The 144,179-nt window shown below is 40.5% G+C and overlaps 2 protein-coding genes across 2 annotated transcripts; both read right to left on the bottom strand.

Moving 5' to 3' along the window:
• Positions 1-1,644: 1,644 nt before the first annotated feature.
• Positions 1,645-37,992, bottom strand: CPA3 (carboxypeptidase A3). The gene is made up of 12 exons (XM_020911688.2): positions 37,824-37,992; positions 33,921-35,447; positions 33,748-33,823; positions 30,568-30,692; positions 21,315-21,417; positions 21,104-21,205; positions 19,599-19,700; positions 17,555-17,665; positions 16,367-16,457; positions 14,805-15,007; positions 13,053-13,137; positions 1,645-2,202 (listed from the first exon to the last, which is right to left on the bottom strand). The coding sequence occupies exons 2-12, from the start codon at positions 33,986-33,988 to the stop codon at positions 2,015-2,017; spliced, it is 1,254 nt and encodes a 417-aa protein (XP_020767347.2). The 5' UTR covers positions 33,989-35,447; positions 37,824-37,992; the 3' UTR covers positions 1,645-2,014.
• Positions 37,993-41,491: 3,499 nt separating this feature from the next.
• Positions 41,492-79,056, bottom strand: CPB1 (carboxypeptidase B1). The gene is made up of 11 exons (XM_020911678.2): positions 78,986-79,056; positions 78,808-78,883; positions 69,943-70,067; positions 62,675-62,774; positions 62,485-62,586; positions 61,540-61,641; positions 58,881-58,991; positions 58,704-58,794; positions 57,561-57,763; positions 43,551-43,635; positions 41,492-41,862 (listed from the first exon to the last, which is right to left on the bottom strand). The coding sequence occupies exons 1-11, from the start codon at positions 79,054-79,056 to the stop codon at positions 41,675-41,677; spliced, it is 1,254 nt and encodes a 417-aa protein (XP_020767337.1). The 3' UTR covers positions 41,492-41,674.
• Between the last annotated feature and the right edge of the window lie 65,123 nt (positions 79,057-144,179).

Consider the following 144,179-nt stretch of genomic DNA (forward strand, 5'->3'; position numbering starts at 1 on the left):
GGTATGAACACTAGAATAGGAATGATAATTTAGAAGACTTTTTGTGAGACATTGTCAAGAATATTTTAAGAGACAGCTCTACTTGTAACTTGGATACACAGTCATTTTACTGATAAATGAGAAATGACAAGGGAAGAATCAACCACTGACTACTCAAACTTTTCCATAAATACAATGAAATTTTAGTTTTTAAATTTTAATGTAGGTATTTTCTTTACATACTTATTTTCACAATTCATATGAAGTCAAGCAAATACCTAAGATATCATGCAAAAGGTATTTAATTAAGATATGAATGATCTTGCAAGGATTTTTGATTTTTTGACACTTAAATGCTTTCTGTTTGATTGAGAAAATAAATATTAAGCTATATAAAGGCTCAAATAAAATGGTGAGTAAAACTTTTGTACCTTTTATAAACTAGGTGAACACTGGATGATATTCAACAATTGGGATTATTTCTCCTGTCTCTTCTACCTAAAGGCCTAATGGAATTAGAAATATTTTATGTACATTTTAAGATTACAGTTTCTTTCAGGCCTTTATCAGTTGAGTAAGTGTGAATGAGTGTGTAATTCTCATATGGCATATTAGACACGACACATTTACACTCCTGTGTTCTGAGCCAGTTGTGAATGGTAAATATTTAGGTACAGATGTTATATTTTTAGGACAGTTTAGTCTTATAATCGGGGCTTTATCTTTTATCTTTTTTTTTTTTTTTTGTCTCTGTTGCGTTTTCCTCCTCTATCTGTAGAGCAATTTTTTTAGTTTTACAGAAGTCTCCCTATATAGGTTTTAGATAGTTCTGCATGGGAAACTTTAACCTACCTTCTAACTATCAGATATACCAAAATCTTGTAGATTTGATGACACTCTTTCTTTTGTGGGGCTTTAAAGGAGCCGTAAGGAATGTCCCAGATTATTTGTTAACCTAGTTTCTCGGAATCTTTTAAGATCCTCTGAATTTTTATACAGATTGTTTTGAGATGTTTATAGAAAGTCAAGGAACTCTCTACTTAAATCTCCCTAAAATTCTCGTCAATCATCTCCTTCTGGATTTCCAGAATGTGGATACCAGTGTTATCATATGATGAGATACAGAAGAATGCAGTTAGGGAAAAGGTATTTTGTAACACTACCTTAAGCAATACGGTTATAGAGTATAAAGGTAATTAGTTACTCTGATTGACCTTAGTCGACATGACTTTCTCTTTTCAATTTGTACTATATTTCCAGGCTTCTTTTCTATCCATTGTTAGACAAGGATTACAGCTGATCAGACATTCTGGCTGTGTCTATAACTGCCAAGAGGTGTTTTGGCAGGTCAATCCTCTGATTATGACACTTTAAATTAAACTGTTTTGAATTTAATGTACATTATGTTGATGAGAACTGGATTGTTTAAGGCACTGAGATTCATTTCTAAATAAACTACTTTATTTCCTTCTAGAACATCCTTTTGCTATTGTGAAGACATGATCTACTTGTATTAAATATATGTTTTTAAAATTTATTTTTAAAATATGTTTTTAAAAATTGAAGATATTCTTCTGTGTTAACAGAACGCATAGAAAGAATTAAGGCATGATTATTAATATTAATAGGGGAATGTAGAAAACATAATTTATGAAAAACAGAAGGTGAGTTTTGAAATATATTTTATTTTTATTATCTTGGCACATGAAGTGATGAAGCCACATGGTGAAAGTGGTTCTGAAGAAAGTGAAGGTTCTCATTTTTATCTCATGACCCAGAGTTTATTACCTTTCAAAATACTCAAAATAATACTTTGTGCTGTGTTACAACTTAACTTAAACTTTAACGTAAAGCTATTTGTTAGGATGTTATGGAGAGTAAATAAAAGCAAAAAGAAATAACACAGGACTTGAGTGAGCAAGAAAGGACCTGTTCAGGTGATGTGGAAACCAATCTAGGTATAAGCAAAGACTTGACTTTCTAGTGAAAGGCAGGGGGAGAGTTAACTGGCTTATTCCAAACAGAGAGCAATTCTTTATGAGGTATGCTTGAGGATATACTTGGCAATAAATTTGACAGCTAGCATGGTCTCTTTACACGTTGGCTTTATCTGAGATTCTGGAAGGAGAAAACCAAATCTTCCTTTATCTCGGAGCTCAAAGGCAAATGAGTGTTTGATGCCCAGGTTGTAAGCCCAGTCTAAAGAAGAACCTGATGCTGGGTCTGTAAGACATAAGCAGTAAGTATTTAATTAGAAACAAATGTTAACAGGTTTTTGAAAAGGAAGTTCACTGGTGTAAAATTCGCAGTGAAACCTGATTACATGTACACTCAGTCGCAGCATGGGTGAGAGCAGTGGTCTGCGCAGTATAGAGCGTGCCTGTGTGTTCACTCGGGTCCAGCTCTTTGCAACCCTGTGGACTGTAGCCCGCCAGGCGCCTCTGTGCGCGAAGCTGCAGTCTTGGGTGAAAAGTAATCATGGCTTAGAATCCACCACATGCTTTGAATATGTGCTGCATGTTCAGAATTACATTTTGCTTGGATCATTTTGAGTCTAAATTGAGTTCGTTTTCTGGGTGCATGTTGTCACAGATGGAGGTAGTCTGAGCAAATGCAAGCAGCTGAGGCCAGCTCAGCAGTGGGTGGGTCGCTGAAAACCCAGCATGGAGGGCAGTGCGTACAAGATGCGAGAACTTAGATTCCTTCTCACAGTGCAGGGCTGTTTCCGTTTATGTTGCTAGGATGAAATATTTCACAGTTAAAAGACAGAGAAAGTTTAAATCAGTTATTTTAAGGATGCATTTAATCCCCCTAATCCAACATTTCCATGTCCGTTTTTGTGAAATTTTACTAAGAATATTATTTGTTAAAAAGACCAAAAATATAAACATCTAGAGGTTATATACAAGCTTTATATAAATACTATAAATACATTTTTGTACATTTTGACTTACATAATAGAAAAATATATATTCTTTGTATATAAAATTACTTATGTTTTAGAAAAAGTAATGAGTTTAACTGATACTAACACTTTAGATTTGAAAGATAAGAATTCAAAGTTGTGATGAAGAAGTAGAGAAAGAATATTTTGTTAGAGAGATAGGGTTGGCTTTAAAGTTATTCAATATGTATTTATCAAACCTTGAATATGTGCAATGTACTTTTTACTGGGAACTGTAGAGGGTGGTTATACAGGGTACAGAGATGAAGAAGATACTGTTGGTGTGTTTGGAACTTAGACTTGGTGGGGAAAGAAGTCAAATCTGCAAATCAGTAGAGATGTGGCAGACTGTTAAAGAATCATAGGAAAGTATCTTGTGAAGATTCAGAGGAAGAAAGAGATTAGGTCTGGTCAAGGGGATGGCATTTCATGCTCAATACCTGCTGAAATACCACCTTCACGATGGAGATTGCATTTAGCCTTCAATTAGCCTTCCACTGAATTTAGCCATCAATTTAGCCTTCAATTAGCCTTGAAGAAAGTCTAGTATTTTTCCAGATGGGGATTGAACAAAGGCATTCTAGCCAGTGAACCACAAGGATGGAAAGCTTGGAAGGGCTTAGGGACCAGTGAGATCCAGCTGAACTGGAAAGTGGAACAGCCAGAATTTGTGGGCAAAGTTCAGAAAGCCGGGTAAGTCAGGAAAGATGTTTTGTTCGGAAACCAGTCAGAGCCATTTCAGTGCTGTAGTTCTGACAGCACTGCAAAGAGACCGGTTAGGAGGTTCTGTGGCGTGAAAGGCTGAACTAGCATAGAGTCACCACACAGGGGACAGGACTGGTGGGGCTTGCTGTAGGAAAAGCCGGAAGGGAAGAGTCACAGAAGCTGAAGAAAATGATAGAGACTGCAGTCCGGGTAGCTGGACAAATCCATGTGCTACTAACAGAAACAGGAATTCAGAGGGAGCAGTGATGGGGAAAGAAAGGATAGGGCAAGGAAGACAGAAGGATGTGTTCAGCATCAGTCAGGGGGTAGGCGCCTCCTACTAGGGATCTGGGGACTGGCGGCAGAACACGGGGGAGCCGTGTGGCCTGGCACAGCCGGAGAAATACCGGCGGGTGTCCAGCCTTGACAGACGCAAGAACCCTGTCTAGCCCTGGGCTGGAAGGCGGGGGAGCTCCCGGGCAGCTCTGCGCAGCGCCTGCCACACACACAGCGTGTGACGCGGAAGGGAGTGTGAAGCCTTGCTTCTGCGCTGACGTGTGAGTTGGCAAGCTCGGGAGGCTGATGAAAGCCAGGGGTCGCTGCCACCTTTCTCTGATTTACTGTGTCTTAGAGGAAGGTGTCTGGGAAGATGGATTTGGAAATTAGCAAGCAGAAGCATCCTAGGTGAAATTGGCTTACACACACTTGTTCAGGGTCATGATGTCTTCTTGGTGGATTGATCCTTTTATCCTTAACATTCTTCTTTGTTTCTATCACATTTCTTTGTTCTGAAATTTACTTTATCTGGAGTATAGTATAGCATTCCTTCTTTGGTTAATGTTTGTATGATATATCTTTTCTCAGCCTTTCGGTTTCAACCTATCTTATATATGATGTGGGTTTCTTGTAGCCAATGTATTGTTGTCATATTTTTCTGAACCCACTCTGCCAATTTCAGCCTTCTAATTAATCTAGGTAGGTAAATTATTGATATCCCTTAAATCTACCATCTTACTATTTGATTTTTGCTTGATCCCTCGATTTTTTCTTTCCTCCATTTATTTTATTGCCTTATTCTTGGCTACATGAATATTTTTAGGATTCCATTTTGATGTATTTATAATATTGCTTTTGAGTGTATCACTTTGTATAATTTTCTTAGTGGTTGTTCTATGTATTACAATATATGCACATAATTTATCACAATCTACTGGTATCAGTGTTTTAGCGTGTCAGGTAATATATAGAAATCCTATTTGTCTTTAGATTCTTTCCCCCTTCCCACTTTAAAAATACAATTGTCTCAATTACTTCTCTACATATATTAAACCCCACATCAGATGGAATTATATTGATTCAACTATCATAAGGAGAAAGATAGTCTATTTATCCTTCATTCATTCCCTAATCTGTTGTTTTTCTTTCCTTTCCACAGTTTCAGGCCTTGTTATTATTTATTTCTTATTTGGAGAGCTTTCCCTACCCATCTTTGAAGTGTAGGTGTGCAGGTAACACATTCTGTTAGTTTTCCTTTGAGAATGTCTTTATTTCCTCTTCATTTCTGAAGGATGTCTTTGCTGAATATAGAATTTATGATCAATAGTTCTTTTAGCACTTGAAAAATGTTATCTGTTCCTTTTGACCTTCTATGGTTTCCAATGAGAAATCTGCTGCCATTTGAATTGTTTCTCCCCCTTAGATTGTTTCTGTCTCATTGCTTTCAAGATTTTTTACTTTTAGTTTTCAGAACTTTCCTTATGGTGTGGCTTGATGTGAGTTTCTTTGAACTTATTCTGTTTGTGGTTCAGTCGTTTCTGAAGTATGTTGGTATATGTATTTAGGAAATTTGGGAAATCTCAGTCTTTATTTCTTCAAATAATTTTTTCCAACCTTCTCTCACTCCTCTCCTTCTGATAATTGATGACATGGATGCTTGATCATTTGTTATGATGCCACAGGTCCCTTAGGCTTTGTTTATTTTTTTTCAACTTATTTTCTTTCTTTAGATTTGTCTAAAGATTTAGATTTAGATTCTGTCTTCAAGTTAACTGATTCTTCTCTCCATCATATTCATTCTGCTATTGATCCTCTCCAGTGAGTTGTTAAAATTTAAGTTATTCTGTTTTTCAGTTCTGTAATTTCTATTTGCTTCTTTTTTATACCTTGCATTTCTTTGATGAGATTTTCTATGTTATCATTTGTTTCATGGCTATCTGTAACTGCTCACTGAAGCATTTTTATGATAATGATTTTGAAATTCTTGTCAGATAATTCTAACACTTAAATCATCTCAGTGTTGGCATCTGTTGATTGTGTTTTTTCATTTGAGCTGTGATTTTTTTTTTTCATTTTTGTCCGGATGAGTGATTTTTGACTGTTTCTTAGACACTTTGGCTACCATGTCAAATCTTAATGGAACTCTATCTTAGCAGGCAGTCACCCTGTTTAGGCTCTGTTCTTCAGTGACTTCTGGTCCCAGTGTTAGTGGAGTTTTCAGAGCCTTTGACTTGCTGTTTCCATCTCGCTGGCTCCTCTGATGCTGCTGGGCGCCCACTGGCCCCTGTAGGTAACTGCTGCGGGAGTGAAAGGTGGTCCTGGCTGGGCCCCCTGAAGCCTCTGGGTGGCAGATGCAGGCTCCAGCCTGTGAGGGCAGAGAGCGCTTCCCTCTCTAGGAAGGAAGAAGGGAGAGGGGTGCCTGAAGAGAGAACCCGGTGAAATGCCTGAGGAATATCTGTTTTGGGGAAGATAGCTGCTTTGGAGGCAGTCAGCATGGACAGAGCAGAGAAGGAGAAGGAAGAGGCAAACCAGGTGAGTTTGGTGTCAAGGAAGCCAAGGGAATGGCAAGAATGGTCTATCAACAAGGTCCAGTGTTGCAGGGAGTTTTTGGAGCATGTTAGCTGAGATAAATACACTAGCTTTAGTGATCAAGAAGGCTGCCATTTTCAGCTAGAGCTGAATTTAAGTTCACTAGAAAAAACGAACATAGAGATAAGAGTTCTATAGCAATGGAGGTAGGGGAGAGAGGGGTTGTGTCTTGCATGATGATTTAGAGTGTGCTGGACATTTCAATAAGCGTGGCTGACCTCTAGCTGTACCAGCCTCCCATTTGCAGTTCAGTAACCTGCTGTGATCTCAAAGAGTTCAAGAATATGGAGATTCCATTTTGACAAATTTACTTTATGTGGCATCTCTCATTAAGATTAATGGTGGTGATTGAGAGTTTATGTAATTTGTGATTTTTCATAATTGTGTGATGTTATTAAGTGTAATACATTTTCTTTTATGATACCACTTTTTGTATCTTTGAAACCTTAAATTTGCAAATAAAAACTGTATTAAGACATAAAATAAATACAACATTGAAAGCTGTTTACTTGTTAAGAATATATTATTATACAACTTAGTTGAACATGTTGCTTAGCCTTTTATTTATCTCCATCTGTACCCACTAAAATATGTGGATGTATTTATAAAATACAATAACAAACACTTGCTAAATACCAGGCACCCTTCTAAGTGCTTTATGTATGGTAACTCATTCCATTAACTCCTATCAAAACCTTATGATTTAGCACCAGTTGCTGTTTTACAGAAGAGGAAATTTTGGCACAGAGAAATTAAGCAGTTTGCTCAAAGACAACATAGTTAGATGTAGAAAATAGATAGGTGATGAGGATATATTGTATAACAGGGAATTATAGCTACTATCTTAACCTATAATAAACTATAATCTGCAAAAATACTGAATTAATGTGCTGTAAACCTGATGCTAATATAATAGTGTAAGAAAAAAAATACTTCAGTTACAAAAAAGGACCCGTAGCTAGTAAGTGGTTGAATGAAGAATCAAACTGCACGTCTGAAGCTGCACGTCTTCAGAGTTTGCGTGACTAACTTTGTACTGTCCGAATCACCATATGCCGATCTGTGGTCCTCTTAATAAAAAGTCTTCATCAAGTTCTGCAAGGTAATCTTCTTTTCTGCTCACAACATTTTCTTAAAATATTGACAATAAGAAGAAAATTTCCTACTCTTTTTAAGGCATGTTAAGCACAAGGAACTCACTGTAATACACTCAAAACAAGTCAGAATAAAATTGAACTGAACTAACCACCTGGTTTCATCCCAAAGAAGTCCACATAAAGTGGCACTGGTGGCTGAACTTGTATGTTTTTAAAAACATGTCAATCTGCTTTAAACTAGTAACATGCACTTCTGTGTCAACAGGAGTCAAATTCTTTTTTCAGCAAGAGCTGAAGCTCTCGATGCATGGGCATGGACTGAAAAATTTTTTTTTCCCACATCTATTGCCCCTTGTATAATTTCAGTTCAGATGTCTTAGTGGATAGATATTTGATGTTGAGCTACAAATTCGGGGGTCTTGATTTTCTTTTCAAAATGTAGAGTGGTAAAGACCTACTGGAATGTGAAGTCAAATGGGCCTTAGGAAGCATCACTACGAACAAAGCTAGTGGAGGTGATAGAATTCCAGTTGAGCTATTTCAAATCCTGGAAGATAATGCTTTGAAAGTGTTGCATTCAATATGCCAACAAATTTGGAAAACTCAGCAGTGGCCACAGGACTGGAAAAGGTCAGTTTTCATTCCAATCCCAAAGAAAGGCAATGCCAAAGAATGCTCAAACTACCACACAACTGCACTCATCTCACACACTAGTAAAGTAATGCTAAAAATTCTCCAAGCAAGGCTTCAGCAATACATGAACCGTGAACTTCCAGATGTTCAAGCTGGTTTTAGAAAAGGCAGAGGAACCAGAGATCAAATTGCCAACATCCACTGGATCATTAAAAAAGCAAGAGAGTTCCAGAAAAACATCTATTTCTGCTTTACTGACTATGCAAAAGCCTTTGACTGCATGGATCACAATAAACTGTGGAAAATTCTGAAGGAGATGGGAATACCAGACCACCTGACCTGCCTCTTGAGAAACCTGTATGCAGGTCAGGAAGCAACAGTTAGAACTGGACATGGAAAAACAGACTGGTTCCAGATAGGAAAGGAGTATGTCAAGGTTGTATATTGTCACCCTGCTTATTTAACTTCTATGCAGAGTACATCATGAGAAACGCTGGACTGGAAGAAGCACAAGGTGGAATCAAGATTTCCAGGAGAAATATCAATAACCTCAGATATGAAGATGACACTACCCTTATGGCAGAAAGTGAAGAAGAACTAAAGAGCCTCTTGATGAAAATGAAAGAGGAGAGTGAAAAAGTTGGCTTAAAGCTCAACATTCAGAAAACTAAGATCATGACATCTGGCCCCATCACTTCATGGGAAATAGATGGGGAAACAGTGGAAACAGTGGCTGACTTTATTTTTCTGGGTTCTAAAATCACTGCAGATGGTGATTGCAGCAGCAATGAAATTAAAAGATGCTTACTCCTTGGCAGAAAAGTTATGACCAACCTAGACGGTATATTAAAAAGCAGAGACATTACTTTGTCAGCAAAGGTCTGTCTAGTCAAGGCTGTGGTTTTTCCAATGGTCATGTCTGGATGTGAGAGTTGGACTGTGAAGAAAGCTGAGCGCTGAAGAATTGATGCATTTGAACTGTGGTGTTGGAGAAGACTCTTGAGAGTTCCTTGGACTGCAAGGAGATCCAAGCAGTCCATCCTAAAAGAGATCAGTCTTGGGTCTTCATTGGTAGGACTGATTTTGAAGCTTAAACTCCAATACTTTGGCCACCTGATACAAAGAGCTGACTCATTTGAAAAGACCCTGATGCTGGGAGGGATTAAGGGCAGGAGGAGAAGGGGACGACAGAGGATAAGATAGTTGGATGGTATCACCGACTCAGTGGACATGGATTTGAGTGGATGCTGGGAGTTGGTGATGGACAGGGAGGCCTGGTGTGCTGCGGTTCATGGGGTCACAAAGGGTCAGACATGACTGAGCGACTGAACTGAACTGAAGGAGTATAGAGAACAGTACTCTAGAGTTGAGAAACAAGAGCAGAGCTAGTGATTTTGATGTGTAGGAAGGCAACAAGAATGGCACTTTGAAATTAACTTTTAAATTCATGATGTGACCCATAGATAGGTGATATTATTGATTCAAACTCTTTGGTTTCTAGCAATTCAGTGAACTGTTCTTGCTAACCAGGCACTATTTTCAGTTATTTCTAAGATGGTAAAGGATTGGCTATGCTATCAATATGCAAATATAAGCATTTCATGATATTTTAATATCAATTTTTGTGTCATCTGAATAGTCTTGCTTCATGGTGTACAGTTTGTGATCTGGAATGCTTATTTTTGATCCTATTTTGCTCCTAAGGGATCAAATCTTTCTATATCTCAATTTCATAGTTTATGAATGAGAGATTTAGCTTATATCAGTGGTTCTCCACCCTAGTTTCATCTTAGAATTGCTTCAACCACTTTAAGAAAATTCAGATTCCTGGACTTCATCATGGACTAATGAAATCTGAATCTTTGGGGACAGGACCTGATCATCTGCGTGTTGTAAAAGCTCCTCAGATAATGCTAATTGGAAGTCAAGCTTGAGAACCATAAATTAGATCATCTAGGTTTCCTCCTGGTTTTGGATTTTATGGTTTGAACTTATTTGCTTGTTAGGTTAAAATTGGAGATATATATGTTCTTCTGTGAGGCCAGGGATCTTTCCACAGTTTGGGTTTTAAAAATGCTCTCTTGGTCCTCTTTTAATGTCTCCATCAAATCAAAGAGAAAAATACTGGTAAATGCTAGTTGCTTCCCCCAAATCCTGGAGCATCTTAAATGACAATTAGAATACTGGAATGACTAAACTTTAATCGTGGGGTGCATCTCTTCTCTATTCTTACCAAGTTAACTGCTTGGCTACCCCTGCTTCTCATGAATGTTTGATTAACATTTAATCAAATGCTTTATTAAAGCAGTGACTCCTTAGAGTTTTATACATCTGTCAAGTTGCTGTAGCCCATATACGGAAGAGGCAATTCTTTCTAAATCTGAATTGGTTCAAAAAATCTTTATAATATATAATAAAGAAGTTTAAAATACAACACAGTTGTATAGAATAATAATTCCTCTTTATCCTCCCCTTTTTAAAGTGACACATCATAGCATGGAGCTGTGTTATCTGTAGTCATCTCCTCCTCCCAGTTAGAAGGTAACTCTTTGAACGCAGTTGTGTCTTTCACCTATCTCTCAAAGGTCCAAGTGCTGGGCTGTTAGGTGCTCCGTAAATTCTTGCTTATTAAATGATTGTGATGCAGTGCAAATGCATAGCTATAGTATGCTCATAATTTTCATAGATGCAAGTACATGTCACATACACATACATGTGTGATTGCACTTATGCGCATGTATGTATGTGTGTGTATATATGTATGCATATTGAAAGTGTGAGAGTAATAATCCTTTGACGCCCTAGCTGCCATTTGCAAAGTTTGTTCCTGTTCGCAACCCTTTGTTCTTTGCTGCCAAGAATATTTGTTTTCCCTCATTTTGATGTAGAAAGTACTCTTACATCATACCTGGCTGGTTTATCTGGCTCTGCTCTTTCCCAGCATCCACTCAGTAGGCCGACATTCTGTCCTTCAGCTCTTTGCCTGCTTTTGTCCACTCATATAGCTGGGTACATCGCCTGTTTTGAAATCTTGTCATCCACTTGTATGTGTAATGAATCCCTGGCCTGGTTATGTTGCAGCAAGATCTATTTGGATGCTGGCGATGGGCTGTGTCAGTGTATTTTCTCTCAGCCCTTTAAAGCTCACAGCTGGCTGATGTGTGATTGCTGATGAATGTTCTCTAAGAGTGGAACTTGTCTGGCTTTTTAAGTCATTTTTCCAATTCCACCAAGGGAACCTCCAGTAAATGGGCTCTAGAAATTGTTGCGATGACTGCAGCATTTTCAAATTCCACAGCAATTGTTGAGGATATGGACTTTTAGTTACAGTGTATTCTTTCAGCTTGGGCTCGGGAAGTGATTTATAATGTATGGCCAAGTAGAGTTATTACATGGAACCCACAAAATGCACGTATTTACTTTTTCAATCCACACATTCCAAAAGTATAATGGAAATAGTCATTTGTATTTAGTGCTGGTGAGTTGATCCATGAAATGTTTAAAAGTTAAGCAATCGTCTTCGTGCTAAAAATGTTGGCTATCATGGCTCTAGAGAGTAATACAGGTTACTCTCTATCAAGTCTAGTTTTGTTGTGGTTTCAGTCCATATTCACTTCTTTTGGACAAGTTGTGACACCATTTCATTGAGTAAGTTTATAATCAATTCTGCTTTTGTTCCATGCCCTGTACTAGATATTATATGATCTGAGAGGACCTCTGAAGTGTAATCCTTGCTTTTGAGGAATTAAATTTTGTTAGAAAGTTAAGACTGTAACTTATAAGCAGTTTCATTAAAATATCTTGTAAAGTTTTGGCATAAGAAGTGAAGCATGGGAATAGTTTGGAGAAAAGGTGGTTTTTACTAAAGAATTTCCAAACTAAGGTCAGTGGGATCGGAGGAGAAATGGTCTCACCTCCCAGGGTGTGAATTAAGGGTCTTTGGTGAAAACCAAATGAATTTCTTTTTATTGCTTGGAAATGGAAAAGCCTAGTTATTTTAGCTGCAAAACCAAATGGGAAATGAGTATATGCACAGTGGTTTAGACCATGGACTTTGTTTTTTTTTTTTTTAAAAAAGCTGGGATTGTATCCCCATTAAGCTGACTACAAGTACTGCATACCTCGTAGAATATTGTGAGGAGTAACTGAGATTGCGAAAATCAAGGGCTAAAAACAGTGCCTGACTTGTAAGAAATTTAAATCAATAATTAACAAAATGGAAAGACAAAGAAAGTTTAAAACTGGTGAAGAATAAGAAGTGGTGCTGAGACATTAAAAAAAGAAAAGGCAGCAGAACTAGGACCTCGGGACCTCCTTTCTTAATTCACCATGTAGATTTCAGTTGAACACAGTAGGAAATGGCTGATGAGAGCCACAGGAGACTGTTTTTACATGATCAAAGTGGCTGAAACTGTTGGCCTGCCTATTTACTCACCAGGAGCTTGGAGAAAGACTGTGCTTGCATAGGGACAAGGCCAAGGAAGAAAGAGTCCTGTTAAAGCTAAATGATTTAAAAAAAAAGGTGGACTCTGCCACAGCTTTGGTGGTGGTGGTAGAGAATAGGAAGGTAGAAGAATTAAACTTGATGTAATTATTCCTGACCTTGTCACCTTGTAAAGATTCAGTATAATTTGCTTCTAGAAAAATCGTATCCCCTCAAAAGGTAGAATCTATCTTCTGGGTTCACATATTATTCAGAATCTCCTGTTTGAAGTTTAAATTAGCAATTCCATATGTTCTAATTCTATTTTATGAATTCTTTAGCTTTCCTTAATATCTGTAAAAGAGAATTAGGGGAAACGACACAGTAAGTAATAGGCAAAACTTACAAATTGTTGATGCTATTGGGCCATAGGTGTAGTGGGTTTCATATGGAGTTGATAGAACATCAGTGGCGATCTTGGCAACTTTGGCCTGGAGAGAAAGGGAAGTTAGAGTAGAATAACCGGACACTATGTAAATGCAGTTAATTTACTGGGGATTAAAAAAAAGGTCAGTTTTACTGGTTATTTGCCATCTGAAGATCAAAATAAAATAAAATGAGAACTTTGTTTAAAGTAAGATATACATGTTGTTAATGTGAGTGAGTTAAAGTTGCTCAGTCATGTCCAACTCTTTGAGACCCCACGAACTGTAGCCCACCAGGCTCCTCTGTCCATGGAGTTCTTCAGGCAAGAATATGGGAGTGGGTTGCCATTTCCTTCTCCAGTTGTTAATGTGAGGCCTTCTGATTGTGAAATTAGTTATATACAGTAAAGTCATATCTCATTTTGTGTTTCTGTCCTTTGTATTCACTTCTCTTTCCTCTCTCCCTTCCTCCTTCCTTTTTGCCTTCTGGCCTTCTTTCTAAAAAAACATATCCTTTCTTTTTCCTCTGAGGTTTTCTTGACTTCAGATATTTGTCTCTCCCAAAGTCAGATCACATATGGACCACATGTTACCTGTGTATTTATTGTATATACACAGAAGGTTTTAATGACTGGTTCAAATCTCTGCTCCTACTCAAAATGAAATGTTGAAAACAGTTGACTGAAATCAGAATGACAGTTGTAACCTCTAAAAAATTAAAAAAAAATTTTTTTTGAGGCAGTGTAGAATTACAGCTTTTACTGGATATTATATTTGCTAGCCCCATGGGATCTGGGACACTGAATGTTTTCTGCTTTATTTCTTCTGTAGCAGTTAGACATATTTAATATCTCTCATATGCAGAAATTTTTTTTTTTAAGCTAACATGGTCAAACTAGTTTTCATAGAAAGGAAAAGAATGCTTCAGTTCAGTTCAGTTCAGTCACTCAGTCGTGTCCGAGTCTTTGTGACCCCATGGACTGCAGCACGCCAGGCCTCCCTGTCCATCACCAACTCCCGGAGTTTGCTCAAACTCATGTCCATTGAGTCGGTGATGCCATCCAACCATCTCATCCTCTGTCGTCCCCTTCTCCTCCTACCCTCAATCTTTCCCAGCATCAGGGTCTTTTCCAATGAGTCAGCTCTTCACATCAGGTGGCCAAAGTATTGGAGTTACAGCTTCAACATCAGTCCTTCCAATGAACACCCAGGACTGATCTGCTTTAGGATGGACTGATTGGATCTCCTTGCAGTCCAAGTGGATCAAAATTTTGGAGAGAGTATATTTTTTAGTGCAGAAGCTTAAAATTAATACAATTTCCACATTGATCAAGAAGATAAAAATACAATGGCTTCCTTTAATGTCTCGGGATAGGAATAGCAAGATGTATTTGCTGTTGTCTTAGGCTCTTGCTATCTATGTTTTATGTTTTGACTCATGGTAGACATTTAACTACACAGTCATCTGGATAGTAATGGAATTCTACTTTGTACGCTAGACCTTTCTTCATAGTGGCTTTATCTTAAAATCACATCAGAAGGTTTTATTATCTGTGTATGTTTATCACATTAAAAACTAACTTAAGACTGTGATTTTAAGGTAGACTTCACTAGTTTTCTTCTTTGATATTAAAATGTGAAATTTTTTCAAAATAACCCAAGTTGTTAGTGATGAAGAGACCCAAAGGCAGTGGTGGTACCAATGCATAAACCACAGGCTTTTTCCTACCTACCAGGTCCTCGTGGTTCGCTGGCAGTTCTGATGTATACCCGTAGGGAAACAGCAGCATCTGGGAGTACGAATGGAAGGTGATGTAGGCCTTGATTGACTTTAGGTGGCTTCGAATGAAGTCGCGGACAGCTTTGGTCTCTTTCTCGGACTCTGGTGCAGGACCCCGATAGATCTCCTGGCAGGGATCACTGGTGTTAGGGAGAGCTGCAGAGGGCATGGAGGATTGAGATCAAAGCCTGTCTCCCTCTCCCCCTGCCCCCAGGACAGCCTCTCCCTCTCCTGATACAGATTCACTTCTTTTCTTTCTAAGATTTTAGGCTTCCAGGTCCACAGGGCTTCCCCGTGTCCCTGGTGCTGCGGACACTCTGCAGCACTTTGCAGACGGGACGCAGAGTACGACAGACTTAGCCCACGTGAATATTCTTGTTCTTAGCCTTGTTTATTTTCCTGCCATTCCTAAGGGTCATGGGAATAATGCATCAGAAGCAGCCAGGGGCCCGGAGTCGGTTCCAGTTCAGCCTCAAATTTGACTTGTTGGAGGCTGGTGTACATTACCTTCTTTGAGTCTGAGTTACTTTAATCTGTTTCATCAGGCAGCTTTCACTTAGGGATATATGTTTTATCATATTCATTATGGTAGAATTTAGAATTGGATGCTGAGGTGGTATTTTCAACAGTATTAGATAAAGAAGAAATTTATGAATTGGGGTATTGTTAGTTTCTCCTTGAATGTATATGATGATAAAATCATATTTGTGTAGCAGATGTCTATCATCTGGTGTAGCAGGTCTCTGCTTTTCTATGAAACCTTTCCACTTTCTTTGCCCCAGATGTTTCTTTTCACTAAACATTCGAGGAACTGCCTATTTGTTGGTTCTGACCACTGGTATTTCTCAAATTTTATCAGACCAGGAAGGGAAGGGAGTTGAGACCTCTGTTCAGATGATCTGAATTTCTGGGTCGCACCTGATTTTTGGCAAACTAGATATATTAAGTAAGAGATGGTTTTACAAACAGTCCTACCCCCTACTTCCTCCCATTTAACAAAACATTCATAATACTTCTAAAGTAGTGGTGATCATCTTTCATTTATTTTTAGTTATAGCTTTCCTTTAACATTATTATTATTTTTAAACTGTTTACTTTGTATTGGGATATACAATTGTATACGGTTGTGTTGGTGATTAACAATGTTGTGACAATTTCAGGTGGGCAGCAAGGGTACTCAACCATGTATATATACATGTATTCATTCTCTTCCAGACTCCCCTCCTGTCCAGGTTGGCACAGAACATTGAACCGAGTTCCCTGTGTTGTACAGTAGGTCCTTGTTGGTTATCCATTTTGAATATAGCAGTGTGAACTTATGGTTGCTGGGGGGCGAAGTTGGGGAGGTGGGATAGTTATGAAGTTTGGGATGGACATGTATCTTTCATTTTTTAGATTAGAAAATTAACACTTAGCGAATACCTATCTTTCCTAAAATAAGTAGGTAGTTTAACTAAATTTGGTGTCCAAACACTCTTTATAGCTATTTCCCTTGAGATCTTGACTGCTACTCACAGTTCCATGAGACATTAAAGTTCCTGTTGAGGTCAGTTCCAATGCATTTGGAATTTTGATTCCTGGAACGGTTTTTTCTCCACATGCGGTTCTACAAGATTGAATGATGGAAGTGTTTACACAAGTTTACATTTTTTAGTTTGATCATTTCAGATTCTGTCTGCAGGTGTCTATAGCTTTATTTGAAATTTATCTAGTTAACCTGAGACTCATTAAAGAAAATATACATTTTTCTTATAACTTGTAATATTTTCAGAAACATTGTTTTTATATTAATATTATAAGACCTTGATAAAAAATACAGTTTTAAAAACTGTTGTTTAGTTCTGAGTATTAAAAAGTAATCCCTGATGTTCTGAAATTATCTGTAGTTTGAATTTTAACTTCATTACACCTTTTACCATTTATAGATTCATATATAATGTAGGTCAAATTGTGATTGTTGGAGCATAATTTTTAGAAAAGAACCTTTTTGATAGTATGAGTCTGAAATCTCAAAATTAATCTTAGCAACAGCATAAAGAATTCTTATAAAAGACAGATACCTGTGTCACTCTTTTATTGATTTTTTGATATAATTATTTCACCTCAGATTCTGTCCCAAATTGATTGAATACAGTGACTTTGGTTTTGAAGTCAGTATGTTCATAATGTCTCTAGGTGACTTTTATTCTTAGCTATAAATACTTTCACCATATTGTGTAACATACATTTCCTTTATAATTACTGCTTTATTTCATTTTCCTCCATTATTAGCTTCAGGAGCAGAAATTTCATATTATTTCAAGGACTCCTGTGTAACCAGGAAATCATGCTGTCTTTAGTCTAAACTGACTTTTTGAATCAGAATTAATTGGTTAGCTAAGCCTTAAACTTAATGCCTAACAGTCAGCGTGCGTGCGTGCTAAGTCACTTCAGCCACGTCCCTCTCTTTGGGACCCTGTGAACTGTAGCCTGCCTCTGCAGACTCCTCCTCCATGGGGTTCTGCAGGCAAGAACACTGGAGTGGGTTGCCATGCCCTTCTCTAGGGAATCTTCCCAACCCAGGGATCGAACCTGCATCGACCCTGTCTTCTGCATTAAGAGATGGATTCTTTATGACTAGTGCTACCTAGGAAGCCCCAATGTGCATGAAAGTCAGTAAATAATACATTATCTAATTTCAAACAGGAGATTACAGATCAGTACCTGTGTCCATGACCAAATATATCCATCAACATTGAATACAGGAAGAACATAAAAATTCATCCGGTCCAGGAGTTTAGTCATAATCTTGTTTTTACCATAAGTTTTGGTTGCCTGTAGGAGTAGGAAAAAATTAAGCTATTGATATAAAGTTTAGTTACCATATGGAGAACTGTGGTTATAACTGTAATGATGACAACTCCTTAAGTCATTTGCCCAAGGTCGCATTATTTCAAACATATTTCACCTAAACTGCATAAAGATAAATGATCCATATAGATGACAGAAGAAATTACACTTATTCAGACTAGTGAAATTAATTTGACTTAATATTCTTTAAAGTGAAAGTCGCTCAGTCATGTCCAACTCTTTGTGACCCCATGGACTATATACAGTCCATGGAATTCTCCAGGCCAGAATACTGGAGTGGGTAGACATTCACATCTCCAGGGGATCTTCCCAACCCAAGGATAGAACCCAGGCCTCCCATTTTGCAGGCGGATTCTTTACCAGCTGAGCCACAAGGGAAGCCTGGATATTCTTTAAAGGATCATTTAATTACCAAGATTAGTAGCATTCCAAATGTAGAATGCAGGATACATTTCATAGAAAGAATGGAGGCCAATTGAAAAATTAGCAGTACAATTTAAGTAGATTCTTACCCTCACATTTTTAGGTAAACAGAGATTAACTGTGTAAGCAAAGGAGCGTGTAAATATTGGAGAGGATTCACGAATTAATTATAAGTAGGATTAAAGAAAAAAAACACTATTAATAAAACAATTAGAATATTTAGATTGACCAGTCAACTTTTCTCACGTCAGATGGAAATTTCTCTGATTATCTGGCCTTTTTTGACTAACTAAAATCTCTCATTATTCTTGGACAATCTCTTGCACGTTTATCTGCACTAGAGCCAAGCTGTTTCTTTTCATTAATAAGTAAGTTTGTTTATTTGTGTCAGGTTTTAATTGCAGCAAGTGGGATCTTTAGTTGTGGTAAGTGGGATCTAGTTCCCTGAGCAGGATTTGCACCTGGGCCTCCTGCATTGGGAGCTGGACTCTTAGCCACTAGACCTCAGGGAAGTCCCAAGAAAAGATGTTCCTTATAGGCCTGTCTCGTGTGTTCCTTTATGGCTTAAGTAAGCAGAGCTCTCGGCCCTCAGCTGAAGAACTAAAACAACTGCAGGGATAAATCAGTTCGATTTTCAGATTCATTCCTAGTGGAAATAAACTCGCCCTGAAAGTGGTTGTGATGTTGTATTCCAGTAGCATGTTATATGCAAAAGTTGGCAGAAAAGAGAGAGTTAAAAGATTGTGGGAATCGGAATACAATAGAAATAGAGTGAGAGGAACAAAAGACTTATAAACAGGATTTGTTGTTGTTTAGTCATGAGATTGTATCCAATTCTTTTGCTATCCCACGGACTGTAACCTGCCAGGATCCTCTGTCCATGGGATTCTTCAGGCAAGAATACTGGAGTGGGTTGCCATTTCCTTCTCCAGGGGAATCTTTCCGACCCAGGGATCAAACCTGCATCTCCTGCTTGGCAGGTGGATTCTTAATCGCTGTGCCACCTGGGAAGCCCATAAACTGGATTTACTTTTTAAAAAGTGAGTTATTTTTTCAGTTGAAAAGGAAATTTAAGTATGAAACTTCCAAAAGTGTGTGTAGCCAATTAAATATCTAAGTGGGAGCTATTGTTCTATGCTTTGAATTCACCAAAGTAAGGCCAAGTTTGTAGATTTTGAGTATAAAGATAGTTTCAGATTTTCCGTACTTAACTATAGGAAAAACCATATTGTAGCCAATTTTTTTTTTAAATTTTATAAGCCATAATCTGGATTTCAAGAAGTTTGAAGGAAGGTGGCAATTTTATAAAAAACCTCAGTGATGAATAAAATCCAGTGTTTTTCACCTGATAGCACCAAATGTGGGCTCTTCTAGTTCCGTGGAGCTGCACCCATTTGCGAAGGGGTGTTACCATCCAGTGAGGCACTGGAGACCTGATAGTCAAAGAATCGCGTGAATGTTCCAACGGACTTACCTGATAGACAAACCACTGGCAGAAGGCTGGGGCGATCCATTCTCGTGCGTGAACACCGCAGTCCGTGAAAATAGCCTTTCTTCTTTCATCCTTCCCCCCAACCTTTTAAAAAATAAATCTGAGGTGTTATTTTACATGAACTCACACACTGATCCCTTGTTGCTAAGAACTCATTCATGTCTCAAAGCGATTATTTCACCTCTCTCCTGTTGCGTGAGTCGCTGTGTGTGTGATTATTTTAATCAGGGGGGACCATGGTATGTATCTTTAAAACACGTAATTCATCATCTATTTCACAGTATATTTTTCAAAAATTTTCCTTCATGTCAGGGTGGCTTTTAGAGTTTTAAAAAATCATGTCGCTGGATGGCAAAACCCACCACAATACTGTAAAGTAGCCTCCAATTAAATAAATTAATTAAAAAATCAAAATCTACTGTTTTTCTTGTTGGATTGCTGACATCCTTTGGTCTGAGAGATAGATTATAGAGTTGCTTCTGTTTCTGCCATTTTCTTTCGCTTTTCTTACTTCATAAACAATAAGTGGGAAAGACTCCGTAGTTGTGATGCCGTGGGGAGGAGGAATAGGGCTGGATATTTGAAGGGCTGTCATTTGGAGAACTTATATTTGTTTTGAGTGGTTGGAGAGCACGAATGGATAGGAATTCAGAGTAGGGAAGGGCTTCTCAGTTATTGAGAGGATGCTTTAGGGAGCAGTGTCTTCGGATGTGCAGAAATCCAGCAGCAGCTGAATGGCAGTTGTCAACTCAGTCATGGGCGGAATCCCTATCAACCCAGTTAAAACCCCTCACTTGCTGTACTGGACTCCCACAATTATGCGATTCTTAAATTTCTTTTCTTCTTGACATTTAGGCGTGCATTCCCCTGGATTTTAATGGATGAAAAGCTGTTTTATGCACCAGGGACATCGGATGCTCTTGTAATAAAGATACAGGATAAGAAGCTTGTCTGGTTTTGTTCACGGTGTCCGTCAAGTGGTTTATTTGTAGACTTTCTTGGTCCCGCCTAAAACCATCTGTCACTTCTGTTCTTGAATGGTTGTCTGAAGCTTACATGTTCTTCAAAGAAATAAGGCTTTTCATTGTCTAAAAATTAGCTAGGGCCTTCCCTGGTGGCACAGTAGATAAGAATCTGCCTGCCAGGGCAGGAGACACGGGTTCGATCCCTGGTCTGGGGAGATCCCGCGTGCCAAGGGGCAAGTAAGCCTCTGTGCCTCACCTACTGAGCATGTGCTCCTGAGCCCCCAGACACGGGAGCCCGCGTGCCCTGGAGCCTGCGCTCCGCAGCAAGGGAAGCCACCGCAGTGAAAAGCCTGCCACAGCCCCTGCTCACCCCAGCTGGAGAAACAGCCCGAGCAGCAATGAAGGCCCAGCACAGCCGAAAATGAGCAATAAATACATAAAAACTGGCTAGCTGTATCACAGAGTAACTCTTAAATTCATATTTTTGGACAATAGAATCAGCAATTCTTAAATCACTTTTACCTTGAGAACATATAGTGGATTATCTTCAACAGTAGTTCCAATTTTGATGCGAGAGACCATTTTAGGATGCTTGCGCACCATTTTTTCAGTCCAAGCAACAATCTTAGGAACAAAACCAATTTTGAGAGATTAGAATAATAGATAACTAAGTGCCAACAAATGTTGAGGGTAACATTTTTCTATTTGGAAGTACAGGCATTTTATATGATACCTTGTTCCAGTTATTATATTTTGCATAGCTGTGCCTGCCTGGGTTATCTTCTTTAACATCAAACTGTTTTTCAACCTCTTCTTGTACAACGTGAATCAAGATTCTGTTTGACAGGGGAAATGATAAAATACACACTTAACGGGGGAAAGAAAAACAGTTATCTTTCATTTGCAGAAATTTCCTCTTCCTTCATCTCTGTCTTTGATCAAGTTTATCGTGTCTCTTCATGATTCTCCAACCGTGCCTTTTAGATACGTCGTGTGTCTGGCTTCCTATCTCCCCATTTATCTAGAGCTGTGCTTTTCTTGCTGATGGACTGATCTGAGTTTAGAGGAAGAACAGAAGTGAGGTATACTCCTAATTAGAGTTTATTTAGGACATGAGACCATGTACTGCTCATGAATATTGGTTCTCATTAACGTCACTGACAAGCACTTTATTATGCATATTATAGTTAACTCACTGTATGCTTGGCTTTTGACTTAGGATGAATCTGGGATTTTTGAGAAAGAAAAATTTGACAACAGATTTGGAATCAAGGGGTGCCTGTTGTGCACTAAAACTCACATGAAGTCTGAGAAGTTTGGAGATTATATTTTGGGTTGTCCCTGCAGCCATATTTAATTGTCTTAAACTCTAAAGAGGGCTTGTGGCTTTTGCTCCACCTGCATTAAAAGCAGAGGAACCAGGCAAAAGAGAGATTTCTATGGTCTCAGAGGTTGATTGGTAACATATGGCAGTATTAATTAGTCACAGGAAGCTCGTATCTAAGAATATTTTTAGACTTACACATATCAATTTGGTTCTTGTGATAACAGCGGCAAAAGAAAATCGTGTGAGCTGAAATACGACCTTCCCACATATGCAGCTGCATGAGGACTTCAGAATGGTGCCAGATTGCTGCTGATGGGAACTAGAAATTAAGCCTAAGGCTGGAAATTAAGATCCATGTCCAGATGTTATTTTCCTGAGGCCTTCCACTAACCAGCAGCTAGGTTTAAGTAGAAGAAACCAAAATACTTTCTCTTAAATATTATTTTAGTGCTCCAAGATTTCCTTAATTTGTTAAAAATATTCCTAAATATAGGTGAAAGGATAAATAATCACCCCTGAGGATTTAATGAGGTAAATGGCCAACGTTTATTGAGTCTTTCTTATGCACCAGACATTCTGTTCAGCATGATATTTACATTTTATCATTTAATCTTTACATCAACACTATTAATTTGGTACCATTATAGCTTCCATTTTCATAGATGTTAGGTAGATTTCCAACATTGATATAACTAAAATACAGAAGTTGAAATTTGAGCCTAGAGATGTCTGACTTCAGCACTCTGGCTGTGAACCGTTATATGACAGTTATCCATCATAAGGGGGGAAAGCCCTGGGTATTGCTGTCAGATCTAAACTCTTCTTAGTCTACCGAGGCTTGTACGAAGTTTGCTCAGCTGACCAGCTCTCCAGAAAGCCTGAGTCTCAAGATCAGGGAGCAGGTTAGTTCAGAGAAGAGGCAAAATGAATCTTATTTTAACAAATTCAAGGCTCCTTCCATCTGCTGCTTTTAGTAGGAATGGACATTGCTTTGACAATTTGTGTGTGTGTATGTGTGTATATGGTTTTTTTTTGTGTGTGTGGGTGCATAAAAATTTTAGGATTATTTGTTCTAGTACTGTGAAAAATGTCCTGGGTATTTTGATAGGGATTGCATTAAATCTGTAGATTGCTCTGAGTAGTATGGGCATCTTAATAATATTAGTTCTTCCAATCCAAGGACATGGGATCTGTATCATCTTCAGTTTCCTTTATTAGTATTTTATAGTTTTCAGAGAATAGGTCTTTCACCACCATGGTTAAGTTTCAGTTCAGTTCAGTTCAGTCGCTCAGTTGTGTCCAACTATTTGCGACCCCATGAATCACAGCACGCCAGGCCTCCCTGTCCATCATTGACTCCCGGAGTTCACTCAAACTCATGTCCATCGAGTCGGTGATGCCATCCAGCCATCTCATCCTTGGTCGTCCCCTTCTCTTCCTGCCCCCAATCTCTCCCAGAATCAGGGCCTTTTCCAATGAGTCAACTCTTTGCATGAGGTGGCCAAAGTACTGGAGTTTCAGCTTCAGCATCAGTCCTTCCAATGAACACCTAGGACCGATCTCCTTTAGGATGGACTGGTTGGATCTCCTTGCAGTCCAAGGGACTCTCAAGAATCTTCTCCAACACCACAGTTCAAAAGCATCAATTTTTCTGCCCTCAGCTTTCTTCACAGTCCAACTCTCACATCCATACATGACCACTGGAAAAACCATAGCTTTGACTAGACAGACTTTGTTGGCAAAGTAATGTCTCTGCTTTTTAATATGCTATCTAGGTTGGTCATAACTTTCCTTCCAAAGAGTAAGCATCTTTTAATTTCATGGCTGCAGTCACCATCTGCAGTGATTTTGGAGCCCACAAAAATAAAGTCTGACACTGTTTCCCCTGTTTCCCCATCTATTTGCCATGAAGTGATAAGGACCAGATGCTATGATCTTAGTTTTCTGAATGTTGAGCTTTAAGCCAAATTTTTCACTCTCTTCTTTCACTTTCATCAAGAGACTTCACAAATAGCTGTGAAAAGAAGAGAAGTGAAAAGCAAAGGAGAAAAGGAAAGATATTCCCATCTGAATGCAGAGTTCCACAGAATAGCAAGGAGAGATAAGAAAGCCTTCCTCAGCAATCAATGCAAAGAAATAGAGGAAAACAACAGAATGGGAAAAACTAGATATCTCTTCAAGAAAATTAGAGATACCAAGGGAACATTTCATGCAAAGATGGGTTCGATAAAGGACAGAAATGGTATGGACCTAATAGAAGAAGAAGATATTAAGAAGAGGTGGCAAGAATACACAGAACTGTACAAAAAAGATCTTCATGACCCAGATAATCACAATGGTGTGATCACTCACCTAGAGCCAGACATCCTGGAATGTAAAGTCAAGTGGGCCTTAGAAAGCATCACTATGAACAAAGCTAGTGGAGGTGATGGAATTCCAACTGAGCCATTTCAAGTCCTAAAAGATGATGCTGTGAAAGTGCTGCACTTAATATGTCAGCACATTTGGAAAACTCAGCAGTGGCCACAAGACTGGAAAAGGTCAGTTTTCATTCCAGTCCCTAAGAAAGGCAATCCCAAAGAATGTTCAAACTACCGTACAATTGCACTCATCTCACATGCTAGTAAAGTAATGCTCAAAATTCTCCAAGCCAGGCTTCAGCAATACGTAAACCGTGAACTTCCAGATGTTCAAGCTGGTTTTAGAAAAGGCAGAGGAACCAGAGATCAAATTGCCAACATCCGCTGGATCATCGAAAAAGCAAGAGAGTTCCAGAAAAACATCTATTTCTGCTTTATTGACTACACCAAAGCCTTCGGCTGTGTGGATCACAATAAACTGTGGAAAATTGAAAGAGATGGGAATACCAGGCCACCTGACCTGCCTCTTGAGAAACCTGTATGCAGGTCAGGAGGCAACAGTTAGAACTGGACATGGAACAATAGACTGGTTCCAAATAGGAAAAGGAGTACACCAAGGCTGTATATTGTCACCCTGCTTATTTAACTTATATGCAGAATACATCATGAGAAATGCTGGGCTGGAAGAAGAACAAGCTGGAATCAAGATTGCTGGGAGAAATATCAATAACCTCAGATATGCAGATGACACCACCCTTGTGGCAGAAAGTGAAGAGGAACTAAAAAGCCTCTTGATGAAAGTGAAAGAAGAAAGTGAAAAAGTTGGCTTAAAGCTCAACATTCAGAAAACTAAGATCATGGCATCTCGTCCCATCACTTCATGACAAATAGATGGGGAGACAGTGGAAACAGTGTCAGACTTTATTATTTTGGGCTCCAAAATCACTGCAGATGGTGACTGCAGCCATGAAATTAAAAGACACTTACTCCTTGGAAGGAAAGTTATGACCAACCTAGACAGCATATTAAAAAGCAGAGACATTACTTTGCCAACAAAGGTCCGTCTGGTCAAGGCTATGGTTTTTCCAGTGGTCATGTATGGATGTGAGAGTTGGACTGTGAAGAAAGCTGAGCACTGAAAAATTGATGCTTTTGAACTGTGGTGTTGGAGAAGATCCTTGAGAGTCCCTTAGACTGCAAGGAGATCCAACGAGTCCATCCTGAAGGAGATGATTCCTGGGTGTTCATTGGAGGGAATGATGCTGAAGCTGAAACTCCAACACTTGGGCCACCTCAGGCGAAGAGTTGACTCATGGAAAAGACCCTGATGCTGGGAGGGATTAAGGGCAGGAGGAGAAGGGGATGACAGAGGATGAGATAGCTGGATGGCATCACCGACTCAATGGGCATGAGTTTGAGTGAACTCCGGGAGTCAGTGATGGACAGGGAGGCCTGGCGTGCTGCGATTCATTGGGTCACGGTCGGGCATGGCTGAGCGACTGAACTAACTAACTATGTCTTCTTTGGTGATGTCTGTTTAGATCTTCTGCCCATTTTTTGGACTGGGTTATTTGCTTTTTTGATACTGAGCTGCCTGAACTCACTGTGTATATTTTGAATATTAATTCCTTGCTGGTTGCTCTGTTTGTAAATATTTTACCACATTCTGAGGGTTGTCTTCTTGTTTTGTTTATGGTTTCCTTTGCAAAAGCTTTTAAGTTGTTTTAGATCTCATTTATTGACTGTTGTTTCTATTTTCATTACTTTAGGAAGTGAGTCAAAAAAGATTTTGCTGCAGTTTATGTCAAAGAGTGTTCTCTCTGTTTTCCTCTAAAAGTTTTAGAGTGTCTGGCCTTACATTTAGGTCTTTAATCCATTTTGAGTTACTTTTTGTGTATGGTATTAGGGGATGTTCTCATTTCATTCTTTCCCATGTAGCAGATCAGTTTTTGTAGCACTGCTTATTGAGGAAACTGTCTTTTCTCCACTGTATATTCTTGTGTCCTTTGTCATAGATTAGGTGACCGCAGGTACCTAGTCATCTCTATTGAGATGATCAAATGATTTTTTTTATCTTTCCTTTTGTCAATGTGGTATATCACATTGAGTAATTTGCAGATATTGAACCATCTTTGCCACCCTGGAATAAATCCCATTTAATTGCAATGTATGACCCTTTTTATATATTGTTGGATTTGGTCAGCTGGAGATATCACTCTCTCTGACTTCAGACTATACTACAACGCTAGGTCATCAGAGCAGTAGAATACTGGTACAAAAAAAGACACAGAGATCAATGGAGCATAACAGAGAGTCCAGAGAGTCCATTCCCATTGCTGGTAGCAGTGTAAATTGGTACAGACACTATGGAAAACAGTATGGAGCTTCCCCCAAAACTGAAAACAGAACCACCATGTGATTCAGCAGTTCCACTCCTGGGTGTATATCCAGAAAAAAACCACTAATTTGAAGAGATACACCCAGGATATAGAAGCAAACCAAGTGTTCATCAATAGACAAATGGGTAAAGAAGATGTGATATACATATACGTTGGAGTATTACTCAGCCTTAAAAAGAATGAGATTATCCTTTGCAGCAATGCAGATGGGCCTAGATAATAATATACTTCATGAAATAAGTCAACCAGAAAAAGACAAATGCTGTATGATATCACTTATTTATGGAATCTAAAAAATAAAACAAATGAACGTGTACATCACAAAATAGAAAGAGATTCACAGATTTAGAAAGCAAAGTAGTGGGGAGAGGGAAAAGATAGGGGTATGGGATTAAGAGATACAAACTACTTTTATAAGAATAGGTCAGAATATACTGTATAAAACGGGGAATTATAACCATTATTTTGTAATAAGTTTTTAAAAATTAATTTATTTTTTAGTTGAAGTATCATTGCTTTACAGAATTTTATTTTCTGTGAACCGACAACATGAATCAGCCATTGGTATAAATTTTAAAGGAGTATAATCTATGAAAATATGGAAACGCTATACTATACACCTGAAACTAACATTGTACTCAAATGTACTTCAGTTTAAAAAAAAGAAGGAATGGAGAACTGTGGGCCAGTGAGTTTTGGAGTGAGTGAGTGAGTGTGTGTGTGTGCGTGAGTTTTGGAGTGAGTGTGTGTGTGTGTGTAAGTGCGGTGGGGAAGGATGTCTTTGGGAGGCAGAGGCATGTTATGTGGCCTGATAAATTGATTTGGACTCCCTCTCCCTGACACCCACATTCCTGCAGGGTCGGGTCTACTCCAAAAGCGTGACTCCAGGTTTCTGCAGGATCTCAATCCTCTCCCAGAGCTCCCTAATTGAATTACCTTGTATCCTGCTCGGCACTTATGGACATGGATTTCCCCCAGCATTTGAGGCATATTTCTATGTTAGGTGATAAACTTTAAGGCACTAATTTTTATCCAGTAGGAGGGAAACGGCGCCCCTGATGATGTGTGTGCCACTGGTGATAGTCTCTAGCTATCCTGTTGCTCTTTTTCTGTGGGAAAGGGAGCAAACATGCTACTTTAAAGTAAAATCTGTCTTGGTAATTTAATTTTCTGGAAATTAAAAAAAATATCACACAGATGCTTTAAACTAAATAGTGGTTTATATGCACTGTCTAATGAAGGGTGTCTAAGTAAATCATTGTGTCAAACCAGCCTCTTAATGTGGTTTTATTCAAACTGGTGTCTGGTCCAACCAGATGTTTCTGTGCTTCGAACCCACTTCTGTTACTGACTGACACCAACTAACATATGTAATTAATATGCAAATAAAATTATCTATATAATTAGTGCTTGGAGACAAGATTTTAAATAGTTCTTGTCTGCACAGATCACTTTACATATTTGTATTTCCGAGGAAGGTAACTATCTAATTATGTGGCTTTCCCACAACTGTGGCTAATTTGGACCAATTTCTAGAAATCATGTCCTAATTAGATAAAACTAATTTTTATAGGTAGTTCAACACTTTGCTTCTTGATATAAATAGAAAGAAAGTACTTGGCATAAGACAAAATGAAAAGCACACTATTTGTGAGGATCTGGGTTTAGACCTCTGTTTGAGTCAGACTTGTTCCGAGCTTGGAGAAGGCCAGAGAGGAATCAGGGCTGATGAAATGGACGGCTGGCAGCCTCCTGCCTTGGAGTCTCCCGTCACCGTGATCTATTCCACTAGCTACGCTCACTGTCAAGCCGTCAGCGTCTTGTCTACAGTATCAGGGTATTGAGGAAAATGCACTACTTTATTTTTAACCTGCTGTTTGAATCAAATTATAAAAAGTTAGCTAAAATTTATTTTAGCTTGGGCTAGACACTTTGTGAGAATTAGTTGATCATAAGGAATCTGGGTCAGGTTTGTATTAATGAAGTAGAGTGAAGATTGTATAAATCAAGTCACATGTTTTAGAAGTCTGGCTATCAAGTGATTCAAGAGATGGTCACCAGGAAGTATATAGCGTGGAGGGGTGATTTCTTTTAGAAATATTCAAGATAGCATATCAACCTCAGCATAAGCCCAGAGTCCATAATGTCCTACTAATTTCTGTGATCTTACAGGTATGTTTATAAAGTGTCTGCTTCTGATTTTAATGGTACAGTTTATAAAATTATAGAAAAACCTATCAATGTATTAATTAAAAATGTTTAGATTCATAATTTTGAATATGTTCTTCCCATATATTAACTTCCCTGGTGGTTCAGTGGGAAAGAATCTGCCTGCCAATGAAGGAGACATGGGTTCAGTCCCTGGGTCCAAAAGATCCCCTGGAAAAGGAAATGGCAACTCCACTTCAGTATTCTTGCCTGAAAAATCCCATGGACAGTGGAGCCTGGCAAGCTATAGTCCATGGAGTTGCAAAAGAGTCAGATATGGCAGTGATTAAACAACAAGAATAGATTACTTTTGAATGTGTTCTCACCATATATGAACTTACACATTTGTTTCACAGCCTTCTTGAAACAATGGCAAAAACAAAGATAGTGACCAGCAGTAATCACGCATAATAACCTGTGACTCTAAGCCATAGGCAAGAATGTTTTTTGTTTACTTGTCTATGTATTTCCTTCAATAGTATTTAAATTTGTTAGAGATATTATAGCAGTTTAATAAACATAATCAAGTCATGATGAGAAGCAATATATCCCGCTCTCTAATATGACACTGTAGGATCTTTGAGCCAGAAGTAGAAGGTTTTTTGAGTTAACAGCACCGAGTTAGGTAGCAGAAGCAGGAACTATTAAATCAAAAAGAAAGAACTGATGCGTAGCGATCTTGAGTGATGGGGTCTCTGTAAAGGGGCTGCTGGGAAGACAAGGGTGGGGAAGTTCAGACAGGACCCCTCAGCACATCACACTGCTAAATATTTTAAAGTATAAAATCACACTTTGTTTTCCCTAGTATATGTTGATGTGCGATATTCATCTTTGAGCTCCCTTCTTATTTGTTGCCCGAGGGCCCGGACTGTGTGTGCATGGCCCATGGCTAGTGCTCGGTAATTTCTCATTTCCTCTTATTTCTCTATGGGACCACGACGACTCATTTCTGCATCTTAGGCCATTTGAGAATTCTCTCCTCTTAGATTTAAGCCTTATTTTACTGTGTTGTTTTGCTTTCTCTGAGGAAGAATTTCTTTCATAAAGAATTATTTATTATATATTTTACACCCCCACACTTCTGACTCAAAGATAAACGTTGCACTTTGGGTCTCCTTTTATGTATCAGGAGAATTCGAATACCAGAATCTGGTGCGGGCACAAGGAACTCTGCCCAGTGTCAGGTGGCAGCCTGGGTAGGAGGGGGATTTGAGGGGGGTGGATGCACGTATGTATATGGTTGTGCACCTGAAACTATCACAACATTGTTACTTGGCTACCCTCCAGTATAAAATAAAAAGCTTAAATCATGCAAAAAGAATGCAATGCTGGTAGTCAGCAGCAGCGCTGAGTTCCGGGCTGATCACCTGTCAGGAGTAACGAGTGTGCCCAGACCTTCCATGCCTGCTCACGTGCTCTTTGTCCTTACCAGGGGCTGAGTTTTAGGGATGGCAGATACCATAACTGTCATTCTTGCAGATCATAATAAACATAAGATAGAACTTGAGTGCCAAGGTTGAGCTCATCCTTTTTATAAGCAGGCCTCCATACTCTGTTTGGAGGCAACTGTGTTATTTCTTAGATAGAGCTTTCATTTTGAGGGGCCCAATATAAAATTATACTCTCCTTTCAATTTCAAGACTCCTCAGACTTTGAGTATCTAACACATTTGAATATTTTCCTAGGACTTACTCATAGTGCATTTGATTTTGATCCAGCGCAGACTCAACCAGCTGGGATTCCTTTGCACTGATTCGGAAATCCACCGTCATGTCGGCAGCGACCTGGTGGGTGGCGTCTGGATACCAGAAGTCAAGCTGCGCAGATGAGTTCAGTGTTAGTCACAGTTGTTTATTTGCTCATGCAACACATATTTATTAATAAATGACCATGTGTCATATGCAATGAAAGGAATTTGGGGTTCAACATGTCTGAAGTATGAACTCTTCTCTTAATAAACCTATGAGATTTTTGCAAATATATTTAAAAACTGTTGAATATTAGGCAATGGGGAAAAAAAACTCTTAATAAACCTATAAGATTTTTGCAAATATATTTAAAAACTGTTGAATATTAGGCAGTGGGGAAAAAATAGATCATATTTTTTTGGACATTATATATTCAAATGCAAAAAGAATGATCAGCTTTTGGCTAATCTGTTTTCTTCTACCACCAGTTGGAGTTGTTTCACAACTGATTTAGCCACAGCATCTGCCTCTGGTTGGGAATATGTATTCTTATGTGGCTTCTCCCTCCCCTGCGCCTGCTCTTGGGTCAGGCCTCCCTCAGAACCAGATGTCCCTGTAAACTCTGGAATTCCTGGAAAGACTGTCCAGTGAAGACATATTCTCTAGCCCTGTCATTTTCCCAGCAGTATGTCCTTGGGCTGATTACTAAAACTCTTTGCATTTCAGTCTTCCTCCTAAGAAGTGGGGCTAACAGCCCTCCATTGGGAGTGTTACGGAGGTTATGAAACAGCCATGACATCTGGGCCATGCCGTATTTAGCAACTGCTGGTTCCCTTCTCTTTATCTTCTGCTCAGAAATTTGGTGAACGGGACTGTAAAGATAGAATTCAAATTAAAATAATTTGAGAAGTTCCCAGTTCTTATTCTTGAAAATCATACTCAATCATGAAACCAAATGAAGTATCATTTCCCAACCTCGGGAATGTGGAGAAAATGCTCACTTTCCACCCATCGTGCCAAGCTTGTGGGCATAGCTGAGTCTGCCTGGCTGTTCTTTAGATGAATCCCACTCTACTTTTAGGTCAGTCCTGTTCCAGTGTAAGGCCGCTGTGAACCAACCAATATTTGTTGGTTTGTTTTGATCAAAATGCTGCAGTATAAATTAGACATCTGTGAGGTATAAGAATGATTTAAAGGTGAGTTAGGCCATCACAATGGCAATCTCTGTATCCTAATAGGGTTACGTGGTGCGTGAATTTGTTGTTTTTTTTAGTTGCTAAGTCATGTCCGACTCTTTTGCAACCCATGGACCCTAGCCTGCCAGGCTCCTCTGTCCAAGCGATTCTCCAGGCAAGAATACTGAAGTGGGTTGCCATGCCCTCCTTCAGGGCATCTTCCTGACCCGGAATCAAAAATGAGTCTCCTGCATTGGCAGGTGGATTCTTTACAGCTGAGCCACCAGGGGAGCACCGTGCGAAAGTTAGGGCTCAGTGGACTTCATGAGCTAAGCAGCAGGTGCAGAGATGGATGCCAGGGTGGCGGAGGTTCCTAAGAGAGAAGCAAACAGCTTAATGTGGGAGAACAGAGCCATCTGTGCATTTCCAACGTGCTTACCCATGCCAGGGGCAAGCACAAGGTCGCTTCTAGGAGCACAAGGAGCGGCCCGTCTGGGTCATGAGAGTTGGTGAACAGAGAGGGACTTTCTCCAGGAGAGACTGCCTGAGCTGGGTCTTGGAGACTAAGTGGCATTTAGCCAAGTAAAGCGGAAAATACATTCCTCCCGAGAAAAGGTGTGTAGGGCCAGTGCGGTGAGTGAGTGCTGTTCATAGTGCTTGAAGGGTAAGAAAGAGGGTCGGGTACATAGCTTGGAGATTATGAAGTTCTTGGAATACCACATCGATATCAATAGAAGATGCCAGCTGAGCATTACCCAAATATCAGCTCATTTAGTCTTTATAGCAGCTTTAGGAAGTAGGTGTGATTATTATGTCCCCACTTTACAGAGGAGGAAATTGAAGCCCGGAGAGGCTAAGTAACTTGCCTAAGGACACTGAGCTAGTGTGAAACTAGGATCTGAACCTCTGAAGACCGTGCTGTTTCCACACTAGGCCACCTCTCACTGAAAACCTTCAAGCAGAGGTGTCTCATTGTACAGCAATCAGGCTGCAGTATGGACTTGACTTCATGGGAGGCAAGACCAGAACCCTGAGCAGAAGGGAAGCTGTAATTGTCTATTGAAGCTGTCCCTGAAAAAGATAGAGCAGACATAAATTTGGCAGTGACAGGGGAATGAAGAGGAAAGTATGGATTTGAGAGACATCTGGGAATTAGTATAGGCAGCTTGATTTGATGTGGAAATAAGGGAGTATCTGACTAGACTAAATCTCAGATTCCATTCTGGGTTTAAGTTTGACATGAAATCTTGGTCATTTAATTTACCGTCTTTGAACATCAATTCTTCTGTTTTAAACACGTTGAATTGGGACACAGACCTTGAAAATATAATGAATTTGAAGTGATGTTTGTGAGCAAACTCTGGGGGACAGTGAAGGACAAGGAGTCCTATTGTGCTGCAGTCCGTGGAGTCACAAAGAGCTGGACATGGCTGAGTGAGTGAATAACAAGAAGGGGCTGGAACAGGGTGTCTTGCACAGAGAAGCCGCTGAACAAATGATAAAATGATGACTTTAGTCCATGGGGTTTTAAAAGACAGAGCTAACTTTTAAGAGTTTTCTTTCAAAATGGACCTGCTCTTAGAAAGAGACACCTCATGGTATTATCAGACAGTGCATTGATGTTATCAGTTAAGCAGCACCTCCGTGTGATCATAATCATGATTATGCCACAGAAGTGAGGCCCCTGGTATAGATCCAGGTGGCAGTGAGGAGAATGAGGTAGGCAGGCCCTGTCAGGGTTGAAGAAGAGGCCATGATAAAGGCCAGGAATGTCTCCCTATTTCACAGTTCTACCTAGAAAATGCTGTTGTTTGCAAAGTTTTTAGATGGGAAAAAGAAGTGGTAATTTGGAGAAAAATGAACAGAAACAATGAAAGGATTAGCAGTGAGTTGAATTATCCAATCATCACCTTTTCCCCCAATCTTTGGTAACTCTGCGACTGTTAAAAATATAAGGCAGAAGAAGCAGCTTTTAGGAAATAAAAAAGAAAGCCCTTTATGTGCTCTACCTGGCTGGTCTTGGCTAAGTCCTTGATGACGTTTGCTTGTTTTTCATCCTGCAGCTTCACACGGAGGACCTTGTTCCTGTAAGAACACAAAAGGTGAAGCACGTGAGCTGGAAGGAAGTCTTTCCTCATTGTCTTCCCAAGCACAGTCTGGAACACAGGGCCATGAGGTTTACCCGTCGAAGCGGACAGGGGAAGCGGCCAGGGCGGTGGCGATCAAACCCACGGGCAGGAGGAGCCTCATGGTTCTTTGCCTGTCCAGAGACACTCTGCTGGTTTGATGTCTCAGCTCTTATCTGGAGGAGCAGCTGGTTTCCTCTTTGGGTTCTGGTGGATAGAATGTGCCCCCCACCCCTTCGCCCCACCATCTTCTAGTTGGGAGGGGAGTAGGGTGGAAATATTAACGCTAATTGCCCTCTTTGTGACAGGTGAATTCCATGCTACTCATATACCTTTTACAGCTAAGAATTCCCATTATACAGATGGAAGGGGAGGCAAATTCCTTGTTAAGCAAATAACTTGGCAGGTGTCTCAGAAGGTAAGGAGCCCGCATGCAGTGCAGGAGATCTGGTGTTGATCCCTGGGTTGGAAAGATCCCCTGGAGAAGAGGCTGACTACCCACTCCAGCATGATTGCCTTCAGAATTCCTTGAACAAAGGAGCCAGGCGGGCTATAGTCCAAGGAGTCACAAAGAGTCTGGCACGACTGAGCGACTAACACTTTCACTTTTGCACAAGGTAGCAGAGTTAGTAAGTTCACAGAGCTGACCTTTGAATCCAGTTCTTTGTTCTAAAATACAACTCTATTGTGTGTTTGATGTAAATGATGGAAGAAATCGGCTCACATTTGCACTTGGAACCTGGGAGGAATGAGGGTATCTGGCCACAGAACCTTGATGTCAAAAACTATGCTTTTGAAGCCCCATTGTAAGTTGTTAAATTAAAAACGTTTATATTACAAATTATTTTGAATATACTAAAAGTATTAGAAGTAATCTGGAAAACATTATGTTCACTGTCTAAATTTTATACTTTTGCCATCATTATATAAATGATGATTATATAAATGATGGCAAAAGTATAATGAAGTGAACCTGACAGAAATTGCTAAATTACTCTTGGTAAAGAAGTAAACATTACAGAAATTGCTGAGTTACTTCCCTGCTCCTTTCCCCTTTTTTATCCCTCCATCCTCAGAGAGAACCCGTATTCATAAAGCAACTTGAAGACGTGTAAAGGGCAAGATAACATGGTTGCTCAAATGTTTGTTCATTGGCTATTCTGGTTAGGGTCTAAATGCCATAGATCCCCAATAAGTGCTTTTTGAAAGTTGAATTTATGAAAGTCAATTATAAGTCATTTTTAAAGTGTCTGGCAGGGGATCTTTAAACTTGACCACAACTCAATTAATTATGGATTGGAGAAGGCAACAGCTTTACCCAGAATTATAGGTAAGGTAATATAGTGAATGAATTTGATCAGATAGCTTATTAGAATTTCCTTTTAAAACTCCCTCTTCACATTGACAGATGTATAGACACTCACAAATGAAACTTCTCAGAGTCATAGTTTTGTATTTTTGTTATAAAATAATTCTGTGGGGAGGTCCTCCTGTTATCCGTGCGGCAGGGACAGCTTCATTCCTCTCCATCTGAGAGATGTACGGGAGGACTTCTTACCCAGGAGGGTCCGCTTGCCACGACCCTGCAGGTAAAGAAGAGGAGGGGGTTACAAATGCCTTCTTGTTGATATTGGGGAAGTGTTTCAGCACTAGAAAATCCCAGAGCAGATTCTTGCTCCATTGATTCTAAGGGTGCGTTGGGCAGGAGAACAGAGGAAAAGGAAGAACTTGACTTTGGAGTTGGACAAATGCAACCTCAGAGTGGTTCCCAAACGCTAGCTACTTTACCTGGAGCATGCTGCGTTCCAGACCTTAGTCTCCTGGACATGCAAATGGGACCCCAGCAAGTGGTTATGAGGGTTAAATGAGATGAATATGTATGTAAGGGATTTGGTGGATGGGAGGGACAAAAACATGCCTGTGTCCTCCAAGTGCAAGCCCGCTAAGTCACTTCAGTCATGCCTGACTGTTTGTGATCACAGGGACTGTAGCCCACCAGGCTCCTCTGTCCATGGGGTTCTCTAGGCAAGAATGCTGGAGTGGGTTGCCATGCCCTCCTCCAGGGGATCTTCTTGACCCAGAGATCAAACTCACATCTCTTACATTTCCTGCATCAGCAGGTGGATTCTTTACCACTAGTGCCACCTGTGAAGCCCATCCTCTAAGTATTACTACAATCGTCAAGTTCTGTAAACAGATATACTGGCCGTTATCAGGCTGCAGAACTGATGAGTATCAGCATACATCAGGTGGGAGGTTAAAGTGGTGGCTGTGTCCAATAAGGCCAAAATATCTCTGTATTTGTTTTAATATATATTGCTTCAAGTAAAAAAAAAATTATGTTATAGCTTTGCTTTTTGGAATTTTATTTGGATTCTAAAAGTAATAAATATACATGGAAAAATAATTTACCAAAATACAGAGAAGTTGAAAGAAGAAAATAGAAGTCCCTCTTAATGCTAGCATTCTTATATATTTTCTGTGTTAAGCCTTTTTCTGTGTGGTTCATTTAAAAACTATAGAGAAAAGGCTTCTATATCTGTTTTTCAGGTCAACTAAGAAGGACACTTTTATTTGGGGATCTAAGTAAGGGTTGGAAGGATCCTGGTTTTTCTTAAGACTTTGGTGATAAACAGTCTTTGACTTAACGTCTGGTGTGTATTGACAATTCCTTGTTTCTGGAGTAGGACGTAGGTATGTGATGCTTTAAGACCTCCTATTTCTTCCCAATCTATGGATTTCAAGAATATTTTGGAGCTCTTTATCAGAACCAGTTTCATTACTTGGCAGGCATAGTTCAGTACAACCTTATATTGCTGCATCGAGATTTATGAGAGGTCTTGGCTTATTTATGGAGTAGGATGAATAGTTGTTAGACACTGTATCATTTTAGGATTGACTGTGTAAGGTGGTGTGGTGTTTCACAGGTTAAATTAACCTCTTTGAAAAGATATCTAAAGTTGAATGCTTCACACAACAGTAATTTTCCACCTTTCTGGGCCTTTGCACGCCTAGGATTTTTGTGTGTCTAGACACAGTTAAAAATATCACTTTATTTTTTAAAGTATGCTTTTCTTCATATTTTTCAAACATTATCACCATAAAGGAAATGTCCTAGAAAATGGAAGTGAACATTCTCATGTGATTTACTAGAATTCTTCAAATAAGTCTCTGTCTGTAAATCAAATATAGTGAACTGATGGAATACCTTTAAATATCTCATAAAGGAAATGTCAGAAAGAACGAATCCTTTAGTTATGGGTATTGTATGTTCAGCATGGAACCGAAACTGCCCGTAGAGTGCTGCAGAGAGACATGTCTTTACTAGTTGCACGAAAGGTGGTTCTGGACAGAGACACGGATGTGTGATTCAAGCAGTGTCAGATCGGGCTAGAGCGGGGTGACTACCTGCTCAAGTGAGATGACCTGAGAGGCTCCTCACAGCCCCATGTAGACACCAAATAACCTTGTTAATTGTCATGGTTCCTCCTGTCTTCCTTTTACACCTGAAATTCTCTCTTTGATCAGTTCATATGGATTATCTGGCAAAGCAGATGAATACATGAGCTGTGACTCTAGCAGGACTCCCATTCTCCAGGCTGGAAAACCAGTCCTGCTAGTCTTGCGGCAGCACCGGCTGAGAAGGAAAGAGCCAGGGGCGGCCCCGCGCTGTTTGTGAACTGTTGCTCCGGAGAGGCGAGAGTTGGGGCCTGGAGGGGGAGCTTGGAGCCTGCCCTAGGTCCCGAGGGTGGGAGGAAGTCACAGGAAGGATAAGGCGCGGAGCCTTCACAGCCAGGGCTCCTGTGTAGGCAAGGCTGGGCGAGGCAGGAGCCCGAGGTCAGCCAGGCAGGAGGGGATCGGGTGCCATTGCCCCGGAAGGCTTCATGCGGAAGCTCCTCTTTCTCTTTTCCTCTCGGCCTCTCCTGGTCCTTACGAGGCTTGGGCAGGGACACTCTAACCTGCCAGCTCTTCACTTTCAGTTGCAAGAGACGGAGCCACGGTGTCTCAAGTGCAGGAAACCGCAGATACGTGGATTTTATTTGCTTTATTCTTCCTAAAACCCCCTTGGAATTTTTAGAAAAGCCCACATAGACCCCCAGTTTCCGCTTGAAGCCCTGACGTGGGGCCACAGCATCCCTCAGAGGCGGATGCCACCCGCTAAAGGTGGGCTGAGGGGTGGCCTGTGGCGCTGTCTGTGGGTTGGGTGACGCACCTCCATCAAGGTGACTTACTGCGGTAACTGTGCTTGAGTGATCCTCGCAGTTCACATGGATAGAGCTTAAATAGAATGGGGGAGATAATTCCGCTGAATGGCATGTTTTTAAAGTTAGCATCAGTACTGCTTAGAACTTTATGGCAACGTCTGTTTTTGCACTGAAGGGTCTTTGCGGCGCCTTGGCTGTGCAGACTCGGCTGCGCCTCCTTAAATGACTTACCGCTAAATTACTTGAAGAGGACCGCCTCGCAGGTCACAGCAGCTGTGCTGCTGCCATCTAGCGGACAGTTCGTGCAATTACGCATTCTTTGGCTTGCCGGCTTCCCAACAGGCGACTAGTAGATTCTGTTTTTGAATCGAACGCTGTCACAGCTACTTTCGTGTATTATGCTGGATATGGAATCCTGTTTTCCTTGACTCCACATGGAAAATAATGAGGTCATGTTTTGCTTTATGATTTTAAAGTAAGCAACGCCCCCCAAATTAAAATCTAAATATGTATCATTATATTTTAAAATTTGAGCTGTGCTCAGTATGTTTGCTCCTTGGACAAAAACCTATGACAAACCTAGACAGAGTGTTAAAAAGTAGAGACATCACTTTGCCGACAAAAGTCCATGTAGCCCAAGTTATGGTTTTTCCAATAGTCATGTATGGATGTGAGGATTAGACTATAAAGAAGGCTGAGTGATGAAGGGTTGATACTTTTGAACTGTGGGACTGGGGAAAACTCTTGAGAGTCCGTTGGGCACCAAGAAGATCAAACCAGTCAATCCTAAAAGAAATCAACCCTGAATATTCGTTGGAAGAACTGGTGCTGAAGCTCCACTATTTTGGTCACCTGATGTAAAGAGCTGACTCACTGGAAAAGACTTTGATGCTAGGAAAGATTGAGGGCAAGAGGAGAAGGGGGCAACAGAGGAAGAGATGGATGGATGGCATCACTGACTCAATGGACATGAGTTTGGGCAAATTCCGAGAAACAGTGAAGGACAGAGAAGCCTGGTGTGCTGTGGTCCACGGCGTGGCAAATAGTTGGACACGACCGAACAGCTGAACAACGACAACACTGCTCCGCATTATTAGCACATTCAGTTTAAATTCTGGAAAACTTCACGTCATATTTGATGTACAAGTCAGAGTTATTTTTGCCTCTTTTATTTTAGGCCCAGCTGGTTCAGTCAGGGTCCCTGGCACCTTCCTATTTCACTTCCAGTTTACTTCCACACTGTAGCCTGATGGTGTTTTTTTTTTTTTTTAACCCAAGACTCTGATCATGACATTTAGAATTTAACATCTTCAATGGCTTCTCACTGTCTCTTAAAAATTTTATTTACATTTTTAATTTTTGGCCATGCTGTGTGGCATGTGGGTTCTTAGTGCCCCAACCAGGGATTGAACCCATGCACCCGCATGATCACCAGGAGAGTCGCTTATTGCTCTTTTTTAATTGAATGAAAGGTTCTTAAACTCTGTACTGTTTTACAGGTTTCAGAAGTTTCACACACGTGATTTCATATAATCCCATAATAACCCCCTTTCCTCCTACACTTAAATTACCCCTCCCCGCTCCCCTCTCCCCAGTAGTAACCACTAGTTTGTTCTCTGTTGTCTGTGAGTCTGCTTCTTTTTTGTTTTATTCACTAGTTTGTTGTATTTTTTTAATTTATTTTTTATATAAGTGATATTGTACAATATTTGTCTTTCGCTGTCTGACTTATTTCACTTAACATAATGCCCTCCGTATCTGCCATGTTGGTGCAAATGGAAAAATTTCATTAATGTTTGTGAATGAGCTCTATTCCGTTGTATGTATGTACCACATCTTTATTTTTTCGTCTGTTGACAGACACTTAGGTTGCTAGTATACTGGCAATTGTAAATAGTATTGCTGTGAACCTGGGGGTGGGATGTATCATTTCACGTTAGTGTCTGTATTTGTTTGGATATATACCCAGGAGTGGAATTGCTGGGTCATATGGTAGTTCAGTTTTTAGTTTTTTGAGAAACTTCCATACTGTTTCCACAGTGGCTGTACCAATGTACATGCCCACCAGCTGTGTAGGAGTGTTCCCTATTCTCCACGTTCTTGCCAATACTTGTGATTTGTGTTCTTTTATGTTAGCCATTCTGACATGTGTGAGGTAATACCTCATTGTTTTCACTTGCATGTCCCTGATGATTAGCGATGTTGAGCACCTTTTCATATTTCTCTTGGCTGTCTGCATTTCCGCTTTGGAGAAATGTCTGTTTCATTCTTCTGCCCATCTTTAATCCAGTTGTTTATTTTTTGTTGTTGAGTCTTATATATGTTGGGTATTAGCCCCGCATCAGTCAGATGATGTGCAAATATCTTCCCCCATTCATTGGGTTGTCTTTTTGTTTCGTTGATGGTTTTCTTGGCTGTGCCAAAGCTTTTAAATTTAGCTAGGTCCCATTCGTTCCTTTTTCCTTTGCTTACTTATCTATGGCAAAGGAGGCAAGAATAGACAATGGAGAAAAGACAGTCTTTTCAATAAATGGTGCTGGGAGAACTGGACAGCTACTTGTGAAGGAATGAAATTAGAGTGTTCTCTAATAACATATACAAAGATAAACTCAAGATGAATTAGAGACCTAAATGTAAGACTGGATACTATAAAACTCCTAGAGGAAATCACAGATGCACTGTTTGACACAAACTGCAGCAGTATTTTTTGGATCCATCTTGTAAGGATCTAAAATGCTTCTCTTTGTTCTTAGACCATTGCTCCAAGTCCTTAACCTGACCTCTAAACTCGCCTGATATGATCCCCAGCTCCCTCCTCAGCCCTTACACCTGCCCCATCTTCCCTCAATTCTCCGAATTCCACCCTTTCTGGCTTTCTTCTTACATCTTCTGCATAGTTACTAGTGCCTGGAAGGGGTGTTCCGTTCACCCAGATAATTGTTCTTCAGTTTTCAGCACTTCCTGAGCTTTCTCCTCTAGTTCAGGGATATAAATTAAATCACTAGCTATTACACAAGAAGTTAGGTCATTATTCGTTTCATGTCTGTCATCTCAAATGGCCTACGCAACCGTTGAGGGCAGGCATGTTCTCTTTCTTCTTCGTTGCTCGGTCCTCAATTGCTTAGCAAAATACTTGGCATGTAGTAAACAGCTCAGAAAATAACTTGAATGAGCTGATGTGAAAGCTGAACTGTGACGGGATCGATTCACCTGTCCCATGTCTTACAGTCCTGAATTTCTCCTACTTCTCCTTCCTCATCAGCCCCCCACTGTGACCTAGACATCTCTGCAATCTGCTGTGATTGGCAGTACACCAGCAACTTCAGCTGCTTGTAGGCTGACTTGCGTCATTGGTGGTGTGCAGCTTGCTCAGCCATTTGTTCATGCCTTTTCCCCCCAATGAAACAGACAGTCTGTCAGGTTCTTCAGTTATACCGATTCACTTTTATTATGATCAATATTAAAGATCCAAGTAGCTTAATAGACCCAGAAGCTTAAAAGAAAGATGAGGATCAGGAAAAAACATCCAAGCCCACAAAAGTAGGAATTCAGGATAGAAGAAAAACAGAACAAATATTCAGAAATCAAGCTCTTAGCACTCTGGCTCAGTAGAGATGTTCCAGGACATAGCTGGTAACGTACTTGATGGCCAGCATTGTCTCCTCACAGGTTGCCTGGATCTGGGATTCAGGGAGGAGAAAGCCGTATCTGCCTTTATCCCGGAGTTCAAATGTGAAGGAATATTGGATTCCTTGGTCATAAGCCCAGTCATCAGAGCCCCCAGCAGCAGGATCTGAAATGAGCAAATCAAAGGGGAAGAAACACTTTAGGAAGGAGATTTAAAATCACGCCAGCTTTCTTTTATAATTACCAATGCTTCACCGCACTAGATAGAACAGGTAGGGAAATTTTCTAGTCACCAAGACCACAAATCTACGGGGCTGTTTTAAAGGTTAGTGCAACCTTATCTCTTGGTAAGAGTACCTCTTACTGCTACATGGTAAGAGTGATGTGTTTAATACTTCAGGATGTGATCAGTAGTATACATATATACTCAGGGTGCTTCTCTGCTGTGGTAAACTGTCTCACTTACATAGTGTGTGAATTGTTTACAACATATATATAGTTTCTGGGAAAATGATGTGTATCTCTTAGAAAAATAAGGAAAACTGCGTGATGATTGGTGAGAGGAGAGGACTTTGAGCCTCGCTGAAACTACTGAATGATGGAGCTGGAGCAGCTGAGGGGCAGAGCCTGGTCTTCACTTTTGTTTCTTTGGGATCTAGCATATGGCCTGGCCTGGATTAGATATTCACTCGGTTATTCATCCAGCAACAGTTATGGTGTCATTCATTTATTCAGTCACTTGTTCATTCATTCGTTCAGTCCCAGTTGTACAGTTCTCATTGAACAGCAGGCAATGTGCTCAACTTTGGAGACACTAGGACAAAGGAAAGACATGACCCCTGCCTTCCAAGGGCTTATGGTATTATGGAAAAAGAAATCTCAACGAACTGGCCTGAATAAAACTTCTATGACGTTCACAGTGTGTGAATAGATGAGTTATTTCTAATAGAACCCCCTTAAGAAAATTGTATACCCCGTCTGATACAGAGAAGTTTAATAAAGGACAAAAATACAGAAAACTGTATTCTACGTGAAACTTTTTTAAAACAAAAAACAAAAAACAAAAAAACCTCATGATTGGAGCCTCTCCATATGCATTGAAAGCCATTGATGGTGAGGCCGGCCGTTTTCTCCCTTACATTTCTGGTCCTTTAAGGGCTGGGGCAGAAAAAAATCTTGCAAAGGCAAATATATGTAGAAACTGAAGATGGAACCTGCAGTATGTGCCTTCTCAGTGAAATCAAACTGCAGCACCAAGGCCCTGGCGGCCAGCCCACAGCTAACGCTTTTGCCACTTGCTTGCACCCCATGCGAACAGCTTAAGCCTTAAGTGGTCCCTTTGAAACTTCAGTCTGTTTAGCCAGGAAAACCTTCCCTCTATTGCTTTTCCTCAGCAACTGTCCTTCCAGATAGAGCTTCTGCGTCATCGTCCTGGGAAACCATTCCCGACCCTGCAGGCCGGGCTGGCTCGTCTTTGGGTGTGCTCAGTTCTTGGCCATCCTTCTGTCTCAGCACTTGGCACCTGTGTGGCCATGAACTCTTCCTGCTTCCCTGCTGTGGGCTCTTGGAAGATGGCTCTGGGCTCCCTCCTTCCCTTTTCCTTTCCTCCTGCCTGCCTTCCTCCACTAGCACCTCTTGAGGGCCTGGCGTGGGGGCAGGTGCTCAGTAGGTGTTTACAGAGAGCAGACGTGTCCATGAGTTGAAAGGGATATTCCCTGCCCGGTTCTGTCTTCTAAGCAGAAAACTGATTACACGTTTTATAAACCATTCACTCTCAGGCAAAAGTCGCGCGCTTCAAATGACAGAAAGGAAAGACCCTGGGGACGGCGTGGCCCTTGCGTAGCTCTGACTTACAGATGGTGGAGGCTCCTGGGCCGTAGGTGTACGAGGTACCGTGCAGCGTGGCCAGCTCCTTCACGGCAGCCTTGGCTAGGGCGTTCTGCAAGAGAGCCAGTGGGCCGTGAGTGAAGGAGCGGAGCGCGCCCTGCAAGCAGACCCCGGCCGCGGTTCTAAGACACGGAAGACGGAGGAGTCATAGCTCGGGTTAGCGCCTTAACCTTATTCAGGGCCGGCCCCGTTTTGCAGGGAATCTGGTCGCACAGTCCACGTGGCTCTGGTAGGAGCAGGTCTCCCTTAAGCCGCCCCGCGAGCCCCAGGCTGAGGTCCCGGCGGTCGCACGCGCGGAGCGGCCGCGCTGCGCCGGGCCGTCAGCGGCCCTCACCTTCCCAGCGCCTGCTCCTGCCCTCAGGTTCCCAGCGCCCGCTCCGGCCCTCACGTTCCCAGCGCCTGCTCCTGCCCTCACGTTCCCAGCGCCCACTCCGGCCCTCACGTTCCCAGCGCCCGCTCCGGCCCTCACGTTCCCAGCGCCCGCTCCGGCCCTCACGTTCCCAGCGCCCGCTCCGGCCCTCACGTTCCCAGCGCCCGCTCCTGCCCTCACGTTCCCAGCGCCCGCTCCTGCCCTCACGTTCCCAGCGCCTGCTCCTGCCCGTGTCGGCCTTCCCGGGCCGTGTGCGCGCGCTGCTCTCTGGGCCCGGCATTCTCCAGGCAGGAATATTCGAGTCGGTGGCCGTGCCCTCCTGCAAGGGGTCTTCCGACCCTGAGACCGAGCGCTGCTGTTGCATCTCCCGCGCCGGCGGGTGGGCTCTTCACCGCCAGTGCCGCCCGGGAAGCCCCGTTAGTGGTTCCTCAGTAACTGTAGTTTAGAAACTCTGAGCGTGAGAAGCACGCTTCCTGCCGCATTATTTGAGAGTTAGGTACTTACATTTACTCTGAATCACTGTTGGGAGTAAAATTTGGGTGTTAGTTGCTCAGTCGTGTCTGACTCTCTGCGGCCCCAGGGACTGTCCCCCGCCAGGCTCCTCCGTCCAGGGGGTTCTCCAGGCAAGAATCCTGGAGTGGGTTGCCAGTTCCTTCTCCAGGGGATCTTCCTGACCCAGGGACTGAACCTGCATCTCCTGCGCTTTAGGCAGACGCTTTACGGTCTGAGCTCCCAGAGTGGACAATTCTAAGGAGGAGTCTCGTTCCAGCGTGGGAGATTTCTTTAGCGTGAAAAATTAGCACTTAGTTTATTTCAAAATGCAGAACATTTCAATCCCAGAATTAAGAGAAGTAGTGCGTGCTAATTTATTTTTTCTTAGAAGCAGCATCACCTTATTGCCTTCCTGGCCCCTACACCAGTTCCCCAGGGAGAAGGGCTCTGCCCGCAGCTCCTCCCGATGTGCTAAAGTCTCCAGTGTGTGCTGAATCACTTGAAAAGCAAGGCTTGACTTAGCTGCCTGGAGAATACAGATTGGTGGATCTGATTGTTTACTGCAGGAGAATTAGACATAATTCATTCTGGCTATGAAACTAGCTGTATTTCATACTTTGGCAACATAATTATCTTGTACATATGCCTGAAAAACTGTGAGGTTGGTGATGACATCAGAATAATTCCATTTTTAAAAAGTAGGAACTTCCCTTACTCCTTGCTCTAATATTAAAACCAGTTTAGTAAAGTCTTAAGTTAAATTGATGAGGGCGTGACTGTAAGACTTTTAAGAATTTCAGCTCCCAAAGCATGAATGCTTCACTAATCAAGTGGTAAATTTGAAAATTTTAAAAGAATTATAAACCATGATCTAAAGCCTGATTTTCTGGTCTGGTCCACTGAAGTGATGCAATCAGTTTCTTGGAACTAACTTATTAGAGTTTTGAGACAGAAACTTGAACTCAAATTTCAGGGTTTCACTTCCCCTTCTTCCAAACTGGTAAAATAATGCGTGCTTTCTCATCCTGTGTGAAATCTTTCCTGTTGTGATCCAAAGGTACTGTCCGTTGTTTAATCTTATTCTAACCAGCATACTAGACTTGGGTCTTCTCTCCATCCTTTAGTATAGGGTCTATTGCCAATTGAGATCAGAATACTCTGTAAACATTACACAATACTGAGAATACATTTAAAACCATCTTTTAGAGATGCGAAACATGGTGAAGTACTAGGGTTTTTTTTTTTTTTTTTGCTAGATAACAGCATGTGGTGTTTAGTCACTAAGTCATGTCTGACTCTTGTGACCCCATGGACTGTAGCCTGCCAGGCTCCTCTGTCTGTGGGATTCTCCAGGCAAGAATACTGGAGCGGGTTGCCATTTTCTTCTCCAGGGGATCTTCCCAACTCAGGAATTGAACCTGGGTCTCCTTGCATTGTAGGCAGATTCTTTACCGAGTGAGCTACAAGGGAAGCCCTAGATAAATCGCGTATTTCCTACAGTTCTACAGTTTCCTTAACTTTTGATCAAACCAAGGAAATTTCTATTATTTATTTTTCTGTAAGGCAGAACCTCTGATCCTAAAGAACTCTTATTCCTTCTCTAGCTGCCTTCCTCAGGCTTTTCTTCTGTTCTGCTTCCCAACCCCACCTTAAGCCATGAATTCTTACTTTTAGTTAGTAGAAATAAGATTCTAATAAGTTCCGGGCATGTAATGTATAGCATTGTGACTATAGATAGCAAGACTTCATTGAATACATGAAGATGGCTATGAGATCAGAGCTTTAGTGTTCTCACTGTAATAGCAAAATGACAATTATGTGAGATAGAGAGTATGTAAATTAATTAAACTTTTTGCAGTATTTATATTATCAAATCACCACATTGAGGACCTTAAATTTAATTTATTTTAGCTCCGTAAATCTGGAATAAAGGAAATTCTTTAGGATTAGTTACAAATGTGAAAAGTTATGATGACTTTAGGTGATTTAAGACAAGATCATTGTCACTATCTCTTGATCTCCTGCATGTCAGATGACCTTCAAAGTCTCTCCGTATTTCTATTGGTATAATGTAATATTTGAGTTATCTGGCAAAATTGAAGAGGCTTACTTGTGATCTGTTATCTCTTTTGATTTATCAACTTCTCCATTTAGTCATAACTACCATTAGGGCCACATAAAAATGTTTGGTTTCCTTTCCTCAAAGAAATAACCAAGTGCCATCTAAGCCTTCAGAGACAACTTTTGCAAACAGCTGCTCTGCCTCCAATGCCGAGATCATACCTAAGATCGATGTTGACTTAAACCAGCTGTTATTTTGCTCTTGTCGCTGGTGCCCATTGAGGGAGCATTTAGTTTGTGTCTCAGCCTTGGCTTTCCTTGTCCTCAGTTGCTGTCTGCCTCCTCACTCACCTTCCGACCACCCCCTCATCAGCGCATCCTTGAATGGCTCTCTCGCCTTCCCGCGTGAAGTCTGGCCATGCATCACTTGCGGTGCATCCCCCCCTTCTCTCCAAGCCGAGTCGCCCTGAGCTGCTCCCGTCCGCTGCCTGCCTCTCCTTACCTCCATGGCTGTGGGTGTCCTCCCCTTGCAGGAATCCTCTGGCCCTTTGTGTTCACGGGTTGAATTGCGGCTGTTCTTCCAGATTCAGCCTAAACGTCACCTTCTTTGCCAAGCTGCCCCCGGCTCTGTGAGCAGCAGCAAGCCCCTCTTCTTTGTGAGCGCTCAGATCTCCATCAGAGTTCCTGTCACCGTGTGCTGTCCTCGTTAGCTTTGCATCTGTTTGTCCCCCAGTGGAGCTTTGGGAGGGGTGGTGGTGGGGGAGAAGGATTCTCGGCTGTTCGTTTTGTATCCTGAGCAGATTGCATAACACCTAGCACAGGGTTGCTTGACTGATTCTCTTCCCAGGGCTTCAGGTGGGCATGGTCTGGTTGGGGGTGCAGAGTGCCAGGCTCTCCAGAGGCTGGACTGTGACCCCACCCCTCCCCACAACCTGGGTGGAGATTGAGGATGCTTGTGGGGAGAGTGGTCGTACCATGTAATGGTATTTGATGGGTTAGTCTATTTAGACATTGACCTCTGCTATGCACTTAGCTTATTTCCTTTCATAAAAAAAGTAGACTCTGTGGACCCTTTCTTTCAGCCCCTCTAAGGCCAAGAGACAAAAAAGTCAGAACAGACATTAATCAACCAAAATGTCATATTTTAAATTCCAGTTATGGTAACAAAAATCTCTGGAATCATTGTGAGTCTTTTCTTTTGAAGAGTTCAAATACTTTCACAAATGTTACTCATTTATCTTCCCAACATTATCTGTCCACATTTCATCAACACAGAATTTTCTAGCAGAATGGAATGCCACGTGGGGCAGCATGCTTGATGAGAAGGTTCCAGCCAAGCTGGATGACTGACCCCTGCCTGTCAGGAATGGTGGAGAGGTGATTCCTGAATTTGCTAGAATATTAGAGAAGGTAACTCCTTTTCCTTGTACGTTTCTGTAGAAAGGGACTAAGACAGCTGACAGAAGTCCAGCAGAAACAATAGTATATCAGAGACCATGATTCATCTCTTGAAACTCTAATTAATGACACTTTCTATATAACCTGTTATTTTAACGGAGACCTTATATCCTCAATGGGTTCAAAATAAGAACTAACATTTACATAAAACCTTAGACTTACAAAGAGCTCTTGCTAAGAGCTGGATATTTTTATCCCCATTTTACAGATAAAAGAACTGAAACTCAGAGAGGATGAAAGAACTTGCCCAAGGGCACGCAGCCCTGCCAGTGGCTGACTTGAGCTGGGTTCTTCTTGCTTTAAATCCCGTGCTCTTTTTCACTTCTCCTTGTGGCCTTGGAATACTTCAAAAGAAGTGTTGCTCGAGCTGGTTTTACCAATTGTAAAGAACAGAAGGAAGCTAAATATAAACCAGTCTGAGAGAAAACTTTGCTTTCAGTCCAGGCCAAACATGGCCAGCCTTTATTCATCCTTAGTTAGGAGTTTCCTAGCACATCTTAATGCATGCTTTCTTTTGTCACTTGTCTTCTTAAAAAGAGGCCTTGGTCATAGAGCAAGAGACAGAGTCTAGAATGTCACATCCGACTCAGAGCCCAAGGGACAAAGGGCCGCCTGCTGTAACGCCTCCCCAGGCTCTGAGCTCCGGGGTGCTGGTGAGATGAGCGAGGCGGGGGTAGCCTTTCTCAGGGACCCGCGTGCCCACGTGGCCTGTGCTCGGGGGCCCCGTCTCCCGCCTCTCTCTTGGCCCTCACCGCGGCCGCTCGCGCACAGCCCGTGTCGGGGCAGCGGCGGCCGCCGCTTCCGACCTTCCCCTGGCCCGTTCGCACAGTCCCGGGGAGCAAGAGCCCCACGCTGGCGCTGGGGTATACACCAGCGCAAAGGAGGTTTGCTTCCCAACTTGGTTTCTAACTTCAAGTCCTGAGTTTAAGCGTCCTCTGGGTGAATACATGTGATAATGGAAACATCAGAATGATCTCTCGCTGCAGTTTCCTTCCTTCTGTGCTGAGATCCTGGGTAACCTCCACCAAGGGACCAGTGAGGAGTTGAACTTTTGTAATTTTTGTGCAAAGGGAGAACCCCCCGGGGCCTGCTAAGGCAGGGACTGAGGAGAAAGCCTGCGGGGCCTGAAAAAACAAATATGCTTCTGAGGAAAAGGAAGAGCGTAAATAAGTGCAGGCTCCGACTGCAAAGCCTCGAGGTGGGGAGAGAAAGACCAGGAGCAGGGAAGGGTCTGCTCTAGGGGAGTGGAGCCTGTCTGTCTTGGCAGACCCCCCGGGGAGCGTGGCGATGCTTTCACTGATGAAAACTGAATTCTTTCTGGGGACGATCTAAATGTGTGTTTTTTAGCTCTTTAGAATTCAAGTAAAATGTAAAGCATGAGTCAGCTGAAGCTGGAAATCCCAGAATTTTGGTTTTTTTTTGATGGCAGTGGTGCTTCTTCCAAATAAATGCTGTGTAATGGGGATGTACTGTCTTGCACTTGAGCTTTGTAGAAAATTGTAAACTGTGTGTGTGGAGGTGCAAGATCCTGTGAAAAAGCCAGGGACTTTGGCCAGGAATGAGACTTTTCTTATCTTTGCTTAAAGCGGAGTTTCTCAACCTTGGTCATTTGACAGGTGGGCTGGGTCATCCTGCGTGTGGGGGCTGAACTGTGCATTGTAGGGGCTTGGTCAGCCTCCCCTGGCCTCTATCCACTGCATGCCAGGAGCACTCCCACAGTTAAAACCATCAACCCCCTCCCCCGACTACCCCAGTCAACACTGCCAAGTGTCCTTTGGGGGAAGGGAAGGAGGCAAAATCAGCTTAAAGTCAGATAAAAGATGTGATTATGTTAAAGAAGAAAGTATTGTAGAGAAAAAGAGTGAAAAAGGAGACAGCTGGTTTTCACGATGCTCTGACTGCCTCATTTTGTCCTCCTCTCCTGACCAGAGCACAAGGGCCCCCTCGGTACCGCGGCTGGGTCGCTCCTGCTACGAGAACACTTTGCTCCCAGCGTGGCTGTAACCAAAGGCAGGTTTCCCAGTTACATTTAAATTTCAGGTCAACAATGAAGGTTTTTCCAGTAAAGTCTGTCCCATGCGCTCTTTGGAACATACTTAAACACTAAAAAATTATTTGCTATTTATCTGAAATCAGATCTGAGTGGGAGTCCTGTATTCGACCTGGCAGTTCTGTTTATCAGGTCACTGGCTCCAGGGCCTGTTGTGTGACACAGGGCTCATTCTGACATTGAGGTCCCTCCATCGTCCGGTTACTCTTCCTTCCAGAAAACACTCACAAGTAGACAGGCTGACCCCTGTCTACTCCCTTCTTACGGCAGGAGCCATGGTTTATGCTGGGCACTTAATAGGTGCTCAGTAGAGTTTCTGGCAGTTGCCTTATGAGTCACCAGACCCTGCAGGAGAATTTTAACAGGCCAGGAAACCACTTTAAAAATGGTAAATCAGCAACTGTCTCTCCAGTCAAAGAAATTCTGCAGTTGTCATTTAAAATTCTTTTGTCTTATGAGTGAGATTAGAAATTGTGAGAAAGCTCCTGAAGCAAATGTGTGCTTCAAGTCCATCTGCCTTGACCGCTGGCAGCCGGCCTGACGGACAGGCTCTGACCCTGTTACTCTTGTTGTTAGTCAGGGACTCGGTGACAGCAGTGACCCGGTAATTGCCCACCTCCTCATCACAATATTTCTTCCCTCTGATATTTATGTTTATCTCTAATCATAGTCTTGGTTTATGCTCACATGCTTGAGTAGACCAGTGGGTTTCTATCTTGGTGGCTCATTAACTAAAATTTTAATGAAGAGGTAGTGAGGTGTCACTGGGCTAGATGGTATTAGAGTTGAGAAATGGATTTCTATCTTTTGGTCAAGGTCAATAATTTTCCAGAAACTATTAGCCTGTCCTATCTGTCCTGGTTTATGCATGTATACCCATGGAGGAATGGGCCAGAATCATAAAAACTGGGCCCTGAGAAGTCAGAGATCTCAACTGGCCAGTGTAAATCCTTAGCAGTGTCCAGGGTTAGAAGTAATAATGGTATATTTGTGGCTTAAAAGACTTTATTTAATGAAAGATCTTTGGCAAACCGGCTATATAGGGCACCAGCATAGAATACGGCCATTCAAATCTATGTGTGTGTGTGTTTGGGGATTGGGGCAGCCTAGAGTGTTTTTCTGTGTCTGCTACCTCCATGCCCAAGCCTGCCACTATCACTGGTCTTGGCTCAGCTAAGCCTTCATTGTCTAAGCTGGAAAATGAGAAAGCAGAACCAGAGAAATTTCAAGGTTCCCACTTGTGAAGCTCTGTTCCTGCTTTTGAATTTAGAAGTAGTATTATAGTAATAATTGTTGTTAACAGTGTCATGTAGCTCTCTTTGGGAGGAAAGTAGACCAAAGATTCTGAGATTCTCTATGCTCAATAAACAGAAGGATTTGGATTGGTTTGGGAGCCTTTATATTATGTCTTCTAGTTTTTCTTTCCTCTGATGATTAAGAGGTCATATAACTCAATATTTCATTACCTTTTAGAATTTTGGAGCTGTCAGTATATTCTTTTCTGAGTCTTAAAACTTCGTTTGAAGATAGTGATAGATATATATTGAAGTCAATACTGAGATTGGACAGTTTATGAAGCCACTTGAAAACTCACAGTACATTTTGTATTCTTTCTTTAAATAATTATAGTGTGTATAAAAGCAGTTCGCTGTCAGGAAAGCATATGCATGTAAGATGCACTTATGTTTCCTCAAACTTTTTACTCATCTGCTGGAGATATATTTTTTGGTAGCCTTTGTAATCCATACTCTTACTTCTGTACTTTTATTTCATTGGTCTTTTGCTTTCTCATCTCTACCTTTCTTCCCCCTGCAGGAGTAACTGTCATGTAATCTCCGTGTAAGATCTTTCAGAAATGCAGCCATATACATTTTTATCACAACTCTGATATAAAAGGATTGCTGCCTATGGTATGTTCTAACTTTGGACTGAAACTGCTAATGTTTCTGTCTAAAATAATTTCCTTCTGATTACTTCATTGAAGCATATTTTTTTTGCTACAAATGTTATCTTATAACTTTTAGATGTATAAAGAAAAAGAATCAAATATATGCTAAAATCTGTATGACAGAATCTGCTTTGCATTGCTTTAAGAAAATCTGAGTTATCTAAAATGTAGTGTGGTACCAATAATTCATGTTATTAATCTTTTACTATCTTTTGTTTTCTAATAGTGGGGTCATATTTTTCTAATTGAGAATTAATATGGAGGCACTAGATTTGGGTGGAACATTCATCTTTCTAGGTCAAGACTTTTACTTTTTTTTAAAAAATTGAGGATGGCTGCTATCCAAAAGTCTACAAGCAATAAATGCTGGAGAGGGTGTGGAGAAAAGGGAACCCTCTTACACTGTTGGTGGGAATGCAAACTAGTACAGCCACTATGGAAAACAGTGTAGAGATTTCTTAAAAAGCTGGAAATAGAACTGCCATATGACCCAGCAATCCCACTTCTGGGCATACACACTGAGGAAACCAGATCTGAAAGAGACATATGCACCCCAATGTTCATCGCAGCACTGTTTATAATAGCCAGGACATGGAAGCAACCTAGATGCCCATCAGCAGACGAATGGATGAGGAAGCTGTGGTACATATACACCATGGAATATTACTCAGCCATTAAAAAGAATTCATTTGAATCAGTTCTAATGAGATGGATGAAACTGGAGCCCATTATACAGAGTGAAGTAAGCCAGAAAGATAAAGACCATTACAGTATACTAACACATACATATGGAATTTAGAAAGATGGTAACGATAACACTATATGCAAAACAGAAAAAGAGACACAGATGTATAGAACAGACTTGTGGACTCTGGGAGAAGGCGAGGGTGGGATGTTTCAAGAGAACAGCATTGAAACATGTATATTATCTAGGGTGAAACAAATCACCAGCCCAGGTTGGGTGCATGAGACAAGTGCTCGGGCCTGGTGCACTGGGAAGACTCAGAGGGATCGGGTGGAGAGGGAGGTGGGAGGGGGGACTGGGATGAGGAATACATGTAAATCCATGGCTGATTCATTCCAATGTATGACAAAAACCACTGCAATGTTGTAAAGTAATTAGCCTCCAACTAATAAAAATAAATGAAAGAAAAAAAATAAAATAAAACAAAAAAAAGAAAAAAAATAAAAAATTGATAGCTTTATTACAAATAAAAACCATGCAAAAGCCAGTATTTTTCTTATTGAGAGACTCTAATTCTCATTTGACTATACATATGTTTGTAATAACACTGTAGCTATAAGTTGTTCTAGAAAAATATTCTTAGAAAGTAAGTGAATTGGTTTGATACAAATTAAGAAAAAGACTGAAAGGATTTCTGGTTAACTATTCAAATGATTTACATTATTTTGGGGTGCCACATCCCAAATGAATCAAATAATCAAATAATATGAATCTCAGATTTTACTGATGGTAAAGGAGTATGTTGTTAATATACTGTATATTGTATATTGACAATATACAAGGCTGTATATTGTCACCTTGCTTACTTACTTATATGCAGAGTGCATCATGAGAAATGCTGAGCTGGATGAAGCACAAGCTGAAATCATGATTCCTGGGAGAAATATCAATAACCTCAGATATGCAGATGACACCACCCTATGGCAGAAAGTGAAGAGGAACTAAAGAGCCTCTTGATGAAAGTGAAAGAGGAGAGTGAAGAAGTTGGCTTAAAGCTCAACATTCAGAAAACTAAGATCATAGCATCTGGTCCCACGACTTCATGGCAGATAGATGGGGAAACAGTGGAAACAGTGAGAGGCTTAATTTTTTTGGCTCTAAAATCACTGCAGATGGTGACAGCAGCCATGAAATTAAAAGATGCTTGTTCCTTGGAAGGAAAGTTATGACCAAGCTAGACAGCATATTAAAAAGCAGAAAGACATTACTTTGCCAACAAAGGTCCATCTAGTCAAAGCTATGGTTTTTCCAGTACTCATGTATGGATGTGAGAGTTGGACCATAAAGAAAGCTGAGCACTGAAGAATTGATGCTTTTGAACTGTGGTGTTGGAGAAGACTCTGAGAGTCCCTTGGACTGCAAGGAGATCCAACCAGTCCATCCTAAAGGAAATCAGTCCTGAACATTCATTAGAAGGACTGATACTGATGCTGAAACTCCAATACTTTGGCCACCTGATGTGAAGAACTGACTCATTGGAAAAGACCCTGATGCTGGGAGGGATTGAGGGCAGGAGGAGAAGGGGACGACAGAGGATGAGATGGTTGGATGGCATCACCGACTCAATGGACATGAGTTTGAGTAAACTCCGGGAGTTGGTGATGGACAGGGAGGCTTGGCGTGTTGCAGTCCATGGCGTTGCAGAGAGTTGGACATGACTGAGTGACTGAACTGAACTGAACTGATTTAAGATGCTAGGCAAAAGTTTAGTCATAGAAAAAAAAATTGTTGGAAATTAACTTTTATATCAATCTGTGTGATATAAGTGCAAATAAGTTTTGTATCTTATCATGCTAAGTATGCATGCATGCATTTTATCACATATCTTATCATGCTCTAAAAAACATAGGAAATAGCATGTCCTTTTCCTTGAATTTATTAGATTTGTGGCTATAAATATAAACATCCAAGGTAAGATTATTTTGTAGTTTGTGTTTTCTTTTTGAGAATTCATTATGAATATTTTACTTTTGTATAGTTCTGTTTCACTTCTTTAGAATTTAAAAATAATCTTGAAGGATAGAATTTCTAGTATGTATTTTTTTCTATTGCCCCTCTTTCCTTGACTTTAAATGGAGAAGTGATTTTTAGAGAAAAGTGTCAGGGAATCACAGTCTCTGGAGGGACATAGCAAGAATTTTTCTTGAGATTCTAAAGGTAGAACTAATTTGATTCTTTTTTCTAAAGGACATTTTATAGACTTTTAAAGCAGTCCAGATACTAGGTTTTTATTGTATGGAGCCAGTGGGGCAAAAAAGTTTTCATTGCAAAAAGAGTTTAAACTTATCCTCAAATAAGAAGTATTGCAACATTGTGAAGCAGTTCCATTCCAAAGAACACAACTCCTGCAGCTCAATTCCAGAAAAATAAAAGACCCAATCAAAAAGTGGGCCAAAGGACTAAACAGACATTTCTCCAAAAAAGACATACAGATGGCTAACAAACACATGAAAAGATGGTCAACATCAGTCATTATCAGAGAAATGCAAATCAAAACCACAATGAGGTACCATTACACGCCAGTCAGGATGGCTGCTATCCAAAAGTCTACAAGCAATAAATGCTGGAGAGGGTGTGGAGAAAAGGGAACCCTCTTACACTGTTGGTGGGAATGCAAACTAGTACAGCCACTATGGAGAACAGTGTGGAGATTCCTTGAAAAACTGGAAATAGAACTGCCATATGACCCAGCAATGCCACTCCTGGGCATACACACCGAGGAAACCAGATCTGAAAGAGACATATGCACCCCAATGTTCATCGCAGCACTGTTTATAATAGCCAGGACATGGAAGCAACCTAGATGCCCATCAGCAGACGAATGGATGAGGAAGCTGTGGTACATATACACCATGGAATATTACTTAGCCATTAAAAAGAATACATTTGAATCAGTTCTAATGAGGTGGATGAAACTGGAGCCTGTTATTCAGAGTGAAGTAAGCCAGAAAGAAAAATACCAACACAGTATACTAATGCATATATATAGAATTTAGAAAGATGGTTAACAATAACCCTGTATATGAGACAGTAAGAAAGACACAGATGTGTTGAACAGTCTTTTAGACTCTGTGGGAGAGGGCGAGGATGGGATGACACGGGAGAATGGCATTGAAACATGTAAATTATCATATGTGAAATGAATCACCAGTCCAGATTGAATGCATGATATAGGATGCTCCTCGCTGGTGCACTGGGATGACCCAGAGGGATGGGATGGGGAGGGAGGCGGGGGGGGGGGCGGGTTCAGGATGGGGACACATGTACACCCGTGGCGGATTCAAGTCAGTGTGTGGCAAAACCACTACAATGTTGTAAAGTAAAATTAATAAATTAATTAAAAGAAACCAAAGAACACTTTAAGCTTTTCTGTTAGCGTTAGTCTTTTAGTGTTTATATATTTAAAACTAGTTATTAAGCAAACTGGATATATTAGCTATTGTTACATTTAATGTGGTTTATAATTTTAGTTTTAATATTTTATTTAGTAACTCATTAGTGCTTAGTTTTTATGGCTTTGCCTTTTTCCCTTTTGATGTGGTACAGTTTAAACATATTCACGTGAATTAAGCAAGCAACATACCCCCACTTCCTCTCCTCTGGTGGCCAGATATCTAGGACTGAAATGAGCAGCTGTCCACACTCATCTCTGGGACAGCAGGCCCGTGAGCACCCGCTGCTGAGCATACTCACAGACTGAGCATTATTGGAAAACTGAAAATATTTAACGGTTCCAACTAATGATGTTATGCTTTTGTTTTTTGGCTACAGATAGGGAAAATGGGAAGCGTTTTGAAATTTTTTTTTTCTTTTTTTTTAAAGAAAAGGACCTGGCCAACTATTAGCTATCAGTTTTCTAAAAGGTTGAGTTATTTTTCGAGTTTCCTCTTCACAAAATATTTACAGCATTACTTATTTTATTTGGCCTCTAAGAGACTGAATCTGAAAGTACAAAACAACAATTTCCAGTTGATTAAGTTTTGGGTCTTTGAATTTATGCATTTAGGTAAGCCAAATGTCTATGTCATTTTCTAAGTGGAATACTTTATTTTTTGGCATAAGTCAAATGCTTTAAATCTTATACTTGTTCTTTTAGATCATTGGTTCCAACTTCTGATAGTCAGATGTTCATAATTAAAAAAAAAGTTGTTGAAGGATTCACATATGCTTATTTTAAAAAAATTATGCAGATATACCATATTTAACATGAATATTATAAAACTCATTATTTAACTTTTCACATGGTTATATTTTGATTCACCAACAAGATTGCTAATTTTTGAGGCAGGGATACTTAATTTTTCATCATATCTAGTAAAGACCTATTCATATCATTTGTTCATTGATTGATTTACATCTGTGTCTTACCTAATCCAACAGTGAAATAGGCATTTTAGGATCTTATCACTTAGCTCAACATCAGCCAGATATGCATAATTCCTATTAACATCTGCCATACTCTGCCTATGTATGTCAAATCCAGTTCGAGGCAGGTTAATAACATTAACTTTCTGATGAAGATTATATGTGAAGTGAAGGAACTTTGTTGATTACCCCACGTGTGTTTGAAATCATATGTGTCAGTGTTGTGGTGAAGCAGGAGGAAGTGGAACTCTTGTTGTTTGGAAGATTAGTAAATGACCATATGTTGTGGATCATTCTCTGCATGAAAGTCATATTTCTTCTAGCCAGTGTATCTAGCCAATTTCAGATTCCTTGTAAATCTGTTTTACTTCTGTTACCAAAGGTCAACCATGGACCTTCCAGAAATTGTATAATTGTTTTTCCCCAGGAATAGAATTGAAAAAAAAAATCAACAGCAAAATACTGTATCTGCTACCATGATGACTTACCAACTCAACGTTGTTTTTGGGGAGTTTGTAATCATAGGAGTAAGGATAGAGCATCATCTGAGAGTAGGAGTGGATTGTCAGGTATGCTTTGATGGAAGACAGGTGGTTGCGGATGAAGTTAGCCACAGCCTTGGTCTCTTTTTCAGACTCAGCAGCAGATCCACAGTAAGTTTCATCGCAGGGGTTTGTAGAGGCACCAATACCTGGAAAAACATGATGCTGTTAATGGCAAGTGGTCATCTACTGATGTTCTTACATTAGTAGGAACGTGTTTCAAAATTAGTAGGGCGTGTTTCAAAATTTCAAACTACAGCGTTAGAGAGTTAAAAAAAATAAGTTGTTTTCGCAAGAGTTTTTACAATCATCCCATGTATGTATACATTATAAAGTACATATACTTTTAGTTACAAGACTATGATGCTTTTAAGCTAGCAGGGTAAAAAGTTGCATGTGGAATCACTAACATGTCCCTGTGTGCATGTGTCTGCATGCTCAGTCTTGTCTACCTGGGACCCCATGGACTGGAGCCTGCCGGGCTCCTCTGTCCATGGAATTTCCCCGGGAAGAATACTGGAGTGGGTTGCTAGCTCTTCCTCCTGGGGACCTTCCTCTCAGGGATCAAACCCACATCTTTGCGTCTCCTGCATTGACAGGCAGACTTTTACCACTGGCGCCACCTGGGAAGCCCTAATGTCCCTGCGTAGTACTCAACGATGAGACCAGTATAGTATAAGAAAGCTAGTAAGTAGGGGACAAACACCCATGAGAAATTTCTGTGTTACTGTAATCATTGAGAGTTGAATCACAAAATTATAATTCTATCACATTTTTATTTAAATAATTGCTTGGATAACTATTTAATGATGACTTCTCTAGGGTGTACATCCCACCAATAGTAGGATTACGTCTGGTTTGTTCATCTTATGTTTCCAGCGTTTAATACAGCTGGGAACACAGTAGAATAGGTAATGCATCTTTATTGACTGAATATATGAACTGTTGATTGTCTGTGCTTTTAGAAACCTGGAACTTGAAAATATAAAATTTTATAGTTTTTCTTGTTTGTGACACTGTTGTATGTTCCTGTTATTTTACTTCCTGTGCTTTCCACGATGCAAGCAAAATGGTCAGCCTGATACTTACGGCACCAGCCGGCATCAAAGTTTCTGTTGAGGTCTGTGCCAACGCAGGTAGATCCAGCTTTGGTGGAACGGGTCTTTCTCCACATGCGGTTCTGAAAGTGCAGTGTATGGTTAGGACGAGTGTAACAGAATGGTTCATTTTAATTTCGTCAGTCCCTCTTAGTATTGGCTCTTGTACCGTGGTCCAGGTGTAGATGTAGCCATCAATGTTGACCACAGGCAAGACGTAGAAGTCTAGCTTGTCGAGAAATTCTGTCATGTGGATCTCACGTCCATAGGTCCGAACAGCCTGTGTACAAATTACAAAGCAGAATTTTATGGAAAATGGTATGCATTATGCACTGAAATTTACATAGACTGGACAAATGTCGACTCTGATAACAAAAGTGGGTACCCTTTTTGAGGTAGAGATTATTAATATTGAAAAAAAGCAAATAGCAAAGTATTACTAATAGTTTTGTTTAAAATAGCTTCTGATTCTCTGTTTCTAAGTACTCTGTTTTATCCACACATAGCTCATTTAGTTATTTTTATTTCAACTTTTTAAAGATGGACAAAATTGTAATAAAATGAAAGATTTTTAAAGAACATAAATGCTTATTTCCTTTAAAATAGCAATTGCAATACCTTTTCTTCAAAATTAGTAGGATATGAGAGTAACGCCTATTCCTAGTAAGTAAGAAATGTCTGTGGGTGGCTTTGCATGTTCCTTATATTATCATCCAGAAATTTGTTTAATTTTGATGATACTTCCTGTAGACAGTCTCACTAGAGGAAGTGGCTGACATGGAAGAAGAAAGAAAAGGCCTCCCACTGTGCAGTGAGATCACTCTGATGGGTTTTGGAGAGGCTCTCTTTAAATTTCCAAATTTCATATGAAGGAGTCTTCTTACTCCTCTTTCTTGAGAAAGAAGGTCTGTTAAGGGTCTAGCTCGTCCTGCTAAGTGATGTGGACCCTTATGTATGAATGAAGGAGCTCATACTGATTTGTTATATTCTCTTAGTCACAGTTCCTCAGCCCCAGGATCATATTAAATTTGTCTTCAGCTCTTCCCTAGGCTTGCTTGAATAGATTGCTTTTTAGGTTGGAGGAGGTATAAAGTATGTTTTGTTGGTGGTCTATGATTGGAGGTAACCAAAGTAACGATGAAAGTTCTTTCTCCTAGAGAGCAGATGGCGAGTGTGCATGCTAAGTCGCTTCAGTTGTGTCTGACTCTTTGCAACCCCATGGACAGTTGTCTGCCAGGCTCCTTTGTCCATGGGATTCTTCAGGCAAGAACACTGGGGTGGGTTGCCATGCCCTCCTCTGGGGGATCTTCCCGACCCAGGGGTTGAACCCATGTCTCTTGCATCTTCTGCATTGGCAGGCAGATTCTTTGCCACTAGTGCCATCTGGAAAGTCCTGTAGATGGTGCAATAACTCCCTGAAATTAAATGGTGCCAATTGGGCACATAACATGTCTAGAAACCAAGAGCCTAGTGAATAGATACAGAAAATGCATTACACAAAAGAAAGTATATTGTATATAATAATAGTCTCTTATTTTTAAAGTACTTCAATATTTTAAATGTAATTTTACTTTTGAGATAATTTTAGAAAGTTATAGAAGAGTTGCAAATACAGGGAGTTCTCATATACCCTTCACCCAGGTTCCCCAAATGTTACCATCTTACATAACAATGGTACAATGATCAAAGTGAAGCATTAATAGTGGTACAGTACTATAAACGACAGACTTTAATTCAGATTTCACTAATGTCCTTTTTCTATTGTAGGATCCAATCTAGGCTCCCACATTGTATTTGGTTGTCAGTTCTCCTTAGTCTCTTCTTATCTGCGACAATTCCTTTGACTTTTCATCATGACTTTGACATTGTTAATGAGTACTGGTCTGGGTATTTTACAGAAGGTCCCTCAATTTGAGTTTATTTTATTTTTTTAATGATTAGAAGGAGGTTGTGCATTTTGGGAAAGAATACCAAAAAGATGGTTTACCTTCTTGGTGCACAATATCCGGGGTTACATGATATTGATTGTATCTTACACTGGTGATGTTACTAGTGTTGTTAACCTGATCGCTTGGTTAAGGTAGTCCCTGCTAGGTTTCTGCACTGTAAATTTTGCTTGTGTAATATAGTATAATACATTTTTGGGGAGGTGCTTTGATGCTGCTAATGACCTATTTCTCCTTAAACTTTTCCCCCATAATTTTTGTATCCACCTGTAGGTTTTCGTGAAGTATTTATTATGATGTTGCTCTAATGATGGCTTTCTGTTTTGCTCATTTGTACATCCATTAGCTGTAACTTCTTCTGTAAGAAAGAACTGTTCCTTCCTTTTCTTTCTTGACTGAATTATCTTTTTGTATCATTTATGTACTTATGGGTATTTAAAAGGATTTACACATATATCTTACCTTGACCTTTATAAAGGAGTGAAAAATAGTATCACTTACAGTAGGGGCTCCTATGTGTTATTTTCTTTTATTTTGAAGTGTACATTGATTAGCATCTAGGAGATAATGGTCAAGTTAGTGGTTTACCCACAACCACACCTTTTCAATGACCTGTTCACTGTACTTAATACCCGTTAGCCTTTTTCCCAAAGGTGGGTGAGAAAATTAAGATGAGTGAAGTTCAAATAAATAAAATTTGCTAACTGTTTTAAAGTTTTGCCTTATCAAGTTTTCTAGGTGACTTTTATAGCTTGGAACTTGGAATTATGATTTTTTTCTGTGCTGCTATTCTCTTTTATTATAGCTAATTTATAAGGGATTGATTGAAATAAAAAAAATACTTTCTACTTTGCTCTGTCAGTAATCGTCCTACATACTGACCTCTCTGACAAACCACTGGCAAAATGCAGGGGAAATCCACTCTCTGGCATGGAAGCCGCAGTCCATGAAAATGGCAGGCTTATCTGATCCAGGTTTGCCAACCTATTGAATCAAAAGGAAAAGGAAGACAACGATTCATCACATTCAGAGGTTAACATTCTCTACCTGTCTGGGCTTTGGACTCCACTGGCGATACTTGCCAGCAACAAGAGATATATTCCAGGATTAAATTAAATCATAATACTTGCACACTGTGTTTTTGCCTGTCGACACTCACAGTGAGCTGGAGGCTTCCATGGCTGTTTATTATTTTTATTAAGCTTGTCAAGCTCGTATTTTCAGAAGATGCTTGATTACTCTGCTTAATTGTACTCACATGGAGGTTATTTTCTACTGCTATTATTAGGTGACATGACCAAGACAACTGGATAAGTAATTAGAAATAATCATGATTGTTGCTAATATTGTAAGATTTTTTTCTTTTCTCCCACTTATTCCTTGTCTTTTTATCTTCTTCATTAGCATTGCATGATAAAAATGGCATTGGAGGACAACAGCAATGAATTGTTGATGCGCTGTGTGATGTTGTCTGATAGACATGAAGTTTATGAACCTCTTTAGCAAATGGATTTGCAAACAACATCTGGGAGAGGAGAATTTCATCAAGGTAGATGATCATTTACATTGCTTACAGGAATGTGGTTAAATTTATAGGACTTCTATTTTATTGCATTTTTTCCTTTTGGATAAATCAAAATAATGATTTAAAAATTCACGCATGATAAAAGAATCTGGGTACTCTGTTTGATTCCCTGAGGGATGTAGGCAGAAAAAGAGTTATAACAATGTCTGAGATGAACATGTCTGTGAAACAGATGTTACTGTGTTAGAATTCATTGATTTAAAGTGCTCAGATGTGGCAAGGTTATGGTTAAAAAGCATTACCTTGAGGAGGTAGATAGTGTTTCCTAAAAATGTAGTTCCGATGGCACTGCGAGAGATGAGGTCTGGGTTTTCACTGGCGACTTGTTCAGTCCATGCCTCTATCTACCGAATGGAACCATTGATGGATTAATGGGACATTCTCAGTTCAGTTCTCAAGGCAATGTCTGTCTAAATCACGTATGCTTCATACCGTTTCCCATTGGTTGTACTTCTCATAACTGTGTCCAGTAGCACGGACTCTGCTATCAAACTGAGCCTCCATCATGGACCTCAGGTTGCTTATCAATACCCTGTAATAAACCAGAGGAAGCACTCCTGTGAACATCAGCGCGTTTCCCTGTGACCATGTGCAACAACGCAGAGTCTCTGCTAGTCAGATGTGTCCTCTTCACCTTGAGCTACTTGTCTCAGAAAGCGGGTAAATCATTGAGAAGGGTACCAGAGGGTGTGAGTAAGGCAGGCTCTTCCTTGGCGCAAACTTGTTTGGCTGTCCTTGGACCTTAAATCTGAAAGATGATTTCCTTGTTATCTGGGGAACCCTGGGTCAGGGCCTTGGGCTGCCGCACAAAAGCATGCCCTCAAGCCTACCTGTGCTCAAGACTTCCCTTGTTTTAGCACTGAAACCATGTCCCAGCAACCTACTCATTCCCAGGAAAATTGGGACATCCCGTCACCTGAGGCCTTTCTTTAGGTTTTGAGAAAAATACCTTGATGGGTGGAAATTCAGAAATATTAACAAGCTAGTAAAACTTTATTAGACAAAAGAACACTGAGTTTAAAGTACTAGCTTCCGCTTGTCTTTCTTTTGGCATGTTTAAAGAAGTCTAAGAGTGGCCCTGTAGCAAGGTAATATGAAAACTGATGACAGAGATTTTGAGGCCTGCTATTTCCTAAAAATGATTATTCGGGTGGAAGTGTGTATTATAAGAGGCAGGGGTGAAGGTGTGGGTATGTGTGACTGTGTTTGACTTTGTAGCTTCTGAGTGGAAAGTGTATTTCGAAGGGACAAAATTTTATGAGCATTAATGTCCTTGGTCATAGCACTGTAAACATTATGGGCAGGAGCTAGCTTGCAGAAACTTCTGTTATCCACAGTCAAGCCTTGAAATGTTTTTATCTGACTCACAGAGAACTGTAGCTGCACATCAAAATCTTCTCCTCCGACTGCCCCGAGGGCATTCTGGTGAAGTCTGTCAGGGACCTTCTCTGAACTTCCCTCCAGGTCTCCCCTCCATTTGGTTAACTTGGGCATGAACTTGCCTCCGTTTGTGGAAAAATGCAGTGAATCAATACTAAATGGTATGGATTTCCTAGCAAGAAGGAAACACTGTCTTAAGGTCTTAACTCTCTTAAGGTAGTATTAAAAAAAATAAAATGGAAAAGGAGAAGAGTTTCAGATTTATTCTGTGGAAAGAAAATTTCCCACTAAGCATAGCCATCAGTACTTTGTTAGTGTATTCATGTCTATGGCTGCTGTTTGCACAAACTAAGTGGCTTAAAACAACATGAATTTATTATTTTATGGTTTAGAAGCCCAGCAGAGGTCTCGCTGGGGTAAAAATCAATGGGTCCACAGGGATATGCTCCTTTCCGGAAGCTCCAGGGGAGAACCTGATTCCCTGCCCTTTATAGCTTCCAGAAGCTGCCCGCGTTCCTTGGCTGTTTGCCCTGCTGCATCTTCAAGGCCAGAAGCAGCAATCAGGTCCTTCTCGTGTTTCTCCACTCGGATTTCCTCTTCTGCCTCTCCCCTCCTCTCTTAGGGCCCGGGATCACCTGGGCGCATCTAGAACGTTGCGCTGTGTTCTGCGTTCACTTGCTTGGTTTGTCCGGCCCCTGCGACTCCTAGCCCACCAGGAGTCTGTGGGCTACAGGACTGCACCCACCAGGAGTCTGTGGGCTACAGGACTGCAGCCCACCAGGCTTCTCTGTCCATGGGACTTCCCAGGCAAGAATACTGACTGGAGTGGGTTGCCATTTCCTGTTCTAAGGGATCCTCCCCACCCAGGGATCGAACCTGTGTCTCCTGCATTGGCAGGTGAATTCTTTACTACAATGCCAGCTGGGAATCCCATTTATTTAGAATAATCTACCTATTTTAAGTTCAGCTGCTTGGCAGCCTTAATTCCATAGCAACCTCAATTCTATCTACATTCTGAACTTCTCTTTGCTATTAACATAACACATTCAGATGTTCTAGAGATTAGAATGTAGTCTTTTTCTTGGGGTGGGGGGGACAGTCATTCTGCCTCCTATGGTTAGGAACAATGATTATAATATTATGATTATAGTTTAATTATAAACACCCAAGTTGGATTGTTAGGAAATAGGATAGAATTAGAAAGAATCTAGAGTTAGAAGTCAAAAGATCAGGGTCATGGTTTTGCCTCGTATGTAGATTGGTTTCAGCAAAGTCATTTAGTCTCTGGGTCTTACTTTCACAATTTTTATAACGGGATATTTGGTTAGCTGGTACTCAGTGTCCATTCAGCTCTGAAATGCAAGGACCTGACTCAGATTCTCACGTCCTGGTCATTTATATGGATTTGTTCAAAGTTTATGAAGAAAAGTTAAACTGAAGTGAAGCTGCCAGTTATGGGCTCCCCTAGTGACTCATGACATAAAGAATCTGCCTGCAGTTCAGGAGGCCCAGGTTCGATCCCTGGGTCGGGAAGATCCCCTGGAGAAAGGAATGGCTACCCACTCCAGTATTCTTGCCTGGAGAATCCCATGGACAGAGGAGCCTGGCAAGTGACAGTCCATGGGGTCACAAAGCGTCAGACATGACTGAGCGACTAACACTTTCCCTTTTTCACTTCACCATCTTCATAAACTCCAGGGAAGCAAGCATCTAGAGTAGAGATAGTTTAGGAAAATGGCTTTCAAATGTAACTAAAAACTAAAAACAAACAAAGCCAAAGCAAGCAAGACAAAAACCTTGAAAACTAAAAACCAGGAGGCAGAAACCTTTAAGAAAACAGCTATTCCAAGATCATCAATTTGAAAGAACAAATCCTGCCTGGTAATTATAAGTTCTCTAACAGAATGGCAAAACTAAAAATATAAGAGGAAATGGTCAATGACATCCACTTTCCCTTTATCAAGATTTTCCATTTTCAGGGAACAAGTGAAATAATCATCTATGTCACATGGCTTCTTAATGGGTGCCCAGAGAAAAGAAATCATGAATTAATTGCTCCCAGCCTCAGGACATTCAATAGACGTTTGTATCTAAGACCATAACCATGGTGATTTCTGACCTACCACGAACCAGCTCTAAATGGAGTAGGAAGTAGGGGTTTCCACAGCATGTTGCAATATCTTTACTTTTTCATCCAATCTTCAGATTCAAATTATTTGGGAGAATAAGTGACTACTTGGAGGTTGGTGTTTTGTTTGGTACTAAAAGGAAACATTCTGTTAGAGTTATTATTATGTTAAATATTAAACATTTTCATCAATAATCAAAACAAAGAAACATAATAAAACCAATTAGATTTAAGATGACACCCAAGAGTAAAAGTGTAACTTACAAAAGACTATCAGAATGAGGTTGAAATGTGGTGGTGACTTTTGCCTGAAGGTAGGGGATTGACCTTAAATGAACCCTTCCAGCCCAGTGATTATTTGATTTTATTAGATTTAGGATGAAGCACTACTTTAGCTATATTACAAAATATTATTACTAAATAATGAGCTTCTATTCCAGGAGATTAAAACAATGCCTCTTAATGTAACAGGGACTGCATTACAGCTCCAAAGCACAGAGGCATATACACTATTTTATACTTTTATATGTTTCTTTTGTGGTGCTGTCCAACTTCTTTTTTAACAAGTATGCGTGCAAATTAGATAACAGACTCCCAGAAGAGCAGGAAGCACAATGTCTGAGAGGAGAGTCAGGACAGTTTTCTCCCCCTTTTAGATTCCTGGAAACGGAGTGTTTGGTCACTTCCCAGACTGCACACCCACTGCCACTGAAGAACATTACTGTGTACCAATTGCTATTCAAGGACACTTTAGTATTCAGATTTGTGACATGCAGAAAAATGTTACAGAGAGAGAGCAACACTCAGTCTCTTCCTGGATTGGGTAGGACATAGACCCACCGAAAGGTTCTGTCAATGTTCAGAACCAAAAGTGCGAGATTTACACCATCCAATTCTTAGTCTTTGTGTACATAGGGTACAACATAAGCATTTAAAAATATAGCTATTTTTCTGGTTGCACACATTTTGAATTTCTTCCCATGGTAATTCAGAATCTGATTGAAACTACCAACTGATGCAAGTCTTGGTGAAGAGAGCTGGAATCACTGAAAAATCTGAAAAGCTGTTTTGGTGAAATGTGTGCAGTTAATGGTTCCTGTTACATAGAAGGTGAAAGTGTTAATCTCTCAATTGTGCCTGACTCTTTGCGACCCCATGGACTGTAGCTGGCCAGGCTCCTCTGTCCATGGGATTCTCCAGGCTAGAATGGGTTGTGGGTTGCCATTCCCTTCACCAGGGGATCTTCCTGACCCAGGGATTGAACCTGGGTCTCCTGCACTGAAGGCAGATTCTTGACTGTCTGAGCCACCAGGGGAGCCCATTATATGGAAAAACTGCAAATTCTTGCTGGCAGGAAACCCTCTAAACACACACTAGCTACCATAGAAGGCAATAATGGGATGCCCAGGGATCGCTTGCAGCCCTGGCGAAGATATTGCCGGGGTACTTCTACAGGATTTCTGGGGACTTATTATTACTTAATACTTAGAAAATTATAAGCCACTAATGTGCTAAGCAAAAATTAACAAGATCTTAGTCCTTAGAGAACATCTTGTGTTCTACATGAGACAGCATTCATACACAGTTCCCCAAAAGTTTACCTGGTATAAAAGTGCATGAATTTTCTACCTGCTAAAAAGAGACTGATACCTGATTAGAAGCTGTTCTACCACTTTATGATCCGAGTAGAATAAGGACATCAATTCAAGCCACTAGGGTTAGCTTATGGTCTATAGCTTATGATCTAAGACTTTTAAAGAAACTGTCATCTTTTTGAATATTATTGAGGGCTCCTGAAGGCTAGGATTTTAGAAGTCCTTCCTAGTATAATGAAAAGAGCAAAATATCACAGACATGAATCTCAATCACATTTCGAAACTTACTGTGTTATGTCTTTGTCTTAAAAAGATAGTCAATTCTTAGGGTCACATATTGACACTTCCCTCAGGCCGAAGCAGATAGCTAAGCAGATAGCTAAGTATGATAATGGGGTTAAACAAAACAGTTTCTGTTGACCTTTAAAAAATGTATAATCTCCCTCTTTATGCAGTAGTACAAATAGTAAAATAGCAGCATTCACAGCGACAACAATGTCAGTTGCAATTTATTTATATATTGTTTAGTTTCGTCTTCACAACAGCCCTTTGAAAGTGGTATTATATTTATCTTCACTTCATGAAAATATGATTCTAAGGATCCTTTCTTTATAAAGACAAAGAAACTGAAGTTCAGGAAGGTTAAACAAATTATCCAATGTCACACAGCCAGGAAGTTGCAGACTCAGGATTTCAGTCTTGTGTCTTTTTTCCCCAAAGCACTTGCTTGTTACATTATGCTTCACCACTTCCCCTGATGGAGGTGAAGATTTTATAGGTGATAGTTTTGATATCTTTACTGGCATAAATAAGACATACAGATGGCTAACAAACACATGAAAAGATGCTCAACACCACTCATTATCAGAGAAATGCAAATCAAAACCACAATGAGGTACCATTACACACCAGTCAGGATGGCTGCTATCCAAAAGTCTACAAGCAATAAATGCTGGAGAGGGTGTGGAGAAAAGGGAACCCTCTTACGCTGTTGGTGGGAATGCAAACTAGTATAGCTGCTATGGAGAACAGTGTGGAGATTCCTTAAAAAACTGGAAATAGAACTGCCATATGACCCAGCAATCCCACTGCTGGGCATACACACCGAGGAAACCAGATCTGAAAGAGACACGTGCACCCCAATGTTCATCGCAGCACTGTTTATAATAGCCAGGACATGGAAGCAACCCAGATGCCCATCAGTAGACGAATGGATGAGGAAGCTGTGGTACATTTACACCATGGAATATTACTCAGCCATTAAAAAGAATTCATTTGAATCAGTTCTAATGAGATGGATGAAACTGGAGCCCATTATACAGAGTGAAGTAAGCCAGAAAGATAAAGACCATTACAGTATACTAACGCATATGTATGGAATTTATAAAGATGGTAACGATAACCCTACATGCAAAACAGAAAAAGAGACACAGATGTATAGAACAGACTTTTGGGCTCTGTGGGAGAAGGCGAGGGTGGGTTGTTTTGAAAGAACAGCATGTATATTATCTATACTGAAACAGATCACCAGCCCAGGTGGGATGCATGAGACAAGTGCTCAGGCCTGGTGCACTGGGAAGACCCAGAGGGATCGGGTGGAGAGGGAGGTGGGAGGGGGGACTGGGATGGGGAGTACCTGTAAATCCATGGCTGATTCATGTCAGTGTATGACAAAACCCACTGAAATGTTGTGAAGTAATTAGCCTCCAACTAATAAAAATAAATGAAAAAAAAATACTAGTCTATATTTTTAAGATGTAAAAAATAATAGAAAATTTCTGTTAAAATTATGTAGGTCAGTTTATCAAAATGTCATGGAGACTTGTGCTTGTGGTTGGGGATTGTTGAGTAAATATTTGGTGGTTCAGGACTGGAGCTGGAGACTGTCTTTTTGCTTCTTGCTGACCCACTCTTTAGAGGAAAAACTCTGCTTTAGACTAAAGACTAAAGTTGAATTTTTCTACTTTAGTCATTTAGTTTAGTTATTTCCACCTTCCCTCAAATTAAGACGGAGGGAAGTTCTAAGTCTAAACATCAGGTCTGTTCTCTTCCTAGAGTGTCGTTTTTTTCCTTGTCTTGTCTGGCTAACTGATCAGTCTTTTAATTCTCAGCTGAAGGCTCCTTTCCTAGTATGGCCCCCTGTGATCCTTCAACTTCATCTATTCCCCTGCATCTCTAGCTCTTCACTCTTCTTGACACCTATTAAAGGTATTGCAATCCTTTGTTCATTTTCCTCTGAAGGGGGTGGGTCCTATCTTTTTTCCCAGCGTTTGTTATGTGATAGACTGGTGCTCACTATCTATATGTTGGATCAACAGATGAACAACTGCCTTCACTTAGGAGAACATTGTAAACTAGGAGCAGGTCAAATATCTGGCTAAAAATTTGGGATTCTAGAGCCAAGCCTGTTTTTATTAGAGCAATAACTCAACACAAATTCTCTCAGGCCTAACGTCAAGACTTGAAATTCAGGGCCGGCTCTGCCGTGACCTTCGTGTGGAGCCCTGAGGAGGCCATTGTCTTGGTCTTATTGTTATCTTCCCAGGCTGAGAGCATGCATGACAGAGAACTTTCATAACCATAAAATGTAAGCTTACTCATATCGTAGTCTGTTCTGCCCCAGAAAGTCTTCCACAGCGACAGCATCTTCTGCTTTAATACGGAAGTCAACCGTACTGTGAGGTTTGATTTGTGTGAGCGAATCTGGCTTCCAGAAATCCATCTGAATAAGGAATAAGACATATTGTATTGGACACCAGTAATTCCATGGATGAATCATCACTAGCGAGCACACTACCCCAGTGAATTATGAATCAAATTATCCATGAAATCTCTTATACATATCTCCTTTATTTCTGAGTGGACAAAAGTTGGGACCAAGCAGCTGGATGTCAATAAAAGTGTGTGCACACACATACATACATAGCATTAATTATCGACAAGCATGAAGAGCATATGATTATCTCCCATAATGGTAGTTAATTGCAGTATTCTATAACTGCTCTCTTCTGTATATTGACTTTCTAGAACAGTTGCTTATTGGTGATGGCTGTGTTTGTGGTAATGGATATATGTGATAAATGAATGACGCTGAATTACCTGGAGCCCAAATTTAATAGAGAGAAGTGGAGCTTTCCCTTTTACTTTTTACTGAGCTCATTTTATGAGTTTCTCTTGGAACTCAGTGCCGTACAGATCACACTAATGTGGAAACCAGAGCATCCCTGACCTGTGGAGGATGCTTCAGGGAGGAAAGTTGTCTCTCTCCACAGTGGTCATCTTGGCACCATGGGCAGAAACAAGAGAGTCTCAAGAATCCAATAGTGTGCTGACATTTTCATTTGTTCAATTATTTGTCAATAATCACTGAGGACCTACTATGGGACAGATTTTATTTTCTTGGGCTCCAAAAGCACTGTGGATGGTGACTGCAGCCATGAAATTAAAAGACGCTTGCTTCTTGGAAGAAAACCTATGACCAACTTAGACAGCATAATAAAAAAGCAGAGATATTACACAAAGGTCCGTCAAAGCTATGGTTTTTCCAGTAGTCATATATGGATATGAGAATTGGACCGTAAAGTTCAGTTCAGTTTAGTGGCTCAGTCATGTCCAATTCAATATAAGACCCCATGGACTGCAGCACGTTAGGCCTCCCTGTTCATCACCAACTCCCAGAGTTTACTCAAACTCATGTCCATTGAGTCGGTGATGCCATCCAACCATCTCATCCTCTGTCGTCCCCTTCTCCTCCTGCCCTCAATCCCTCCCAGCATCAGGGTCTTTTCCAATGAGTCAGTTTTTTGCATCAGGTGGCCAAAGTATTGGAGTTTCAGCTTCAACATCAGTCCTTCCAATGAACACCCAGGACTGATCTCCTTCAGGACGGACTGGTTGGATCTCCTTGCAGTCCAAGGGACTCTCGAGTCTTCTTCAACACCACAGGTCAAAAGCATCCATTCTTCGGCGCTCAGCTTTCTTTATAGTCCAACTCTCACATCCATACATGACCAATGGAAAAACCATACCCTTGCCTTGACTAGATGAACCTTTGTTGGCAAGTAATGTCTCTGCTTTTTAATATGCTATCTAGCTTGGTCATAACTTTCCTTCCAAGGAGTAAGTGTCTTTTAATTTCATGACTGCTGTCACCATCTGCAGTGATTTTGGAGCCCCTCAAAATAAAGTCTCTCACTGTTTCCATTTTTTCCCATCTATTTCCCATAAAGTGATGAGACCAGATGCCATGATCTTAGTTTTTTGAATGTTGAGCTTTAAGCCAACTTTTTCACTCTCCTCTTTCACTTTCATCAAGAGGCTCTTTAGTTCTCCTTCACTTTCTGTCATAAGGATGGTGTTGTCTGCATATCTGAGGTTATTGATATTTCTCCTGGCAATCTGACTGGAGAAGGGAATGGCAAACCACTTCAGTATTCTTGCCTTGAGAACCCCATGAACAGTATAAAGAAGGCTGAGCACCAAAGAATTGATGCTTTTGAACTGTGGTGTTGGAGAAGACTCTTGAGAGTCCCTTGGACTGCAAGGAGATCCAACCAGTCCATCCTAAAGGAGATCAGTCCTGGGTGTTCATTGGAAGGACTGATGGTGAAGCTGAAGCTCTAATATTTGGTCACCTGATGTGAAGAACTGACTCATTGAAAAGACCCTGATGCTGGGAAAGATTGAGGGCAGGAGGAGAAGGGGACGACAGAGGCTGAGATGGTTGGATGGCATCACCGACTCGATGGACGTGAGTTTGGGCAGACTCCGGGAAGCAGTGGAGGACAGGAAAGTCTCACGTGCTGCTGTCTGTGGGGTCGCAAGGAGTCAGACACAGCTGAGTGACTGAAAAACGACAATAAAAACAATAACGTGCTCGACTCTGCACCTGAGACTCAGGACACACTTGAGCAAATCAAACATGGGGAGATTTTAGAGGCCATTATGCACAAAAGTAGAGTGACATATTTGATAATTCTGATGTTTTTCTTTGTGGGTGTGTGGTTTCAAATCTCCTTTTTCCCTTGGGAAAATATTAACCAAGGACATCCTGGCTCTAACAGGTCTCTGATTTTCTCTTCTTTCCTTGAGCTGAATAAAGGCCTGGAAGCCTAAGGTGACCCTGACATTGGATCATTCTCTGCTCTTTGTTTCCCCCAGTACCTGTTCAGATATTTATGAGCTAATCTCAGGCTAGAGATGTGGCAGGTGGTGATATTTAGGATTGTTGCTTTGGAACTTGGGAGTTTGGGCAGACAGAGAGGTTGTTAAATAGAAACTGATGATGTAAAATATTAAGATGACCCAATTTTAGATGTGCCTGTGGAGAGCCCAGTTGCCTATCTCCTGTCCTGGGGATTTTCCAGCTACTGCAGATGTCTAGAGGATGCTGAATCTTGAGTCAGGGTCATAGGGAATGTCAGCACAGGAGAGGCGGGACATTAGGATTACACAGGAGGGATTTCAGAAGAAAGAGAGTGAGTGTGGTTGCCATTAGGTTGCTGAAAGGAGAGAGTATTGATAATTTGATAAGGATTGGCTACAGAATGTGATGAGAAGATAACGATGAGAGGTTAAAAGATAGTGACAGAAGGATAAAAGCTTATCATGATAAAGATAGAGAAAGCAAGAGCTGGTGATGAATTCTCGTTAGCCAGCACTGTGGAAAGAAGGGCCATGAAGACAAGCACATTATGGCAGAAGTTTCTAAAAGTTAACTCTGGGGCTTCTCTGGTGGCTCAGTGGGGAATGAGAGTCCGCCCGCCAATTCAGGAGACATGGGGTCTGACCCCTGATCCTCAAAGGCCCCTGGGCGACTAAGCTCATGGCCCACATCTGCTGAGCTCACGAGCCACACTCTCTGAAGCACATGTGCCCCAGAGCCTGTGCTCTTCAACAGGAGAAGCTGCTGCGGTAAGACACCCGTGCGCTGCAACTAGGGAGGGGCCCCCACTCACCGCAGCTAGAGGAAGCCCGTTTGGCGGTGAGGCCCCAACACGGCCCAGATGAAGAACAAACCGCACCACCAAAAAGGTGAGCGTGAATGTGTGTCCTTCACAAGGATCTGTCACTCCATGTGGGATGGGAGAGGGAGGTGTATCTCGATTACAGACACAGAGGTTTAGAATCGGTAAAGAACATGAAGTTCTCCAAGCACATGTAGGCAATTAAGACAGGGCCCTACTCACACAACACTGGGACCCTCTAGTGTTGCTCAGGAGACTCCTCCCTGCCAAGATCTATGTATCTGTGCTTGAAAGCTCTCCCAGAGCTGGAAAAGGCCTCACGGCTCACAGCAGGCAGGAGCTGCCAAGAAGCACTTTCCAGAGAAGTGCTTAATCAATGGCCCTAGAAAGCAGGTGTCTAACTATTCCCATCCTCTCTCTTCTCAGGTGGGACCATTTTGAAGTGTGCAGTTTGCACCCTTTCCTAGAGTGTCTCCGGAGGATGGAGCTCTGGTCATCCTCAGTGCGGGCTGACTTTGCCGTGTCCCTTCTGTTCGCTGCCCGCACTTCTCTGCCTTGCTCCTCACTTCTCTACCCAGGCTCCCCCTACTTCCCAAGTGAAATCTGCCATTGACTCTTTGTCTGAGCATCTGTCTGGGAGCACCTCTGTTAAGATGTTAGCTTTCTACCTAGAGTAACACAACATCCTTGGTGATGGTTCTAGTACAATCTTGAATATATCTAGTACTGCTTCAGAACAGCCTAATTGCCTTGTAGATGGTTTTCTTTTTGATATTAAACTGAAAGTTGCCTTCCCTAATCTTTTAACCTCTTGTCCATCTGTCTTGGCTCTGCCAAGTATTGGTGTCTGTGTGTGTATATATATATATACATATGCACATATATACATATATAAAAATATTTATTTTACAAATGAGATAGAGAAATCTCATAAACATGTTTGACAAGGACTTGCTGACCTAACCTGAGGTTCCTTAAAACCTTCAGTTTGTCAAGGAGAAAATTGGTCAGCAAACATACTGACATCCAACACTATGGAGTCCTACAAATATGATGGAGACTTACTAACCTGGGCTTGGTAACCAGTGCTTCTTAAGAGACATGGAGCCAAAAATCAGGAAGATCATAGCCCCAAAGATGTTTATAATGCATTAAGTATGGTTACAAATAATAAAACATTAGCACAAAGAGATAAAGATAAATTTCAATATTTACCAACACTTAGTGAGTGAGATCTATGTTTAAAATATGGAAGCAGAGTAAAATACATGATCTGAGCTGTGGGGAATTGAGTTACAAGTTAAGGAGTTGCCACTAGTGGTAAAGAATCCACCTGCCAATGCAGTAGACGCAAAAGACGCAGGTTCAACCCCTGGGTCGGGAAGATCCCCTGGAGTGGGAAGTGGCAAACCATTCCAGTACTCTTGCCTGAAAAGTTCCATGGACATAGTAGTCTGGTGGGCTACCATCTGTGGGGCCACAAACAGTCAGACATGCTGAGCAACTGAGCACACACACACAGATAAACAGACTGAGGTCATACATTTATAAACCCACGTATCTGAGTAACAAAGAACCATAAGGAATATTTGTTGGAAGATAAAAGAATAACTTTAAGTGATAGCACTGTGACAATGTCAACTAAACCACCCATCTGGCTGATAACCAAAGAGTCCATCCTAAAATGTGATACAAAACCAGCGCAAAAGCAAGATAAAGTAGTGTACTCACCTTAAATTCTTTTGGGAATAAGAAGAACATGTAAATAAATTAATAATTATGTTGGAGAATTTCTATTTTTCACATATTTACACGTATTTGTTTCTTCACATTGTGTTTGACTGTAAATTCAGCATAGGATTAACTCTTCATTTATCTCGATGGAATTTTCCTTTCTTGTTGGAAGAAGTGATAACTTCTACTCTGGGTCTAGTTCCAGACAGCGGGGAGGAACTTACAAGTGTAATAGGAGTGATGGAACATTAGAAGACTGTAACCATGTTACTTTGGTTGTCTACCTGAAGCTAGAGAAACAGTTCAGGAAAGTATACAGAGAAGAGGATAGCTTTTGTGGTGAATGCCTCTAATAAAGAAACAAGAAGGTGAAAGAAAACCTTTATTATACAATTAAATATGAAAAGAGGGAGGTTGCTGAAGTCCAGTGTGGTCACAGGTCTCTTCAATACATTCAGCTTTTAAAAGGCCATGTTCAAAAGCTGGGAGGAAGGACGCCTGGCCAAGGATGAATACAAAGGCTAGATGCCCTTGTAATGATCTTATCAGGAAGGCTACAGTCCAGCATATGCTATACTTGCAAGATTACTAAGAAGAGTAAAACCTCTTTTTCAATCACATTGGAAATAGAATGAATAAAGAAGAAACATGCTGTCTCATGGCTTGGAGCTAAAGCATAATGTTTGCAGCTGAACAGATGAAGTAACCTTACTTACCTCTTGTGTGGCTTTTGTCTTTTCTAAGGAGTTACACTATCTCTTATTTTTTCCTACTTCTACTGAGAAATTACCCTAAGTAAATAATCTTTCACGTTAAGATTTTAGCAGAAATACCTTCTTTGGAAAGAGAATTTTGAGGCTCAGAGATAAGGATGGAGAAGGCAATGGCACCCCACTCCAGTACTCTTGCCTGGAAAATCCCATGGATGGAGGAGCCTGGTGGGCTGCAGTCCATGGGGTCGCGAAGAGTGGGACACGACTGAGCGACTTCCCTTTCACTTTTCACTTTCATGCATTGGAGAAGGAAGTGGCAACCCTCTCCAGTGTTCTTGCCTGGAGAATCCCAGGGACGGGGGAGCCTGGTGGGCTGCTGTCTATGGGGTTGCACAGAGTCGGACACGACTGAAGCGACTTAGCAGCAGCTTAGCAGCAGTAGATAAGGAGAGAAGGGATTATACTGGTCACGTAATTTGCATTCAGAATCCTGGATCTCATGGTGGTCATAATAACAAACACATAGTTTTTACTATGTAAATTCTTTCCAAGTGCTTTACTTATATTAGTTCTTTTAAATCTCAGAAAATTCTGTACGGTAGTTGCTCTTATTCTCCTTATTTGACAGATTGAGACCCAGAGAGGCATCCAAGGTCCAGCTAGCAAGTGGCAGAGCCAGGAACTGAACCCAGGAAATCTGAGTCCAGATTCTCTGCTCTTGACTGCTAGAAAATGCTGAATTTTAGGTAACTAAAAAGGCAGAGGATGCGACTGCAAAACTTTTTCTCAGCAATCTTAGAGGAATCAGAGCCTGACGGGATCCCTGAAAAGTGGAGGGGGCATGTCTTGGAATTCATAAATAAGAAGACAGGTGAATCTCAGAAGCAGGATCTCCCAGGGCCTGGCATGGATACTGGCAAAGTTCACTGGAAGCAGATGGGTTGTGGATGCTCAGAAAAGGGAGCCGTGAGCCTTGGGAGCCAGCGCAGTGTACAGCAAGAGTGAATCAAGCCCAGTTAACTTCATGTGATGATTGAAAGAAAACACGAGCCTGCCAGAGTGCTGAATCTGGATCTTAGCAAAATGTCTGACCAGGTCTCTACATTTACACTCTTCTTTATAAGCTGGAAAGCACAGTTAGCTGTAGGTAACACGACAGTAACATGGATAGGAGAGAAAACTCATCTGAGATGCCCTGATTCATTAATCACTTTCAGTGCCTACTTAACACTGCATTTGGCATACTGGAGACTCTTGATAAATAGATATTAAAAGAAGGAATCATGGAAGATGCCTCTAATTCTGCACTGACCCTTCACTTACTTAATATTTTTACTCTATCTGTGACAAAGGTAGAAGTCAAGAAGACATGTTTATAAAGCTTGCTGGTGATATGAAGTTAGGGCAAATTATTTCCCTCAGTGAATTCTTTTTTAAAACTGTCTCAGTATGCAATAAAGATAATTTTTAACCAACTAAACATATAATAAAATCCTGCATTTACAGTTAGGCAAGTATAGAAGGAAGAATACCTTACTTCATGTGAGAGGGTGATTCATGTGAGAAAAAAATACCCTGATAGCTTTGATGGGCATTAGGTTTACTATAAGCTAAGAGCCTTCTAACTGTTCAACCTGTAAAAAGAATCTTGCACCCCATTAGTAAGTGTCTGCTGACAGTGGCCCTACACTGTGTATTAATCAGAGTACATCTGGAGGTCCATTGTCAATTCTGAGAGCTACTTTAAAAAAAAAGAAATATAGACAGAAAGACTGAGCTATGTCCAGAAGTGACCACAATGACCAAGAGTCTGTAAACCCATGCCAAGAGTTTTGATAAATCTCAGAAGTGAGACAGTATTTGACTCAGCTAGGTCCAAGGGGTCAAGGTTAAGGTAGTTTTCAGCTCAGTGTAGTGGTTTGAATGGTTTGTAAGGCACATGCTACTTTGAAAAAGAAGCATTCCTTCTATCCTTGGAAGCTCTCAAACAGGTTTTATTAGGGCTAGCAACCAGAGATGCTATTTCCCCTGAAGAAGTTCAGATTTGGGTGGAAGCCTGCAATAGGTGACTTTAAATTCTCTTTCTGATCTAGCCTTCTGAATCTGTTTCAGTTTATGGCACTCTCTACCTTTTTTGTTTCCCTCCACATCTTAAAAGCTAGAAAGATAACTATAGAAAGATAATGGATTAGATAGATACTTAGGAACTAGTAGAATGTTTTGGTTTTTATATTAATGAAAAGACAGCATTGGATCAAGTAAACTATTTGTGGTCTACAATAGCTCCCTGCCACTAATATATATACACACACACACACACACTCACACATATATATACACACATACATATATATATATATATAATAAATTTAAAATGTCAGTTTTAATCCCATAATTGGAATTTTAATCCCATAATTAAATCCCATAATTTAATCCCCATAATTGCATTTAAAAAAAAATAAAGTAGCCTAGAGATTTTGATTTCTTAATAGTAAAATAAAAGTATGAAAATCGCTCATGACTTTTTATCATTTTTACCCCCTTCAAGTCCTATCATTAAGAATGCCTGAATCAAGGTCATGAAAACTCAAGCTGTTTGATTTGAAATGAAAGAAAATCAAAGAGAACAGATGATACATGGGATGTGGAAATGAATTTCAAGTTGGACCAAAGCCCAGTTTTTCTGTAATATCCAAGTTGATCATTTTTCTCTTTTGACTTAGAAGGGAAGTTGCTATACACTAGATGTTCTTTGACCTTCGCAACAATTTTGACTCATCCAGTTGTCATGCTCAGGCAGCTCTGTAAAAAGTTACCCAAGATTTATGATACTGTAGGGCTTATGGCAATCAGATTTAGGCAGACATATAGGTGTGGTGGCACTAAATGTTTTTCAAGTTTTTATTTCTTGCTACAAAAGTGCTGTCGTTAATATTTCATGTCATTTTTCCCTTGATGGAATCACAGTGCAATCTTAAGGTTTTAAAAAATAACCTACGGTTTTAAAAATATTGTTATAGGAAACCTATAAGCATAGATTGGCATTTACCTGCCTGGTGCTGGCCAACTCATGGAGTAAGCTGATGTGATTTTCATCTTCAACATGGACCCGGAACACCTTGTCACTGAACAATGAGATGGAGAAGAGAACATGTAAAATGGGGTAATGTGTTCAAATTTTTGGTTAACAAGGAAGGACTTGCTAATTTAAGCCGTAGGCTACTTACCCTTCAAAGTGCTCACCAGGATGGTGAGCAGATGTTAGGGTCACGGTCACGAGAATCAGGAATGCCAACATTGTGCCCGACTGGGTCTTTTAGGTTGGGTTCACCTGCTTTTATAATCCGGGATGTTCTCTGTTCGGATTGCAAATAGGCGCTGTCAGATCTTGACTAATGGTTTTCTGAGAATTGTTGCCTTGGTAGCTGTGTAACGTCTAGAAGTCTATCTCTCCCAACACCTGTGGAAACAAAGCAAATAATATGAAGTTCAGCCTATCTAATTTGGATGTCAGACCTTGAATATCTGGAGGAAAAGGAGCTTTTTACTTTTTTTTTTTTTGTTTTTTATAAAGTACTATTTTTATTTTATTGTTTCTGAATACATTGGGTCTCTGTTGCTGTGTGCAGGCTTTCTCTAGTTGCAGCGAGGGGGGGCTGCGTTCTTGCCATGGGGCACGGTTTCTAGGCGCTCTAGCTTCAGTTGTGGTGCACAGGCTTAGCTGCCCCGAAGCACGTGGGATCTTCCTGGACCAGGGATCCAACCCGTGTCCCTTCATTGGCAGAATGAATCTCATGCATTGGATTTTTTTTTTTTTTTTTTACTACTAAACCACTAGGGAAGTCCCAAGAAGTTTTAAATAAAATCTATTTTGTAGCCTTTAATTTTTTTTTTTTATTTGAGAAGTACATACAACAAATTCTATAGATTTAAGTATAAAGTTTGGTGAGTTTTGACAAATATATATACCCATGTAATAAACGTCCCAGTATCCTATTCAAGGTATAGAACATTTTCATCACCCTAAGAAGTTCCTTTAAGCATGCTTTCAATCTATTCTGTACTCCCCTTAGGCTACCACTATTCCTATTTCTAGCTTTGTGTATTAATTTTGTCTATACTAAAACTTGATATAAATGAGATCATATGGTATATATTTCTTTGTGTCTGCTTTATTTCATTCGTGATCATGTTTTTGAAATTGATTAGTGTTTTGTTTTTATTATTTTTTTTCCTTTTTATTAACAAGTTATATTTTATTGTACACTGCAGTTTATTTCCTGTTGGTGGGTATTTGTATTGTTTCCAATTTTGTATTATTATGAATTAATCTGTAGTAAACCTTGTATGCAAGTCTTTCTGTAAGCATGTGTTTTCACTTTGCAGGGGGTGGGTTACACAGCTGTTGAAGAATGTGCTGTGTGCAAAGTCACTTCCCTCGTGTCCGACTCTTTTGCGACCCCCTGGACAAGCTCCTCTGTCCATGAGGTTCTCTAGGCAAGAATACTGGAGTGGGTTGTCATGCCCTCCGCTAAGGGATCTTCCTGACCCAGGGATTGAACCCATGTCTCTTACATCTCCTGCACTGGCAGGTGGATACTTTACCACTGTTTAAAGCCCCTAATTTAAAAATGGAATTGCTAAATAATAATGTAGGTGAGGGTTTCACACTCTAAGATTCTGACAAACATTTTTCCTCAGTGGTTGCATCATTTTAAGTTTCCACCAGTATCCAGTTACTCTGCATTCTCTCCAGTGTTTTGGAAGTATTAGTCTTTAATTTTCGTAATCTTAATGAGTGCACAGTGGTATCTAACTGTGCTTTTAATTTATATTTCCTTGATGCTGATGAAGTTAAACATCTTGTCATGAATTTTTTTAGCCATTTATAAATCCTCTTTATGAAGTATCTATTGAAATCTTTCGCCTTTTAAAAGAAATGGGCTATTTGCCTTTTTATAATTTGTGTGTTTTACATTTTCCCAAGAAATCTTTGGCTATCCCAAGACCTCAAACATTTGCCTGTGTTTTCTTATAGGAGTTTTGTAGTTTAGATCATTATGCATGATGTAAAGTGTGGATCAACACATTTTTCAAAAATATGATAACCAATAGATACAGTACTGTTTGTTGAGAAGGCTTTTCTTTCCCCATTGAATTACAGTTGGTGTCTGTCAAATTCATTTGGCCATATATGTGTGTGGTAATTTCTGGACATCATATTGTGTTCGACTGATGTATTTCTCTAATTTCATACAACCGTCACAATGTCTTTAATTACTATACATTATAGTAAGTCTTAAGATCAGATAGTGTACAAATCCTCCAAGTTAGTTCTTTTTCAAGATTGCTTTGGCTATCAGTGTCAACTTCTCAATTTCTATGAAAAATCTTGTGGAATTTTGCTTTATATTGCATTGATCTGTAGATCAATTTTGGAAGAGCTGATATAATTTTGAGTCCTTCAACTTACAAGCATGTTACCTCTGTTTATTAATCTTGGTCTTTGTCAGAAAGTGTGAAGGGTCTGAGATCTTATCCTACCTACAAGATAAAAGCTTATCCAGCTGCAGTTCCATAGATGCTGGTGGAAGATAAACTCCTTGATCAGAATCAAAGGACCTTATTATGCAAGCACAGCAGGAAGCATGAGCTTTATGTTTGCTTCATTTCTTTCACTCTGCGGTTCTATGAGCCCCGGTGGCTGGTGGGTACACAGGTCTGTGTCACAACTGAGGTATACTAAATTTAGGAAACTCTCAATCTTATGAGGGAACCACTGACAAATCTGCCTAGCTTTTGCCCCAGAGGACACGTTAGCATTAATACCCTGAATTGCAAGCAGATCTCTCATTTGCCCTAGAGGGAGATGTCATTCTGTCTCTAAAGCTGTTTGCTATATAAATGTCTTTGAAAAGATAGTCCAAAAAAATAAAAGCTGTTCCAGGACATGCAGAGAAAGAGGGATCCATGCAGACTTGTCTCTCAACAATTCCTACCTCTTTCTATACACTCTTGACTTCTGCTGGATCTTTCCATGAGTTTGCTCTCTGTTGCTCATTCTTACTAATCTGATTGACAGGGGCTGGGATAAAATCCATTGGGTTTGCCTAATGTGACATTTAGTTAAGGCTAATTTCAGTGGAACTCCCAGTAGTGTGATGAGACCAGGCTGTAGTACTGACCTCAGCCATGCCTCCCCGGGGTACCAGGCCTAACCAGCTAAAGAAATTCCATGAACTATCGGAGTCTGTTTTAGAAAGTCAGGCAGCTTTCTTAAATTTCAGTATTGACTGTTACACTGAGACAGTACTACAGTTACAACGGGAAATATTAGCTGTTGTGTAAATTCCACCATTGGCTGCAAGAAGGGCGTCTGCATGTATGCGTTGCTTCAGTCGCATCCAACTCTTGCGACCCTATGGACTACAGCCCCCCAGGCTCCTCTGTCCATGAAGTTCTCCAGGCAGCCAACTGGAGTGGGTTGCCATTTCCTTCCCCAGGGGATCTTCCTGACCCAGGGATTGAACCTGGGTCTTCTGCATTGCAGATAGACTCTTGACCGACTGACCCACCAGGGAAGACCATGCCTCAGATAGATTCAGGTTAGCATCTTACTGGATTGCCAGTCCTGATGGCAAGATCATTTCTTCTTCCTCCCAAATCTAATAAATCTTCAGAATAAATCTCAGTGGCCTGACTTGGTACATCTCTACCCTTGAAGCAGTTCTGTGGTCAGGATGATGGAATGTGCTAAGTCATTTGATCACCTCCAGAACCTTGGAATAAAAAGCCCCAATTAAAATGTTTATAAAACTATTACTGCTGCTGCTGCTGCCTTTCCCAGGATGGATCTTGAGCAGACGTCACTTGTGTTTGTCACCAGATCCCAAATCAAGTCAAAGTCATAGGTCAGTGCCTAGCTACGAAAGAGGCCTTAGTGAGTGGAAGTCTGATTTTAACTTTGATAGTGGGAAGGATTTCTGCCTCCCTTGGCTCCTTAGCTAGAGCTGCCTCCAAACTTAGAGTAGAGCTTTGGATCTGGATGGCTAAAAAAGAATGACAAAATCATTTGTGGGTGACTTGTACTTGGGATGATAAACATACTAGAGAATTTATTTCAAGTGATGTTTTTTGAATCCAAGTGGAGGGCAGTTAGGATTTTCAGTTAGTAATTAAAATTTGTTTTTGTTAGTTGTAATAGCTCTTCACAGATACTAAAATTTCTGCTTCCTGTCTCATGTTTATATATTTAAATTAATTTTTATACACAGTTTTGGTGATGAATAAGCCAAGAGACACCTTTGTGTCTGTGTGTGTTTCATGTAACAGCATGATATTTTGGAGATTCTGTTAACTTCCCCATGGAGTTATGATTCATCCTATGTGAGATCTTTCTTTCTGGAAAACGACTTCCCCCAGCATATCACTTGGTGTTAAATAGTAAAGGATTCTAAGGTCAAATGTGTTTGCTTTAAACTAAAATAAACAAACTCTTTTAGTGTAGGGCTTTTTAGAGTTGTTAACATGTATTGTAAATCATCAAAAAGGACTCGCATGCAGCATTTCCCAAACTTATCTTACAGTAGAGTGCCAGGTTGGCTCAATCCAGCTAAGTTAGAAGATTTAGGACTGTTGCTGGATTCCATTGTGTTTGGATGTGGAACATTTTCCTCAAAAGCCTCATTTAGGACCAGTGGTTTAGGGAACAACACAGTTTGCGAAACTCCAGACTAAGTTCACAAATAGAACCATATTAACTTGTGGATTCGTGGTCTGTTTATGTTCAAGGCCAAGACGTTTATTGTGACTTCAGTGTTAAGGTCACTGGCTAAGCATTATCAGTGTTATTGTAAAATTCCCTGGTTGCTCAGTGGTGAAGAATTTGCCTACAATACAGGAGCCCTGGGTTTGATTCATGGCTCAGGAAGATCCCCTGGAGAAGGAAATGGCGATCCACTCTGGGATTCTTGTTTGGGAAATCCCATGGACCGAGAAGCCTGGTGGGTTACAGTCCAGGGGGTTGCAAAGAGTTGGACATGACTTAGCGACTAAACAATGACAAGTATATATTTTGAAGAGTGTTTACAGACGTGTTTTGAACACCCACCTTTGATCATAAGTTATACTCTTTACATGGAAGTTTTAAGTGTCAGTGAATATATACAAATATATATATATATAGTTACATTTGATTGTGTAATTTCATATTGAAGTATAACTGATTTTGGAGCTGTATTACACTTGAGTTAAGGTCGGATCAGTCCCAGAAGAAGAGAGATGGGCCTGCACTCTCTAGGTTTCTGAACAGCACCCTGCCTCCAGGATGGCATCGTCATGGATGTTAGGCTCACCCAGGCCTCACCGGGCAGCCTTCCCAGTGGCTCAGTTGTAAAGAATCCACATGCCAGTGTGGGAGACATAGGTTTGATCCCTGGGTTGGGAAGATGCCCTCAAGAAGGGAATGGCAACCCACTCCAGTATTCTTGCCTAGGAAATTCCGTGGACAGAGGAGCCTGGCAGGCCCACAGTCCATGGGGGTTGCAAAGAGTTGGACAAGGTTTAACAATTGGGTCAGTTGATTATTCTGGGAAAACCATTGTCTCAACTTGAGTGCTACCTCAAACCGATGGGTGAGGATTAAATAGAGGACTCTTCACTGTTAAAGGACCAGATGATATAAGGGAAGAGAGAGAAATCAGGGAATGTGTAATTTCTGTTAAATCAGAGAAAACAATTTGAATGACTTGGAGGAGTACAAATACTTTTGCACATTTATTTGTGTCTATTGGATACTGAATATGAGAATTTTTATATAAAAATCATTCACTCAGAAACCCTGTGTCATCACCATCATTGCCATCATCATCACCGTATTCTTTTTTTTTTAATTCCTGTTTATTTATTTATTTATTTCCATTTATTTTTATTAGTTGGAGGCTAATTACTTTACAACATTGCAGTGGTTTTTGTCATACATTGACATGAATTAGCCATGGATTTACATGTATTCCCCATCCCAGTCCCCCCTCCCACCTCCCTCTCCACCTAATCCCTCTGGGTCTTCCCAGTGCACCAGGCCCGAGCACTTGTCTCATGCATCCAACCTGGGCTGGTGATCTGTTTCACCCTAGATAATATACATGTTTCGATGCTGTTCTCTTGAAACATCCCACCCTCGCCTTCTCCCACAGAGTCCACAAGTCTGTTCTATACATCTGAGTCTCTTTTTCTGTTTTGCATATAGGGTTATCATTACCATCTTTCTAAATTCCATATATATGTGTTAGTATACTGTAATGGTCTTTATCTTTCTGGCTTACTTCGCTCTGTATAATGGGCTCCAGTTTCATCCATCTCATTAGAACTGATTCAAATGAATTCTTTTTAATGGCTGAGTAATATTCCATGGTGTATATGTACCACAGCTTCCTCATCCATTCGTCTGCTGATGGGCATCTGGGTTGCTTCCATGTCCTGGCTATTATAAACAGTGCTGTGATGAACATTGGGGTGCATGTGTCTCTTTCAAATCTGGTTTCCTCAGTGTGTATGCTCAGAAGTGGGATTGCTGGGTCATATGTCAGTTCTATTTCCAGCTTTTTAAGAAATCTCCACATTGTTTTCCATAGTGGCTGTACTAATTTGCATTCCCACCAACAGTGTAAGAGGGTTCCCTTTTCTCCACACCCTCTCCAGCATTTATTGCTTGTAGACTTTTGGATAGCAGCCATCCTGACTGGTGTGTAATGATACCTCATTGTGGTTTTGATTTGCATTTCTCTGATAATGAGTGATGTTGAGCATCTTTTCATGTGTTTTTTTTGCCATCTGTATGTCTTCCTTGGAGAAATGTCTGTTTAGTTCTTTGGCCCATTTTTTGATTGGGTCATTTATTTTTCTGGAGTTGAGCTGGAGGAGTTGCTTGTATATTTTTGAGATTAATCCTTTGTCTGTTGCTTCATTTGCTATTATTTTCTCCCAATCTGAGGGCTGTCTTTTCACCTTGCTTATAGTTTCCTTTGTTGTTTATTTATTTTTGCTTTTGTTTCTAAAATTCTGGGATGTGGGTCATAGAGGATCCTGCTGTGATTTATGTCGGAGGGTGTTTTGCCTATGTTCTCCTCTAGGAGTTTTATAGTTTTTGGTCTTACATTTAGATCTTTAATCCATTTTGAGTTTATTTTTGTGTATGGTGTTAGAAAGTGTTCTAGTTTCATTCTTTTACAGGTGGTTGACCAGTTTTCCCAGCACCACTTGTTAAAGAGGTTGTCTTTTTTCCATTGTATATCCTTGCCTCCTTTGTCGAAGATAAGGTGACCATAGGTTCGTGGATTTATCTCTGGGCTTTCTATTCTGTTCCATTGATCTATGTTTCTGTCTTTGTGCCAGTACCATACTGTCTTGATGACTGTGGCTTTGTAGTAGAGTCTGAAGTCAGGCAGGTTGATTCCTCCAGTTCCATTCTTCTTTCTCAAGGTTACTTTGGCTATTCGAGGTTTTTTGTATTTCCATACAAATTGTGAAATTATTTGTTCTAGTTCTGTGAAAAATACCATTGGTAGTTTGATAGGGATTGCATTGAATCTATAGATTGCTTTGGGTAGTATAGCCATTTTGACAATATTGATTCTTCCAATCCATGAACACGTATATTTCTTCATCTGTTTGTGTCCTCTTTGATTTCTTTCATCAGTGTTTTACAGTTTTCTATGTATAGGTCTTTTGTTTCTTTAGGTAGATATACTCCTAAGTATTTTATTCTTTTTGTTGCAATGGTGAATGGTATTGTTTCCTTAATTTCTCTTTCTGTTTTCTCATTGTTAGTGTATAGGAATGCAAGAGATTTCTGTGCGTTAATTTTATATCCTGCAACTTTACTGTATTCATTGATTAGCTCTAGTAATTTTCTGGTAGAGTCTTTAGGGTTTTCTATGTAGAGGATCATGTTATCTGCAAACAGAGAGAGTTTCACTTCTTCTTTTCCTGTCTGGATTCCTTTTACTTCTTTTTCTGCCCTGATTGCTGTGGCCAACACTTCCAAAACTATGCTGAATAGTAGTGGTGAGAGTGGGCACCCTTGTCTTGTTCCTGATTTCAGGGGAAATGCTTTCAACTTTTCACCATTGAGGGTGATGCTTGCTGTGGGTTTGTCATGTATAGCTTTTATTATGTTGAGGTATGTTCCTTCTATTCCTGCTTTCTGGAGAGTTTTAATCATAAATGGATGTTGAATTTTGTCAAAGACTTTTTCTGCTTCTATTGAGATAATCATATGGTTTTTATCTTTCAATTTGTTAATGTGGTGTATTACAGTGATTGATTTGCAGATATTAAAGAATCCTTGCATTCCTGGGATAAAGCCCACTTGGTCATGGTGTATGATTTTTTTAATATGTTGTTGGATTCTGTTTGCTAGAATTTTGTTAAGGATTTTTGCATCTATGTTCATCAGTGATATTGGCCTGTAGTTTTCTTTTTCTGTGGCATCTTTGTCTGGTTTTGGAATTAGGGTGATGGTGGCCTCATAGAATGAGTTTGGAAGTTTACCTTCTTCTGCAATTTTCTGGAAGAGTTTGAGTAAGACAGGTGTTAGCTCTTCTCTAAATTTTTGGTAGAATTCAGCTGTGAAGCCATCTGGTCCTGGGCTTTTGTTTGCTGGAAGATTTCTGATTACAGTTTCGATTTCCTTGCTTGTGATGGGTTTGTTAAGATCTTCTATTTCTTCCTGGTTCAGTTTTGGAAAGTTATACTTCTCTAAGAACTTGTCCATTTCTTCCAAGTTATCCAATTTATTGGCACAGAGCTGCTGGTAGTAGTCTCTTATGATCCTTTGTATTTCAGTGTTGTCTGTTGTGATCTCTCCATTTTCTTTTCTAATTTTAATTTGGTTCTTCTCCCTTTGTTTCTTAATTTTGTCAATTTTGTTTATTTTTTCAAAAAACCAGCTTTTAGCTTTGTTGATTTTTGCTATGGTCTCTTTAGTTTCTTTTGCATTTATTTTGCCTTAATTTTTAAGATTTCTTTCCTTCTACTAACCCTGGGGTTCTTCATTTCTTCCTTCTCTAGTTGCTTTAGGTGTAGAGTTAGGTTATTTATTTGACTTGTTTCTTGTTTCTTGAAGTAGGCCTGTAATGCTATGAATCTTCCCCTTAGCACTGCTTTTACAGTGTCCCATAGGTTTTGGGTTGTTGTGTTTTCATTTTCATTCATTTCTATGCATATTTTGATTTCTTTTTTGATTTCTTCTATGATTTGTTGGTTATTCAGAAGCATGTTGTTTAGCCTCCGTATGTTTGAATTTTTAATACTTTTTTTCCTGTAATTGAGATCTAATCTTACTGCACTGTGGTCAGAAAAGATGACTGGAATGATTTCAATTTTTTTGAATTTACCAAGACTAGATTTATGGCCCAGGATGTGATCTATTCTGGAGAAGGTTCCGTGTGCACTTGAGAAAAAGGTGAAGTTGATTGTTTTGGGGTGAAACATCCTATAGATGTCAATTAGGTCTAGCTGGTCCATTGTGTCCTTTAAAGTTTGTGTTTCCTTGTTCATTTTCTGTTTAGTTGATCTATCCATAGTTGTGAGTGGGGTATTAAAGTCTCCTACTATTATTGTGTTACTATTAATTTCCTCTTTCATACTCGTTAGCGTTTGCCTTACATATTGTGGTGCTCCTATGTTGGGTGCATATATATTTATAATTGTTATATCTTCTTCTTGGATTGATCCTTTGATCATTATGTAGTGTCCATCTTTGTCTCTTTTCATAGTCTTTATTTGAAAGTCTATTTTATCTGATATGAGTATTGTGACTCCTGCTTTCTTTTGGTCTCCATTTGCGATCATCACCGTATTCTGCCATCAGTTGCTAGACCATTTACTATGAAACAGGAACATTATTGCTTCAATTCTGATATTTTAAACGTGGTGGAATTTTAGGTGATGGAAGAGGGAAGCTCCTAAATGGGAAGCTAGTTTTGAAAAGAGTTAGCTTTTGTTTCTGTTTGCATCCAATCAAAATAACTAACTGGTTTAGTCAATTCAGTGAGAATTCTGTCTTAACTGATCTGTCCAGTTGTTTGTGAGTCAGCCAGAGTTTCCCTGTAGTTTGAGGAGTATGACTGATTGATGTCAGTCTGTGGTATGGCTCCAAGGAGGGCAAAACGACCTGAAAATGTTATCCAGGAGTACCAACGTCCTGCTAGCTTTGTGTAATTATACTTAATATTCAAATAGACTGCCTTTTTATAGATATGAAAAGGGAGGCTAGTAAACATTTTCTTGGAGGCTTTTCTTTCTGGCATCCACTGCTGTTGGTGTATTTATCTGTGTATTTAAACATGTTCATCATCATGAATAGGCATAGTCTGCATATCTCTGATGTGAATGTTGTTTGTTACTGAATTGCAGACCAGTATTTTTGAAAGCTGGGAGATAAACAGCACAACTTCATCCCATAAATCTTACCACCTGACTCATCAAACTGAAGTTCCTATTGAAACAAGGAAAACATCTTTAATCATGGAAATATTTGGAAACTGCAAGCATATCTCTATTTGGAATTTGGGAGATAATTAAAATGGACAGTTATGATTGATTAGCTCATGAAGAATGGGTTCATTAAAAGGCAGCTGGTTCTCTTTTTATCCTTATGTCAACACCCCATCAACAGGAATTAAGAAAAAAGCATAACTAGGTCCTAGCTCCTTGCTGAGGGCAATTAATCAGAAGAGTGGGGAGATAAATTGGAATGATGCCTAATAAATCAACCTGTTTTTCCATCTACCTTTATCTTTGTTAATTCTTATAGACTATCTTAATAGTTTGATCTTTGATTTGTGTATTAGTTGATAGATTTTAGGGGAAAATGCCCAGGTATTTTGAATTTTTACATTAATAAATGATAATTTTTGAATTTTCATATTGATAGGTTTACTTTACTGGAAACAAACTTGTAAGGTGTACAATTATTCCTTTAATTCAAATATGAGAAATATTTGTTTTATTCTAGTTTTTAAAGTAGTGGAGAGCTATTTCTATCTTGAAATGCTGTAACAAAACATTAAGACTTCTTAAAACCTTTGGAGGAAAGGCCAGGGTTTTAATAAATGAATGTTGGTAATATGAAATGCCATATGGGTAGAAAAATAAAAGCATAAAATCAATTCTAAAAAGAAAATGTCAATATTCTCTGACAACCTGTTGACTCGTAACCTGATATGAATCTTCAAAAAGGTTTGTGTTCCACTTTGTATGGCTCCAGTTCAATTTCAATTTATTTTTAAAATCAGTTTGGAAGGGCCGCCGCCAGGCTCACAGATAACACAGCCAAAGCTGTCATTTGGCAATCTGGTTCCGACTGCCAGGCTGGTTTTCCTGCTCCCGGATTCTCAGTCAGTTTCATATGAGGTGATTTTATAAGCAAGTCATATGCCAGCCACTCAGGTTGACACTTGAGAGAAAAGGTTAACAACAGATTCTCCTGTAGTCATTTGAGAAAGTTAACATTTGAGTTCTCAAAATGATGATCAGTACAATGAATGTTATAGCACTTGGATTTTCACCCTTTAGGAGTGTATATATTTTAATATTGGCTTATTTTCTAGCCCCTTTGGAGGACTAGGTATTATATTGCCATACTTTTTAAAGATCTTTTTTTTCCACTTTTTAGAATTTTTAATGGAGGATAATTGTTTTGCAGAGTTTTACATTGTTTGACAGCGTGGTGTTGGTGTCACCCACACGACAATGTGAATCAGCCGTAAAAATACATGTCTCCTCTGTCTTGAACCTCCCTTCCACGCCTCTGTGTTGTCACAGAGCGCTGGGTTGACCTCCCCGTGCTGTGCGGTAGCTTCCCATGAGGTGTCTTGTATGTGATAATGTGTGTGTTTGAATGCTGCTCTTTCAGTTCGTACCCGCTCTCCTTCCCCTACTGTGTCTGCACGCCTCTCCTCTCTGTCTGCACCTCTATCCCTGCCCTGCAGATGGCTTCCTCAGTGCCACTTTTCTAATTCCGTATGTACGCACTAGCATGTGATATTTGCTTTTCTCTTTCCGATTTACTTCACTCTATAACAGGCTCGAGGTTCATCCGTCTCACTAGAGCCGACTCAAACTCATTCCTTTTTACATTACCATGCTTTTAAATAATACAATTCTTCCAAAGAACTCTGAGAATAATTATAAATAGCTAAATTGACACCTTTGATGAGATTTAAAAGAAGATTCCAGAATCTTTGATTGTTTAGTTTTTTTTTTTTTTTAACCTCAGAGTGCTTTGGTCTCCAAATGCAAAAGCAGGGGTGAGCTGGCTTCACAATTAAGGACCTAATTTTGCAGCACTGCATGCTGCTTCCCAACATTAATCTGACTGGGAGGCAAGTCTGTTAAACATGATGTCAGCAGGAATTATTTTGACAGCTGCCAGAAGCAGTAACATAAGACTCAGGAGGTTTTCATTTTAGAGTGTGGTAGTCTAGAATATCAGTCTGGTATACACATACTAATGGACAATCCAGGGCAGTAGCACAATATTTAAGAGAAGAATCCATAAGAAAAAGTGACCATGTTAATGGAGCATTGGGAGCTAAGGTTGAAACACACAAAAATATCCTCTGTAATGTCAAATTAGAACAACAGAATCCAAGCACATTCTTCCTTTTGATGTCTCTGGTATTGCTTTACTGGCATGAGAAGTGATTCCAAACCATACGAAATGCCATCTCTGATATGCGGAGTGTTGGCTGCTGACAGGTCCCTCTTAATCTGAAGAGAGCGCTTCTGTGGATGGGCTGCAGTTTTCATTCTCAGGATTGATGATCCAACATCAGATTACATGATAAACTTGCTCAAAGCACGGTCTTGTGTTTTCTGACAGTGTTAGATAAACATTCAGTGCCTGCATTTCAGAGTGGTAACACAAGGATGAATCAAATAGCAAATTAAATTTAGGTATGCCATCTGCTGCCTTTATTTTATGAATTCCAGCCCATAGGACGTTGGCTGGGCATGAATGTATAAGCCGTTGTCTTTTATTGTTGGACTTAACCACAAACATTGGACAAATGTTCATCCATGCTGCTTGTCTTCTTAGAAGGAGTAAGATTTAGCAAAAATGAATTGTTTTCAGTAGTTGTAAGTTTTTTGTTTTAATAAAAATAACCCTCAACAGAAGAAAAACCAGCATGTACTCATTCCTCCAAGTGTAGCATCTCAGCAGGCTTTAGGAGCTCATCCACAAGGGGTAAATTGTTTAATGCGTAATTGTAAGCAGAACTGTAAAAAGCCATATTAGGCTTCCATGATTTTATTCTCTTCTTCTGGTGAGAGATCATTACTTCTCCCCGGGCTCCCAATGGTTAAGCCTCTTACAACGTTTCCATTTCCAAGAAAGTTCTTGATTTCTTCTGCTGGTGATTCTTACGCCATGTCTTTCCTTCACCATGGTTTCTTTAAGAAATGATATTTTTCGAAATGTTTTTGAGGAAATTTTCTTGTCTCTTTTCGAAACCTAAATTTTACAAGGTCTCCATTTTGGAAGGACAACAGGTATACTATCTTTGAGCAGTTTAATATAAAGTATGAATTTATAGACCTGAAATTACACTTTGGTGTTATCATCCTTTTAATACCTGTTTCCAGTTTGTTAGCAACATTTGCTCAGATGCAGTGGTTACCAGGATGGGTAAGAACTGCTTTTCAAGGACTTTTGTAGATTTTTAGCTCACACATAAAACGAGTTCTCTGTTTCTGAGGCTAATAAAAGTCTTAATGATATGTGCATCCAACAGATGGGACAGAGGGCTATTTTGGCAGTGGGCAGTTGAAATCTGCCCTCGGTTGTTTATATAAGGCTCTTGCTAAAGTCAATAAAAGGTAATTTTCACACACAATTTAGTCCAGAGAATAAAATATGGGAAAGAGTGGCTGGTTTAAGTCCAATGGGCATAAGGATAGCAGTTGGTAAAAGTTTTGTTTGATGGCACATTGTAACCGACAGACTGACGAGTTGGTCAAGAGTGATACAGGATTGAGTGGTCCACACATTGTGGACCGTGGCAGGGCTTCCGGGGCTGAGAGAAGGGCACAGCTGAGCCAACTATTCCCCATCATTTTTTGGCATAAGCCTTGATGACTTTTTTTTTTTTTTGGTGATGATTTTTTAAAAAGCTCTCTCTTTTTCTCTGTTCCCAGTCTTTCTTTTTTTAAATACTAATTTTTATTGCAGCATAGTTTCTTTACAATGTTGCATTAGTTTCTACCGTACAGCAAAGTGAATCAGCTCTGTCACTCAGACTCACATTTTTTTCTTGGCCGACCCATGCAACATGCAGGATCCTAGTTCCCTGACCAGGGATAAGACCTGAGTGCCCTTCATTGGGAGTACAGAGTCTTAACTACCGGACTTCCAAGGAAGTCCTCATACCCATTTTAAAACTCATTCATTTCCTCATTTCAGATTAGCCTTTTGTCCATCAAATGAAAATTTTACAAAAATTAATCCCTCATGAGATTACCATAATGGTATCAAGCAGATTCAGAATATAGTGTCCATTCCTGCCACGTGGGGTCTGGTGCGTGGCTCAAATCTGCTGATGTGAAAGAGTGACTCCATATATTCTTCCTGGTTATGGGAGGGGATGTTATGTTTAATGCAGATAAGACTTTAAAGGGGCTGAGAAAGAGTCTAGAGACAGGTTCACAGGTGAAAATTATGGAAGCTGTCAGGACTTTATTCTTTATGCACTTGTTGAATGAATTGTTAATGATTTATGCATAGCTTAATAGCTTCATGTATTTTGGGAATTAAAAGAGAGTCAGCAATGTTTTTGGCATGTATTATTTTATCTGGTGTCGGTGATCTCTGAATAAGGTTTAAATGTATGCATGGTAGGTATACTGAACACTTTTATATTTTAGTTCATGTTATTGGTCAATCTTTATTTATTTATTTATTGTTCAATCTTTAAAGGCAGGTACGGGAACTCTGGCTCACCCAGTGCCTCAGTGGGTAAAGAATCTGCCTGCAATGCAGGAAACACATGAGGCGCGGGTTTGATCCCTGGGTTCAGAAGAACCCCTGGAGGATGAAATGACAACCCACTCCAGGATTCTTGCCTGCAGAATCCCATGGACAGAGGAGCGTGGCGGGCTACATACAGTCCATTAGTTGCAAAGGGTTGGACACGGCTAACACACAGTGTAATCTACACACCAAAAATACATGGCAAATGAGAACTGAGCTTAAAGTCATGGAATTAATGATATTTTGTTGGGCTACTGCAAGATTTCTTAATCTTAGCATTATTGACATTTTGGTTGGGGTTGTCATTCTCTGTTCGAGGACTGTCCTGTGCATTTTAGTCTGTTTAGCAACATTCCTGGACTCTGCCAGTTAGATGTCAGTAGTAACCCCCCGACTCCCTCTGCGTTGTGACAGCTAAAAATGTCTTCAGATTTCACCAGATGTCCCCATCCAGGGCTAAACCTCTCCTGTTGAGAACCACTGGTCCACTGATGGATGAGCTTGCTTCCAAGTCAAGCTAAGGCTTCTGAGCTTTAGTAAGACTATAGAGCCAGATGAAGAGGCAAATCAGGAAGAAGGCATACGTGTGATACGTTTAGATTAGACATCAGTCATGACTTTTTGTTGGTTCCATCAGCATCTGTGAGAACTCATTCGAGCATTCAGTCACAAGACAATATCAGTGACAGTGAGATTATTACACGCGAGCCCCGGAGCACAGTACTTGCTCCAGTAGATTGTTTTCTGGAACTGAGCCGTGCAGAGAGCTTGGTGGGTTTGTAGGCAGCTGTGGTTTTGTGAGGTGAGGGAGTCGCATCAGTCGTGTCTGACTCTTTGTGACCCTGCGGACTGTAGCTCACCAGCCCCTCTGTCCGTGGGCTTCTCCAGGCAAGAATACTGCGGTGGGTTGCCATGCCCTCCTCCAGGGGATCTTCCAGGCCCAGAGATTGAACCCGCATCTCCCAAGGCTCCTGCATCGCGGGTTATTTACCGCTGAGCCACCAGGGACGCCCCAGAACAACTGTGCTCAGGGCAAAGGAAACCTTGATCGTTGGCCTGAGAAGTGGAAGCTGAGATGCTACAAACTAGGAAGCAGCACTTGAGTACGAAGAGGGTGGCGATGACTGAGTGAGGTGCTGTTCTTCACTAGGAGGATCTTGAGTTCTCTTAAGTTCCTTAGTGTTTTTCCCTTTTGAACAAGCACTGAACCATCTGCAAGCACTTCCAGTCCCCTAGGGAAACCTGAGTTCCCTGGCGCAGTCCAGCTGGGCCTGGCGCCCATGACCACAGTAAATGGACGGATGCTTTCCCACTCTTCCCCACATTTCTTGGGCTTGATTTCTTCTGCCCTTTCCAAGTGAAGACGGGCTGGGGCAGCGGCAGCTAGGAGCTGAGTGCTTCTAACTTCTTTCTGTTTTAGTTATGATACTACCTCCACAAAGTGAAGTAAAGAAGAGGGACACATTCTTTGCTAAATTCTTGTCTCTTTGTGATCCAATTAAATGACGTTTGTTGTCCTTGATGTTGGGCTTCCCTGGTCGCTCAGTGGTAAAGAATCTGCTTGCAATGCAGGAGACCAGGGTTTGATCCCTGGGTTGGAAAGATCCCCTGGAGAAGGGAATAGCTACTTGCAAAGAGTGGGACTCTGAGTGAGTGACACACACACAGACACACACACACACACACACACATACACACACCCTTGAAATTTCCCTGTAACACGTGCTGGACTTCAGTCCACCTAATACTGTTAGGAAAAATCTGTGCAAGCAGCAGGCATCCTTCTTATTTATATTGCTTAATTTTACCTTTCACACATATTTTTAAAGGAACGTGTTTTAAAAGCATATTGTGTTTCTTTAGCTTCTTCCCTGGCGTCTGTTTAGAATTTTAAAGGACCAGTATAATTTGCTGATTTCTAAGCTATAGAATTCTTAAAAATGTGTAGCTGTTCACTAGGTGATTTAAAAGAGGGTAGTTCAAGACGAACAGTGTTGCTTAATTTGAAATGAGACTGTGCTTCAGTGAGAGTCTGAATGTGAATGCTGAGCATATTTCAGCGGTAGGGGGCTGTGGGTGATTATTGAAAGCCTGCTTGGTTAGCTGCTCAGACCCTTTAATAACAGACTGTTGCAAGTTGGTTTTGGTCTTTCCAGGCGCTAAAGTTGCCCAAATGCACTAAGCATTTTCAAGCATCTCTGCCCTTGCTTGTGCTCTGCCAGCTGCTTGAAATAGATTCATTAAAAAAAAAAAGGTTTATTTATTTGGCTTTTCTGGGTCTTAGTTGCATCATGTGGGATCTTTAGTTGCAGCATGTGAACTCTTAGTGGTGGCATGTAGGATCTAGTTCCCTGACTGGGAATCGAACTCAGGCCCTCGGTATTGGGAGCATACAGTCTTAGCAACTGGGCTACCAGGGAAGTCTCGGAAATAGCTTCCTTACTGAAGTCCAGCCGAGGAAATTCTTCACCTCCATCCCATAGTTTATCGAATCTAAGACAGATTGTCCCCTTCCCCATTTTAATGTCTGCCGATTTTCTCTGATTCTTACAATGAATAGCAAATCATAATCAAATGGGTGACTTTTTTTTTCTTCAGTTCAGTTCAGTTCAGTCGCTCAGTCGGGTCTGACTCTTTGTGACCCCATGAACCGCAGCACACCAGGCCTCCCTGTCCATCACCAACTCCCGGAGTTTACCCAAACTCATGTTCATTGAGTCAGTGATGACATCCAACCATTTCATCCTCTGTCGTCCCCTTCTCCTCCTGCCCTCAATCTTTCCCAGCATCAGGGTCTTTTCCAATGAGTCAGCTCTCGCATCAGGTGGCCAAAGTGTTGGAGCTTCAGCTTCAGCGTCAGTCCTTCCAGTGAACACCCAGGACTGATCTCCTTTAGGATGGACTGGTTGGATTGCCTTGCAGTCCAAGGGACGCTCAAGAGTCTTCTCCAACACCACAGTTCAAAAGCATCAATTCTTCAGCGCTCAGCTTTCTTTATAGTCCAACTCTCACATCCATACATGACCACTGGAAAAACCATAGCCTTGACTAGACGGACCTTTGTTGGCAAAGTAATGTCTCTGCTTTTTAAAATGCTGTCTAGGTTGGTCGTAACTTTTCTTCCAAGGAGCAAGCGCCTTTTAATTTCATGGCTGCAGTCACCATCTGCAGTGATTTTGGAGCCCAAAAAATAAAGTCAGTCACTGTTTCTACTGTTTCCCCATCTATTTGCCATGAAGTGATGGGACTGGATGCCATGATCTTAGTTTTCTGAATGTTGAGCTTTAAGCCAACTTTTTCACTCTCTTTCACTTTCATCAAGAGGCTTTTTAGTTCCTCTTCACTTTCTGCCTTAAGGGTGGTGTCATCTGCATATCTGAGGTTATTGATATTTCTCCCAGCAATCTTGATTCCAGTTTGTGCTTCATCCAGTCTGGCATTTCGCATGATGTACTCTGAATATAAGTTAAATAAGCTGGGTGACAATATGTAGCCTTAACATACTCCTTTCCTGATTTGGAACGAGTCTGGTTTTCCATGTCCAGTTCTAACTGTTGCTTCCTGACCTGCATACAGGTTTCTCAGGAGACACGTCAGATGGTCTGGTATTCCCATCTCCTTTTTTTTAAAAATTTTTTTTTCATTTATTTTTATTAGTTGGAGGCTAATTACTTCACAACATTGCAGTGGGTTTTGTCATACATTGACATCTCCTTAAGAATTTTCCACAGTTTGTTTTGATCCACACAGTCAAAGGCTTTGGCATAGTCGATAAAGCAGAAATAGATGTTTTTCTGGAACTCTCTAGCTTTTTTGATGGTCCAGTGGATGTTGGCAATTTGATCTCTGGTTCCTCTGCCTTTTCTAAATCCAGCTTGTACATCTGGAAGTTCATGGTTCACGTACTGTTGAAGCCTGGCTTGGAGAATTTTGAGTGTTACTTTGCTAGCGTGAGAGACGAGTGCAATTGTGTGGTAGTTTGAGCATTCTTTGGCATTGCCTTTCTTTGGGATTGGAATGAAAACTGACCTTTTCCAGCCCAGCGGCCACTGCTGAGTTTTCCAAATTTGCTGGCATATTGAGTGCAGCACTTTCACAGCATCATTTTTTAGGATTTGAAATAGCTCAACTGGAATTCCATCACCTCCACTAGCTTTGTTCGTAGTGATGCTTCCTAAGGCCCACTTGACTTTGTAATCCAGGATGTCTGGCTCTAGGTGAGTGATCCCACCATCGTGATTATATAAAGCAATAGTTTAGTCTGTAACTGATGGTGATTAAATGTGATGAAATGTAGCATATGAATCTGCACTGCCAATGTGTTGTCCAAGTAGCGACCTGCAGCAGGCAGTTGGGAGTGACTGTCTGGGTCCTTGGAGGGGCGAAAGGTCACAGTACATGTACTCATTCTAACACTGTCCAGAGTCTTAGTCCTTTGCAGCATCAACCCTGAGGCCTGAAAGTGCATTCCTGACAGGTTGTGTAAACTGAGGATTGCTGAGAAACCAGTGAGGATGTAAACTTGTAGAGTTGTGTAACTATTGCTGAAATCCAAATTTTAGGACCTTTTTATTACCCCAGATCGATCTCTCAGGGTCATGTGCAGGTAACCACTGCTCCCATTTCCAGCTCCAAGCAGTCACTAATTTGCTATTTCCAGCGATTTTCTTTATCTGGGCATTTTATATAAATTGAATGCTATAATAAATGATCTTTTTTGCATGGGTTATTTCATTTAGCATAATATTTCTTGAGGTTCATCCGTGTTGTAGTATTTATAAGTGGTGGTGGTTTAGTGACTGTCATGACCGACTCTTTGCGACTGGATGGACTGTAGCCTGCCAGGCTTCTCTCTCCACTGGAGTGTATTGCCATTTCCTTTCCCAGGTGATCTTCCCTGACCCAGAGATCGAAGCTGAGTCTCCTGGACTGCAGATGGTCTCTTGCATTGCAGGTGGATTCTTTACTGACTGCATTCCTTTTAATTGCCAAATAATATTTCCTTGTCTGGATGGACCACATTTTGTTTATCCATTTACCGGTTCGTGGGTGTTTGGGTTGTTTCTTCTATTTTGTTATTATGAATAAGAACATTCACATATAAGTTTGTATTGATATATTTTTTCATTTCTCTTGGGTAGACACAGAATAATTTCTTGATTGAACTATGGATTCTTGTCTCAAGAGCAGGGGTGTTCTATCGACATCTTTGCAATTTTCTTTTTTACATGGGGTTGTATTGAAACCTTGAGTAATATACCTAAAAATTAAAATACTAATGAGTATGTGAATATGAGAAGTGCAGCTAAAAGGCTGTTAAGATTTATTTGGCATCTGGTACAATTTACTGTCATTCACTAGTAACTACCTCCAGTCTTCCTGTCTGGAATAAAAATGACAAATACATTATATTTACTACTCTGCTAATACCACCAAAAAGCCTAGCAATTGTCATTTCCAGATTGCTCTGAGGCAACGTAGCAATCTAATTCTTTAAAACTATGTTCTTGAATGTATCATTTCATTGCCTCCTTTTTTGTCCTTTTGCGGTTGAAGGACATTTCACATTTGACAACTGGGATTTAAATCGATTCTTAAAGGGGCCAAGAGAAAAAAGTAATTTATTTTAAAATCTTTTCAGGTCCAGAACAACATGAGGGACAGTTTATTAATTTGCCAGAGAAGTTAAGGGGTTGGAAAATTTCCCCAACCTTGATTTCTCTGTTCCCTGTCTTCTTACAACTGCAGACTAATCTAGAGTCCCATTTTCCATTTGCACATTTTTGACGGTATGAATAGAAAGATGTGATGATGGTGAATGTTTAAACATGTTAGCAATAACACTTATCAGCACATTTTCGCTAAATTATTAGTGGTAGAATAAGACTCATGCCATGGTCGTTGATTCATTCATTCATCTAGTCACTAATCTAGCCTCTCATTGTTTTTACAGATATTTATGTAACCATCTTCTGTACCCTAGACACTGAACCAGGGGCCTCGATTACAACTGTGAACAGCATTGTAAACTGTACATACTAAAGAGAGAACCTATTTAGCAGATGATTTTCCCAACTAATTAAAAAAGGAGAGTTAAATGGCTTTGGAAGGAAAAACTTGCAACTTTTGGTTACTTGATTTAAAGATCTGTGGGGCTTCCTTTCAGCTCTTTTTGGTACAATAGCCTGGTCAACATTTTTCCTGAATCAACTATGAGTTTGACATTGAGCAACTTCTAAGATCAGGCAAAATATGACCAAGGACAAGAATAATCATACTCTAAAGAAAAAGTTCCAAGGCCCCTCAGATAAGGCCTTTTGAACACCATGTCTCTTATTGAAACCTAAGGAGAAAGATATAAATATTGTTTAAAAATAAAAATGCAAGATTAATTACAGGCATTTCATACAGAATAAAAAATGTGGTTCTGTGTTCTATTCTTCTAAAATTATTGCACATTTCTTTACACTATTGATCTTGCACAAGATGATACTCAATAGATACTTAGTTATAAATGACTTGGGTACCAGGTTCCTGGATTAACACCCAGATGAAGAATGATTTTTAAATTTATAGTTCTCTGCCTCAAAATGAGCACTCATCAAATGACATCTAGGCAGTGAAACTTCTTATAATCTAGAAAATGCTTCCCTAAGTTTTGAGAAGAATGCCTAGAAACTAATGAAGCTATCATCTAAGAGAAAATCCATTTTCAACACAGGCATATATCAAATTACACTTCAAATTTTAAAAATTCTAATACACAGGGATATAGAGTAGTCCAGGGACCCTCCAAAGACAACCTCACCTTAGTCCAACATCTATCCTACGTTTTCCAAAGCACGGGCATCCGTAATACTGGTTGATCCATACCAGGGTCACTCTATTCTCTCCTAGACTTTTCTTACATAGCATTAAAAAGCCATTGAGCTCCAGTATTATAATTTATAATAAGAAATATTTAGTCTTTGTCCCTATTCCTGGCACAGAGCTCCTAAAAAGCCTTGGAATTTCCTGAGTGATGAGAGCCATAAAGTGTACTGGTATTCATAACAAGCCCCTTTCAACCACATCTGAGTGAATGTTAATGAGGTGACTTTTGGAAAGCACATGAGAATGGGAGCTGGTTACCAGGTGAACTAACCGTGTAATCAGATGGTTGGAACTTTCTGTCCCACTTGCCTGACCTGGGGGTGGGGAGGGGAGTGGAGGTTGAATCAATCACACCAACGGCCAGTGATTAATCAACTGTGCTTGTGTAATGAAGTCTTCCTAAAACCCCAAAAGGATGGAGTTCGGGGGGATTCTAGGTTGGTGAACGCATGCAGACTCAGGGAGAGTGGTGCTCCCAGAGAGCATGGAAGCTTCCAGCCCCTTTCCCATGCATGTCTTTCACCTGGTTGTTCCTGGGCTACACCGTTTTGTAACAAAGCAGTTCAGTTCAGTTCACTTCAGTCGCTCAGTCGGGTCCGACTCTCTGCGACCCCATGATTCGCAGCACACCAGGCCTCCCTGTCCATCGAGTTGGTGATGCCATCCAGCCATCTCATCCTCTGTCATCCCCTTCTCCTCCTGCCCCCAATCCCTCCCAGCATCAGGGTCTTTTCCAATGAGTCAGCTTTCGCATCAGGTGGCCAAAGTGTTGGAGTTTCAGCTTCAACATCAGTCCTTCCAATGAACACCCAGGAGTGATCTCCTTTAGGATGGACTGGTTGGATCTCCTTGCAGTCCAAGGGACTCTCAAGAGTCTTCTCCAACACCACAGTTCAAAAGCATCAATTTTTCCGTGCTCAGCTTTCTTTATAGTCCGACTCTCACATCCATACATGACAACTGGAAAAACCATAGCCTTGACTAGATGGACCTTTGTTGGCAAAGTAATGTCTCTGCTTTTTAATATGCTGTCTAGATTGCTTATAACTTTCCTTCCAAGGAGTAAGCGCCTTTTAATTTCATGGCTGCAATCACCATCTGCAGTGATTTTGGAGCCCAGAAAAATAAAGTCAGCCACTGTTTCCACTGTTTCCCCATCGATTTGCCATGAAGTGACGGGACTGGATGCCATGATCTTAGTTTTCTGAATGTTGAGCTTTAGGCCAGCTTTTTCACTCTCCTCTTTCACTTTCATCAAGAGGCTCTTTAGTTCTTCACTTTATGCCATAAGGGTGCTGTCATCTGCCTATCTGAGGTTATTGATATTTATCCCGACAATCTAGATTCCAGCTTGTGTTTCATCCAGCCCAGCATTTCTCATGATGTACTCTGCATATAAGTTAAATAAGCAGAGTGATACAGCCTTGACGTACTCCTTTTCCTGTTTGGAACTAGTCTGTTGTTCCATGTCCAGTTCTAACTGTTGCTTCCTGGCCTGCATACAGGTTTCTCAAGAGGCGTTCAGGTGGTCTGGTATTCCCATCTCTTTCAGAATTTTCTACAGTTTACTGTAATCCACACAGTCAAAGACTTTGGCATAGTCAATAAAGCAGAAATAGATGTGTTTCTGGAACTCTCTTGCTTTTTCGATGATCCAGTGGATGTTGGCAATTTGATCTCTGGTTCCTCTACCTTTTCTAAAACCAGCTTGAACATCTGGAATCTAGTACATAAAAAGTTTCTTTGAGTTCTTTGAACCACTCTAGAAAATTAATTGAACTCGAAGGCGGCGCGATGGAACCGCTGGCCTATGGCTGGCCAGTCAGAAGCACAGTAACAACCTGGCTTTGTGATTGGCATCTGAAGTGGGTGGGTGGGGGAGTGGGTAAGTCTTGTGTGACTGAACCCTTAACCTGTAGGGTGTGATGCGATCTCCAGATACAGTGTTACAATTGAGTTAAATTGTAGGACACCCAGCTGGTGTCACAGAAAATTGGTTGGTGGTATTAAAAACACATGAGAATATCAACCTGTGTCAAATGAGTAAGTGCAACTTAAAGATTCTCTATTTAGTTTTTGCAAGTGGTCAGTCATGTTAGCCTCTCTGTGACCCCATGGACTGTAGCGCCGCCAGGGTCCTCGGTCCATGGGCTTTCTCAGGCAAGGATGCTGGAGTGGGTAGCCCCTTCCTCCTGCAGAGGATCCGGCTGACCCAGGGACTGAATGCCCGTCTCCCGAGTCTCCTGCAGTGGCAGGGAGATTCACCACCACTGAGCTACCTGGCAAGCCCTTTGTTAGTGCTTAACATACTTTTTCTCTGTCAGCTGCCTCTTGTCATTCAGAAATTTAAATTTTTACTGTATCAAGTCTTTCCATGTTTTCCCTAATGTCTTCTGAGTTTTGAGTATTGTTTAGGAAGATAAGAGCTTCCCTGTTGGCGGTGGTTTAGTCCCAAGTCATGTCCGACTCTCGCGAACCTATGGACTGTCGTCTGCCAGGCTCCTCTGTCCCTGAGATTCTCCAGGCAAGAATACTGGAGTGGGTTGCCATTTCCTTCTCCAGAGGATCTTAATGACTCAGGAATCAAACCTGAGTCTCCTGCATTGCTGGCTGATTATTTACTCACTGAGCTACCGGGGAAGCTGGATTTCTTAGTGCAATAGCTTCTAAATAGAAAGCGCTGTGTTTGGGTTTAAAATATCAGAAGAGGAATACAGCTGTGTTTATTGTCTGCTGGGATTAGATCAGGGATGATCTGAGTTCCGTAAATATGCCTTTCCCGCCATAGGCACACAGGAGAAAGTGGGGATTTTGGCGACCAAAGGAAGCAGGCCCTAAGGATCACTCAGTCTCCCGCTTTCTCCTGGCTGTCTGCATATGCTGGTGGTGGCCAGGTGGAGGATTTGGCTAGCCCAGCTAATTGCTTCTATCTAGAGGAATGAGTGAACAGTGCGGTAAACTGTGCTACCTCTAGATACGAATTAAACAGCCCTAAAGTGCACTTAGAAGAAATTAGCAAAGCTCCAGAATGGAAAGTGACGTTAAAACATTCATTCTCTTTTTATTTCAATTTTACGATTAATGGAAAATGAATAAATGAAAAGACCAAGTGGAGAGGGGAAATAGTAAGGGATTATTACCACAACACAAAGCTTTTATGGATATTATGTTTGAATGGGCTGAATAAAGGAGATGGATTTTTAATCATTTCCCTAGTTTTAAAGATCACTATTATTTTAAAAAATTATTATTTTGGAAATCCCCAGGCTAAGCCCGTGTACTTTGGATTTCAAAGTACAGCAACCACCAAGTTTTTATTTATTCTCACTAATAGAAGCAATGTTTCCTCTCCTTCTCTCTAGGTGGATGTTATTTATCTTTATGTTGTTTCAAGGCAGATGGCTTAGTCTCAGGCATGATATGAGCTACTTATAGTTGAAGTTAAAAGTTTACTTCTTAACAATTTTGGTGTGTAAAATATGGCACAGCATTGGCATACCGTTGGTATATATCTCACAAAATATATGGAGAGCAAAATAGATTCCTAAGCTGGTAGCAGGCATTCCACAGTATACAAAATTTAACTGTCCTTTCTTCTCACAGCGCGACATATTATCTGATCAGTTGGATGGATCCGTTAAAGACCATCGCTGTTATTTATGTATTATTATTCTGTGCCAGGCTTAGAACTGACAGCTAGCCATGGATTGTCTATCTTGGTTTTTATATTTGTTCTGTGAATTACACCTACATTATATTTGAGGAAAGTGAGGCTCAGAGAAAACTAACTACTCAAGGCCACACAGTTGGTCAGGGAGCCAAGAACTGAGTTGAAAAATGTCTATTTGTACTTGAAACTACAGGAAGGGAGACCTGTGCAGACCAGAAAGGGGAGAGTTATCCGGAAAAAAAAAAAGGATGTGATTTCAGGTGCAGCTTTCACACAGAAGCTTCCGCCTGCCTCCTGACTGAGTCTTCTTCATGATGAATTAAGAACAAAATAACACAAAAACCTTTATGTCAGGGGATGGAAGTAATTGGAAAAGATCTCATTTTCTTTGCCTAGGCAGCATAGTATTAAGCACTTTCCTCCAATTAGCACTTTTGTAAATTATCATTATTTTTTCAGACAGTTTTCTACCCAGGTGGCTTGAGTTTTTGGTTGCAAAATTAGTTCAGATGGTCTCGCACAAAAGTATGTTAAATGTTGTTACACGTGCTTTACTGAGATGAAATATTTAACATTTAATGAATTCCCTTTCCTCATTGGTAAGTCTGATCTTTCTAGGACAATTTAAAAATAAATTTCATTTATGAGTCTCTTGTTTTCCTAGTGTTCCCATATTTATTCAGTATTTTTTTTATTAACTTACATACTAAGGAATTTAATCATCTTCTGGATTAAACATCATGGCCCAGAAGGCTAACCAGAGAATTCAGTGGTCTCTAAGAGAATAATCATATAAGATGCTTCTAGAATATTATTTGAGGAGGAGGGTAATAAGTGTGTGTGTGAAGTATTGTTACACTTTTGAGTGCTATGTATTTGAGGTATGCGGATAACAATTTTAAATGCTTGAATTTCCTTACAAATCTTGACCAGAAGATTTTTAGGGTTTTTTAAAATACTAATTTCTATAACAGTATGGATTAATTAATATAACCTTAGTTTCTATAGAAAGAATTTGCTGTTTAAATGATAAAAAATATGTCAAAATATTTTACTTTGGAGATTGGATGACTTTATTGACTGAATATTGACTAAAGTTAGCAAATAATTGCCCCTTTTCATTCTGAGCTGTGGAGACTGCTTCCTGTCTTTCACCTTGGCAGAGGGGACTGGCTGGAGCAAGCCGCGTTCGCCTCATACTTCGGCCGCATTTCACGGTGCGTTTCTGCCTGTGCCCAAACCTCCGGTGTGCGCCATCCGTCAGTTCAGTTCAGTTTAGTCTGGTCGCTCAGTCGTGTCCAACTCCTTGTGACCCCGTGGACTGCAGCACGCCAGGCTTCCCTGGCCATCACCAGCTCTTGGAGCTTGCTCAAACTCGTGTCCATTGAATTGGTGATGCCATCCAGCCATCTCATCCTCTGTCGTCCCCTTCTCCTCCTGCCTTCCAGCTTTCCCAGCATCAGGGTCTTTTCTAATGAGTCAGCTCTTCGCATCAGGTGGCCAAAGTATTGGAGCTTCAGCTTCAGCATCAGTCCTTCCAATGAAAATTCAGGACTGATCTCCTTCAGGATGGACGGGTTGGGTCTCCTTGCAGTCCAAGGGACTCTCAAGAGTCTTCTCCAGCACCGCAGTTCAGAAGCATCGATTCTTCGGCGCTCAGCCTTCTTTATGAATTCTCATTCATACACGACCCCTGGGAAAACCATAGCTGTGGCTTGTAGGGACCTTTGTCAGCAGGAGATGTCTCTGCTTTTAACACTGTCTAGGTTTCTCATAGCTTTTCTAAGGAGCAAGCCTCTTTTAATTTCGTGGCTGTAGTCACTGTTTGCAGTGATTTTAGAGTCGAAGAAAATAAAGTCTGTCACTGTTTCCATTGTTTCCTCATCTGTTTGCTATGAAGTGATGGGACTGGATGCCATGAACTTAGTTTTTTGAATGTTGAGTTTTTCCTGTACCTTTCTTCTTTTAAAGCACGGTTTAGCATTAAATTGACAGAGAAGAATCAAGGAATTTGTGGGATTCAAAAAAAATTTCATGCTTATTTCTTCTCACTTCTGACTCAAAGTTGGCATATCCTTCAACTGTGAATTTAAGCTACAAGACAAAACATTGTTATATTAGCAACACTCATGATTTTGTCTTTCATACAAATAATAAATGTTTTGATATCATCACAGTGTGATTGTTGCAGATATTACCCCCTGTCACGGGTACTTTGAAATTATGGCAGTTACTGGATGTCACTAGATCTTCTTATTTCCTGTTTTAATAAAAAAGGCTATGTCATACATTTGGCTTTTAAATATTTTAAACCGTATTTTGATATACAGTTTCCTTTTTAATCTCATGAATTTTATTTTATGCATTTAGAAATATTATTCTGAGATGGGATCCGTAGACATCACCAGGTAGTAAGGGGTGCAAGGCACAAAGACCTGGAGAAGGGAATGGAAACCCACTCCGGTATTCTAGCCTGGAAAGTTCCATGGACACAGAAGCCTGGTGGGTCCCAGTTCTTGGGGCTGCGTGGAGTCAGACACGACTGAGTGACTAACAGGCTCAAAGGCACAAAATACCCTCTGCTGGACAGCAAGGCATCCCATGTGGATGCATGTGTGTGTGCAGAGTCGCTCAGTCGTGTCCAACTCCTTGTGATCCTGTGGACTGCAGCCTGCCAGATTCCTCTGTCCATGAGATTCTCCAGGCAAGAAGAATACTGGTGGTGGCTGCCAAGGCCTCCTCCAGGGGATCTTCTCCACCCAGGGATCAAACCCATGTCTCCTGCATTGGCAGGTGGAGTCTTTACCACTTATTCCCCAGGGAAGCCCTCCCATGTGAATAGCTTCATAATATATCTGAGAAATTTATGCTGTCAGTCCTCAGGATGGCAGTCTGCAGCTGGAGCAACCCCAGACCTATTACAGCTTGTCTATACCATCGCTAACTTCATGTGTCCTGTGAGATGACAAAGGTTGGGGAGCACTCTTGAGTTGCTCATGATTGGACTCTTTTAACATTGTTCTTCCAAGGATACCACACTTTTACAAATTATCTCCTCCATGGTGTAATTATCTTTATTTCAGAGAAAGCAAGGGAATTTCCCAGGCAAGGATACTGGAGTGGGTTGCCATTTCCTTCTCCGGGCGATCTTCCCGACTCAGGGACTGAACCTGCATCTCTTGCATCTCTTGCATTGACAGGCTGATTCTTTACCACCGAGCCACCTGTGAAGCTGTCTTAAATACGGGTGGTGCTAAAAGGATGAATTTCTTCTCAGTATCCAAACTTCTTGTGACTTGATCACTTTTCCTTCATGTAGTCCCCCTTTTACTAGGGTCCCCAGTAATATGAGGTCAAATTTTAATATATCTAAGGGTCGTAATCTGTATGTCCTTTTCTACTCTCGAGTCTAGAATTTCTGTGCATGCCAGTTTCTCCTCAGTTCTTGAACAATAAAATTAATAGAATAAGGGGCATTGTAGTTGATTGGTTTGTTGGTTCTTTTTATGGACTTCCAAAGTTTTCTCTGGGTCGCTTGCTGAGCCCCCAGCTTTGCAGTGAAAGGCTTTAAAGTAAATGGAATCCTCTCCTCTTTAAACTCTAGCAAACAACGATGGTCCAAGGACTGAACAGAAAGTGTCACATTCAGATGAGCAGTGCTGGCCATCAGTGACATTTTCTGTTTTTTGGTATCCCGGAGACTGAAAATTGCTTGGTTTTCTTTATCTAGGCCACAGCTGTCTTGGGCCTGATTCCAATCATTTTGATCTGGTGAGGATTCTTGTTGGCAACAGAAATGCTGTGGAGGAGGGGCTGTAATGACATGGTGGTGACAGCTGAGATGCATTTCCTCATTTTGATCTAGGTGAATGTTCTCGGTAGTACTGCTCGAGACCAAGTGCTTATTCCTTTCACACATCTAGGAAAAGATTTTTTTTAAAGAGACCAAAAGGGTTTTTTTTCCTCCGTTAAACTGGACAGAGAATAGTTGTGAATCAGTGTTGGTTAATCCGTCAAATTATAAAAGTTGAACATCAATAAACAGAAAAACACAAAGTACCCCAATGTGCCCACACTGTTTCAAAGGAATTCTTTCATCAGGAGAGGCTGCATCACAGTAGATTTGTTAGCCTAATTATGATGTATTTCCTTTTAACCAGTTTGTATACAATAATTGATCACACATCTTCATAACAGGCTTCCCTGAGCAATTCATTAGTTCAGTAAAACATTCTGAGTAATAGCTGGTTCTTGCTTGCTTCATGATCATTTTGTTAGGGAAAAAAAAAGAAGAGCAGCTATATTTCAGTGTAGATGACCATCAGAAACAGTTGATTTATCAAAATGAATTGATCTTGGCAGCTTCCTACTCGAAGCTTAGATAGAGAAACAAAATTAGAATTCGGCGCAGCTCACATAACCAGAACAAAGTAATGTTGGCTCGTTTTTCCATAGACATCATGGCTTGCGCTGTGGATAGATAGAAAATTCAGAATTTATCCAGTCGTACAGATGAAGCCACACGTCTAAGTGACCAGTAAATGGAGTGAAAGCATTCCCTGATCATCTCTGCCCCTATAGGAAAATGGCAGGCCAATACCTTCTTTTAAACTTAGATATAATATCCTATCCCAAAGCATGGAACAGTGATGGTATTATGACACATTCTAGCTTACTGGCAAAACGGTGGATTGAGAGAGTTAAAGGTGAGCCTGAAAAATGAGCACCACCCCCCGCTCCAAATGCACAGTTAAATGGATTCTCACTCTGACTTCCAAAGGGTTGTACTTTGGGAAAGTCCTCACTCTTTTAGTGCATATCATCCTGATTTTTAACCATAGATCGTAGCTTCACACAGCCACATACATTCAAAACTTCTATCCTTTTCCAATTCGCTTTCTCTTCATAAAAACTGTGGCTTAATTCAGTTTAGCAGCTGCCTCCTTACAGCACATGCCTCCCAGATACACAGATTACATCGATAACTGGCCATCTGTGCTCAACAGTCACCCGTACCAGCTCCATATCTTTTTTTGGCTTCTCTCTCTGAGCTCTCAGTGGGGTACTTGACCCTCAGGTACTGGGCTGCAGTCAGAGATGCGAAGACATTTGGATCTCATCCAGGGGCTGCAGAACTGAATGATTCCATGAAAGCAGCCTGTATATGACTGTGACCATTTTTTCTTTTTTTTTTAATGCAGGGAGATTCTGCAAATACCTAAAACTTACTTCCCAGTTCCCTACCTCATCATGCCTAAGAGGAAGTGGATTTTCCAGGCCAGTGCTCATTTGTTGTTACCACCAAGCTTTTAAGGTCTCAATAATGCTCTCGCTCACCCTGCCAGGAAGAAAGCTCAGCTGAATACATTATCAGCTTCCAGCATTTTTTCATTCTGGAGACTTTGTGGTCTGCCTAGCTATGTTACCTCGGGTGCCAAGTCTGTCCTATGGGGACCGATTGGGGAGTTTGGCAGAGACAGTGAACTCGCTCACGTCCTAGAAAAGTCATGGTTACAGGGCGAAGGGAAAACAAACCAAATCCCCAAATCCCACAGAGAAGTCGCGTTTGCTGCTGGAGGCGGGAGTGAGAGGGCCATGCCTGGACTCTGCTTGGAGGGTGGTGTGGCTGAGGGAAACGTGTTGAAGGTTCAGTTCTGTTCGGGTGCTCGAGGCCCTGCCTTGGCATCTATCCTCCTCCACGTTAGACAACATTAACTCTGAAGAGCTGCCGAGATTTGATGATCAAATGTATTCATGAATCGCAGAGCAATGGATTTGAACCACAGTAAATTTGTTTCTGGAATAAACAGAGAAAAGACCAGAGGTTTGATTTGTATATTATTAGTTTGCTTTCTGTGAGAAATAGGCATAACAGCATCCTTCTATGTGCAGGAGGTGGTCTGGATAAACAAGTGATTATGGGGGCTGAGAGCCTATGATTGGAGGCACAGCTTGGCTCTGGAGCTCATCTGGGTTTCCAACTCCTGGGCCGTGTTTTTAGGATAAGCAGTGAACAGAGGCTGATCATTACTGAGCAGTGGGGGAATTCCTCTTCTTAGGTCTTCAGTTTATGTGATTTTAGAGTATTGTCAGTATTCATCCAAACTCAGTTGATTAGTAGTTCTTATTGCCGATTGATTCCTTCCACTGATGGCCACCCCCACACTAAAATGTCTTCATGGATATTGTTTTCTATACATTTGAGGGCATCGGTTGTGTCGTCATGGGAAGGTCAGAGGGAGACTGCATGGCATGGGGACAGGGCACTGGGCTGGGGGAAAGCTGCCATGGGGCGGCGATGTGATGTTGGATGAGCCACTTAACTCTTCTGAAGGCAGGGTGCTCTTCTCAATAATGAGAGGATTCTTTTGACAGTAAGATCCTATTGTGACCCTTAGAAAAGTCAGACAATGCCTACCTGATGCTTTCAGCACAGAACAATAGGACTATGTTAGTGTTTGTAAGTATTGCTACATGTATTAGCATCAATGTGATATAAAAAGGAAGCAAACCATATATCTTGGAAAAATTAAAAAAAGTTAATGTACTCTCTTTCAGCCCCTTTCCATTCTATTTCAGTTAATAGCTTTTCTATTCCCAGGAATTCTGAGAATAATGTTTTTTTTTTTTTTTCACTTTAAGGAATGGAGTTTTATTGTCTTCAAGTTCATATATCTTGGAATTGATGAGTTCTCAGATAGAGGTTGATACTGCAAAGCTCTAGGAGACCCATTTCAACCAGTCGTCTAGAACTTCTAGTTAGAACATCGTTTGTTAATATGGGGTGGGCTTAAAACATTGTCTGTGATATGTAACACGACTTTGTTTAAAGGATAATAAAATTTAAAAATGGTAAGAAATGTTCAAACATGCCATGCAGTATAAAACATACAACTGATATCTACAAATTGTTATTGCTATTTAGTCACCAAGTCCTGTCCCACTCTTTGCGACCCCATGGACTGTATCGCCTGCGAGGCTCCTCTGTCCATGGGATTTTCCCGGCAAGAATACTGGAGTGGGCTGCCGTTTCCTTTGCATACCCCTCTCTTAGTCTGAAGAAAGGTTTTACCACGTTTGCTTCAAGTCCGTGTCCTCTGTTCTTTAAGAAATAGTTTTCACTGGGGCACAGTTGCTCCACAGTGCTGTCCTCGTTTCCTGTATGTAGCGAAGTGAGTCAGTCGCGTGTGTACACGCACCCCCTCCCTGCTGGGTTCTTCCCCGTCCAGGTCGCCGCAGTGCCTTAAGCAGCCTCCCTGTGCTGTCCAGGACATCCTCATTAGTTCTCTCTTCCAGACTTGGCATCAACCGTGTGTGTGTCCCAAGCTCCCAGCTCCTCTCACCCTCAAGGAGAATTTTATTTCATATTAGCAAGTGCTGGACAAAGCTGGGTATTTCCTGGGCAGTTGTCTTTAGTAGCTCCTGAGAGAGGCTATTCCCGGGATGTGCTGATGGTGTAGGTTCTCATTTAGCCTGGGGCTTTTCCGTCTCTTTCCTTCTCCCCAGAGTCCGATGTCAGCAGCAGTGAATGCTTAAGTAGGCTCTGCTGGGAAACCTCTCGGTGACCTTGGAAACGGTATTTAACCTTTCCGCGGATCAGCATCCAAATTGCAAAGCCGAAGTGACAGCGGCCGCCTCGTCCACAAGCCTGAGAGCGATGACTAAGAAAAGGGGTTGTGGAGCACGGGGCGAATCCTAAACGCTCCAGACAGGTCTGGTAACGTTGCTAACCAGCCAGCTCACGCCCGGCGGCCACCAGCAGACCCTTAAAGCCAGTTCCTTAGCCGTAGTCCAGGCCCTTCCTCCTGGAAGTGGAAAAAACTCAAATGACAAGAAGTTGCAGCCATATTCGATGACTGTCAACAGCGAAACTGTGGATTTGTTTTGAAGTGCATGTGAGGCATGTGAATGCTCTAAGGGGGTGTTTCCTCTGTGGAGAAGCCAAGGCTATGAGCTGTTGATGTGACTGCTTTCACCAGCACCGAGTTCACAAAAATCTCTTCTAACAAGATGTTTTTTCTTTCTCTCTCTCTCCCTCTCTTTTTTTTTTTTAGAAGAAAACAGAGATTTGGCATAAGTTATATGACAGCCACAACGAGGCTTTCTAATGCATGAAAGACATTGACAATCAGCCCCACGGGATTTATGTAATTTGAGAATATAGCTTTAAAAATCATATTACAGGAGGCAGTACTTAAGATTAATACAGAGGCCATTTAGCTTTTTATTATATGTTTTATTAGCACTTAGCAGCTTGATTTATGGAAGGAAAAGACTCTGACTGCAGTGCTGAAAGAGGAAGACTGCGCTATACAAATTGACATAGGATGGTGACACTGCACCCCTATTAGGAGAGAAAGTTGTGGGAAGCTTGCTGCAGCATGTGGCTCTGGGTTCCCTTGAAGGTGACCTCCCACAAGGGGCTAAAGAAGAATCATGGGAGGATTTCCCTGGGGAAGTGGAAATTGTGGGAAGACCAAAAGGAACAAATTTATTGTGGGGTGTGGGGGAGAGTGGGGGACCATCCAGACAGAGAGAACAGCATCTGTGAGGCAAGAAAGAGGCAAGAAAGAGGCTGGCATGTCTGGAGCAGGCAGGAGAATAGTGCAGCCGGGCATGATTAACCGAGTGAAGCCTGGAAAGTGACGTTTAAGAGATGTGCGTGCGTGCGTGCTAAGTCACTTCAGTTGTGTCTGACTCTTCGCAGCCCTGTGGACTGTAGCCTTTCAGGCTCTTCTGTCCATGGGATTCTCCAGGCAAGAAGACTGGAGTGGGTTCCCATGCCCTCCTCCAGGGGGTCTTCCCAGCCCAGGAATTCAACCTGGGTCCCCTGCGTCTCCTACATAGGAAGCGATTTCTTTACCTCTGAGTCGCTGGGGAAGCACCCAAGAGATGTGCAGTTAAAACTTCTTATTAAAAAGCATAATTTCTTGAAGTAAGTCAGAAAGAGAAACACAAATACTGTATATTAATGCATATATATGGAATTTAGAAAGACGGTAACCGATGATCCAGTATGCAAGGCAGCAAAAGAAACACATGTAAAGAACTGACTTTTGGACTCTTTGGGAGAAGGCAAGGGTGGGATGATTTGAGAGAATAGCAATGAAACATGTATATTATCGTATGTAAAATAGTTGACCAGTGCAAGTTCGATGCATGAAGCTGGTCACCCAAAGCTTGTGCTCTGGGATGGCCCAGAGGGATGGGGTGGAGAGGGAGGTGGGAGGGGTTCAGGATGGGGGGATATGTGTCTACCCGTGGCTGATTCATGTTGATGTATGGCAAAAATCATCACAATATTGTAAAATAATTATCCTCCAGCTAAAATAAATAAATTAATAAAAAAACATAGTTTCTAAAACAAAATCTTAGTTTATTTGTTGTATCAAAAGTTATTGTATCTATAATAAAATTGTGTATAAAGAGGGTTATATCCAAGAATCTTTATTATGATTATGCTAAATTTTAAAACTTACCCTTTTTAAGTTTCTATGGTTTCATTCCTTATCCAGCTTTCTATAAGATTGATCATGGTTTTGTTATTTGTCACACTTTTCTCTAGTGATATGGAAGCTTTTAATTCTATACCTACTTTACGTTACCTTTTAATTGCTATGTGCCTTCTTAAATTATTAAATAGTACATCTGTGTGGTCCCATGATCCAATGTAAGGCCCTTGAAAATCCTTAACTCTGAAATCTTCCGCTCATTTTCTTAGCTTTTGTCCCATATTTTAATCTCCTTGTTTTAAAAATCATTTCTGTTCTAGGTTCCAAATAGTTAATTCACCATTAGCTGTGCCTGCCCTACGGCTTGCCATTTGTGTTCTTTTAACACGAAATAATTTCAAACCTGGAGAAGACTCATAGCAATAGGACGAAGAACTTTTCTTCCTGACATATTTAAGAGTAAGTGGCCGACGTGATGCCCTCTCACTTCTGATTCCTTAGTGCGTACGTACAAACAAGGACATTCTCCTACATAAGCACAAACAATCATCCAAATCAGGAAATCAACACTGATACATTACTACCATCTAGTCAGACTCCTTTCAGGTTTTGCCAGTTGTCTCAGTAATGCCCTTTTATTAAAAGGATTTAGCTTGGAATTACGTGTGGTGAATAGTCATCTTGTCTGCTTAGTCACCTCTGGTCTGGAGCAGCTCCTCAGCCTTCCTTGACATTCATGTTGACACTTTTGAAGATCACCCCTCAGTTATTTTGTGGAATGTCTCTCAGTGTTCTTACCTGTGTTATCTCCTCATGCTTAGATTTAGGCTATGTATTTTGATAGGAACATTACAGAAATGGTACCATATTCCTTTCATTGCATCCTATCAGATGGCACATGGTTTTGATTTGTCCCATTACTGATGATCGTAACCCTGGTTAGAGTGGTATATGTCAGGATTCTCCACTGTAAAGGTACTCTTTGTCCTTAAGTAATTAATTAATGAGGATTTGGGGAAGAAGTACTTTGAGACTGTACATCCCATTTCTCATTAAATTTCCACCAAGTAGCTCTAGCATCCACTGATGTTCCTTGGCTGAATTAATTATTACTCTGATGCTTGTGAAACTGTGATTTTCTGAGTACCTCCGTGTATTCACTGGCAGTCCACTGTAAGGAAAAGTTTTCTTTTCTCCATGTTTAGATACTCGCTTGTTTATTTATACTGGCATTAGTGTTGTTCAGTTGCTAAGTTGTGTATGACTCTTTGCAATCCATGGAATGCAGTACTCCAGACTTCCCTGTCCTTCATTATCTCTCAGAGTTTGCCCAGACTTATGTCCTTTGAGTCAGTGATGCCATCCAGCCATCTTATACTTTCACTTCCTTCTGCTCTTGCCGTCAATCTCTCCCAGCATCAGGATCTTGTCCAACGAGTCAGCTTTTTGTATCAGGTGGCCAAAGTATTGGAGCTTCAGCTTCAGCATCAGTCCTTGCAATGAATATTCAGGTTGATTTCCTTTAGGATTAACTGGCTTGATCTTGCTGTCCAAGGGACTCTCAAGAGTCTTCTCCAGCACCACAATTGGAAAGCATCAATTCTTCAGCGCTCAGCCTTCTTTATGATCCGACTCTCACATGATTACTGGAAAAACCATAGCTTTGACTATACAGAATTTGTTTTATACAATACATGAGTTTGTTTTTTTCAATGGATTATTATCATTTGCAATAATTATCTATTTTGATGCTCAAATTGTCCAAAAATGGGCTAGGATTCCCTTTACACTGATGTCCATGTCTTTGACTTTTTACTCATGATTCCCTGAGCATTTCATCACTTTTTGGCCCAAAGATGTTTCAGGCTCACCTTATAGTAGTGCTTTCCTTGCTCAGCCCACGAAGCAGCCCTTCTCCAGGAAGCCCTGTGTTCCTTTCAGTGGAGAGTGGTTATTTCAGAGAGTAAGACCTGAGTGTTAGGTGTGATCATTGCTGTTATTCTCAGATCACTCTCACATTAGTTCTCTCTTCTGTGTGTATCTATCTAGATTGTTGCTGTGGTTTAGTCACTCAGTCGTGTCTGATTCTGCAACCCATGGACTATAGCCTTCCAGGCTCCTCCGTCCATGGGATTTCCCAGCAGGAATACTGGAGTGGGTTGCCATTTCCTTCTCCAGGGGACCTTCCCAACCCAGGGACTGAACCTGGGTCTCCCACATGGCAGGCAGAGTCTTCACTGACCGAGCCACCGGGAAGACCATTTTTGTTTTAGCTCACATTTGTACCTAATCCTCTGTTCTTGACTTTGAGGTTCTGTTCTTTTTTCTGTTTCTTTGATCATTGGAGACTTATTTTCATGTTTACTTGCAAGCTTCTTTAGGACTGCTCTGTTACCTTCAGTTTTGAGGGTTCAAATGATTCCCTTAGTTGCATCTGTCCACTCTGCTCCAGCGTGACTCCCTTTTATACAGGGCTGGCAGTTTCTTTCTACTGTGAGCAGTTCTTCTAGTAGGGGTTGTTTACTACTGAAGCCCCAGTGTCCTGGGTTGTGGAATTGTCTCTGTGGAGTCATTCCTGTGGAATGATTTTGTATTTGTCTCTTCCTATGATTTATGAGTCTTACTGTTTTGAACAAAGTGTACTATTAGTTTCTCATGTTGGGATTCCCATTCCTGGGGAATATGAGCCTCTTATCCATGGCACAGATTTGGTGCTCTTCCTTCCTAAATGCAGGTGATTCTTTTTCAACCATATCCATTGTACATGATCAACTTCTTCATAGCTTTTCAAGGCTGGCAAGCAGAGCTTGTAGGATAGAGTGCACAGCCCTTCGTGGCCCCCAGTTTTATGCAAAATTGAGTGCTGACTCTCATGGGTGTGGCATCTCCTCTTCTATTTCCTAACTTCGTTAAATTACAGCCCTCAGCCTCTGGCCTATCTGATTCTACTACTGCTGCTGAGTGGTTTTATCTCCTACTTATCCTTAACACTTTTCATTTTCTCTTACTTGGTTATGTATGAAAATCGTTTTTTATGTTTATTTTTTTTGGTTGTACATTGTTGCACATTTTAATATTTAACCAGGGAATTCTGTACTGTATCTAGTAATAAAATATTGCAAATGACTTAAATGTTTAGCAATAGTTTAAACTGCTGGAATAAATTAGAGTGTAGTTGTGTGATAGAGTAATATATAACTATTACAAATCATGTGATTGAAATATCAGGTAGAAGTGATATCTAGGAAGTTTTACACTATAATATTAGGAAGTATGATACAAAACTATAGGATGTTTATTATGTAAAAAATAGAAACATGTAAGAAAAATATGTTTAAGAATATATTAGAATGTTAGGAGTAACTGTTTGGTTTTGTGGGATTATTATTGAGTTAGTTTTATTTTCTGTGGAGATAACAGAAAAGTAACTTTGATAAACATTCCTAGGCCATCAAATTCCTCAAGTAATAATAACAACAATATGTGTAGACTGGCTGTGCCTTAAAAGTAAAAATGGTTTCTAGGAGGTTTAGCTGTAAGATTTTCCCTATATTTGGGATTGAATAAAAAGTTTTGCAAGTGAATGAGGTACTTTAATTTCAAACTATTGTGAACATTCCCAAAGGGGTTTTATCCCTTGAGTTTGAATTAAATTAAAAAAATATTTATTTGGCTGTGCTGGGTCGTGGTGGCACAGCGTATGCATTCTTTGATCTTCATTTTAGAATGTGGGATCTTTGATTGCAGCTTGTGGGATCTAGTTCCCTGACCGGGGCTTAAACCTGGGCCTCATCAACTGGGAGCATGAAGAGTTAGCCATTGGACCACCATGGAAGTCCCTGAATTGAATATTCCTAGGAAACAATCTTCATATGATTATCTAAGTTAAGTGTAAATAAAACTTGTAACTTAGCCAATCTTTGTTTTCATTAATGCACCAAGTACTAAATTTTGAATTTTAAACTCACTGAAATCAGAAACACTACTGCTAATTATTAGTTCATGGAATAGCATACATATTTGTACTCAGATTTTTATAGTTACCAATAAAAAGTTACCCTTTTTAAAATCAGCTGTATCAGTAAAACCTGAATCACTGTGTCCAGTTGGATATTTCATTTTCCAGAACACTGATGGGAATGCAGTTTTGAGTTGCGTAGCTTTAAGAAGAATAACCAAGACAAAACAAAATTTATTATCCCTTGGCATCCCAGAAACAGATGTAATAAAGAGATTGTTTCAGACACTTTACTGTCATTAGAGCACTTAATGTATTTCCTTGCCTGTGTACCTCTTAACCATGTTATCTTCCTGGAAATGCTCACAACTGCACCTCGTATTCTCATCACTATGGTTTTTTGAATTGGCTGCGATCTCTGTAACCGTTTCTGACCTGTTTTTCCAATGACGACTTTTCCTTCTCTTTCAAGTCATTCTTCTCATCAACGTTCTCTCTCCATATTCATTGCTGTTGTTTCATAGTCTCTTCTGGGTGCTTTCCCCTTCTTATTATGCATAGAAAGTGATCCTGTTCTTACATAATGGGGTAAACAGGCGAGGCTACTCACTCCAGTAGCCCCAAGGCTTCGAGAGCACTCTCCCAGGTCACCTGTTTCCTGTGAACACACCTGGACCCTTGGCAGTGGCCTGCCAATTGGGAAGCTTTGGATTATTCCATGTTGTCTCTATTTCATTAGGATCTTGTCTATTTGGTCTCAATGTTCTTATATGCTTCTGCCATTTTTGTACCTACTAAAACTTTAAAATTTTTGAATAAGTGAACCAGTACTTAAAATATACACAATTATTGGATTAAGTAATCAAACCCTCAAATGCATATAGCTCTTAAGAATAGTCATCGCCTACTGGTCACTAGTCCTTGTCAGTATATGTAAGTGAATAGATGTGGCTTTCCTTAAATCACTGGGTGCTTATGGGTGAGTTGCCTTGAGTGATTAAGGGAAAATATTGTCAGTTGAATCTTGAAACCTTGAGGAAATTTACTTAAACTTTTATAAACGTGCACACGTATTAGATGTCGGCTTTATCCTCCCCCCTCTCTTCTCCTCCCTCCTGTTTTCTCCTCTCTCCTTCCCTTCCCTTCCCTTCTTTTTCTCTTTTAAAATCTAGTTCTTTGAGCAATTTAAGGTTACGAAGAATTTATCACTTATTTTGTGAATTTCATTTTTACAATATAGGAGTTATTTATTTAATAAGAAAAGAACTGTTCCCCATGTTCAAAACCATGTTATTCCAGAAAGGGATGCTACCCTCTAACTGGAATTTGTGTAAAATAAAGAAAAAGGCTCTTTTAAATAAAGGGGAGGCAGGAACACTTAATCAACAATTTAGTTTGTTCTTATCCTTTCTTATACCTATATGTATATAGCTATTAATATTATTACATAATATGAATTGTAACAGACAAATAAAATTTTTGCCTTTTTTGCCAGCAAGATACAAATGGAACTGATACCCAAGTACAATTGTGATCTCCCTTTAGTTTCCAGATGGAATGATCTCTCCTTCCTTTATATGGTTATTTATCTTTTTACTTTAAATATTCCAGCTCATCTATCTTTTAATTAAATATTCCTTCAAATACTTTTTCTGAATAAGCAAGTTTGAATTAATAAAATAAAATAAGGACTGAGATAGATAATCACGAAGGTACCTTTGGACCATGAATATTGTATTACTTTGTAGTCATAGTATAAAAAGCATCAGATATTCAGAATTCTCTTATTTTTTAAATTGAGGATGATTTCTCTAGTACTTTATATCTTAATAAAAATGCTCACCAAATTTGCATTCTTGTGAGATAGTTCCTCTTCAAGGTAGAGAATGCCTAATTTAAGATTTTGGCTCTTCATGAGCATTTCACAAACTCTAAAATCTGTGGGAGCAAATAAATAAATAAATAAAATCTGTGGGAGCACTTCTCAGAGCAAAACATATAATAATTTATAGCAAATAATACTAGCTATAATTTGATAAAGGAAAAAAAATCTTAGATAAGATCATTGTTCATTGGAATGCTTTTGTTCTATCTTGAAAAGACATGTACAACTCCAGTTGTGAAATACTCTTTTGGGAAGCAGATTCTACTTGGGTAAAAGTGAGAAATTATAGACTAAGGCTAAGGGTAGTAATCTGGGGTGTTTTTAAAGAGCATGGAGTTTGGAGAGAGAGAGACATGGATTCAAATCCTGAGTTGCCATTTGTCTGGTGACCTGGCCTCAAGTAATTTCCAGAACTATTGACTCAGATTTTATCTATGAGAAGAAGAAAATTGTACTTGCTGGGTTGTTCTGAGATACCAGGTATATAGTTCAGTAACTGGCAACTGGTAGATTCCCCAGAAATAGCAGCTGCTGTTATTAGGATTGGGAAAAGTGAAATGCTGGGCTGGATGAAGCACAAGCTGAAATCAAGTTTGCTGGGAGAAATATCAATAACCTCAGATATGCAGATGACACCACCCTTATGGCAGAAAGCAAAAAAACTAAATAGCCTCTTGATGAAAGTGAAAGAGGAGAGTGAAAAAGTTGACTTAAAGCTCAACATTCAGAAAACCAAGATCATGGCATCTGGTCCCATCACTTCATGGCAAGTAGATGGGTAAACAATGGAAACAGTCAGAGACTTTATTTTTTGGTTTCCATAATCACTGCAGATGGTGACAACAGCCATGACATTAAAAGGCACTTGCTCTTTGGAAGAAAAGTTATGACCGAGCTAGACAGCATATTGAAAAACAGAGACATTACTTTGCCAACAAAGGTCTGTCTAGTCAAGGCTATGGTTTTTCCAGTGGTCATGTATGGATGTGAGAGTTGGGCTATAAAGAAAGCTGAGTGCCAAAGTATCGATGCTTTTGAACTGTGGATTTGGAGAAGACTCTTGAGCATTCCTTGGACAGCAAGAGGATCCAACCGGTCCATCCTAAAGGAAATCAGTCCTGAATATGCATTGAAAGGACTGATGCTGAAGCTGAAACTCCAATACTTTGGCCACCTCATGCAGAGAGCTGACTCATTTGAAAAGACCCTAATGCTGGAAAAGACTGAAGGCAGGAGGATAAGGGGATGACAGAGGATGAGATGGCTGGATGGCATCACTAACTAGATGGACATGAGTTTGAGTAAGCTCCGGGAGTTGCTGATAGACAGGGAAGCCTGACATGCTCCAGTCCATGGGGTTGCAAAGAGTTGGACATGACTGAGTGACTGAACTGAACTGAACTGAATCCCTTGTCTCTGCAATGAAGATACCTGGATTATCTCAGTGGGCACAGTATAATCATATGGGTCCTTAAAAGTGGCAGAGAACTACCGAAGGGGATATTAGAGTGATATCATTTCAGAAGATTCAACTCAGGCTTGCTAACTTAGAAGATGCAGGAAGGAGCCAGAAGTCAAGGAATGCATGCAGCCTCTCGAAGCTGGAAAAGGCCAGGAAACAGATCTGTGAGGGCCTGGTGTGGAGGTGAGGCAGCTGCCTGGGTCACAGGGGTTCTGGCAGCACCAGGTACTCGGGGGGGTGGCGGCTGGGGCAGCAGGGAGTAGGGCGCTCCAGACGGGTATGGCAACCAGGTTGGCCAATATGCTCCAGTGTCTTGCCTGGAGAACCCCTCCCTGACAGAGAAGCCTGGCAGGCCACAGTCCACAGGGGCGCAGAGTTGGACATGACCAGGTGACCCTGCATGCATAGGCAGAAGACTCTTTTTGCCTGTGGCCACTCTGCCCTGTGAGAGTTCAGCATGAAGGTAGCGCCGCTGCTTGGCTAGCGGGGAGCCTGGCGGCGCCAAGTGTGCTGGGACACGGACTGCCTCCGCCGCAGGGTTACGGCCCTCTCGGAGCCTTTTCTGAGCCTCTTGCAGCTGGTGATCGGAAGGCCTCTTCAGTGGGTCTTTCTCCGGAGCTCCGCCCCCTCAGGCACTCAGAGGGTTCCCTTGCCTGGGGTCCTTCTCTATTGTTAGGCGTGTCAGGCACATAGAGGGCCCCCCGCCCCTCCCCAGGCTGGGGTCCTAGTCTGTAGACCCGGCGCATCAGGCTCTTAAAGGGGCACCGTGGCTGGGGTCCTACGCTGTAGTTCAGTGGTGAGGGGTTTGATGGGCCAGCCTCTATTTTCAGCTGCCGATGCTGGCATGTGGGGAGAGAGAGGCTGTGGTGCTGGCTCCACCCCATACACATGACCCAGCAGTATCGCCTTTGCTTCCACGGCTGCCCGGCTTTCCTCCACAGGCGTTTCCCATCACAATCTCTCCCTCACACCCCCTCGATCCGTCTCTCTGCAGTCAAGTAGCAGCCCTCGCCCTGGGATTGCTCCACAATCCCTAAACTCCAGCTCCCAGCCGCTGCCCCTTCCAGGGGACCAGCGTTCCCGTCCGGGGTATGTTTGGCTGCGGCAAGGACTGTCTGATTCTCATTCCATTTAGGCTGCCACAGATCAGCTGTTTCACTCTCAGCCTTAAATGTTTCTCCTCTGACTCAGACAATTGCCCGATGTGGGGATCGGACCCCTGCTTCAGTCCCCCACCCGCCAAGGGCAGGTCCGGTCCTACTAACACTCCCGTATTTCCCCCAGTTCCTTCGTCCTACTGAGTTTTGCGTGGCTCTATGTAATCTTTTCCGCAGGTCAGGTCCTCCTGTCCGCTCTCAGCTGGTGTTCCGCATGCACTTCTGTGTCTGAAGGTGTGTCCTGATGTATCCGTGGAGAGAGATGTGCTCCACGTCCACCGACTCCTCCACCATCTTGTTCTTCTTATCCACCAAACACTTGTTAAGAAACGATATTTGGCCTCTTATGAGGCATTTATCTGCATTCATCTGTTAACTTGAGAGGTGTTTTGCTAAGTGTGGAAGACACTGCCGTGGCTTCCTAACTGGTCTCTCTGTGTCTACCTGTGCCCTCCCTCGTGTTTATTCTGCACATGGTAGCCAGAATGAGCCTTTAGAAAAGTAAAGCAGTCATGAACTTTTCTCCCTAAAATGCTCCAGTGATTTTCTCACCACAATTCAGAATGAATCCTGGGTGTTTACAATGAATAATTCAAGTAAGAAAAAAACTGCAGGGTGAAAAGCACTGGCCTCCTGGGTCTAGCTCTGGCTCTGCCACCAGATAAGGCTGTGACCTTAAGAAGTCATCTCATTCCTCTGATCATCTTTTTCTCTGACTTAAAAATAAGGGAGCTCTTAACACCTCACTCACACCAATGGATAGATCATCAAAACAGAAAAGTAATAAGGAAACGCAAGTCTTCAATGATACATTAGATGAGATGGATCTCATTGATATCTTCAGGATATTCCATCCAATGAAGAAGAATACACCTTCTTCTCAAGTGCACATGGAACACTCTCCAGGATAGACTACGTCTTGGGTCACAAATCAAACCTCAGTAAATTTAAGAAAATTGAAATCATATCAAGCATCTTCTCCCACCACAATGCTATGAGACTAGATATCAATTACAAGAAAAAGCCTGTAAGAAGCACAAACACATGGACATTAAACAACATGTTTCTAAATAAGCAACGTTACTGAAGAAACCAAAAGGGAAATCAAAAAATTTCTAGAAACAAATGACAGTGAAAACACGACAATTCGAAACCTATGGGATGCAGCAAAAGCTGTTCTAAGAGGGAAGCTTATAGCAATACAATCCTACCTCAAGAAACAAGAAAAGCATCAAATAGACAAAACCTAACTTTACACCTTGAACAGCTGGAAAAAGAAGAACAAAAAAACACCAAAATTAGTAGAAGGAAAGATATCATAAAGATCTGAGCAGAAATAAATAAAAAGAAATGAAAGAAACAATAATAAAGGTTAATAAAACTAAAAGCTGGTTCTTTGAGAAGATAAACAAAATTGACCAACCTTTAGCCAGACTCATGAAGAAAAAAGAGAACAAAAATAAATAAACAAAATTAGAAATGAAAAAGGAGAGGTTACAATAGACAATGCATAAATACAAAGAATTATGAGACTATCATGAACAACTATATGGCAATAAAATGGATAACCTGGAAGAAATGGACAGATCCTTAGAAAAGTTCAATCTTCCAAGGCTGAACCAGGAAGAAATAGAAATTATGAACAACCAGATTACAAGCACTGAAATTGAATCTGTGATCAAAAGTCTCCCAAAAAACAAAATCCCAGGACCAGATGGCTTCACAGGAGAATTCTGTCAAACATTTAGAGAAGAGCTAATGCCTGTCCTTCTAAAACTCTCAAAAAATTGCGGAGGAAAGAACACTTCCAAACTTATTGTATGAGACCACCATCACCCTGATACCAAACCCAAGACAACACAAAAAAAGAAAACTACAGGCCAGTATCACTGATGAACATAGATGCAAAAATCCTCAAAAAGTTTAGCAAATGTAATTCAGCAACACATCCAAAAAGCTCATACACCATGATGAAGTTGTGTTTATTACAGGGATGCAAGATTCTTCAATATATGCAAATCAGCCAATGTGATACACCACATTAACAAATTGAAAGATAAAAACCATATGATCATCTTAGTAGATGCAGAAAAAGCCTTTGACAAAATTCAGCACCCATTTATGATTAAAACTCTTCAAAAAATGTGCATGGAAAGAACCTACCTCAACATAGTAAAGGCCATATCGATAAGCCAACAGCAAATATTATTCTCAGTGGTGAAAAACTGAAAGCATTCCCCCTAAGATCAGAAACAAGACAAGGGTGTCCACTTCCACCACTGTTAGTCAACATGGTTCTAGAAGTCCTAGCTACAGCAATCAGAGAGGGAAAAGAAATAAAAGGAATCCAGATCGGAGAATAAGAAGTAAATCTCTCACTGTTTGCAGGTGACATGATACTGTACATAAAAATCCCTAAAGGTATTATCAGAAAATTACTACAGCTAATCAGTGAATTTAGCAAAGTTGCAGGATACAAAATCAATACACAGAAATCACTTGCATTTCTATATACTAACAATGAAAAATCAGGAGAAATTAAGGAATCAATCCCATTCACCTTTGCAGCAAAACAAATTAATTATCTAGGAATAAACTTACCTAAGGAGACAAAAAAACTATACACAGAAATTCATAAGACACTGATAAAAGAAATCAAAGATGGTATAAACAGATGGGGAGATTTTCCGTGTTTTGGGTAGGAAGAATCAATATTGTGAAAATGACTATACTACCAAATGCAATCTACAGATTTAATGTGATCCCTATCAAATTACCAATGACATTTTTCACAGAACTAGAACAAAAAATGTCACAATTCATATGGAGACTCAAAAGACCCTGAATAGCCAAAGCAGTCTTGAGAAAGAAGAATGGAGCTGAAGGAATCAACCTTGCTGACTTCAGATGATACGACAAAGTTACAGTCATCAAGACAGTATGGTACTTGCACAAAAACAGAAATATAGACCAATGGAACAAGATAGAAAGCCCAGAAATAAACCCATGCACCTATGGGTACCTTATTTTTGACAAAGGAGTCTACAATATACAATGGGGCAAAGGCAGCCTCTTCAGTAAATGGTGCTTGGAAAACTGGACAGCTACATGTGAAAGAATGAAATTAGAACACCTCCTAACACCATACACAAAGATAAAGTCAAAATGGATTAAAGACCTGAATGTAAGACCAGAACCTATAAAACTCTTAGAGGAAAACATGGGAACACTCAATGACATGAATCAAAGCAAGATCATCTATGACCCACCTCCTAGAGTAATGGAAATAAAAACAAAAGTAAACAAGTGGGACCTGATTAAACTTAAAAGCTTTTGTACAGCAAAGGAAACTATAAGCAAGGTGAAAAGACAACCCTCAGAATGGGAGAAAATAATAGCAAATGAAACAACTGACAAAGGATTAATTTCCAAAATACACAAGCAGCTCATACAACTCAATACCAGAAAAACAAACAACCCAATCAAAAAGTGGGAAAAAGACCTAAACAGACATTTCTCCAAAGGAGACATACAGATGGGTAATAAACACATGAAAGGATGCTCAGCATTACTCATTATTAGAGAAATGAAAATCAAAACTACAGTGAGATATCACTTCACACTGGTCAGAATGTCCATTATCAGAAACTATACAAACAATAAATGCTGGAGAGGGTACGATGAAAAAGGAACACTCTTGCACTGTTGGTGGAAATGTAAATTGATACAGCCACTATGGAAGACAGTATGGAGATTCCTTAAAAAACTAGGAATAAAATCACCATATGACCCAGCAATCCCACTCCTAGGCATATACCCTGTGGAAACCAAAACTGAGAGAGACACATGTATCACATTGTTCACTGTAGCACTATTTACAATAGCTAGAACATGGAAGCATCCTAGATGTCTGTCGACCAATGGATGGATAAAGAAGCTGTGATCCATGTACATGATGGAATATTACTCAGCCATAAAAAGGAACCCATTTGAGTCAGTTCTAATGAGGTGGGTCAACCTAGAACCTATTATGCAGAGTGAAGTAAGAAAGAAAAAGATAAATATCATATTCTAATGCTTTTTTGTGGAATCTAGAAAAATGGTACTGAACAATTTATTTACAGGGCAGCAATGGAGAAACAGACATAGAGAATAGACTCATGGACATGGGGAGAGGGGAGGAGAGGGTGAGATGTATGGGAAGAGTAACATGGAAACTCACATTACCATGTGTAAAATAGATAGCCAACGGGAATTTGCTGGATGACCCAGGAAACTCAAACAGGGGCTCTGTATCAACTGAGAGGGGTGGGGTGGGGAGGGAGATGGAAGGCTGTTTCTAAAGGGGGGGCATATATGTACACCTATGGCTAATTCATGCTGAGGTTTGACAGAAACCAACAAAATTGTGTGAAGCAATTATCCTTCATTAAAAAAATAATTTAAAAAAAAAGGGAGCTTGGTGAGCTTCCCAAACTCACTGATGTTGCTAGTACTCTATGAAGATAAGAGACAAAGAAGCTTATGTCGTATCCATCCGTCAGTTCAGTTGCTCAGTCGTGTCCAGCTCTTTGTGACCCTGTGGACTGCAGCATGCCAGGCTTCCCTCTCCATCACCAACTCCTAAAGCTTGCTCAAACTCATGTCTGTAGAGTTGGTGATGCCATACAACTGTCTCATCCTCGCTCGTTCCCTTCTCCTGTCTTCAATCTTTCCCAGCATCAGGGTCTTTTCAAAGGAGTCAGTTCTTCGCATCAGGTGGTCAAAGTATTATAGCTTCAGCTTTAGCATCAGTCCTTGAAATGAACATTCAGGACTGCTTTCCTTTAGGATTGGCTGGTCTGATCTCCTTGAAGTCCAGGGGAATCTCAAGAATCTTCTCCAACACCATAATTCAAAAGCCTCCTCGGCACTCAGCTTTCTTTATGGTCCAACTCACATCGATACATGACTACTGGAAAAACCATAGTTTTGACTAGACGGACCTTTTTCAGCAAAGTAATGTCTGCTTTTTAATATGCTGTCTAGGTTAGTCATAGCTTTTCTTCAAGGAGCAAGTGTCTTATAATCCCATGGCTGCAGTCACCATCTGCAGTGATTTTGGAGCCCAAGAAAATAATGTCTCTCACTATTTCCATTGTTTCCCCATCTGTTTGCCATGAAGTGATGGGACTGGATGCCATGATCTTTGTTTTTTGAATGTTGAGTTTTAAGCCAACTTTTTCACTCTCCTCTTTCACTTTCATCAAGAGGTTCTCTAGTTCCTCTTCACTTTCTGCCATAAGGGTGGTGCCATCTGCATATCTGAGGTTATTGATATTTCTCCCGGCAATCTTGATCCCAGCCTGTGCTTCATCTAGCCTGGCATTTCACATGATGTATTCTGCATATAAATTAAATGACCAGGGTGACAGTATACAACCTTGACATACTGCTTTCCCAATTTGGAACCAGTCCGTTGTTCCATGTCCAGTTCTAACTTTTGTACTGTTTATGAGATTTTTCATATTTGTATAGAAGCATAAATCTTGTCTTTGAATCCAGACAAGTGGAAATCTTGTCTCTGAGTCAGTTTCCTTAGCATATTTAGGAGGTCAATTTTATTTGTTCACAATCTGTTCTTCTCATTCTTCATGTTAACAAAGTCTTGCATGCTAAGTGGCTTCAGTTTGGTCCAGCTCTTTGTGACCCTATGGACTGTAGCTGGCCAGGCTCCTCTGTCCGTGGGATTCTCCAGGCAAGAATACTGGAGTGGGTTACCGTGCCCTCCTCCAGCGGATCTTCCTGACCCCTGGATGGAACCCGTGTCTCTTATGTCCTGCATTGGCAGGTGGGTTCTTTACCACTAGCACCACTGGCGAAACACAACGAAGTCTTACAGTAACCTATATAATTACCGCAGAGTCTGCACTTCCTCCCCACTTTCGTTTGCCGTAGCCTCTGCTTGTAATGCTTTTCTCCTAGATAGTACTGTGGCTGACTTCTCATTAAGTTGTTGAAGGTCACCGTCACAAAAAAGTCTTCTCTGATCTTACCCTATTTTCAACTGAATGCCTGTTTCCCTCTCTAAACCTGAAAATCATTGTCCTTTCCCCTGTTTTATTTTTCTCTTACACACTCACTTGCCATCTTTATTTTCTATGTATTTTATTTCAGTTAACTATCCCATTCATTACATTTTTCCTTCTTCTAGAATGTAATTTGTATAACTGCAGAGGTTAATTTTTTAGCATTTCCTAACTGCTATATATCCAAAAATTTTAAGAGTGCCAGGTGGCTCAAAAATATTTGTCCAATGAATCTTCAATTTGTGTCTGGTTGTGAATCTAACTTCACTCTGTCATTGACATTAACATAGAGAGGGGAACGGTTAAAGTCCTTTAGATCCTTCTTTTCATCAGCCGTGAGCTTCGTTTGTATATATCAGTCACCCAGCACAGTGAACTAGGCTTCTGAAGGTGTTTTTATTGTTTTTAACTTCAGTATCAAATTAACTTGAGGAATCAGATTGCCGTAGCACTTGGAACACAGGAGAACAATACTTAGGCTAACAAAATGCACAAATTCACAATATTAGAACTGTCTACAGAACTTACCAAGATTTTATATGTTGGAGTATGACCTCATGCAAAATGAAAGCACTGCTTCACGCACCACCCAGTTTTGTTAACAAGAGTAGCTCATCTGCGTGCCTCTTTCAGCCCTAGACTACTTTGCTAAGTGTTGATGTGGAGTTATGGCTGGAGATGCAGGTGGCGATGCAAAGTCTTTCTCAGCATGTACTTCACACATGTATTTTTATGGACCCAGACACCTTAGCTGGTGTCCTATCTGCTCATTTGCATCTTCCGTTAGAAATGAATGCCTGATCTGTGAGCCAGAAATGACTCAGAGGGAGAGCTGGAACTGTTATCTTCTTAATTTGCTTCGAAGAGGGATTAGTCCTATTGTTAATAATTCTGAAACACCAACTAGAAAGGAACATTTTGTTTGAAGACATAAATGTTCAAATTTTCAGTCTGGTCACCAACTTTGAGTCCAGTGAACATCTGGCTTAAGAGTGTAAGAAAAAATAAAACTTTAAAAAATAATTAATCTTCATTTCTTTTATGCCAGTTTTTCTCATGAGCTCGAGTCTTACTTAGCAGTCCCAAGTCAAATCCTAGGTCTTATTATGAGACTTGAGTAGGAAAGATAAAGAAGCAGAAACTTCAAAGTGAATCTTTAGTTTACGGTGCCTGTGCCTTTGGCTTCCCTCCAATTACTTGGGGTCTTTTTAGGTTTCTGCCGAATTTTCTGTAATAAGTGGGGCCTGACATTTCCTTATCCTATCCAGGAGGTCAGTTTTATTTCTTGCACAGACTATTTATCTCATTTATTACATTAACAAACCATCGAGATGAGAAACAAACTGGTCTGGACAGAGGCAGCTTTCCTAATTCATGTTAGCAGATGAGGCAAGATTGCAACATCAACCCTCTTTACAAAAAACAAAAAGCAAAAACACAGAAGGTCCAAACCCACCGCCCAAGCGAACAAAAAGTCCACTTTTATGAATTTCGCAGACTCTCCAGGTTGTCAAAAGGATTTTTGCTCGTCATGCATTGTAGACATTCAAGTTTCAGTAGGGTTTACCTTCTTGTTCTTTTATTTCATGGAGAACCAGATCTTGTAGAAATGGCTGTACAGTATTTGAAAGAAGACAGATTGGAAATAGAAGCCAGCACTGAACCCTGAAACAGGAAACCCTGAGCCTGAACGGTGACATAAAAATTCATCGTCTCTTAGATAACCTCACTTGATGAAGCTAGGCTGATGAGAATCTCATGTATGATAGGCCATGTTTCTAATACTAAAGGTCTTTTCCTTTACTTTTCTAAATATGTTTTTCAAATTGGTTTCAAGTTGATTCAGCTGCCTGAAGTGGCGTAGAGCAAAAGCATAACTGCCCTGAAGATGACAGATAGCTAGCAGCTGTTGTTGAAAAACTGACATTGCATTGGAACTGTCTCAGCAGCAAGGCCGTGCTTTGCAAAGGCAACATGCTCTGAAATATTTGTGTCTGTGATAAGCTTTTGCATGAGGCCTCTCCTGATGGTAACACTGAGAAGGTGCATTTGCCATCTTCAGTTTTTGAATCATGAATCTTTCCAAGAAAGCAAAGTAAACCATGAGATGCTATGTAAGTTTATCAATTCAGGCTCAACATTTTCTACACTAATTTCATAGATATTTTTGTTTCCTATACTGTATATCACAACAGACTCTATCTATGTACGTTTGAATTCACTTTATGACTTTTGGCCTGATGAATGTGTTATTTTCATGTAGGTAGATAATATGGCAATGTGTAATGTTAAGTGGGTCTTTGGGAAGAAAATGGAATTTATAAAAATAGTCTAATCCATTTAGATATTTTTCAGCTCATCTTGGTGATCTTTTAATCCAAGCTTTTTCTTAAATACTGTATTTGCAATTTAAGCACTGCCACATGCCGCCACTGCTGTTACAAAGATACATTAGATTGATAGAATGATGCTGCATTCTTTATGACTGGAGAAAATAATGACTTCCTCTGTTCTCTCTAATCATGTTTTTATGGTTTGTTTTCCAAAATACTGCATACTTGACCTTAAAAGGGGATAAAGACTGCACATTTCATTTAACGAGTAATAAAAAGTTGGGTTCTCATTTTGCATTGAAACCTGTGGGGAATGCATTTTACTGTAAGATACTTTCATTATGACCCCAGGTCTCAGACAGTTCTGGCTGACTCTGGCGTCTTAAGGACTGTGCATCTCAATAGCTGACAACAGATGCAGTGGACTTTGACCTACTTTACTTTCTGTGTCTCCAAGTTGAAAACTACTTTTTAGTCTTCCATGAGATTTTAAGAAGCCACTATTTCAAGTAAAAGGAAAAAACAAAAGATCACCTTCATTTTTTTTTCCAGTTCTTCACTGCTACCTTTTCATGGTCCTACCATTATAAATCCTAGAATGAATGGTGACAATGTTGCTGTCTGTTTTTGCACCTTGTTTAAAAGGCAGAGAATATCAAATGTGCTCTCTAAGAAAATCATATTATTTGAAGTTTTTTGCTTTAAAATTTAGATTTAAGAAAACAGGTTTTCTTCAGACCTTCAGATCTTACATGAGATAATTTGTGTGTCCAACATTATTCATGTAAATGGGAACAGACTCAAACAGAACACTAACAATAGTTAAAATAAAACTCTTTTGAACATAATAAAAAGCCGAAATACTCCATTCCTTTGGAAATGAAATGACGTTGTAGATAAGAAAAAAAATAGTTTGAAACTATACTTTATTTGGTTATGAACCTGACCTCCCCCAATTTTGGCTACCTTAGACTTTACTCCTAAGTTGTGAGGTTGAGGGTTAGCATGGATTAAAATAAAAAATAAAATAGATTTTCAGAATTTCTACCTGTCAATTTGGGCCAGAGATTTTTTAATAAAAGTGCATTATTATTTGTGTACTGAAATGTCCAAAGCACTTCAGTAATGCCGATTAACTCAATAAACTGCAAAGTTTACATGGTGGTGGTGGAAGTTTAGTTACTAAGCTGTGTGCGGCTCCAGGGACTGTGGCCCCTCGGGCTCCTCTGTCCATGGCATTTCTCAGGCAAGAATGCTTGAGTGGGTTGTCATTTCCTTCTCCAGGGGATCCTCCCAACCCAGGGATCAAGCCTGGGTCTCCTACATTGCAAGTGGTTTCTTTACCAACTGAGCCACCAGGGAAACCCATAAAATTTATATATGGCAGAGTACATCATGAGAAACGCTGGGCTGGAGGAGGCAAAAACTGGAATCAAGACTGCCGGGAGAAATACCAATAACCTCAGATATGCAGAAGACACCACCCTTATGGCAGAAAGTGGAGAGGAATTATAAGAGCCTCTTGATGAAAGTGAAAGAGGACAGTGAAAAAGTTGGCTTAAAGCTCAACATTCAGAAAACTAAGATCATGGTATCTGGTCCCAGCACTTCATGGGAAATAGATGGGGAAACAGTGGAAACAGTGGCTGACTTTATTTTTCTGGACTCCAAAATCACTGCAGATGGTGATCATGACCATGAAATTAAAAGACACTTGCTCCTTGGAAGGAAAGTTATGACCAACCTAGACAGCATTTTAAAAAGTAGAGACATTACTTTGCCAACAAAGGTCTGTCTAGTCAAGGCTATGGTTTTTCCAGTGGTCATGTATAGATGTGAGAGTTGGACTATAAAGAAAGCTGAGCACAGAAGAATTGATGCTTTTGAAGTGTGGTGTTGGAGAAGACTCTTGAGAGTCCCTTGGACTGCAAGGAGATCCAACCAGTCCATCCTAAAGGAGATCAGTCCTGGGTGTTCATTGGAAGGACTGATGCTGAAGCTGAAACTCCCAATACTTTGGCCACCTGATGTGAAGAACTGACTCATTGGAAAAGACCCTGATGCTGGGAAAGATTAAGAGCAGGAGGGGAAGGGGACGACAGAGGATGAGATGGTTGGATGGCATCATTGACTCGATGGACATGGGTGTGGGTGGACTCCGGGAGTTTGTGATGGACAGGGAGGCCTGGCATGCTGCGATTCATGGGGTCACAAAGAGTCAGACACGGAACTGAACTGAACTGATGATAACGCATATGGGCTTCCTGGATGGTTCAGTGGTAAAGAATCTGCCTGCCACTGCAGGAGGCGCAGGAGACACTGGTTTGATATGTAGGTCAGGAAGACCCCCTGGAGGAGGAAATGCAACCCACTCTAGTATTCCTGCCTGTATAATCTCATGTACAGAGGAGCCTGGCAGGCTGCAGTCCACGGGGTTGCAAAGAGTTGGACATGACTGAGTGACTGATCCACACACATGAAAACCCATACTATTTTTGCCTTAGTTATTGAAGATGGTACAGTATTCATCTTTATGATGTCTTTGGAAATTTCAAGTAATTTATTTTAGAAAATGTATCAGGGGTATGTATGCTTTATTTTATTCTGACTAGCAACAAATGAGAAGTAATTTGATAAGTATATTTATTTTCTTCTTGGACTGATTGTAGAAAGATGCTGAGAGTTTCTGTTATTCTCATTATGCTTCTCTTAGCTTTAGTAGAGTATTGAATCCATGTTCTGTTGCCTCTTTTCAGAACAAATTATTAGCTTTAATGAAACAAAATATTCATAATTTACCTAATTCATTTAATGATCATTCATAAATTTGATGTTTCTGTTGCTTTCTAACACAGTATAAAAGACATGCTTCATTTATCATTGATTTGATGAATGCCAACTTATTTTCAAAATATCTAAGTAGATCAGCGTTAAAAATTTAATCAGAAATTTGTGACTAAATTATGACTCAGCCTATACATAATCCAGGCAATATACTGCCACTTTCTAAGAACATTTTCAGATTTGTTTTTTTCAGTCTTCACAATTGACACTCATGACTTCCCAGGTGGTCCAGTAGTTAAATTTCATCATTTCCACTTGAAGGGGTGCAGGTTAGATCCCTGGTTAGGATCTACGATCCCACATGCAGCGCAGGGCGGCACTCCCCAGAAAAGCTCACAGGTGACACTCATAATCACAGGAAGCCTCTTTCCATAAAGGCGGACAAGCCACAAAGTCTGTGTAGATGTCCGTGTGTGCATAGGAGGGGCAGCACTGTGATGGGGAGTTGTTGCAGAGTGTCCACTATGCACCGAGCGTGCTGAATAATTGCACAAGGCTTATTTCTGTGATGTGAGCTTGTATGCTGGGGAAGGACATCGCACTTTGACTAAGGTAACCCGTGCCTTGTTTCTTAGCTCTGACTGTTGGTTGCTTTCCTTGTTGCTCGTAGTGAAATGACAGAGCAGGAAGGCCACGGGGATGTTCTTATAGATCAGCAGATTTAGTTACAGGGTCTTGGAGATGTTAGGGGTTTTAGAGCTCACATAATCCAATTCCCCAATTTTACGGAGAAGGAAACTGGGACTCAGGAAGGTTAAGCAACTTTTTCAAAATACCAGAGTCACCAAGTTATGGGCTTGTCAGTCTTCTGGACCATTTTCACGTAGTCCAAGTGTCATTTCGGTGGTGTGTGGATAGACTTTTTTAGGCTGAGGATCTTTGGATTAGATGGATTCCCTTATTTTATTTTTAGACATCCATCTTTGCTTTCTTTGCCATCTTGTTCCATTTCCTCTGGTGACATGTGGATCTTAGCAAGTATCCTGCTGTAGCTTTGTTGGGATTGAGGATTCTGAGAAACCAAACCAGAAATTTGACACCATGCGGCTCGAGTGAAAGTGAATCATGACTTACCGTGTATGCCAGGGAGCTCATCCACAAAACTGATGCAAAAATAGCCTAAACCTGCACTTCTTCCCACGTGTTTCAAACTGCATCCTTTTGTGCCTTCATTACCTGTTAAAATTTTATCAACATTTTTTTATTCAAGCCAGAGCTTGAAGAATGAAAAGCGTAGGAAAGGATCAAAGCATTTATTCCTCAGTTTCCTTGAGCTGTGGTATGAATCCCTTGACACTGGTGAATCTATTCATAGAAACATGTAACCTTCTGAGAAAAAGAAATCACCCAGTATCCAATCCAGTCAGTGAGACACTCATTCCTTGAGAGTGTGTGTGTGTGATAAGATATTATTTCCGTAGGCCCATACTGTCTTTGTCCTGGCATTGGGATACTATTAGTCAACAAGCTACCTTGAATTCATTGTGAAAATAATCTCCCCCGGACAATTTAACAACTATTTTGTAATTTTTAACTTAATAACTATAAAAATTGAAATATCTTAAGATAGCACCATATTTATTATAATAAATGAAAACACCTTCCTGACTCCCAGCTTTCATCTTCATGAAGTTCTTTTCTCAGTGATTGTTCTGGCATGTTTGTGCCATTATGGGTTAACGTGTTTCCACCTTCAAATTACGTAAGAAGAGGGCTGCTCTTGAAAGTGTGTATGGGTATACTTAGAGCTGGTTTTGGTTGACACAACTTATTAGAAGTATAAATTATTACATGACTCTTCCATTCTTCACTGGGAGCTACAGTTAAAATGCTGGCACTGGCTAATTAATAGGCTCGATCCTGCCTTGTCAGTGAGGCTAGTCCATAAAGGATTTGATGCTTTCTTTCCTGAAACAAACAAAAACAGCTTTGGAACTGTCAGGAAATAACAGCAGCTCTTGAAGGCTAATCATTACCAGCTTTTGTCATGTGGTTGTAATTGTTGCATGAATTCTGCTTCAATCAGGAAAAAATATGCTTAAGTGCCAGTAAAAGTTTGTATGCTGCTATGAAATTTTGCAATTTATGGCTTTGTACAGATCAGCTTGGGTTGCTAGGCAACACTGAATGTGTCGTTCACTCAAATTATTCCTTAACCCCCTGCATTGCTACAAACTCTAGCAGGAAAAAAAAACAAACAAACCCAAACTGTAATAAACTATGATAACGTAGGGTTAAATCTGATGACAAAAGTGAAATGGAAGTTGTGATACTAAAAAAAAAAAACAATATTTAAAAACTACCCTGGATGGAAAGCAATATGAATATTTAGAGCTGTTTACCTCAGGAAAAAAAGAAAAGTAGTTCCAAATGAATTTAATGATCATGTAGTTCTCTGATTGGCCATTAAGCAGGCCAGGTTTTTGGCACTTAAGCAATCATATTTGTGATGCTGGTTTTAATTAAGAAGTACACTGTAGGATATTCAATGACCAGGGAAGTGTGGTATTGCTGCTTGCTTGCTGTGTACCCATATGCATTTGAGAGAATATAAAACCCCAAGATATAAAGACTCTCTCTCTCTCCATCTTTAAATAGACAGCCTGCCTTTAAATAGACTACCGCACAGGCTGAGTCTTAGAATCTACATGAAGTCTGAGCAGTGTCATTTAATAGGCAAGAAATTGCAACTTGTTTCTCAAAGCAGTACCAAATTAAGTGGCAGGGACAGAGCCATAGACACTTCTGGGGTGTCTGATGACTCAGAAGGATATTAGGGAAACCCTAGAATCAGTGTGGGAGCGGCTGTAAGTAACCTTGGTTTGTGGTTTGGAAGCTTTCTGGTTTGAATGCTTTTAGTGTTTTAAGTTTCTGTTATGATTATTCTCAAGCAGCCAAAATGATATCTCACAGGCATCATGTCAAAAGTAACAAAAAAGGAGTTTTGAGCAGAAGCTCCCCAAATTTCATTTTAGCCCAATGTTTGTATGTAGGACATGCTTCCGGGGTGAGAGCGTGTGGCTTGACACACCTTGGAAGCAGGAGACTGGAATTCAAACTCGGGCTGAACTCTGACTCCCGTGCTGGGTTGCCACTTTGAAGTTTGAGGAGTGCTGCTTCAGATTCCTCCCTGATGGGAGGGGAAGCCCTTTGCTTTGCTGGTTCAGTGTCCCAGTTGCTGGGAGTCAGGACCCTGGGGGCACGTGGAAGTTGCCTCTCTGAACTAACCAGGACAAGCTGCTACTGAGCTGGGTTTGGCTTCTGAGAGCTGCTGCCACGTGGAACTAGGTTTCTCTTTCCAAGGTGCATGCTAGGTGACTTCAGTCATGCCCAACTCGTTGTGACCCCATGGACTGTAGGCTGCTGGCTCCTCTGTCCTTGGCACTCTCCAGGCAGGAGCACTGGAGTGGGTTGCCATGCCCTCCTCCAGGGGACCTTCTCCACCCAGGCATCAACCCAAGTCTCCTATATCTCCTGCCCTGCAAGGGAATTCTTACTGCTGAGCTACTAGGAAGCCCTTCTCTTCCCTAATTACCTGCAAACCAGCCTTTCCTTGTCTCCGTTCCCAGATCCCCTGGGGCTGACACGTCATTTCCTTTAATTACCTTTTTCTGTTATCAGCGCTGATCAATGGGGCAATTTTAAGAGTCCTAGAAACATCTTCTGCTCCAAAGTTCTCTTTCCTTGGATGACGTTTAAGAGTTACCCTTCTGCTTCTGAAATCCCATCCCTTATAAGGCATCGTTCTGTGTAAAAGCAAAACGCCTCTGGAAGGCCAGGTCCACCTTCCAGGGCTATGGTGTCATTAATGAGGAGGTTACAGAAAATCACTTCCAATAACTTCTCCTTTCTTATAATCGATGACAAAGGAAACTTTATTAGAGACTTTCTGATAGAACTGACTCTTAACTTGATAAGGGGCAGGCAAGGGAAGAAAAATTTATAAAAATAAGGTATTTTTAAGTAAGAGGATGACCAAGAAGGTTATGAAAAGAATGTATAGTTCAAGGGAACAAAAATTAATTTTTAAATTCAGTAAATTAATATATCCCCCCCCCAGTATCTTTAAAAAATGTAAGGTTATATTGACAACATCACTAATTTTTATGTTTGCATGTAGTATACAGAAAATTATTACTTAGAGCGTGTACTTCTAGTATTAGTTACATCAGTTCAGTTCAGTTCAGTTGCTCAGTCATGTCTGACTCTTTGGGACCCCATGAACTGCAGCACACCAGGCCTCCCTGTCCATCACCAATTCAAGGAGTTTACCCAAACTCATGTCCATTGAGTCGGTGATGCCACCCAACCATCTCCTCCTCTGTCATCCCCTTCTCCTCCTGCCCTCAACCTTTCCCAGCATCAAGATTATATTTTAAAATATAGATGATGTTTAAAAATTTTCAAATAACTGTGGAACAAGGGAACTTCTTAAAAACTAATCCCAATGATATGTTAAATGGAGATAAGGAGAACAAAGATTGAAAATGTAGTACCACTTAAAAATTCATTGGAAGAACTCCATGAGTATGTCTTCATGAGGGGATGTCCACAGAGATCATGGGGACCCTTCCATACACAAAGACGTGGATAGTCCCTGGCACGTAGGAACAGCAGGAAGTGATGTATCAGATTGTCAGAAAAGCATGAGGATTGATGGAGTATGGGTCCTGAGTATATCAATTATGGGATCCTCCATTCCATGAGAAATTTTTCTGCTTTCTACCATTAGGACTGGCACTGCTACTGTTTGAGGACCATTGGACTGTCAGTAACTGGGTAAACAATCCTTTATCTTAGTGGTGTGTGCTGAAATTTCTCTAAGGAAGTATTCTGAGAGTCTACTTTGGGGAGAAGATGAGTCTCTGCCTCAGGCACGGCTAATATTCATCATTGGGGAGCTTGTGGCATGAATGACTAGGTTGTTTTCTGTCAGAAAATAGGAGAAACTGGATTTGCTTCTTCCAAGGGAATTGGTGATGCAGAGAAGGAAGGGGATGATGTGTGAGAAGGGGTGAAGATGGGGACTGCATGTCCATAGAGATGGGGGGCTCTTTTGATTTAAGGGTATCCCTTGGTTCTTACAGATGTGTGTGTGTGTGTGTGTGTGTGTGTATGTGTAAGGAATTGGAGCTGTTTCACCTTTGTGTCCCATAGAACAGGGATATTCTGGTTTGGAATAGTGAGATGTTGTCTAATGTAAACTAGGGGAAGCAGATGGCTCTAATTAGACCACAGAAATGAAAATTTCTGAGATTTCTGCAGAAAATTCTAGACATCTTGGATTTTCTCCGGGAATCTGAGTTGATCTCATCTAAGACTTTAATGGACCTAGAGGTCCCACTTATGTCACATCTATCACTATACTATTGTATGATTCACATCACAGTACTGGATACCCTCACGTCACCACCTCCATTGAATTGTCATGCTCTCAGCTTTTATAGAACATTGCAAGAACAACATAAGAATCACACCTAAATGAAAAATGTTGCTTAGAAATGATCTGTGAGGTGGTTCTACCTCTCCATCCGCAATTATTTGTGAGAAATTCCTTTAGGAATTCAGCATCAAGAAGACTCTGCTCCATCTCAGCCTCGCCTCTTGTCACTTCAATGAAAATTGCTGGAGATGTTGTGATATTTGTCCCCAGAAGGTCAAAACTCAGTATTATCAGTATTAACTGATAATGCAGTTAAGCCTGCCTTATCAGTGGGTTTTGCATCTTCCTTTTTCCCGTCTTTATTTCTGATTTCTAGTTTTGTCCTGTTTTAAAGCCTTCTTCATTGAAAGTGAAAGTGAAAGTGAAGTCGCTCAGTCGTGTCTGACTCTGTGCGACCCCATGGACTGTAGCCCACCAGGCTCCTCCATCCATGGAATATTCTAGGCAAGAGTACTGGAGTGGGTTGCCATTTCCTTCTCCAGGGGATCTTCCTGCTCAAATGCTCTAAGGAAATATTTAAAGTAAAAGTAATTCACCCTGATTTTGTTCAATAAAAATTTTGTTAGAATCACGTCAAATGCTAGAAACACCATAGAGTGTCTTGGTGGAGCCACCAACTGAACCGCCGCGCCCAGTCATTTCCTTTCTGCATTTAGCGTCTTCTCTGTGGATTGACTGCCCAGTGGAACCCACACCTTTATGTTGTTTCCCATGGCAGTGAGGATGTAACCATTGGTTTTACATCATGCTGCAAGCTGGCCTTTGGTCCTAATACTCATGAGTGAATTTAACATACACAGCATGGGGACTTCCCTGGTGGTACAATGAATAGGAAACCGTCTGCCAGTGCAGGGGATGTGGGTTCAGTTCCTGGTCCAGGAAGATTCCACGTGCCTCAGAGTAAGTAAGCCTGGGCGCCACAGCTCCTGAGCCTGCGCTCTAGAGCCGCGAGCTGCAGCTGCTGAAGCCCATGCGCCTAGAGCCTGCCCCCCACAGGAGACGCCGAAGCCCAGTCACTGCAGCCAAGAGCAGCCCCCTGCTCGCTGCAACTAGAGAAAAGCTGCCTGCAGCCGAGGACTCAGTGCATCCAGTAAAATAAATAAATTAAAAAAATAAAATATGCAACTTGTTCCACAAGCCTTAATAGGTTTGCCTGCTTGTCGCCCACCACACGACACTGCTCTTTCTAATGCGATTTTCCCTGAAATATATTATTTGGGTGACATTCACATGCAGTGACATTGGAGAGGGTGAGCTGGAGCGCAGAAAAGAGGTGGGGTTGCATCTCATGGAGGATAGAAATCAGGAGACCAATACTTTCAGAGGATTCCACGCACAGCAGGTAGTTAACTCACACTGCTAAAACGGTGCTCTTTCCTTCCTGCTGGACCCCAGGCGAATTCAGCTTTGACCCTAGTGACATTTTGAACTAGGTCCTTTTTTCTGTTTGTCTGTTTTTGCTATATGGGACTATCTTGTGCATTAAAGAATGGTTAGCAGCTTCCCTGGTCTCTAAACAGTGGACACCAGTAGCACCTTCCTCCCCTGAGTTGTGACATTCAAAGCTGTCCCCAGTCGTTGCCATGTTTCTCTGTGGCGTGTATCATTCCCAGCTGAGAATCACGGGTCTACCTCTTTGCTCAACTTTTCTATCATGATATGCTATATTAATACTTTCTTCATTGTTACGTTTTTTGGATATTTGCAAGTTCTGTCTCGTTATTTATTGAAGCACGGTTGATTTACAGTATTAGTTTCAGATGCACAGCATAGTGACTCTCTTTATAGATGATTCACTACGAAAAGCTACTTCAGCATAATGGCTATAATTCCCTGTGTGCACATGCTCGTCCCGCAGTCGTGTCCGACTCTTTGTGACCCCATGGACTGTAGCCCGCCAGGCTCCTTTGTCCATGGGATTCTCCAGGCAAGAGTACTGGAATAGGCTGCCATTTCCTACTCTAAGGGTTCTCCCTGGCCGGGGACTGAACTTGAGTCTCCTGCATTGGCGGGCGGCTTCTCTATCACCGAGCCACCTGGGGAGCCATGTGTTTATGCACACAATGTCTTCTTTATCCATTCGACTGCTGATGGAAACTTAGGTTGCTCCCATTGTAAGATGTTGCTGCTGTGAACATTGGAGTACCTGAATCTTTTTGAATCACTATTTCCATTTTTTTCCAGATACATACCCAGGTGTGATATTGCTGGGTCACACGGTAGTTCTATTTTCAGGTTTTTGAGGAACTTGCATACTATTTTTGCATAGTGACTGCATCAATTTACACTCCCACAAATAGTGTACAAAGATTTCCTTTTCTTTACATCACCAACATTTGTTATTTGTAGACTTTTTGATGGTAACCATTCTGACAACTGTGGTTTTGCTGTAAATTTGTCTAATAATTAGTGATGTTGAGCGTAATTTAATATTCCTGTTAGCCAACTGTATGTCTTCTTTGGAAAAATGACTATTTAGGTCTTCTGCCCACTTTTGATTTTTTTAAATTGAGTTTTATGAGCTGTTATATATTTTGGATATTAACCACACGTCTTTCAATTCATTTGCAAGTATTTTCTTCCATCCTGTTGGTTGTTTTTTGTTCTTTTGACGGTTTCCTTTGCTGTGCAGAAGGGTTTGCATCTAATTAGGTCTCATTTATTTACTTTTGCTTTCATTTCTTTTGCCTTATGGGCAGATCCAAAAAAGATCACTCTAAATTATGTCTGCTTATGTTGTCTTCTAGGACTTTAATGGTTTCAGGTCTCACATTTAGGTCATTCATCCATTTTGATCTTATTTTTGTATGTAGTGTGAGGAAATGTTCTAATCTCATTATTCTACATGTAGCTGTCCAGTCTTCCCAGCACCACTTGTTGAAGAGACTGTTGCTTTTCCGCCATATATTCTTGCCTCCTTCGTCATAGATTAATGACTAGAAGTTAGTGGATTTACTCTTGGAGTTTGTTTCACTGATCTGTGCGTCTGCTTTTGTGCCAGTACACTTCGGTTTGATCACTGTAGCTTCGTGGTATAGTCTGAATATAGGGAGTGTGATACTCCCAGCTTTGTTTGTTTTTCTTCTTCTCAAGGTTTCTTTGGCAAAATTAAGTGCCTCTTGAAGGTGCATAGAAATTTTAGGATTACTTATATTACTTTTGTGAAAGATGTCATGGTATTTTGATAAGGATTGCATTAAGTCTATAGATTGCCTTGAGTAGCATGGTCATTTTTAATAATATTAACTCTTCCAATGTGAGAGCCTGGGATATCTTTCCATTTCTTTCAATTGTCTTCTTTCCTTGATCTGTGTTTTATAGTTTTCAGATAACAGGTCTTTCACCTTCTTGGTTAGGGATATTCCTAAGTATTTTAATTTTTTGACATGATTTTAAATGGGATTGTTTTTACCTTATTTTTATGATATTTCATTGTTAGTGTAAAGAGAGGCAAAAATTTCTGTATGCTAGTCTTGTATCCTGTTACCCTCCTGAATTCATTTACTGGTTCTAATTGTTTTTGTGTGTAGTATTTAGGATTTTCTATGTAGAATATCATGTTATCTGCATATAAAGACAGTTTTAGCTCTTTCCTTTCAATTTGGACATCTGTTTCTTTTTCTCGTCTGATTGTTGTGTGTAGGATTTTGATACTATGTTGAATAGAAGTCATGAGGGTGGGTATTCTTGTCTTGCTCCTGAATAAAGTGAGAAGGCTTTTGGCTTTTCACTCTTCAGTGTTATGTTGGTTATGGGTATGTCTACAATGACCTTAATTGTGTTGAAATATGTTCTCACTATACTTGGATAAGAGTTTTTATCATGAATGGACGTTGAATTTCATCAAGTGTTTCTCCTACAGCAATAAAGATGACCATATGGGTTTTGTCTTTCCTTTTGTTCATGTAATGTATCACATTGATTGATTTGCATATATTGTACAATCCTGTGACCCTGGAATGAATCCAGTTTGATCATGGTCTCTGATCTTTTTTGTGTATTGTTCTATTTAGTTTGCTAATGCTTTGTTGAGGATTTTTGCATCTTATATTAATCAAAGACACTGGCCTTTAATTTTATTTTCCTTTTTTTTTGTTTAGTCTGTTTTTGGTATGTGGGTAATGGTGGCCATGTAGAATGAATCTGGGAGTGTTTCATCCTCTTCAGTTTTTTTTGGAATAGCTGAGAAGTGTAGGTATTAACTCTTCTTTATATGTTTAGGAAAATTTCCCTGTGAAGCCATCCAGTCCTGGATTTCCATTTGCTAGGTTTTTTTTTCTTTAAATTGCAAATTCAGTTTCACTACCAATGATCAATCTATTCAGATTGTCTGTTTCTCTTTGATTCAGTCTTGGCAAGTTATATGATTTTAGAAAAAAGTCCGTTTCTTTTAGGTTGTTATAATATCCTCTTATTTGTGTGTGTGTGTCTGTGTGTGTGTGTGGTATCATTTGTTATTTCTCCTCTTTCATTACTTATTTAAATTTTTTTTAAATTAAAAAAATCAACCTTTTTGCTTTATATTGGAGTATAGTCGGTTAACAATGTTGTGTTACTTTCAGGTGTATACAGAGTGATTCATTAATATGTATATATGTATATGTTCTTTTTCAAATTCTTTTCCCAGTTAGGTTGTTACAGAACATTGAGCAGAGTGCCCTGTGCCATTCAGGTTCGAGTTAGCTTCAATGAGAATTATTTCACATGTAGATTTATTTCGATATGTTCGTGGGGGCGATGAGTTCCATGTCCTACTCTGCCCATCTTGATTCATACCCTCTTATTGCTACTTTCTGATTCCCTCTGGCTGTTGGAATGTCCGTCACGTCATGGTCGTCCTCTCAGCCTATGACTGGATCACCTTGCTTCTAAGTGTTTCTGGGTAAGCACTCCTTTATGCCTGTGCTGCACCCGAAGCAAAGGTGAAGGAGTGAGTGTCCGTTTCCTGAACTGTCGCAGCTCTCTTCTTAGCTTCTGCTGTTCTGAATAGTATCCCCAGTGAGGTGATTTTCAATGATACTGCTAGAACTGTCTTCAAGACTCATGGCTGTGATCTTACTGCCTTTATTCTTCTGGTCTCTGGACACAGTTGAGATAAATTACACTTCCGTTTTCGTTATTCCAGGTATATTCTTCATCTAAATTTATTGCCAAATCTAAGCTGTATAACTTAAAAGGAAATCTCTCAGAATGTAATTTCTCCAGAATGTTTTCTCAAAAGAACATCATTCCATTAAGTTGT

Source organism: Odocoileus virginianus, chromosome 4 (assembly GCF_023699985.2).
Source record: "Odocoileus virginianus isolate 20LAN1187 ecotype Illinois chromosome 4, Ovbor_1.2, whole genome shotgun sequence".
NCBI lineage: Eukaryota > Metazoa > Chordata > Mammalia > Artiodactyla > Cervidae > Odocoileus > Odocoileus virginianus.

Coding starts and splice junctions, on each gene's coding strand:
- CPA3 (XM_020911688.2), bottom strand. CDS start 33,988: ATGAGGCTCCTCCTGCCCGTGGGTTTGATCGCCACCGCCCTGGCCGCT. Junction 21,418..30,567: donor CAAAATCAAATGCACTATGA/GTAAGTCCTAGG, acceptor CCTGTCAAACAG/AATCTTGATTCACGTTGTAC. Junction 15,008..16,366: donor CTTTAATGTCTCATGGAACT/GTGAGTAGCAGT, acceptor TGCCCTCTGCAG/CTCTCCCTAACACCAGTGAT.
- CPB1 (XM_020911678.2), bottom strand. CDS start 79,056: ATGTTGGCATTCCTGATTCTCGTGACCGTGACCCTAACATCTGCTCAC. Junction 61,642..62,484: donor ACACTATCTACCTCCTCAAG/GTAATGCTTTTT, acceptor TTGATTCAATAG/GTTGGCAAACCTGGATCAGA. Junction 58,992..61,539: donor GCCAGTGGTTTGTCAGAGAG/GTCAGTATGTAG, acceptor ATTTGTACACAG/GCTGTTCGGACCTATGGACG.